This window comes from Ambystoma mexicanum, chromosome 6p, assembly GCF_040938575.1.
Source record: "Ambystoma mexicanum isolate Mex_15411 chromosome 6p, UKY_AmexF1_1, whole genome shotgun sequence".
NCBI lineage: Eukaryota > Metazoa > Chordata > Amphibia > Caudata > Ambystomatidae > Ambystoma > Ambystoma mexicanum.
This window is the reverse complement of record NC_090935.1, coordinates 903,193,502-903,337,680: the sequence shown is the minus strand read 5'-3', so window position 1 is coordinate 903,337,680 and position 144,179 is coordinate 903,193,502.

Genomic DNA, 144,179 nt, shown 5'->3' with positions numbered 1-144,179 from the left:
CATGGGGCTGGAGAACATGCCAATACTGCTACAACTACAGCAACAACACCAACTACAACAACAATTACAGCAACAGGCAGCACAGGGGAGACACAGGAGGAGAAGGAGGGTGAGACAGGGCCAGCAATTACCACAAGTGCAGCCAGTAGTACCTCATAGGCAGCCACCAATCCCTCGCATCAGACCCAGTCCATTCAATCTAACCCCTGAGCAGATCCACACCCTGTACCGGGTGGACCAGGACACCATCACCACCATTGTGGACATGATACATGACATTGTCAGCCTCTAGAAATACGGACTGCCATCCCCCCACTCTAAAGGTGGTGTCTTTGCTCCACTTCCTGGCCACAGGCACCTACCAGCATGCAGTGGGTCAGCTGCATGGCATTTCACAACCACTATTTTCACCATACTGACCCAAGTGCTGGATGCCCTCCTGAAGCACGCTAGCACCCACATATCCCTACCAGGACTGCCCAGGAGATAGCCGACACCAAAGTAGGCTTCCATGCACTGGCAGGCATGCCCAATTGCGCTGATGCCCTCGACTGCACCCATGTAGAATTGGTAGTCCCCGATGCCCTAGAGGTGGTGTACCGCAATTGCAAGCAATACCACTCCATCAATGTGCAGATGGTATGTGACTTCAGCAAGATCATCACATATTGTTGCACCCGATATCCCGGATCGACACATGATACCATGGTGCTGCGTAACTCCACACTACCCCGCTACATGGAGCGACATGCTGGACGATGCGCATGGCTGCCCGGTGAGTTGCCTGACTTGCCCATGGCAGTGCATCGGGGTTGTGAGGTGGGGGGATGCATACTCCAGCAGGGTGGGAATGGGCGGAGAGTGGAAAATGCATGCAGAGCTAAACACTCCTGACCTGAACCTCCCACCCGAACATGACACATCACTGCCACACATTGGACCAATGCGGTATATCAATGACAACATGTAAGATGCACAACCAGCCACCATGGGTATGTCAAGCAATGCATTACTAAACATGATTGCAACTGTGCCAATGTGGCTAGTGTGATCATGCACAGTGTAGTATACACAGCAATAATGGGAGGCAAAACATTGTCCTGCATCCACAGTACATCCGCATCAGCTTGCAAGAAATCACCCTGCATCATCTGTACAACACCATCCAGACTACTAGACCATATTGCAGTATACATCAAAATAATATTTGGACATAGGTACAGGGACATGTGCATGTCAACACCAAATTGCTGCGGCCATGGCTGTGAATCCTGATGGTGGCAGCTCAGAGTGACTCGCACAGACCTATTTGTATTCGCTTGCAGGTGATGGAGGATATCCCTTGAAGCTGTGGCTACTTACCCCTGTGCGGAACCCACGGAACAGCCTTGAAGAGGAGTATAATCAGGTTCATACCCATACCCGTGTTGTGATTGAGCAGACCTTTGGCCTGTTGAAGGCACGGTTCCGCTGCCTAAGCAGGTCTGGTGGAGCACTTCTTTATAGACCTGAGAAGGTGGCAAAGATCACCATGGCCTGTGTCATGCTGCACAACATGTGCGTCCGGAGAAATGTACCACTGCCACCTGACATTGACATGCATGCACTGGGTGAGGATGATGAGGATGAAGACGGAGGAGAATGAGCACCCCTGCCAGTACGTGAAGCACAAGATGGCCGTGTATTACGCCAATCACTGATTGACGAATACTTCTGACCCACAGGGACATTGATGGATATGTGTCAGTAACACATTGTACACTGGGTCCATGTGGACATGCACACAGGGAATGTGGGGAGTTGGGCACTGTGCACTGTCATGAATAAAATGTATACACACGAATGAACAATGTCCAGGCATTGAATAGTTTTCACACAATAGGTGTATAATATCAACTACAGAAATGTGCTACCCCTCACCACCCCACAACACCAAAACACCCCATACCCCACAATGAACTCCCCATATCCCCAATGAACTCCCCATACCCCCAATTAACTCCCCATACCACCCAATTAACTCCCCATACCCCCCAATCAACTCCCACTAATACACCTATACATCACCAACACCATCTGACCCACTCCCATTGTTCCCCCACACTATTTCCTTGCTTTCTTGTCCGGGGGCAGCATTTCTGACAGCCTCACACTCCGTCTTGTCGGACGCACAGGGCTGGAGGGTGCAGAGAAAGCGGGTGTGGAGGATGGGGGTGTGGTGGATGGGGTGGAAGCCGTATTAGGCACAGCTGGTGCGGGTTGTTGCTCCTGCATGCCCAGCAGGATTGAGGTGAGGACCTGCGTGACAGCCCCCAGACTGTCTCGCATAATCAACAAAGAGGCATTAATGGCGGTTGTGTTCGCTGGTATGCCCTGCGCAATCACACGCCTCGTGTCCTCTCCCTCCGCAACATATTGTCGGACATTGTCGGACAAGGTCCAGCATTGAGTCCTGTTTAGCCTCCACCCTTGCTAGACCTGCATCAAGGTTGGTGGGATCAGCAGTGGGTGAGGGTGGTGCGACCGGGCATGCATTGGCAGGGCTGTCCCTCGGGGGGAGTGCATGCCGTTGTATTGGGGTTTGTGTGCATTTCAGTGTGGCAGGGTTTGGGCCTCCATCTGGACAAGGATATGTTGATGTGTGTGTTGGGACATGCATTGCCTTGCTTAGACTCTATTCCAGATCACTTGTGCTACGTCATGGTTTCCCCTACTGGGATCTGCAGGGTCACTCACCTCCATCTCCAGATGTTGCGGCACCCGTCTCCATCTCCCCGAAGCCCTTGATGGACTCTGTCTGGATGAAGGCACTGCACGTCTCCTCCCAGCGCATTAGTTTTGTGGTTGAGTGGGGACCCCAGCCTGTGGCCATGGCCTCCCTCCTATTGCTGGCCGGGATGTTCCGTACCCTGAGGCAGAGGCCATCCCACCTTTTCTTACAGTCTTTGACTGTCTGTGGGGTGGTGCCGACTGCCGAGACCTTGCAGGCTACCTCCTCCCAAATCTCCTTTTTTCTCTGCTGCACCTCCCTTTTGAGGTTGCGCTGGTTAATCTCCTCAGCATGGGCAGCAAGGGTGTCCACCAACATGTTGAGTTCTTCGTCCGAAAACGCTTCTTGCGCAGGCGGGGGTTTGATTTCCTGGTAGCCTTAGACATGTTGAATAGATTGGCACTGGTCTCTCCTGTACACAACTTGTGGTTTGGGAGGATTGCAATGGATTGTGTTTTTAAAGATGGCCACTGGCGCATTTCCCATTCCGATGCGATGACGTTACTTCCGGGTCTGGTATTACGAGCCCGGTATTAGCATGATGTTATTACCGGGTCGGTATTAAGGGGTGCCTCCTAGGCGAAGGCGGTATCGGCGGGTCCGGTGGTGGTGCTATCGGGGGATTGGAGGTCTTTTAGAGCCATGGCGTTATGGCCATTACCGGCATGGGGGTTCACGCGTGCTTGCACACTCGTAATCAGCCGCTATTAGTGGCGTCAAATTAGCACAGACGCGCTAGTTCCTCCATGCCGGTAATGACCCTGTTTTACCGCACTTCTCGTAATGATGCCCTGTGTGTCTATACCACGTAGCCCAAAACTTCACATACAAAAATAATATTAAACCAGATAAAAGAAAGGTAGATACAGAGTGGCAAATTGTGAAGGCAGCTTAGTTAAATGAAGCTTAATTAATCATATCACATTGTCATTAAAAACTCCTCAATATAAAGAACTATATTACATGTCCCTGCTACAACTTTTTAAATCATGTAGAAAAGAAGATTTACTAGATACCTGTGACTCCTATGAAGACGCTTTCAAAGCAAATGAAAGCACTATAACAGACGTAAACTTTACACAGTACAAAACAATGTTGCACAATGAACATCAACAGGAAGAAGAACTCCAGGCGTAACTAGATGTGGACACTCCTGACAGTAGTCAACCTTCTGTAACAGGAAGCCAAGAACCACTTGGACAGCCACTAATAGCAAATGGGGCAGAATTAGCCATGACAGAAGTTGAAAACACCATGGGCCTCATTACGAGGTTGGAGGTAAGGGGTTAACGGCGCAATGGCTACCTCCAACCTCGTAATGAGGCCCCATGGTCCTCATTCCGAGGTTGGTGCTAGACATGACACTATTAGCGCCATGACTAGCACCAATACCGGTACTGCCACCGACTTAGTGGTAAGGGGATTTACCGGTCTATCCCGACCTTTGCAGGACCGGTAAGTCCCCATTTGAAAAGCCATTCCTCATTCCCATTTGAGCCCCCATAGGGCTCAATGGGAAGGGGGAAGGCATCAATAACGGTATGGCAAATTGCAGTACCGTTATTGACCCCGGTATCCCTTCGCAGGTCCTGTCCATAACGCCTGGTATCCTTTTGCGCCCAGGTCGTAATGACCTCCATGTGTCAGTATGAGCAATCTACATAAGACATTGCTCTACTAAAATCACAGCTAAACAATGAGCAACGTAGCATTTTCCAAGAAGTAACAAAACAAATTGAACATGGTGTGCAACATGAAAGTAAAAATTGTACCTGCCAAGACTACAAACCTATACTGCTATATGTGAGTGGTCAAGCTGGTTCAGGCAAAGCGTTCTTAATCAAAATCATCAGCAAGTTCCTCCAACAATTGACAAACAACAAACTGTCAGCTGTTGTAACTGCCTCCACAGGTTTAGCTACCTACAACATAGGTGGTGTCACTTTATACTGATTACTACTCCTTCCAGTAGAACACTTAAACAAATTAGACTATTACAAACTTTACCAGAAGCTGCAATGGAACTATGCAGAGTTTTCAAACAAATGAAAATGCTGCTAATAGATGAGGTAAGCATGGTTTCCAATCTAATGTTAGCCTTCATTCACTGCAGATTACAAGACGTACTGAAAACAGACTATGAAGAACTCTTTGGAGGAAAACACATTATAGTTTTCGGAGGTCTTCTTCAATTAACACCAGTTAAAGGTGAACCTATTTTTAAAACCTTAGGGCACAAACTATGCCGTAAAACTCTTGACAGCATAGGAAATGTCAACCTTTGACAACATTTCCAATACAGGGAATTAACTAAAAACATGTGTCAATCTGCAGACCTCACATGCGCCAACATTTTAAAAAGTATTAGAGTTGGTGTGCTAGCTCAAGAAGCACAATCTATATTAAAAACTAGGCACATCCATGCACTCTACGGCCATAATTCATGTGCTACAGATGACATGGAACAATTAGCACACAAAAATGTAAACTGTATGTCCTTGATGCCAACTCTTGCAAGCTGTTCAAAATGTAATGAAACAATGTTAAAAAAAGAAATGCAACCAATAGTTCAAATTTGATCCACAGACAAACTGGACGTACATGGTATGACACTACCCATGTGTCAACAAGCCACAACAAGGCTAAATACCGTAGAAAAGTCTATCTCTAACACAGCTGGTTTGGAGAAAATATAAAAATTATCTTTAAACTGTAGAGTAATGCTTAAACGTAACCTTGACCTGGACAAAGGGCTAGTTAATGGAGCACTTGGTACAGTTGTTGGCTTTCACACATATCCACGTGACAACATTCAGTTTGTCAATATTCTCTTTGACAAACTATCAGAAGTTAAAAGGATAGGACGTTCAACAGCCCGCTTCCTTCTTTTCAAAGACATTTATGTACGCAGAGAACAATTTTCTCTAACTCTAGCATACGCAGTCACCATCCACAAATCACAAGGTCTTACCATAGATAAAGCATTGATAGAGATTGGTAGCACAGTCTTTAACAAAGGCATTAGCTAGGTAGCACTATCACACTTACTTACATTTGATGGACTATTTCTAATCAACTTTGATGCAAGTAAAGTAAATGCTAATATTCCTTGCATTCTAGAATACAATAGACTGCGTTCACTCTACACCCCCATCTAAAAACCTATCCTGTTCCACAAAAAACAGAACTTTGTAAAAGAAAACTACTTCAGACTCAAACTATGCAGGATCTCACAGCAATTCCTCCAAAGAAAGTAAAAGAAGCTAATACTTCATCAAGGATCACAACCAAAGAAGAATCGGCTGCTCAAACTCAACTACCTCTTCAAAGAACCAACCCACACTCAGAACAAATGACTTCGACACAGAACTGTCAGGGCCATTCAAATTTTCAAATACAACTGGTGTAAATTGCTATGCAAATGTAACAATCAATATTCTATTCCAATTGCCACCAGTTATTGACAACATTTACTTACACGGGACAGACCAATTGTGTTTGCAAATGTTAGTCCTTCACAGAAATGCAACCAACAATCCTGACAACACTTACAGTCAGGAATTGGACTACTCTGCTGGAATGGTCAAATTCACTATAAAGCACAAGAAGATCTACAAGAATTTCTAATGTACTTACTACAAGTACTAGAAAACAAAAACATACCTATAAATGAAATCTTGCAGATTTCATACATGTTAATGTTAATGTTAAAGGACATTTGTACCACGCACTATCACCACCAAAGTGGTTCCCTGGCGCTCTGACGGCTCTGAAAAAGGGGAGGAGAGGGGGTGGGTTAGTGGGAATAAGCTGGAAAAGTGCAAGAGAACAGTGATGTGCTGTTGGCAGCCTCAGCCCGGTGGGTTCGTTGGCTGGGCTTGGGGTGTTTTGCGGTCGGTAATCGTCGTGTGCTGTTGTGTAAGTCTATGGGCCTCATTACGACCCAGGCGGTAAGTTACCGCCTGGGTCGTACCCTTACCACCATGGTGTAAACTATGTTTACACCATGGTGGATGGCGGATTTACCGCCCCATTCCAAGGTGAGTGGGGCGGTAAATCCCCATTTCCCATTTTACCCTTCCCCATTCCCATTTTTGCCCCATAGGGCATAATGGGAGTGGGGAAGGAGATAATTACGCCACCGTAAATTACGGTGGCGTAATTAGCACCATGGTCCCTTAGCGCCATGGATTTTAACGCCTGCAAAAAGCAGGCGTTAAACTCACCATGGTGCTAAGGGACCTTGTAATCAGGCGTTAAGGGTCGGCGCCGTTTACGGCGCCGTTAACCCCTTAACACCTGACTCGCAATGAGGCCCTATGTGTGGTTTGTTTTGTTGTTGCATCGTTGTGAAGTTTGTGCTGATTGCTGTGTTTTAGGCTTGTGGTTGTGTTTGGTTAGAGTTTGAGAGGTGTATGCAGAGGGATGAAATTGTTAGTTGGTTGGTTAGTTGGCATTGCTGTCCTTGCAATTATGGGAATACATCTAGGTGCAGTACATGCTGACCTTCACATTTCTATCTAGATGCGGCGCAAGCTAAAGTTCAGAATTCTAAGTTTGGTGTATGTTGACAGTCACATTTCTATCTAGATGTGGTGCAAGCTAAAGTTCAGAATTCTAAGTGTGGCACATGCTAACAATCGCACTTCTATCTAGATGGGGCGCAAGCTAAGGTTCAGAATTCTAAGTTTGGTGTATGTTGGCATTCACATTTCTATCTAGAAGCAGCATAAGCTAAAGTTCAGAATTCTAAGCGTGGCACATGCTAACAATCACATTTCTATCTAGATGTGGCGCAAGCTAAGGTTCAGAATTCTAGGTTTGGTGTATGTTGGCATTCACATTTCTATCTAGATGCGGCGTAAGCTAAGGTTAGGAATCCTGAGTGTGGCACATGCTAACAATCACATTTCTACCTAGATGTGGCGCAAGCTAAGGTTAAGAATCCTGAGTGTGGCACATGCTAACAATCACATTTCTATCTAGATGCGGCGCAATCTAAAGTTCAGTTCCCTACAGGTGTGGCCCTAGCTTAAAATTGGCAAGTAAATTAATATGCATCACAAGGCAACATTTACAATCCATTTACTGTGGTCACAAGTCTTCCTAAGTATGTATTGTCTAAGTCTATGGCAGTCTACGCTATGGAAGGTAAGGTAGAGTGAAAGGGGCTTTCTGGAGTAGAGTAATTGCTCTACACCCCGCCCATGCCACACTCACAGTTTTGTTGGTGTCTGTTGGCTTTCTTGGCTTTCCCTGCAGACACCTGCGGACACTTCCTGGAGCCATCTCTGTTGGAGCTGCCCTTGGACTTGGGGCCCTTAGCCGGGGGCTGCACGGGCAGAGGGCTGCCCTGGGAGGACCAGTGATGAAGGCTGAGAGGACCAATGAGAACGGGGCTGGGCGGGTCGGGAGGCGGGAGGGAAGGGAAAGCAGGAAGAGGGTGCGGGGTGGGAGCGGGCTGCTGGGGGATCAGAAAGGCCTTGGGGCCTGCAACATTTTTTAATGTTGCAGGCCGCTCACCGTGCTCCTCTGGAAATGGGGTCAGCCACAAAAGGCCGAGATGTTGCTCCCCAGGGCCCAGGAGGGTCCTGGGGGGGTGCACTCACCTGCTGCCTCTGGGTGTGAAGGAGGCAGGCAGGGGGCACTGCGGCCGCTAGACCCAACGAGGAGGCAGGCTCCACCAATCACGGGAGCGGGTGGGCCAGGAGGCAGGAGGAGGGAGAAGGGATGCGGGCAAAGGCAGAGGAAGCAGATTGGCGATGGGGGGAAGGGGGTCAGCCACAAAGGCTGAGATGTTGCTCCCCAGGGCCCAGGAGGGTCCTGGAGGGGTGCACTCACCTGCTGCCTCTGGGTGTGAAGGAGGCAGGCAGGGGGCACTGCGGCCGCTAGGCCCAATGAGGAGTCAGGCTCCACCAATCACGGGAGGAGGTGGGCCAGGAGGCGGGAGGAGGGAGAAGGGATGCGGGAAAAGGCAGAGGAAGCAGGATGGCGATCGGGGGCAGGGGGTCAGCCACATAGGCCAAGATGTTGCTCCCCAGGGCCCGGGAGGGTCCTGGCGGGGTGCACTCACCTGCTGCCTCTGGGTGTGGAGGAGGCAGGAAGGGGGCACTGTGGCGCTAGGCCCAACGAGGAGTCAGGCTCCACCAATCACGGGAGGGGGTGGGCCAGGAGGCGGGAGGAGGGAGAATGGACACGGGAAAAGGCTGAGGAAGCAGGATGCCGATCGGGGGCAGGGGGTCAGCCAAAAAGGCCAAGATGTTGCTCCCCAGGGCCCAGGAGGGCCCATGTCATGTGGAAACATATATGCACTTTTTGCAGCCATGTAGCACAAGAAGAAGTTCCTAATGAACGCTTCATATATGTATCCATACCTAACTGTGAATCCATTTCAGCAACTTGTACAAAATGCAAACCATAGCAGATTATGTACTACCTGCAATTCAGATAATTGCTGCACCTTACAAATACAGACACATAGTAAATACGTAATAGTAATGCTTTTACGTTACAATGCAGATGGTACCAAAAACAACTGCAAGCTGACTGGATTCACACGTGGTCAAGTATCACTTGGTAAGAAAACCTTCACAACAATAGTTATAATCTACCATACAGGAGCAACAACCAAAGCAGGTCACTACACCACATATATAAACAAGAATTGTGCATGATATGATATGATATGTTATTTATAAAGTGCTTAATACTCAGAGGGTTCTAAGCGCGGACCCGGGGATCGAACCTTTGGTGTTCTGTGTTGTCTTGCTTCCAAGGCGAGCATGTTGCCACTGAGCTATCGTCCCAAGATAGGAATGTAATGATACTACCATTGCTCTAAAACAGAGATTACCAGCAAATCTTGTAAACGCTTACTTAATATTCTTAAAACCAAAATTTAATAACTAATCTGTGTATGAACATAAACAAAACTTCAATTTAAAAACTATGAACAGTTAGAATATGCCAACAGGTATCTAACTGCCCCAAGATTATGCAACAAGCAAACAGATAAATGAATACCACTAAAATGAAACAAGAAATAAACAGTTAAAATACGCCAACAGGTATCTAACTGCCCCAGAAATCTGCAACAAGCCAACAGATAGATGATATGATATGATATGATATGATATGATATGATATGGCATTTATAACGCGCCTATACACAAGTGTTTCAAGATGAATACGACTAAGTGGAAAAAGAAATAAACAAATAGAATACACAAACTGCTATCTAATTGCAACAATACTACCATCACTTCAAAATCCAAAACCATACATCTATTCAATTCCTCGTACTTAAATCAAGGAAAGAAATATATTGTATCACAACGTTGAAAGTTTTTTTTTTTTTTAATCCAGCATGGATTTTTTCCCACAAACCCAATGATTTAATAAACACACACAGGAACTGAGCAAATTGCACAGTACACTGGTTTGAACTATAGTACTTCTAAAGTACTAACTATGAGGGTCGACAAAATACAGAAATGTCTACTATACAATGCAATACTCATTATAAGCTAGCTACACTAACGTGATTTTTTCTTTTATCACAGTGATTGAAAAAAATGTCTGCTCCAACTACCCATGTCATGAAAAAAGCATACAACCACAAAAGGTCAAACAGTAAGTATATAATGATTGGACTCACAAACACCACAGCATAACACACCCATTCAAGCAAATACCTGACCACAAACTACAATCCAAAATGTTTGCTTCCATGGGTATCTTATGCTGCAGTGTTTGTTGCCAAACACTACAATCTTGACTGCATAGCCTGGCCAAAATGCTACAAACAGCCTCAACAAAGGGACCAGTAAGTATATAATGATGGGACTCTCAAAGACTGCAACATAACACAACCATGCAAAGGAACACCTCACCAATAAATACAACCCAAAATACCTACAGTCTTTAATACCAACATTCTGAACATAATCCAACAAACTAACACACATCATCTCACTACCCTATAAACACTATTACACTACTGCCAATCAGTACTGACATGTTTGAAAACATATCCCCTAAGAAGCCCAGATACCACAGTCAAAATGTTTGGCAACATTGGTGTATTATGCTCCGGTGGTTGTGGCCAGGGGCTAGAGTCTTGGGTGCTTGGCCGAAGGCATAAGCCATGCACCCAAGACTCTAGGCCCTGGCCACAACCACTACAGCATAATACATCCATATAAACAAACACCTTCTGAATGACCACAACCCAAAAACATCACACATCCACCTCAAAACCTATCCACTTCAATTAACATTCTAAAATAATAATTACAACCAACGCACAAACTATTTAATACATACCCTCTTCACCCAATGCTCCACTAACGACCCAAAATGAACATCATAGTAAAGTAAAATAGCCAGTAGTGCGCCCAATGTTTAGTATGTCCGCGGACAACCACGGGGACCGAGGAAACCATGAGCACATCACGGCCTTCTCCCACCTAAACAAATACATCATTTGACCCATCTCTTACTCCCCCACCCACTCCAAGCACTCCTACACACCAACACACTCCCCACAATTGGTTTTATACGCACTTCCACGCCGCGCTGTCCGTGGATGACCACGGATCCAATATGGCGGGCCCAGCGAAACAATGTGAAGCACCTCACACTTCACCCCAACCAATCAGCGAACACGTTGTGTGTCCTCGGACATGACGCAAGCCGATTATCCATTCGGTGTACTGTCCGCGGAGCGAACAGGGAAGTGTGTCCACGGAGCGGACATAGATAGCACAATTTTTTGAGACCCACTTTTTGGTCATTTAAAAAAAAAATACTGGACGGATTTTCACCAAATTTACCAGCGGTTTGGGCTGTAGGCGTGAGCAACATTTTTTCTCCATTCAGTCTATAAGAAAAAAATAAATGTTGGCACCCCCCTATAACTTTGCCCCCCCAGACCAAACCTCACCAAACTTTGCAAATAAATTCAGAGTGGGTCATTTATGCAAAGTTTGGTAAGGATTCATCCAAGGGGAGCGAAGTTACAAGCCGCCCAAAAGTGCGCTTCCTATGGGTTTAGCAACTTAACCATAACTACATGGCCGCTACCGCAGGCCATGTAATATATATGCTTACTTGCAAGATGTATTTCCATTTTGGCACACATAAATGAGAATTATTATTATTGCTATTATTTATGTTATTTATTCAATGCAGACCTACCTTCGAGGAGCAATGGAGTGCTTTACAGAGGTATACACCAATGCAGATACATACCAGAGAGCTTTACAGAGCTATACAACAGTACCTATGTATAACTGAGCACTTTTCAGAGGTAACAAACAACAGAACAGATACACAGCAGAGGGTAGGATAGGGAGGGGAAGAGAGGAGGGGTACATTTGTACCGGGTGGCAGGGAGCATATCTATATGCTTGCTAACAATGGGGGAAAGCCATATTTATGCAAGTTTGCTCACACAGGCATATTTCCGCCCAGCGCTAGTTGACCTGGCTTCAAACAGATGTCTATTAAGGGCTTCAGGTTTAATTAGAATGAATGCATACAGCTGCACTGATATCACCTGGGAGGAGCAGATCATAACACAGGATCTAAAAATTGGTGACAAGGCAGGCGCTCTGTTGCCAGTCAAGTTTTCCTGCATTAGCTTCTACTCCAAACGCACGTTTTCATGACTCCATCAATATTCAGGGAGGTTGTGTTTCTTTGCTTTTTCAGGCGTGTCTTCATTTCCTTTTCAGGTGTGGCAAGTTAATTGACTCTAAGGATTCTGGTACTTGTATTTTTTGCACTTAATTTTTCTTGCAGGTGGCTGGAAACAACTCCCTCCATAGCACAAATCTTCCCCTTGATGGGGGGAGGGGGACAGCCATGGTTGTGGCTCTCCATTGTAAGGCATGATGGCCCTGCTGCTGCTGCTGCCTTTTGAGCCCGGGACTCCTGGAACAATGTTTAAAAATTGGTGACAAGGCAGGCGCTCTGTTGCCAGTCAAGTTTTCCTGCATTAGCTTCTCCTCCAAACGCACATTTTCATGACTCCATCAATCTTCAGGAAGGCTGTGTTTCTTTGCTTTTTCAGGCGTGTCTTCATTTCCTTTTCGGGTGTGGCAAGTTAATTGACTCTAAGGATTCTAGTACTTGTATTTTTTGCACTTAATTTTTCTTGCAGGTGGCTGGAAACAACTCCCTCCATAGCACAAATCTTCCCCTTGATAGGGGGAGGGGGAAAGCCATGGTTGTGGCTCTCCATTGTAAGGCATGATGGCCCTGCTGCTGCTGCCTTTTGAGGATCGACAGGGGTCCACTGCGGAAGAAACTAACAATATTAGGGATACCCACAAATCTGTTGAGACTCGTGCAACTATGCTATGACCAAACTATTTCAGTCAGACACGGGGGGGGTAGGGGACAAAACTGAATTTGTTGATCCAAGCAGGGTGTAAAACAAGGCTGTCCCCTGGCACCAATGATTTTGACCAGGTGACGGATAACAGCAGGGTGTGCCCACCTAGGCTGGGAGGCAAGGAATTCAGCATTCTACTTTATGCTGATGACAGTGTCATCCTGGCTCTTACCCCTGCCAGTCTGAATCATGGATTTAATTATGCTACGGAGTTCTTACAGGTTAACAAACTAAAACCAAACAAGGACAACACCAAGATTGTGACGCCTTGGGGGAATGGATAGGAATACGAAGTGGGAATTGAAAGAGGCCCCATTAGAGGTTATAGATTTGTACATGTGTATTTGGGCACGGCATTTTCAAGTGACTGCAAGTGGTCACCACATATTAAACAACAGGAAGAGAGGGCCAGAGTTGGCCTTCTGGACCTACAAAGTTTTAATTTTAAATATGGTTCCTGAAGATTGGATAAATGCATTGAGGTTTTTAAAAGTAAAGTTTTAACTCAAATGCTTTATGGTAGCAAGGTTCGGGGCTACTGTTCCTGTGAACCCCTTGAGGTTGTACAGTTGCAATTTTGATGTCAAACTCTGGGGCTTCCATCAGTATGTCCAAGCAGAGCACTGATAATTGAGCTGGAGATCCATAGTATCACTTCCCTGGCACAAGCCAAACAACTAGCCTATTTTGCAAAAATAAACAAAATGTAACCACAAATCCCAAACTCCGGGGCAGATATTCAGTCATGGAAAGTCACCCGCAAGTATACAAGCCGGTCTGGTAATCGACTGGAAGCAGGCTTTGGGAAAGTTTCCTGGCTGGAAGAGGAAGAGTCAATTACAACCAGTAAAAAAAGAAATCGAAATCTGATCCAGAGAAAATTTGCTGCGGGTGAATAGGATGAAAACCTGTGCCCTACCATCCCTCGAAGCCTATGTACAGTATAAGGGGACCCTCTGTGCCCCCGGCCGATATTAGATTTAGATTACCCGCAGGGGCAAAGGCTCCTGCTTGAAGCCAGTCTAAACCTGCTTCCAATGGTGTAAACAACAACCTGGTCAAAGGTTTCCATAAACTGCAACTGTCATACGTATGTGGATGAGAATTTGGTGCACTTAATATTCTTATACCTATTTTATTAAAGGGAGAAGATGAGATGGTTGAGATCTTTTTTTTTAGCATTAAATATTAGATCTTGCAAGAAGGCAATGTACATTTGTAACTGTACTAACTCACAATTTCTTTAGGATCTGATGAATTATCTAGACCAGTCTCTAAAGAAGAGGTTTTGCCTAATACATTTTAGTATGGGTGTATGAGGCAAGGTTGGATGGTGATCTTAAAAACTGTAAAGAATGTGGCTTTAGGCAGATGAAGTTATATTTTACTGATTTTTATATCCAATGTTGTTTTATTGTGTAATGTGCTGTGATCTAATGTATTTATTATGGTAATGGAGAAATCTGAATACAAATATTATGATGATGATGGTAAGCTTGAACAGTTGCATATAAGATTACCATTGATATAATGGGGAAGTGTGGAAAGCCTCCCTAATGAAATCATACATATATGTTCATCATACTCATACACCCAATGCATTTCAAAGACTATATAAAGGGATGTACGAGGCATGGGAGCATGCAGGATTGAGTGTGTCTTGTTGGTGTTAGTTCCTTTGTCGTTTCCTTCAGCTGCTGCTATTAAATCTTTATTAAACAAACCTCATCCAAGGAGTACGGTCTGAGTTTTTCTTGGTCAAATAATAGTGTTTTTAACATGGGGAAGGGAGTTTCAAAGAAGATAGGCATTAACAGAAAAGGATCAGAAGCAAAAGGGAGGATGGGGGATGAGATATAGGTGTGAGTTAGAGTGGAGGATGCATAGGCAGAGTAGTGAGAGATAGTGTTGGCTAGGTAGGAATGAGTCAGTCCATGCAGGTATTTGAAAACAAGCAGAAGACCTTTAAAGAGGGCCCAGCTTTTCACAAAGAGCCAAAATGTATGGTAATTCTGTTTTGAGGGGGGAGAGGAGTGGGGATGATTGTAGCTGGCGCTACTTGTAAAGCTCAGTACTTTGGTAAGTGTTGACTAGGTGTAGAGAGAGTGGCCAAGAAACAGATGGCACAGTAGCCAAGCCCACTGATTAAAAGATCAGTATGAGTACAGTTATAAGTAAGAATGTGTGGATTTCCCTAATGATAGGCAGGTTAATCCTGGCTGCAAATGAGATAGAAGTAATAAGCTGGAGAAACATAAGGTTGCTATCAAAGAGAACACAAGATTGCCTGCTTATTATTATTATTATCATTATTATTATTATTATTATTATTATTATTATTATTATTATTATTATTATTATTATTATTATTGACCCTGGACCGAGCTTTGAGAAGCAACAGAGGGCTTTGGAGAGGTATACAACAATACAGATTCACAATGGAATGCCTTACAGAGGTATACAACAGTAAGAGATGTAAAACGGAGCATTCTTCAGAGTTAACAAGAGAACAGATATACAGCGGGGGTAGTATACAGAGGGGTACAGCTGTACAAGGTGGTGGGGAGGAGAGGGCGAAACATCGTATAGGGAGACAGGTGGCACAGGGGAGACGTTATGCCATAGGTGTTGAGGAGGAGAGACTCCTAGAAGAGGTGGGTCTTGAGTTATATTCTGAATTGTAGGAGCATAGGGGCGAGTCTGATATTGACAGGGAGGAGGTTTTATAGTCTTGGGGCGTAGGTAGAGAAGACTTGCTTTCCGGTCCTTTCCTTTTTGCAGCAGCGTGTTTCAAGTCTGCAAGCGTGTGACGAATCAATTTCCAGGGCACCAGTGGTCCAGGGATGGATATCGGTTTCTAAACTATCAATAAACCCACACCTCTATTACACCAGAAGGGATCCGAACAGATTGGAATACAAGTGAATTATAAGACCTTGTTTTCCAATTTTTGGTAACGTGGATGGAACGGCAGGCTTATCTCTGCAAGGTCGTGGATCGTTGGCTGGTTACAACACAGCGAAAATATAATTATTACCCAATGATAAAAAGGGACTGTCCAGTCAAGGTTGTATACACATGTCTACTTTATTATTATTATCACAGACAGTTCTAGCACACTACAAAATACAACCCACACTGTAAAGGAATACAGAGGACAGACAGGTTCACAAAGGAAAGGGAAGCACTCTGGATATTGACAGGAGGGCGGTTGGTAATCAGCCAAAGGGGCAAAGGGTCGGAACTGTCTGTAGGGGCCTTCAGAGAAGTACCAGGGGGGCAGAACCACAATGTACCTGGTGCTGAAGAAGTTCTTGGTGCTCAACAGCGTCAAGGCAGCTCCATGGCGTTTCACAGCCCTTGAGACAGAGTTAGTAGTGGGAGACAGCTGCGGGTACCAGGAAGCAAGCAGCAGGAAGTTCAGCAAGCAAGGCCGGACGGATGTCTGCAGGCTGTCCGTGGCAGTGACTCGGGCCAAGAATCGATGTCTGTGTGCCAGTTGGTGGATCTGGAATGCTGGTCGAGGGGGCTCAGACGACTCTTGTGACTGTGGCGTGATAACAGTCAGCGTTGCAGCTGGATGCGTTTTAATAACTCGACTGTCTAGAAAATGTTCTTAAAAGATAGATTCTGGATGATGCTTGTGTGGCACTCCTCCTAGCTTCATCGCAGGACACGTGTCCTTTCAAGGCAGGCCACCCAAAGCTCAGGAGAGTCTCGCAGGCAAAGGCCTTGTCCTTTGTCCAGAGACTCTCTGGCACTTCCCACCTAGGAAGCTTGCTGGCAGAACCTACCAGGGCAGGTTGTGTGCTGGCTGGGTACCGGTTCTGGAGCTGCTGGAGGGGTCCTCTGAGTCTGGTATCTCCTTCAGTTCCCTGGGAGATGTTTAGGGAGGGATCTTGCGGCCCTATTGGAACACCTGGCCTTCCTTCACTGGCGGAAGATATAAGGTAGACTGTACCTTCAGCTAGGGTCCAAATGAGTTTTTCTTCTTACTCTTTTCAAAGTCTTCAGATGATCTGCTAAGTGAGGGATTTAGCCCTCTTTTAAAGCCAAATGGGCTCTAGTGATTGGTGCAGGCCAAGCCCACCTTAATGAACCAATCCCTGGTCCCCACCAACAATCATCTGTTAAGCATGAGGTCAGGAGCAGATTGCTCTGCAACAAGACAGACAAGGGGGTGACAACATATACCCAAGTCCCACCCATCACCCTGTCTGCTGTAGATCAAAGTGTCTCGCTAGTTAACTTAGCCCTCTGAGACTCTTGATTAAAGCCCAGGGTTCCATTGAGGTGTGTGCTGGGAGCAGATGTTCTGTTTCCCCAAACCACATATTTCTCCCCTTTGAAAGGGGTCTCCTCTGTACGGACACCTGCAGTAACTACTAGATCCAGACAGGCCATTTACTGCCTTTCATACAGAGTGGTGGGAACTAGCTTCAAGTTGACACATTGCATACCAAAGGGGTGTTAACCCCTCCTTCGGCAACCAAGCCCACCCAGCAGGCTTGCCTCAATTATCTTGTTAAAATGCATTGCCACCAGCAGGAACACAAAATGAATGCGGATCCATGGAGCCTTTGATATTTAAATTAGGGGCGTCATGACTAGAAGAACGTGTGCCTTCCCCCTTCTGGAGATGCTTTGATGTACCCAGGGCTGTCACATTCCAGCTGAATATCATAGGGGAAGACAGCACCTGTACGACAGCCCAGAGTACTTATGACTATACGTTTTGTTTGGGAAGCAGATGGACTGTGTGAGGAATGGCCTCACATAGTCCTTGGAGGTTGACCCCCCCCATCATTCATTTTCATTTATCAAAAAATCAAAAAAGCCCAGGCGAGCACACTCTCCCTGTGTGGATGGTCGAATTCCTCACATGCCCCCCAGTCTCAACATGTGAACCACTACCCTACTGAGGGTCTGGTTCATCATCAAGGTGAAAGTACCGGCTGAGGCCATCTGCATTTCTATGCTGGGAGCTTGGCTTGTGCTGGATGTCCTTATCTAATCCCTGTAGGGATATGGCCCACCACAGAAGCTTAGGGTTCTCCCCTTGCATGGCCCTTAATTATTGCAGAGGCCTGTGGCCCGTCTGGATCGTGAAGTGAGACCCGAAAGATGTAGGGTTTTAGCTTCTTTACAGCCCATACAACTGCATATGCCTCTTTTTCTACGACAGCCCAGTTCCTTTCCCTTTTTGTCAAACACCTGCTAATGTAGGCAAAAGGTTTATCTATCTCTTCATAGTTCAGCTGCGCTAACACTGCTCCAATCCCAAAATCACAAGCATCTGTCTGGATAATGAATTCCTGACCATAGTCTGGCACTTTCAGAACAGCAGCCGTTGCACAATCCATCCTTTAAATCCTGAAAGGAGGTTTGACAGGCAGAGGTTCAAGTTACCTTCTTTGTCATCTTTCTGGATGGTACTTCATTCAGGGGCATGTAATGGTCCCATACCCTCTGATGAATGACTAGTAGTACCCAGAGAGACCTAGAAAGGATCTCACCTGTGTCTGTGTGTTGGGGATGTCCAAATCCTTCACAGCCTGTACCTTTGCTTCGAGAGGTTGTTTGTTATCTCCACCGACCAAGTGGCCTGGGTAAGTCATGGCATGCTGCACTATCTAGCGCTTCATGGCCTTGATAGTCAGGCCTGCACCTGAAGCTCTTTTTTCAGGTGGGATACATGATCCTCCCAGGTGTGTGGCTGAACACAGCAATGTCAACTAAATAGGCAAAACTGATGTTTTCCAGTCCAGACAAAACCTGGTTAACCATTCTCTGAAAAGTGGCAGTGGCATTCTTCAATCCGAAGGGCATCATAGTGAACTGATAATGTCCTTCCGGGGTTAAGAATGCTGACATCTCTCTTGCTCCATCTGTCAAGCCGACCTGCCAATACCCAGCTGTGAGGTCAAAAGTACTCATGTACTTGGCAGCGCCAAGCTTGTCAATGAGTTTATCTGCTTGAGGAATGGGGTGAGCATCTTGGTCTTGATGACCAGAATTGAGACTCTGGAGACCCTGTAGTCCACAGAAAAGCGAACTTCATTTTTCCCATTACTCGTCTTTTTAGGGACCAGTAACACTGGGATAGCCCAGGAGCTGTGGGATGGCTCTATCACTCCTAGGGATAACATATTGGAAACGTCCTCCTTGATGGTTTCCCTGGTCTCATCAAACATCTCGTGAATCCTACTGTTCACCAGCTTACTGTCTCCAGTGTCCACATCATGGTTGCACCAATCTGCGCGACCAGGAGTCAGCGAAAACAGACCGGCAAACTGTCCCAGTAAACGGCGACAGTCTGTCAGTTGCTGTTCTGACAGGTCCATTGCAAGGTTGACACCGTCAACTGAACCATCAGTGGCTTCAGTGTGCAGGAGGTCTGGGAGGGGATTGGTCTCCTTCTCAATCACTGACGCCATGACCAAGTCATCCTGGCTATAATGGGGTTTTAGCCGGTTGACGTGAAAGACTATTCACATCTGTTTAGGTCCTTTCATGTCAATGAGATATTTCATCTCACTGACCTTTACCAGCACACAGTACGGGACAGTTTACTCGTCCTGAAGGGCACCGGGTTTGACAGGCTCCATAATCCACACCCACTGGCCTGGAGAATGGACTGTCACTGCAGCCTATTGGTCGTGGCAAGGCTTCATCAGCTCCTGACTGGCCTTTAGATTCTTTGTTGACTATTCCATGTACTTTGTCATTCTAGACCGAAGGCTGAGTACATAGTCCACCAAATCTCGTGACGGGATGAAGTTTTGCTTTCCCATCCCTCCTTCTCTAGACTGATGGGACCTCGTACAGGGTGTCCAAAATGAAGCTCAAAATGGCTAAACCCTATCCCGTTCTGCAGCACCTTCCTGTTGGTGAACAGAAAGCATGGCTGGAGAATATCCCATTTTCTCCTTAGGTGCTCTTCCAAGACACCTATCATGCCTTTCATGGACTTGTTTAACCGCTCAACAAGACCATTGGTTTCTGGATGGAAGGAGGTAGAAAACCGGTAGGCAATGCCACACTCTTCCCACATAGCCTTCATATATGCTGATATGAAGTTTGATCCCCTGTCAGAAATGACTTCCTTGGGGAATCCAACATGGGAGAATATCCCAATGAGAGCCTTCACAACCACAGGGACTTTGCAGCTCCTCAGAGGGACAGCCTCAGGATATCTTGTGGCGTGGTCCACTACCACCAAGATGTATCTGTTCCCTGAGCTGGTTTGATGGTCCATCGGACCCACAATATTCATGCTTATTCTCTCAAAAGGCTGCCCAACCATGGGTAGTGGAATTAAGGGGGCATTTGTGGCACCACCTGACTTGCCAGAAGCTTGACAAGTCAGACAGGATCAGACAAATTCCTTACGTTTTAAGCCGAACTTCAGCCAGTAAAAGTGTGCAGACAACCGGTCCAATGTCTTAGTCACTCCCAAGTGACCTGCTAAAGGAAATTGGTGAGCCATATCCAAGAGGAACTTTCTGTGGCATAGGGGAACCACCAACCTTCTGGTGTCCTCACCCTCAGAATCCTTTGGCTCACTGTACTGGAGTCCATCCTCCCAGTACACTTTGAACAGTCCAGGAGCCTCGCCCTTAGCCTGCTCCAACACCTGCTTCCATAGACCCGGCAGAGTGGAACACTCTTTCTTGGCTGTGTAGAAGTCAGTCTGATCTGGGCCCCCAGCTGATGCAAACTAATCCAGCTTGGGCAGACCCTTCAGATCAGCGGCCACTTGGTCCTCCACCACAGGTTCCTGCACTGTGTCAGGCAACTCTGAAGTCATAGAGTCCCTGCTACCAAAGTAGGGTCCTTCATGGCTACTAGCCCCTCTCCTGCAGGAGTAGGTGACTCAGTAGTCTGTGGAACTAGACTAGGGGCTAACAGCCACACTGGTCCTTCAAACAAGCCCTCTGGAAGCACTTCAGGCCCTAAGGCTTTCAGAGCATTCAATCTGGTGTTCTCTTTGCTTTGGCCCTCGATCATGTAGCCGTTGCGACTATTTTGGGATCAGGAAGATCATTACCCAACAAATATGGGACAGGGATGGAGTCTTTCACTGCTACACGGCGCTGGGTGATTACACCTCGCCAGCTGAACTCTACTATCGCTAAGGGGCACCTACTCTTACCATCAAATCTACTTATGCACAAATCAGGTCCATCAATATACTGGCCTGGCTGTACCCACTTCCGGGTGACAGAGGTGACGACAGCCGTGGTGTCTCAGACCACAGGAACTTTGTGTCCATTGATGTACATGTTCTCTAGATAGAGTTGAGAAATATTGGGAACTGGTGTCTCTTCTGGAGGTCTGGTACTGTTCCCACTCATTGTTACCAATCCACATTCGGCCACTTTCTGGCCTAGTGGGAAATCCTTCTATGAGAGTCCCACACTAATGATGGCCTCCTCCATGAGTCCAACTTCACTATGGTTTGCTTGGGTAAGCCCTTGCAAGCAGGATCCCCTTTCCTATGGCCCAGCTCCTTACACAGGAAACAACCTTTGGGTTGTGAGAACACAGGTGCCCCAGTGTTAGGGGTGCCTGCACTCTTCTTTTCAGTGTGCATGGCTGAACTAGAGTTTGGGGATTTCCCTTCGTTCTTTTGGGGACCTGACTTTGAAGAGGATTGGGTTGTATATTTGTCCTTCCCATCCTTGCTGACTTTTTAGTCCACCGATTTCTCTTCCGGCTTAGGTGTGCTCGCCTGAGCCTTTTTCTGGAATCCAGTACTCACAAAACTGTCGGCAGCCTTTGCTAGCTCCCTAGGGTCTGTGATAAACCTGTCCACAAGATGCTGGTATAGATCAACCTCACAATTTTTCACTAAATGCTTTCATGCAATCAAATTGTACATCCCTTTAAATGTGTCAACTTTGTTACCAGTCACCCACTCGCTCAGATATTTCAACGACAAGTGTGTGAATGCTTCAAATGTCTGCCCACTTTCTAAGCTCTCTGAAGTGCTTAAGATACTGTTCTGGGGTTTTACAGAACTTCCTGAGTAGGGCTGCCTTCATGCTCTCATAAACGGGCCTTTCCTCCAGAGTTAACTGAAGAATTGCATCAGTGCCTGGTGTCGGTAAGCGACTCATCAGGGCTGCACCCCACAGTACATCATCCTCCTCCTGCAGCTGGAATGCCAGCTCGAGCACTTCAAAACAGTCAAAAATATCCTTCCCCACTTCATAAACCAGTACTAAGTCTTTGGGATGTACCATGAGGGTTTATCCCAGGCACTCTGGTTTGAGCCACTACTGCTACTTTCACCAGAGGCGGATCTGTTGGCCTCCTTCTTCTCTTCAAGTGCCAGCTTGCATAGCTCTATGGTGATCTTGTCTTGCTGTTTCTGTTCTTCTAGCGCTAGTTTCCTGTCCTCGAGCAGGAGCTTTATAGCCGCGACGTCATTAACAGCCAGAACAATTACTGGGCCACTTAGAGACTGCGCTGAGGCCTGAGACCTGGAGGATGCTGCACTAGCCCCTGTCCTCACTGACACTCTTGAGTGTTGAGAAACAACACGTACCCCGCAGAGAGATGATTGGCGAGAAACACTGCTAACGTGGTCGCCCTCGTCATTTACCCCATCCGGAAGTTCTTGTCCGTTTGTGTACATAGGGACAAGCCCATCTCCTGGGGTCTTCTCCCCAACCACCCTCGCTTCTACCCAAGCTTGGTGGCAGGTCAGCAACTCGGGTTTATTAAACTTAGTGCTGTGGGGAATGTAAGTAACTCAAATCAAGCAATCCCACTAAGTCAGTGCCTTGTCTAGGATGCCCAAGGGAAGCCCTTATTTATATATTTTTATGGCAAGTTATAATCTGGATGATGAACCCTTGTATAACACCCCTCTCTTAGAATCCCCCTTGTCCCACTGAGCCAAGAAGTAGGCTCGTTTTGCAAATTTAAAAGGTTTATTTGAAAAATTAAACAATATATATATATATCACACTTCTATAAATAAATTGATAATGGATAGTACACTTGTGAATATGAGCAGTAATCAGCAAGAGGTAACTTATGAATAGGAAAAGAAGAATAAGGTGGGAAAGAATGCTTTATATGGTTCAAGGAAACGCAATGATGAATGAAATGCAGTACAGAAAATAACTTGATATGGCTTCAACAAAAGACAATGTAATCACTTTTCCTTGACAATTCACTCCCCCCCTATGCAATGTAAGAAATGGAAGGAGAGCACACCGTCTTCAAGAATCCCAACAAAATGCAATACGAAATGCAGTTCCCCCCCAGCAAGCTTAGAGAAAAACAGGTAGAGGTTTGAAACACAGGCCCAAAATGCTTTGAATGTGATGACAATGAAGTGAGAAATGTGCTAAAAATGCTTTTAATTCCCTCTAGAGGTTCAGGGTGGGTGATATCTAGTTTATATTAGTTCAGGCTCACTTTAGCAATGCTCTATGAGTAACCAGCAGGTTAAAACGAATTTTAGCAAAGGAAAGCAAGAAGCTGCTAATTTTTACACGTGGCTGAAATTGTGCAAAATGTCAAATCGCGGCAAATTTACTCATGCGCATCAAGCGTAATTACAGAGGCACTATAAGGAGTAGGAAGTCGGTTCGTTGGAAAGTCTAGAATCTTAGCTTTAAGATGAAAGTTAAATCTCGTTCCTAGCACAAACGGATCCGGAGATACGGACGATTTTGTGAAAGTAGTTTTTCGGATTTGAAATTTTAAAGCTCAGAATGACAGATGACAGTTTTCAGTTTTAAAGATGACAGAATGACACGATTCTAGGAGGCAGTTCTAATAGGCTAAAATAGTTTGGATTAGATTATTTTAAACTAAGAGATTGGTTTTGGCACAATGAGTACTCACACTATATTTTTGAAATAAGCCATCAAGGTCTGGTCAGGTTGGACGGGACTTCCGGCGGGTGGTTCTGAACAGTGGTCTGGTCTCTGGTTCTGCTCTCAGCACTGCACAGTTCTGGTCTCTCTGGATCTCTGGTCTCTCTGGATCTCTGGTCTCTCTGGATCTCTGGTCTCTGGAGGTTGATGGATTTGAAGTCTGGAGTCTCCCGGCCAAGCGTCCCGCAAGAAGTGGAAAGTGAATTCCCTACCTGGGTTTCAGTGGCCCTTTTTATGTGTTTTGAACATGGGTGTGTGCCTGGGCCTAGCTAAGCCTGCCCCTCTCACTTATCATTGGCCAAGCTTTCCTCTCTCCCTTGATTGGGGGGAAGAAATGGAGTGTCAGAGTGATGCTGTAGGTTTTATGGTCAGAGGAACCTCCCCTTGTCGAATTGCACACAAATCTATTTCTGATCCAAATACATATTTATCTATGTACCATTTTTCTCATATTATAGGTCCAGTTAACATATTTTCTGTAGCACCAAACCATCCGATCCCTGTCTTTGTACGATGTTGTGTCCACTGATGACAGAATTCTCCTCTTTTCATCCAGATAATGACCTCTAAACCTTTCCAGATTTTACACAAATGTGCACCAGGGATATGGGTTAAAGATGATAGAGCGTCAGCTTTTTAACATGCAGACATTTGGAGTAACAACCTTTTTTCTGCTACTATCCCCAGGAACATACCACAGGGTCCTAACACCTCTTAAAATGTGCACCAGAAAATCACAAGAATAATGGTATTATTTATATAATTTTGACCAGTCCGCACTATGAGTTATCTATCTTTTTAAAATTATGCCCTGGTCAAAAAGGGTGTGGCTTCCCACATCACATGGTGGAATAACTGGTTTATCCACTTCCCCCAAGCTCAGCTTGCTAGCAGAGGCACTGCCCCTCCCAGTTTCTCCCAAGAGGAAGCCACTTTACGGCCTCCCCACTATAACATTTGCCTGAGCCAAAGAAGGCCCATTGTTCAGTTCCCTGTAGTCCCCAGGGGCCACTCCCCTTTCAATCAACAGGGCCATGTGATCTCCTTTTGGTGGGGCCAGCAGAATGCAGCCAGGCCTGGGAAGAGTTGTTGAGCCAGTTCAACTCCTGTCGGGGGTAGTTGCCAAGCAGAATTCAGCAAATTGTCACTTTAGTTCCCAGTTTTCTACATTCAAATCCAACTTACATGCAGCTATTTTTTATATATACATTAAATAATTACTTCCTTCAAGTCATTTCAGAATATAGTTTTACATTGTATCCACCTCTTAGCAAGTCTTTCCTTGGCCTGGTTTCGGTTCATTTGTTCAGTTTTACACAAAAGTCTGGTGGTTTTAAAACGCCGGCTTTCTGATAGTGGTGAGCACCGGTACTGCATCCCATTTTGACATTAAGAAAATGAATTCCCCACAGTTCTGGGTTGCTTTTGGCAATTAGCATTGCCATTCCCAATGATTTCAGGCTACTGTGTGTGTAGCCCAATGGTGGTTTTAGGCGGTGCCCTCCTGTGCTCACAACATAGGCAAAAATGGGTGGCAGGCTATTCTTCATGTTTTCCCTGTGCACTCTCTGGGGAGTTCTGGCCATCATGATGTTTTCCATGCCAGTACTGCACAGTTTTATGGTAGGGCTTGGATGTATGGGTAAAAACATCCCACAAGCCCCCCCCTCTTGCGATGGCCATTCTGGACTTTCACTGATGGAACTCCCAAGATCTGGGATGTTCGCCTCATCTTCTTCCAATTCCGTAGATGGCACAGTTCAGCATCTTTTCCTCCCTCCAGTCGATCAATCAGTTCTCCTTGCTGGTCCTGATGGGAGGATTGGGCGGTACACCGGGCCCCTCGGATCTTCGCTCCCGGACCCCAGGTCGCCTTCCGTGGTCAGTCTCCATGGTTTCATCTCTCCTAGGATGATAAAGAAAAGCGGCAATACACATTCCTAGACATTTTTCCACCACTATTAATGGTGTGGCGAACATATACATTTTATAAATCAGAAGATATGAAGATAGAAAAATAAGAATTTTTTAAATTAGGAGACAAGAACATACATATATACAAGAATCACAGAATTTTATATGCTATATGTGGAATATTTTAGGGTTGGAACTGAATTACTCTCGAGTGGCCCCCTCTGGGATTCCAGTAGATTCCTCCAGTTGTTGCAGAGTGTGCCTGGGAAATATGGACCCACTTATCTCCCCCTTCCGCCAAATTACCTTTGGGGATGCGGATTTTGTAGGCAACAGGGGAGATCTTGTCTATAATTTCAAAGGGTCCCTTCCATGTAGGCAAAACTTTTCGCTGTTTGGCCTGGTTCCTTTGGAAATTGTATAGATAGACCCGGTCCCCCACAGTATATTCCTTCCTGGTGGTCTTCAGGTCGTAGTGGGTTTTCATGCTATCAGCTGATCTTTCTAGATTCCGCTGAGCATAGGCAAAAGCATGCTGAAGGTGTTTCCTTAAATTCTCCACATACTCATGAGTTGTGGAGGCATTTATCAGTGTCTGCTCTTGGGTCCTGTAGAGCAAGTGCTGAGGAAGCACCATCTTGCGTCCAGTCATCAACTCAAATGGTGACATTTTAGTTGAAGATGAAGGGGTAGATCTGATGGCCATTAGGACCAGAGGTAATCGGATATCCCAACTTGGCCCAGAATCTGCCACAAACTTTTTTAAGATGCTCACACTGGCTCGGTTGTGGCGTTCTACTGCCCCAGAGGAAGCTGGCCGGTAAGCAATATGTAACTTCCTTTTGACCCCCAGTATCTCCCACATCTTTGTCATTACTTCACTGGTGAAGTGGCTACCCCTGTCTGACTCAATCCTTTGAGGTAGACCAAAACAGGAAAAGATGTGGTTAATCATCAGGGCAGCTGCTGTTTCTGCCTTGCAGTTTGGGGCCAGGAGACATTCCACCCACTTGGTAAACAAGCATGTAACGGTCAACATGTACTTGTTTCCTCTAGACGAGCGAATTACAGGGCCTACAAAGTCGATTTGCAAATCTGACCATGGCAGTGTCATCCCCCTCTTTTGGAGAGGCGCATGGTGTGTGAGGGATGATGGCTGAAATTGTGCACACACAAGACAACCCTTCAAATATTGGTTGAGGTCCTAGCCCATGTGTGGCCAGTATGCAACCTCTCTTAAGATTTCAAGTGTTGTGTGAAACCCCCTATGACCGGCTGTGGCCGCATCATGGGCGTGACTTAACATCAGGCTTCGGAATGAGGTAGGAACCACCCACTGATCATGGCCAGCTTGGGATTTCCTTACCAACAACCCGTCTTGGATCTGGAACATCTTTGGACATTTCATCAACACTCTTAGGTCCTCTTTCCCAATGTAATCGGTATCCGTCAGGGGAAAGTTCTCAGGGTCCTCAATGTGTTGGTAAAACTTACCAATTATTGGATCCCCCTTTTGAGCCGTGATTAAATCAGCATCAGGGGTCTCCTTACTCCATTGTGCAGTTGAAAGATCATTGTGAGCATTTGTCTGGGACCTAGTGATAGCAGTGCCCTGGATTTCCCCCAACAGGGACTCAATCTCTATTAGATCCCCTTGGAGGGCCCCGGTTTTGGCCAGCTGATCAGCTAAGTCATTTCCAGTTTTGTCTGGTCCCTCTACTTTGGAATGACCCTTGATCTTTTTCCAGTAGATGGTCATCCCATTCGAGGTGACCAGATCATCAATGTGTTGGATTAACTTCCCATGCTTCAAGGGTTTGTTATTAGCACATAACATGCCTCTGGTTTTCCAATTAACCAGGTGCTCCATGAACCCGTTCCGTACATAATCCGAATCTGTGATTATGACCAGTTTGTGGAGTTGATGTTGGACAGCAGTGAGGATGGCCTGATGCACAGCTATCAACTCTGCCACCTGCCTACTTCGGGGAACAATTTTGTATCCAGCAGAGGGTTCTGGGGACTCATTCACCCATGCGTTCCCTACGCCGGCCACAAGTTCTTTTTCCTCGCTGTTGTCAACATGGTAAGAGCATCCATCCACATAGACAGTGGGCATTCCCCACACTTGTCTTCTTCAAAGACTTTGTGTGGGGAATTAAGGTATGCCTCCATGTTGTCCTTGATTTTTAGACTTTCATCCTCAAGACAGTTTTCTCTGGCATAATCATGCCAGTCAGCCAGGCCTTGCGCGAGGGGACTCTACTTGTTTTGGCCATATCTGACCTCCACAGGAAAACCTTGCATTGATAGAATCCAGGAAGTAATTCGGGAATTACTCACAGTTCCGGCCCGGATTCTGTCACTTTGGAGATATTGCAGAGGCTGGTGTGGAGTCTCCACTATGATGTGTTCCCCCTGGATAAACAGGTGGTAATTCTTCAATGCCCACACCGTTGCCAGGAGTGCCTTCTCACAATCGTTGAATTTTTCCTCCACAGAGGATAAAATTTTGCTCGCATAGGAGATTACTTTATTGACCTTGTCATGCTTTTGGTATAATACTGCCGTCAAGCACGTATTAGAGAACCCTGTCTCCAGGAATAACTCCTTGTTTCTGACAGGGTAAGCTAGGCAAGGCGCTTGTGAGAGGCTTCTCTTGAGTTGTCTTACTGCCTCGGATTGTTCTGGACCCCATTTCCACTTGACCCCCCTTCAAGAGATGAATCAGGAGTCTAGTGATCTCTGCGTAGCCTTCAATGAACTTTCTGCTGTAATTAGTCAGTCCAAGGAGGCTCCTTAATTCCCGCAGAGTTGTGGGGTCTTTCAGTTTCTGGAGGGCTTCCAATTTCTTTTCCTGGGGACAGAGACCCTGAGGAGTAATCTCATGCCCCAAGAAATTAACACAGGTTCTACACCACTGTGCTTTCTGAAAGGAAAGTTTTGCTCCGGCGGCCCTCAACTGTGTCAGAACATAACGGATCTCCGCTATGTGTTCCACCACAGATGAACTTTTGATGAGGACATCATCTACATAAGCCAGGTTAGCCCTCGCACCCAGATCGGGCATGGCCTTATGTAGGAAAATATTGAACTCATTGCCGGAGTTGAGGTATCCGAAGGGAGTCCAGCTCCATGTGTACTGCTGGCCCCCAAAGGTAAAAGCCAGTTTGTATTGGTCCTCCCTACTGACAGGCACGGTCCAGTATCCATTGGTCAGGTCTATTGCTGTGAATACCTTTGACCCCTGAATCTGGGCCAGCCCTTGGTCAATGTAGGGCAGAGGCCATCGGGAACTATGGACCCGTTTGTTGGGCTCCCTAAGGTCGGCGCAGAGTCTCCACAGGCCGTTTGGCTTCAATATTCCCAGCAACGGATTATTGAAGGTGCTGTGTACTGGACGGATTATTCCCCGGGACTCAAGGTTCTTAATTATTTGAGTAAGGGACTCCATGGATGCGAGAGGCACGCGATATTGCTTCACAAACACTGGAGTCATTCCAGGGTCCGTGGGAATTGTTGTTGTGTGGATGTCGGTGCGACCACAGTCATATGAGTCTACCGCAAAGAGATCTTGGAAATGCAAGAAAACCTGTTTCAACTTTTGCTTCTGTTCCAGAGTCACACAGGCATCAGCTAGGTTGACTCTTTCTTCCACCATCTGCCTGAAGCCTGGAAAGTCTTCTGGCTTGGCTATCTCTGCGGCCTCCTCCAGCTGGGTGGAGAAGTCCCTGGTCAGAGTGCTGATTTGGACTGGAGGCCTCAGGTGGGAAAGGCAGCCTTCATGGACCTGAAAAATCACCTCATCCCTCCTGAAGTCACAAGTCACATCTTCCTTACAAGAAGGGCAGGAAGTGTACACCAGGAAGTTCCCCCCATGCTGGGTGAAGATCCTGTCTGGTGTTGTATTGTCCTCACTGTCACTGTCAAAACAGTCCTTAGGGATTTGTCCTAACAGTTCATTTCCTAAATCAATGGAGAAATGTCGGTCATCAACCGCCATTCCAATGATGGTGCCTGCGGCTAGAGTAATACTCTGTAAGTCGCTGTTATCCACCTCTATTGGAATGGTGTCTTGTTCTATGTTGACTAATGGTGTTGGGTTTACCCCTAACCCTTGCTGTTGGAGAGAAGCATTTAGATGAATATAAGCATCAGGGTTTTTCAATTTTTGTCCTCTTTTAACTTTCACTTCCAGGGAGAATTGTCGGGTCCTTTCTGGGATGGTGACTTCCTCTTTAAGCTGAATTTCTACTGCATAAGGTAGCAATTGAGCTGACCTAAATGCTTTTTCTGGATCATCAAAGCCCATGGGATTATCCGCTAATCGGGACCAAGCTTTGAAGTTTATTAGGTCCAAACTAATGGCAAAGCAATTGAGAATGTCACTGCCTAAGTAAAAGGCGGCAGTGACGTCTCGCGCGACCCAACTATTATGAACTATTCTCTTGTTGCCAATGGAGATTTTGAGCATACACCTGCTTGGCAGGAGATGTTTGGAATTAGGTGCTTCCAGGTCCATTTCCCACTTGTCTATCAGTTTGAATGTGGGAATGGCTGGATCTTTTGGGAGTTGGCGGAACATGGCTTCGCTGATGAAGCTCTTACCGTTGTTCACACACACTCGAGCGAGAACAGAATCCTTCCCATCATTTAACTGAACAGGGATGAACAACTGCTCTCCAATTTTCTGAATATCAGCCAGGCTCTGAGCTGATTTCACATCTTTCTGGACTATAGGAGTGGGAGTGTCTGAATGTGGATTGGTAAAGAATTTCAGATTGTTTCCTTCTAGTGTGGAATAACACCTTAAACTGGAAGGAAGGTTGATTTTCAGAAATAGAGAGGACCCCCCATCCCCAGTCTGTTGTCTTACTGCTATTACTGTCACGTCTGGAATTTGGTTGTTCTGGAAGTGAAATTCTACTTGGTCAGATTTTTGTTCAACCATGTGGCAGGTGCCGTTTAAACTAACATGGTTGACACTCTGCTTTAATTTTATTGGTCGGCTAGTCTGGGTCCAGAGGACCTTGTTTACACAATCTATTAGGGGTGACAACCTTCTCAGGAGGTCATTCCCTAGTAAGCAAGGGGTGCCCTCTGGAGTCACTACTATGACCGGGTGTTTCACCTTGTGATGCCCAATTTTAATGTCCAAGTCTGCAGTGCCTTCAACGGGAATTTCCTTCCCGTCAAAGTTCTGCAGTTGCCCAGGAAGAGAGGTGAGAGGAATACGGTAATTCTCCCCCTTCCTGCATTTAGCTCATCAAAGGCCCTTCTGGACAGAAGGGTAGCTTGAGATCCAGTGTCCACCAGCGCCAAAATTGTCCCCTGCCCCTGTACTTGTACCGGGGCATAGTATCTTCCCTCCTTCTCCTCAAAGGGGCAAAGATAATGCACATTTCTGGACAACTGGTGGGCTAATTTTCTGGTTTTGGACATTGCAAGAGAAGAGATTTGGGCAGAATTCTGTGGAGAGTCATGGGAATCTGAAAGAAAAAGTCGGCAACTGGAGCTCGGGACCCATTTTTCCTTGGGAGGAGTTCCCCCATCTCTGAAGGAGAAGACCCTTTTCCCAGGATCCTCTTGGAATCCCTCTCCCTCACATTGGAAGACCTGTACCTCCTCCACAAAGTGGGTCTGTTTGGGTCCTTTGTTTCTCCTACCCCCCCTCTGCTCCTTGGGAGGCAGGCTTTCAGGGGCAGGAGATTTTGTTTCCGGTTCCTGGTTTTCCAGGGGCTGTTTACAAGTTGGGAAGGAAGCTTTCTCCAAGGCTTTACACCCCCCTTCCCCTTGAGCCTCCTCCCTGGGAACCGGTGGGTTATCGGGGTGCTGCCCCCGTCATTGTTCTGGAGCACCAGGTCCAGAGTTTGGGGCATTCTGCGGTGGCATGCTCATCTGAGGGTTCTGTTGAGCCCTCAGTATGTGACCCAGATCCCGTGCCATATTTTGGACCTGGCGCTCTAACTGGGAAACCCGCTCAGGCTGATACGGGGCTCTATTTTCTCCCCTGGGCTGATCCTGGGAAGGGTAGCTATCCCTTCTCTGGTAATTACCTGGGTTGGGAAGATTCGGGTACCCTTCCACCCTTGGCCTCCCCTCTCCTGGATTAGGTTGCCTGGGCTCAGGGAATTGGGGAAAGAAGGATGGATGATTTTGGGGCTGGAAATTGGGTGGATACCTGGGGAAAAAGTTCTGCCCAGGATTTGGTGAATTTCTGCCCTCCTGGGGGACGTTGGGAGGGAAGTTCCCTGGGTCAGGTGCTTGGATGGATCCCCCACTTGGGCTGGAGGAGTCCACACATAACCCAGGATGGGTCGGTTTCCCTTGTAGCGGGGACTTACATAATCAGGGGAGCGAGGGACCCCATTTGTGGGACTACCTCCTCGACTTTGTGACTTGCCCGAGGGCCTTCTGGGCTGTGAATTATTTGGTGCAGGCAGGTTTTTAGGCCCCCCATCTCCAAATCTAAAACGGGGGCAACCTTTACCTCTGTCACCTTAGCAGCAGCAGGGGTGCTGTTGGTTTTGGGGTTTTTCTGCGCATTACTTTTATTTTCTATGGGCTTCTGCACCTCATAGATCCGGGTAGGCTGTTCAATGACCCAGTCTAGTGACCTCTTTTCGTGAAAATCTCTCACTAGCAGGGTCATGATGTATTTGGGCAAGGCATGGAAAAATGTATTGACAAATTCTCTGCTGTCCGTGCTCACCCTTCTGGTGGTCTGCGCAAAGGCACGCTTCAATTCTTGCACAAATTCTTGTGGGGCCTGATCCTCCCCACATTGCAAATTGTGGGCTGCCTTGCGAGCCTCTTGAGGATTTCTGTGCGCAGAAAAATGTTTCAAGATGGCTGCCCTGTATGTGGACAACCTTGAATGGTTTTGATCCTCCAACCCTGCAAAGAAACTGGAGTATTCTGGTGAGAAGGTCCATTTGATGTACTGGATGCAGCTACTGCTGTCCTTCAAATCGAAAGTCTCCATCATTTGCTCATAAGTGTTCCCAGACCGAATACTTGGCATTCTTAAGATAAGGTGTGATGACACTCATTGCCTTTATTTATTTCAATGGGTCCTTAAGCAAGGCCCTTTTTGCCTTATTGGCCTTTTTGGTTCGGGTAACCCTGGTCCATTCATCCTCTGACTCAGAAGCACTGCTCCCAGAGGTGCCCGTCTGATCTTCCAGGTTTTCCCGGATTCTGCGAGCCTGGGAATGGCTGGCAGAATGTGGGGACCTGGTCTCCTGTGTCCTGTAATGCTCAGAGGAGCCTTGCTGCCAGGATTTAATGGGTACCCCCCCCCCCACTGACCTAAATGGGCAGAGGTTTTCAGGATGCCCTTAATGGGCCTACTCTCCTGGGGTTCCCCACTAAATTGCACTGTGCTTGGGTGCCCATACCCGGATGCCCGCCCATCCATTCCTGGGAGGTACTGGCCTATGAGCCCCATACTTCTAGCTGGATAGTAATCTGCCATCCCCGTGGCCCTGGGCTCATGTGCGCGAAGGGACATGGTGGTGGCAGAGTCCAGGGACTGGGAGAGATGAAGGCCTCTGGTACTAGGGCTCCTGAGGTTATGCTCAGGAGTTTCTCTTTCCCAGCGAACCTCATCTCTATCCGCCCCTGCTCCCTGTTGCAATGCAAGAGCCTGCGCTTTCAGTTCCTCAGTTAAGGCCTTACTAGACTCTATCAGTCTCTCCTGCATTGCTACCTGTTGCTGGAGCCTATCATTATGCTGGCAGAGAGCCTCATTCTCTCTCTGTGCCTCCTGATTGGTCCTGGAGTACTGGGCCAGTCTTTGCTGCAGGAGGGTTACCTCCTGAGCTGTGTCCCTATTGGCCTGCCCCTTTCGTGCCAGAGCATCCTCCACCCTCCTGGTGTGCTCTAACAAGTTCTGGTGTTCTTTTTGGAGGTCACCCAGTCCCTGGAGGGCCAGGTGATTTTCTTCCATTTTCCTTTTTAAGTGGCAGACTTCCTGGCCTGAGGTATCCCTTTCCTGACTAAGAGCCTGCATCTGTGCCGCCAGTTCGTCCCTTTGCCTTTGGAAGGCACCAGCTTTCTGGCGCTCCTGATCAAACTCTGCCTGGGTATCCAGGTCTTTCAAAATCATTTTATTGCTTTCCTCTTTCTCTCTGTCTAATCGAATCTGCAGGGTGGCTACCTGCTCTGTGCATGCACTGTTGAAGTCCAGTTATTGCTCCAGCTTTTTCTGGCTCTGCAGAAGGGAGTCCAAACCTTCTTGGTACTCCTTCTGCAAGGCCAGACATCTGGTATCCTGGTCAGCCTTTTCCTGTTGCAGCCTATCCATATCCTCCTTTATTTTAGTGATGTACTGTCTGCTGTCATTTTCTGACTCCTGGCTCCCATGCAGCCTCTGCTCAGAAGAGACCAGGTCAGATTGGGCCTTTTCTAACGCCATCTGTTGCCTATTTGCCAGATCTTGGCCTTCAGCACATTTGTCCTGCATGACTTCCATATATAGATACAAATATGCTGCTATCCTGGCAATCTTATTGTGTTCATCTTTTGCCTTAGTGGCCATATATAGTTCGCTCAGGGCCACATGTAGGGGACCCTGATCTCTCCATGTATCTGACCCTGTTTCAGTGACCTGTTGCGCGATTGCCTGCAACCAGACCGCCTGGTCCTGATGAGTCCATTCACCTCTCACAAATAGCTTATGTAAGAGGTGCTCCCTCGCTATTTTCATATCTACCATGGTCGTCATGCTGGAGATTGATCTCCCTCCTGATTTACAACAGTTAGTATTTCATTTTGCAAAACAGACTGTTTCCTAAGAGCGTTCCTTTGAGGGGTGCTTTCACAGTGTAAAACAGCATGGTGATCTAACCGGATATGTGTATCTGGTCAGTTGGCACACTGTATTAATCTGCACAAGTGGTAACTCTAACCCAGAATATCCCGGCTCCGAGCCCCCACTCTGTAAGTAACTCCAATCAAGCAATCCCACTAAGTCAGTGCCTTGTCTGGGATGCCCAAGGGAAGCCCTTATTTATATATTTTTATGGCAAGTTAGAATCTGGATGATGAACCCTTGTATAATACCCCTCTCTTAGAATCCCCTTTGACCCCACTGAGCCAAGAAGTAGGCTCGTTTTACAAATTTAAAAGGTTTATTTGAAAAATTAAACAATATATATATATATATCATACTTCTATAAATGAATTGATAATGGATAGTACACTTGTCAATATGAGCAGTAATCGGCAAGAGGTAACTTATGAATAGGAACAGAAGAATAAGGTGGGGAAGAATGCTTTATATGGTCCAAGGAAACGCAATGATGAATGAAATGCAGTAAAGAAAATAACTTGATATGGCTTCAACAAAAGACAATGTAATCACTTTTCCTTGACAATTCACTCCCCCCTATGCAATGTAAGAAATGGAAGGAGAGCACACCGTCTTCAAGAATCCTAACAAAATGCAATACGAAATGCAGTTCCCCCCCAGCAAGCTTAGAGGAAAACAGGTAGAGGTTTGAAACACAGGCGCAAAATGCTTTGAATGTGATGACAATGAAGTGAGAAATGTGCTAAAATGCTTTTAATTCCCTCTAGAGGTTCAGGGTGGGTGATATCTAGTTTATATTAGTTCAGGCTCACTTTAGAAATGCTCTATGAGTAACCAGCAGGTTAAAACGAATTTTAGCAAAGGAAAGCAAGAAGCTGCTGATTTTTACACGTGGCTGAAATTGTGCAAAATGTCAAACCGCGGCAAATTTACTTGCGCGCGTCGAGCGTAATTACAGAGGCACTATAAGGAGTAGGAAGTCGGATCTAGGTTCGTTCGTAGGCCTAGAACCTTAGCTTTAAGATGGAAGTTAAATCTCGTTCCTAGCACAAACGGTTCCGGAGATACGGACGATTTTGTGAAAGTAGTTTTTCGGATTTGAAATTTTAAAGCTCAGAATGACAGATGACAGTTTTCAGTTTTAAAGATGACAAAATGACACGATTCTAGGAGGCAGTTCTAATAGGCTAAAATAGTTTGGATTAGATTATTTTAAACTAAGAGATTGGTTTTGGCACAATGAGTACTCACACTATATTTTTGAAATAAGCCATCAAGGTCTGGTCCGGTTGGACGGGACTTCCGGCAGGTGGTTCTGAACAGCGGTCTGGTCTCTGGTTCTGCTCTCAGCACTGCACAGTTCTGGTCTCTCTGGATCTCTGGTCTCTCTGGATCTCTGGTCTCTCTGGATCTCTGGTCTCTGGAGGTTGATGGATTTGAAGTCTGGAGTCTCCCGGCCAAGCGTCCCGCAAGAAAGTGGAAAGTGAATTCCCTACCTGGGTTTCAGTGGCCCTTTTTATGTGTTTTGAACATGGGTGTGTGCCTGGGCCTAGCTAAGCCTGCCCCTCTCACTTATCATTGGCCAAGCTTTCCTCTCTCCCTTGATTGGGGGGAAGAAATGGAGTGTCAGAGTGATGCTGTAGGTTTTATGGTCAGAGGAACCTCCCCTTGTCGAATTGCACACAAATCTATTTCTGATCCAAATACATATTTATCTATGTACCATTTTTCTCATATTATAGGTCCAGTTAACATATTTTCTGTAGCACCAAACCATCCGATCCCTGTCTTTGTACGATGTCGTGTCCACTGATGACAGATTTCTCCCCTTTTCATCCAGATAACGACCTCTAAACCTTTCCAGATTTTACACAAATGTGCATCAGGGATATGGGTTACAGATGATAAAGCGTCAGATTTTTAACATGCAGACATTTGGAGTAACAACCTTTTTTCCACTACTATCCCTAGGAACATACCACAGGGTCCTAACACCTCTTAAAATGTGCACCAAAAAATCACAAGAATAATGGTATTATTTATATAATTTTGACCAGTCCGCACTATGAGTTATCTATCTTTTTAAAATGATGCCCTGGTCAAAAAGGGTGTGGCTTCCCACATCACATGGTGGAATAACTGGTTTATCCACTTCCCCCAAGCTCAGCTTGCTAGCAGAGGCACTGCCCCTCCCAGTTTCTCCCAAGAGGAAGCCACTTTATGGCCCCCCCAATATAACATTTGCCTGAGCCAAAGAAGGCCCATTGTTCAGTTCCCTGTAGTCCCCAGGGGCCACTCCCCTTTCAATCAACAGGGCCATGTGATCTCCTTTTGGTGGGGCCAGCAGGATGCAGCCAGGCCTGTGAAGAGATGTTGAGCCAGTTCAACTCCTGTTGGGGTAGTTGCCAGGCAGAATTCAGCTAAATGTCACTTTAGTTCCCAGTTTTCCACATTCAAATCCAACTTATATGCAGCTATTTTTTATATATACATTAAATAATTACTTCCTTCAAGTCATTTCACAATATAGTTTTACATTGTATCCACCTCTTAGCAAGTCTTTCCTTGGCCTGGTTTCGGTTCATTTGTTCAGTTTTACACAAAAGTCTGGTGGTTTTAAAACGCCGGCTTTCTGATAGTGGTGAGCCCCGGTACTGCATCCATTTTTGACATTAAGAAAATGAATTCCCCACAGTTCTGGGTTGCTTTTGGCAATCAGCATTGCCATTCCCAATGATTTCAGGCTACTGTGTGTGTAGCCCAATGGTGGTTTTAGGCGGTGCCCTCCTGTGCTCACAACATAGGCAAAAATGGGTGGCAGCCTATTCTTCGTATTTTCCCTGTGCACTCTCTGGGGAGTTCTGGCCATCATGATGTTTTCCATGCCAGTACTGCACAGTTTTATGGCAGGGCTTGGATGCATGGGTAAAAACATCCCACAGGAAGTCCCCTCTCTTGACATAAGAACGCACAGGGCATCCTTGCCCATGTCTTTTATAGTCTCCATGTCAAACTCCATGACTTTGACTATAACCTGGCAGTAACTAAACGTTGTCTGCAACAGTACTTTTATTGTTGGATGACTAAGCTGTGTGCAAGGCTCCAACTGATCCAACCACTTTCCACCAATGTGATGAATCAACTTCCGCGGCACCAGTGGTGCAGGGATGAATATCGGTTTCTAAACCATCAATCAACCCCACACCTCTAGTACACCAGAAGCGGTCCGAACACATTGGAATACAAGTGAATTATAACACCTCCTTGTCCAATTTTTGGTAACATGGACGGAACGGCAGGCTTATATAACCATAAGGTCATGGATCGTTGGTTAGTTGCAACACAGCGAAAATACTATTATAACCCAATGATTAAAAGGGACTGTCCAGTCAAGGTTGTATACAAATGTCTACTTTATTATTACTATAACAGACAGTTCTAGCACACTAAAACATACAACCGACACTGTAAAGGAACACAGAGGACAGACAGTTTCACAAAGGAAAGTGAAGCACTCTGGATACTGACATCAGGGTAGTTGGTAAAGAAATCAGTGTTACTGTTCAAGGTTATTCGGTTCCAGCAGCAAAGGGGTAAAGGGTCGTAACTGTCTCTAGGGGCCTTTGGAAAATGGACCTGGTACTGAAGAAGTTATTGGTGCTCAACAGTGTTGAGGCTGTTCCAGGCCACTTCAGGGCCCTTGACACAGAGTTAGTGGCCGGAGACAGCTGCGGGTACCAGGTGGCAGGCAGTTCGGCAACCGAGGCTGGGTGGATGTCTGCAGGCTGACCGGCGTGGCGGCTCAGAGCCAACAATCGCTGTGTCTGTGCTGGTTGGTGGATCTGGAATGCTGGTCGGGGTGGCTCAGATAGCTCTTCTGGCTGCAGCGTGACAACAGTCAGCAGTGCAGCCAGATGCAGTTCGAGGACTCACCTGTCTTGAAAAGACACTGAATGATGCTTCTTTGGCACTCCTCCTAGCTTCTTCACAAGGCTTGTGTCCTTTCAAGACGGATGGCCCAAAGCTCAGGAAAGTGATTGCAGGCAATGGCCTTGTTGTCACATCCCACATACGGTGCTGGTCTTTGTGGAGGAAATGGAGAGGGGTGTATTCAGCTTGCCATTCTTCCCCCGAGATGGAAGCGGAAGGGACAAACATCATTGCAGTTCTTTCTTGCACGCGCTCTCACTTCCTGTCTCCGCCCATGTTCATTTCAGGCAGTGGATATTATCCGTCACCTGCAGAGAAACAGCGCATTGCTACTCTCTTCAGCAGACACTCCTTATGTGCGCCAGTCCCTAGCTGCAAGTTCTGATTCTTTGTTGTGACTGTTTGATAACCCTTTCCTCTTAGGAATCTACATCCCTCACTCCTTCGTGCCATTCCCAGATCTTCGCCTCAGCCGCAGTTTCCCTTCTGATCCAATTGTTACATACTGCACATAGTCTCATATTACAGCATATAGAATCACCTCAGGAATCTTACTCACATCTCCCCTCCTTCCGGTAGTGCAGAGGTTTCCATCTACAAGCATTGGGACCTGTAAAACCACCTATTCCCACAAACACCTTTTCCAAAAGTAGGAGTGGCCAAAAGGCATTTTGGTGGCCTACGTTAGCTAATGATTTACATGACTACCTGCATGTAATTTGGGGGTCGCCAGAGGTCGCAACTGTGACCTCTGAGGTCTCCCTTGCGACCTCTGTGGTCTCCCTTGCGACCTCTAAAAAATGTTTGTAAAAAATAAAAAATAAATGTATTTTTGTAATGCAAGTTCCTGGGCTGTGGCTCTTTACCTCTGGTGTGGCTGGCTTTCTTGTTCAGGCCCCTTAAAAAAAGAAGAAAAATAGTCTAACACTTTCAGCACTGACCCTAAATAAGAATGAATACCAAATAATGTGTCTTTCTGGAATTCTATATATTAATTGCTAGGCTCATTAAATGTTTGTTTCAGGCACACTTCAGGGGGTGAGTCACTGATTTAGTCTGTTCTTAAACGCCTCACTCAGATTTTCATCCTTCTGAGGTTGATAAATGAGTACCAACACAGGTTGGGTGATATTGGGTGTATATTTGTTCTATATATAGCGCTTAAGCGTAAGTGCTATATAATAACACATCATTATCATTTGGTCATGGACGTCTGCTTGCATACACAGTAATTTGGTAATATGGGCCTATACACACTGATCTTAATGATACATATGGCGATCCATTCTTGTATGAAATGTACATCACATAGTGATATCGTAACTATATTTTCTGTAGTGTACAATGCTATGTGATGCCACTTCCTGTTTGTCAACGAGTGAAATGTCGTGTTCCATCGCTACCTGCGATATCACTTTGGGGCGGGGCCAAATGACATCACTTCCTGTGATGTCATCAGGGGGTCAAGGGTCGTGTGATGTCATGTCCGCTACGCCTGGCATTTTGGTGAAATGACTTCCCTGACTACGTATCTTCCTGTTCTGTCTGTCATCCAGACCAAGATACCCACATCTTTCCCTCTGGGTCACCTGGTTAGGATGCATTTGCCTGACAAACCCTTGTAGGTCATTTCTACAGACTTCATAGTCGATTTGCCCCCATTGCAGTGATGGTTACTATGACTACTTTTCCAAAGTTGCCTATTTTGTGCCCTTGCCGGGAGTTCCTACAGCTGCCTGAATGGCTAGGATTTTAATAGAGACTTTTTTTTGTCGGCACAGATTACCAGAAACTATCCTGTCGGATAGAGGTTCTCAGTATACCTTGCGCTACTGGCAACACATTTGTTCTTGCCTTAACATCAAACAGGCTTTAAGCTCAGCGTTTCACCACCAAACCTACAGGCAAAACGAGAGATTGAACCAAACTCTTGAGGGGTACTTATAGTGTTTCTTCTGTGCCGCACAGGACAATTGGGTGGAACTCCTTTCATTGCCCGAATTTGCGTACAACGGTGCCGCCCATTCAGCTTTGAAGACCAGCCCCTTTTTCTGTACGTACGGATTCCATCCAACCTGTTTCCCCACAGTAGTTCTAGCTTCCACCCGGTTCCCGGACAAAGATACTCTACTGGACAACATCCAACAGGGACATAAGACCGCTCGCACCTCACTTCAGGAGGCGCAAGATCATGTTAAGCGCTTTGCAGACCAATGTCGGTTTACCACTGCAGATCTATCGCCTGGGGCTTCGGTCTGGCTGGCATCTCATTTTCTCCCTTGCCATTTAGCGCCTTCTAAACTGTCTCCTTGATATTTTGGCCCGTTTGAGAAAACAGAGAGAATAGGGTCTGTTGCCTTTCGACTCCAGCGTCCCCCTACCTGGTCCAGGATTCATCCGGTGTTCCACATTTCGCAACTCAAACCAGATGTTCCGGAACGTTTCCATCAGTGTGCTGCTCTTCGTCCTCCTCCTGTGTCCACTATCACCAGACCAAAGTTCAAAGTCTCTGGAATTTGTGGTTCTCAATATTTTAGGGGCTGGCTTCAGTATCTGGTGGACTGGAAAGGCTACACTCCCGCGGAACAGACCTTGGAACCGGCTTCCGCAGTTCACACTCCTCATCTGGTGCGACAGTTTCATCATCGACACCCAGGAAAACTGGGGGGCTCTCCCATTGGGAGGTGGCATACTGTCACATTCCACATATGGCACTGGTCTTTGTGGATTAGATGGAGAGGGGTGTATTCAGTTTGCCATTCTTCCCCCAAGATGGCGGCAGAAGGGACAAGCATCATTGCAGTTCTTTCTTGCTCGCGATCTCAATGTCAACTGGCCTGGTAACATTGTTGTCTCTGTCTTCCCTCTGTTCCCCTCCCTTGCCTCGTCGTACCTTGAAACACTTGTGTATAGGCGCGTTATAAATGCCATATCATATCATATCACTTCCTGTCTCCGCCCATGTCAGTTTCAGGCAATGGATATTATCCGTCACTTGCAGAGAAACAGTGCGTCGCTACTTTCTTCAGCAGACGCTCCGTAATTGCACAAGTCCCTAGCTGGAAGTTCCGATTCTTTGTTGTAACTGTTTGCTAAGCCTGTCTCTGTCCTCTTAGGAGTCTACATCCCTCACTCCTTCTTGCCATTCCCTGATCTTCGCCTCAGCCGCAGTTTCCCTTCCAATCCAATTGGAACGTACTGCACATAGCCTCATATTGCAGCCCATAGAATCACCTCAGGAATCTTCCTCACATCTCCCTTCCTTCCGGTAGTGCCGAAGTTTCCATCCACAAGCATTGGGACCTGTAAAACCGCCTTGCCCCCATGAACACCTTTTCCAAAAGTACACATCAATCCAACCAAGTGTGCTAGCCCTCTCCTTCCCACTCATTCCCCCCTTTCAATGCATACTTCTACTCACTCTACCTCTTCCAATCCTCAGCACGGAGGCAGTTCTCTCCAGACTCCTTAACATGATCACCCGGAAGCCTGCAGAGAAACATAGCTGGTATTTGTTTACAAGTTCTACACTTGTTATCTTTAGGACTCTGTACATTCACTTACCACAACTCTTTCTTCCCCTGCAGAACAGTCATACTCCGGTCGACAGTATATTGAATGCAGTGATCAAGACTCCGATAATTCCTGTTAAGAAGAACATTTAGACCAGACAGAAGGTTCCCACCGTCATTGTTTTCTTGCCCAGAGGATTTCCCTGGGAATCCTGTCCTTCCGGCTCCTTCCTTCAGGACCGAGGGGCCGGGTTGTGTCAGAGGGATTTCTCCAACACTTCCCATTGATGCATCTGGAACAGGTCAGACCCTGCTAATCTTTTCCTATATAATACTCTCATATGCATGTCAATGATACTTGTCCTTTGTCCAGAGACTCTCTGGCATTTCCCACCTAGGAAGCTTGCTGGCAGAACCTACCAGGGCACGCTGTGTGCTGGCTGGGTACCGGTTCTGGAGTTGCTGGACGGGTCCTCTAAATCCGGTATCTCCCTCTGTTCTCTGGGAGATGTTTAGGTGAGGGATATTGCTTCCCTCTTGGAACTCCTAGCCTTGCTTCACTGGCGGAAGATGTAAGGTCCAAATTAGTCCTTCTTATTACTCCTTTCAAAGTCTTCAGATGATCTGCTAAGTGAGGGGTTTAGCCCTCTTTTAAAGCCATATGGGACCCAGTGATTGGTGCAGGCTAAGTCCACCTTAAGGAACAAATCCTGGGTCCCCACCAACAAACTTCTGTTATGCACGAGGTCAGGACCAGAGTGCTCTACAACAGGACGGACAAGGGGGTGACAACATATACCTAAGTCCCACCCATCTCTCTGTCTGTTCTAGATTAAAGTGTCTCTCTGGTTGACTGAGCCCTCTGTGATTCTTGATTAAAGCGCATGGTTCCCTTGAAGTTTGTGCTTGAGCAGACTTCCTGTCTCCCCCAAACAACATAGTCCTTCCCTCTGAAAAGGGGTCTGCTCTGCTGGGATATCTGTGGTAACTGCTGGACCTAGATAGGCCATTCACCGGCTTTCGTTCAGAGAGGTGAGAACTAGCTTCAGGTTGACACATTGCATACCAAAGGGGTGTTATCCCACCTTCCTGTTGTCTCTTCGGCAACCAAGCCCACTCAGCAGGCTTGCCTCAATTATCTCATTAGTATGTACTGCCACAAGCTGGCGTACAAAAAGAATGCAGTTCCCTGGAGCCTTTGATATTTAGATAAATCTGCTCCTGGCTGGAGGAAGGTTTGCCTTCCCCCTTCTGGAGATGCTTTGATGTACCCGGGGCTGTAACATTCCAGCTGAATATGACAGGGGATGACAGCGCCTGTAGGCTGTGTCTTCCCAGTGTACATGTGACTCTTTGTTTCGTGTGAGAAGCAGATGGACTGTGTGCGTAATGGCCTCACAAAGTCTGCGGAGGTTGACCTCCCATCATTCATTTTCATTTATCAAAAAATCAGAAAAGCCCAGGCGAGCGCACTGTTCCCTGTGTGGATGGTTGAATTCCTCACAATGCGTCCTGGCTTCTGGTGGTGCACTGTTCGACAAAGATGCTTAGTTTCTCTGCGAGTTAGCTGGGTGACTTGAGGGTAACTGCCTTATAGATGATGCAGCAATACTTGAAGGTGATACATGCATGCAGTGGTAGCCGGTGAAGGTCAATGAGGACTGGGGTGATGTGGTTGTATCGTCATAGACCCTTGATGAGGCATGCAGCTGCGTTTAGGACACTTCTTAGGGGCACAAAGGAGAACAACAGTAGGGGTGAGAGAGTAAATCAGTTGGAAAAAGATAGGTGAGATAAGGCATCCGAGTCAGGAGTATTGATTACTTTGGTCTTGGAGCAGTTCAGCATAAAACAGTAAAGTGCCATTCAGTGGCATATAGGAGCGAGACAATCACATATGCAGGCCAATCGGTCATGTGTAAACATAGGAAAGGAGAAGAAGATTTACATATAATCTAAAAAGGGCTGGCTGGAGAATCCAAAAGAAGAGATGAGTTGATGAAAGGAGGAGGTGGAAACATGGGTATGGACGGATACCAACAGGAGGCAAGTTACATCAGAGATGACCATGTTCCATTATATGGAGAAGGATCAATGTAAGAGGTAAGAGGTTAGAGGCGATGGTATGGGTCCCAAGAAGAGAGATGTGGTCCACTCGGTCAAAAGTGGTCAAAGATCAGATAGGATTAGAATGGAGGATAATTTTAAGTGATGAGAAGAGATTAGAAATGTAAGGACATAGTTGTGGGCTGATTCAATAGAATGACAGCTTCAAAAACCAAATTGGGTCTAGGTTTGGGAGCATCCCATAGTATGACGAGCCATTTAAGGATTTTAGAAGAGTGGGGGAAGAAAGACAAAGGCTGAATGTTGCCAGAATTATGAGAGTCAATGGTAAGAATCTTTAGGATAGGTAGGGCAGTTGCTACCATGAAGCAGGCTAGAAAAGTTTTTTTTACCAAGTTTTTCAACTTGTCAAACAGTCATAGTAAATGAGTGGAGTGGAGCTCACTTATTTCAACACACACTCCCATTAACCAATGGGAGAATAATCAATGTTGAGGGGCCATGGGTGTGTTATAGTCCAAAACATCTGGAGATCTAAAATGTGCATAGCCCTGCCATAGAGGAGCGGTGTGAAAATAGACATTTCGTCTCTGAGCAGTGTGCACTGAGCATGTTGAGACGAAACAGAGTGTGTCAGAAAGAATGGTTTCTTTCTGTTCAGGTTCTGCTATGTTTGCAAATCAGGAGGGGTGTATGGGTTTCGGTGGGGGGGCATGGGTTTTGGAGAGGTGGGCGGTGGGAGACGGGTTTCAGAGGGGGGTGCCCAAGGCTGTCTTTCCCCGGATCCCCACAAACTGTTTGTTCTAGTGATCTGATGTTCATGTATTTATTTATTACGTATTTTGTAAGGGGCCAGAAATATTCTGCTGCAGCGCTCCTGTAAGGGGCCATAAATATTCTGCTGCAGCGCTCCTAAACATAAGCAAAGCATACGCGAGTGCATTGATACAGAGAAGTAAAATAATGGGCAGAAGAATGAACCGGAGCCAGAGGCGTTTCTAAGAGGGGGCTAAAATGGCTATAGCCCTGGGTCTTTTGGTTGTAGCCCCGGATGGAAGCTCAGGTGCAACAACCAAAATGCTAGCTAGCCCGGAATCCCGCAAGTCGCAATATTAGCTTAGCCCTTGATCTCTTCCAGACTCTGCAACACCCCTGACCGGAGCTCCGTACCGCTGCATTATAATTGGCTGAGCACCACCTCAGTATAAATGTCTTCAGTTAAATAAATAACAACTAACGCACCAAAACTGTGCGGATATTCATCACTTCTCCAAATATATCCAATGCGAGGTATCCAGGAATTGTCTCTTTTAACCACACCAAGGAGGTGTGAGCACCACCTGTGACCTTGCAATATTACAATCACCAACCATATCATCTAAAATCAAAGCGTAGCGTGGGAGTGTTCGGATCCTAGAGCCCCCTCATCTTCCATCTGCTTCAGAATTGTCCTGCTTTGGCGCATCTTAAGTATAACAGATGAAAAATGTCACAATTGAAATAGCATTTCTCTGCTTACGGCTAAATGGCCTGCCTGCTGGTAAGTCAAACAGTGCTTGATCAAAGTAATAAACGTCTGCAATAGCCAGCCGACAAATTGCAAAACTAAAACGAGAAGGAAAACCACTCACCCTCCTGGGACAAAGGGAAGAAAAGAAAGGGCACTGCAGTGGAAGAGGTTGATGGGAAATCCTTTTTACTGTTTCAACTAATCCCACTGCCTCTGTTATGTAATCTGTGATTGCCTGCCAAGTGTTCTGGTAAGAAGCCATTTTAAAAAGCTAATGTAGTTAGGATAGTGAAAAAGCAGCTACACCATAAAGGGAAGGGAAAAAAAAAAAACCTTTACAAATACTGTATCAAAGAGCCTGCATTCAAAGTGTGTAGGATCTCTGAGAGCAGACGGAGAACTCAAACAGTGTTTTCAAAAATCGATAGAGAGGATTCTTAGCACTGTGGAGAGCTGTGAGAGTGCACGCGTGACTCACTGAAACACATACCTTTTATACTAGAATCGCTTTTGGTGGAGGTAGACATGAATTCTGTGCACTGGGTTCCGCCCTCTTTAAAGCGAATGCACCGAGGCCTGCACTGGATATTTGAGGTGCTCGATGGTCACTTCTAAGGTGTGCGCATGCGTCCAGTGAATGTGCATATGCTGAGTTGCAGATGCTGCTAATAGGAAAGGCAATTAGAAAGAATGATGATGATGGTTTCAGTGTTGTCACCCTGGACGCTAATGAAAAGACCAAGACTGCCACAAAATAATTCCATATCGATCTCCGACGGGAAAAAACAATAGATGCTAATGTCTTTTCTTTGTCTTCAAAATTGGATAGATGTTAACCCGTGATTTGGAGGTGAAAGCCTATGGAGGCACTTTAACAGTCGCTTACAGTTTCCTCTGAACTTATTTTCCTTGCCAACAACTTTCTTTGTTTAGAAAATTCATGCAGCCAGCTAGGGTGAGGCTTTCTTGGCCAATCCCGTTCTATATGCATGTGAGCCTCTGACTCAAGCAGAAACTATGAGCAGAGATCTGCAGGCCTTTGCAAATCTGTATGTGAGTGCTTACAACCCTTTTATACAGTCTGAATCTGGCCAGATCACCTTTTATGGCCAATCATATCAGGGGAAATGCTGGGACTTTAGCTAGATGTGGTTATAGGGGAAATGTTTGTATAAACACACTTTGAAACAGAGTTGGGAAGTTTGGCCCTTTTCAAAATCTCGTTCTACCCATGATGACCCGGGAGCCGGGATAAAAGATTGCTTCTTTCTCCTGAATGTGCCCAAGTGCCAGGATCTTTGTCAGGAGCGTGGGGGTAAAGTTAGCCACTGGTGGAGGAATAGAAGGCGCTGCTCTCTGTCATCCACAGCGACTTGGCGTCATGTGAGAGACTGTTAGGACCACAGGGATTGGATGCCATTAAAGTCAGGGTGAAAGACCCTATCCTTATTATGGGTGTCCTAGAAATGGTACAGCTGGCATTACCCCCAACCAGTTGATGATCTCAATTAAAATGTCGCCCCCTGACTGGTATCAATCACCCTCTGCTGGGAATCAGTATTGTCACTGGGGATGGGGAAGTTGACCTCAGGACAAACTAGGTTCTCACCCACAGCATACTGTGCTCCCTAGCTGGCGGGTTAGGCATGACAGGGTAGGGAGGGCACCTCAAGGAGCTTAATCCTAATAAGGCTGAGATTCTGCAAAGGCTGATTCAGCTCAGTGAGTACCAGGTGCTGGGTTATAGCACCTGAAGTTCAGGGTATCCTGGGCAGGGATGGAAGCTTATTCCATCTGCTCTCCCCCTCGATCGGGATAATAAGGGTCTGCAAGCAGCTTCAAACACCTGTTTGGCTGAATGTTCGGTTTTACCTTTGCCCGGGGTGCCGGTTATGTCTTGGAATATAGCGGAGGTTAACAAGTATCTGGATGACAAAAAATTGCTTGCCTTTGTCCGTGAGTCTGAGGTGATTTTCTTGCAGGAATCCTGGGCCCAAGAACCCCCTCATTTGCAGGGGTATGCTACCTTTTTTATCCGGGCGACCAATGGGGTGAAGGGAGAGCCTTCTGTGGGCCTCGTAACCTGGGTCAATACAGCCTTATTTACTTGCATTACTGTGCTAGACATGCATTCACCAGATGTTTTAGTATTACATATAAAACTACAGGACGGTACATCGTTGCTGCTTGTCAATTATTATAAGAGGGTTATAGGGGGAAAAGGGTGCAATATTCATTGAGGCTCATGTGTAAAATCCTTGCCTGTGGGTTGCCTCTCATTGGACTGCCGAAGGTCTTAGTCATGGGGGACCTTGGCCTACAGGTCGAACCCCTCTGTGGTCTATCTAATTTCATGGAAGAAAAAAGACAGCCACTGGGTATTGTGCCGCCAAATTGCTCTCCTTGTTCGAGAAAGCACAAGTCCGCGGAAGAAATAGCGATTGTGGTAGCATTGGCCAACCTAAGGGCATGCAATGGCCGATTTCCAGGGGAGTGCCCTGCAGCCCCAACTTTTGACAATAATCTGCTGTCAAGTAAAATTGATTATATCTTTGTTAACCTCGAGGCATGGGGAGCCATTAAGGCATTCTCAGTTTTAAAGAAGGTGGAGAGTGACTAACACCATTTGCTCCTTGCGGTGTCTGAGGATTTGCGGGGGTGCCAGGTGGGAGTCAGGTAGGCCATGGGAAAAGTGCAGTTTTCTGGAAACCGTAGGGCACGCTACAAAATATTTGAGGTGGGGCGGCATTGATTTGGATGGAGTTCTCCCCTTGGTGTATGACGATATCGGCCACCTATTAGAGGCGTATGCGAAGTCTGACCCTAGTCACCCTACAGCACTGATTTCCCTTCATGAGGACATAATGGTGCAGGTGGGTCATAAAAAGTTTACGGAGAAAGTCACTCCCTGGTACGACAAAGAATGCAGGGCGGCCAAGCAGCATCTTGCCGCAGTTACTAAGATCCAAGGGACCCAGAGGTCCGCTAAGGTGAGGCGGGCAAGAGGGGAATACCACAGGCTGCTGAAGGAGAAGAAAAGGGGATGGCATGATGACCTATGGAGGGCACTTTTGGGAGCAATAGGAAGAAATGATTCCAGGGGCCTCCAGACAAAGATGGGGGCAGTCTAGCGAGGGAATCATAACCAATTGCAGGCCTCAATTCCTGAACAAGTATGGGTAGAAAATGATGGCAACTTGTATCCGGAAGAAGCGGTAGTACCCATGACACCGAGCCCGGTCAGGTAATGCGTTGCCTCCTCTGGGGAGCCTCACCTAACCCCTTTGATACACACTACAAACAAAGTAGAATTGGCACTGGCATGTCAGAAAATAGGCAAGGCACCAGGACCAGACAGGGTTCTGATAGACTTGTATCGAAACAAGTTTACCATTTGGGTACCCTACCTGACCACATTACTTAATGCAGCGTTGTGTAGGAAGCAGGTCCTCGTGTCCTGGACTACTGCAAAATTCATTCCTATATATAGAAAGGGAGCCTGCGATGACCCTGCACATTTTAGGCTGATTTCTTTATTAGATTCCGGGGGGAAAACATTTGCCGAGGCATTATTGTTTCATCTGGATGAATGGACCCTGAGTAATGAGATAATAGATCACAACCAGGTGGGTTTCTGTGAGGGCTTGAGTACCATAGATCAAAGCCTCCACCTTCGGCTGGTGTGTGAGAAATACGCCGTGCTCAGAAAGACAAATGTGTATGCAGTACTAGTCGATTTACGAACTGCATTCAACACTGTACCAAGAACACGACTTTGGAAAACGCTAGCGGAGCTCGGCATCCCAGGTGCACTGCTTTCAGCTATTCAGAGCCTATATACAGAGAACACTGCTGTGGTCTGATTGGGGGGGTGACGGAAGCACAACCAGCAGTATTGACATCAGGAAGGTGGTCCGCCAGGGTTGTGGTTTGGGTACCAAATTGGTCTGCATCTTCATCAATGAAGTATTGAAGAAGCTCCTGGCAGTGTACACCGACACACCTTCCATGGCGGGTGATAAGTTCCCAGCTCTGCTGTTTGCAGACAACGCAGTGCTTCCGTCTTTAACCCCTGTGGGTGTCCGTGGGTGTTGTTGATTTCAGCAATAGGAATGGGCTGTCCTCGAACAATAGCAAAACTAAGGTCATGATCTTTAACGCTAATGTGAGGAAGAAACCCTGGAGGATGGATTAATGGAGCAGATTGCTTCATATGATTATCTGGGGGTGGGAGTCATGGCGTCCTGCTGATGGATATTGCAGATTGAGAAGGCTAAAATCACATTGGCCAGGTATTGTGGGGCCCTTGCTAGGTTTACAAATAGGCAGAGAAAAGGGATGGTGTGCGTCACATTAGAGGCGTACAAAGCCCAGGCGCGCCAGGCCACTTTGCTTTGGGCTGAACTCTAGGTGCACAAGGCTATTGAGCCCCTTGCAGTGGTGGAGAGTACATTTTTGAAAAATATCCTGGGGCTTCCCCTAAGTGCTCCAAATATTACAGTGCTGCTTGAGACTGGGCTGCAGGGGTTACACTCAATCTCTAAATCGCTTCCAGTGCTCTACTGGGTCCGCTTATGGACAAATGAACATCCTGGTAAATATACGGAAGCTGTCCAGGATGTCCTGTCCCAGCAAGGCAGTTCCTCTCTAAAGTGTCTCTCCCATGTAAAAAAAACACCTTCGGACAGGTGAGGTTAGGGGAGTACTGGTCCAACCCGGCTGCCTCTGCATCTGCCTTCAAGGAAGAAATAATGAGTGCTGCACCGTGTAGGTCAGAGAGAGAGATCCTGACAAAATCCAGGGCCTCTGAGTCACTGGCCTGGTATCTTGTGATCAAGAAATGGGTCGACTGTGAAGAGTACCTGAACTATGTTACCTCCAGGAGGGAAAAAGTTGTATATTTATAGTTTCGTCTTGGGATCTTGCCCACTGCTGCCCTACTCCATAAATGGAATAATGTCCATCCTCCTACATACATTCTATGTGAGGATGCTGTGGATGATCTCTGCCATTATTTATTGTTTTGTCCCGGACCAAGTCTCTGAGGGAACGATACCTGAAGCCGTTATTCTTAAATCGTGGCTGTAGAACCACAAGCAAAGCAAGGATAAAAGCCCGGACTCAACAGACATTTTGGCTGTTTTTGCCACTAGTAACGATCTGAGTTACTAGTGGCAAAAACATGGAGAGTCCACCTGAAGAAGCCCAAGGAGCCAGCCTAGCCACTCGTAACCATTTTATCACTTAATGTTATGATGCTGTCTGTCACCCCCCCTATTTTATCCATGTTTTATTGTTTTATTGATTTATAACGATGAATTCTTGTATGATTGTATTTTACTGGTGTGTTAAGTTCATATGATGTATTTATACTGTTACTTTTATGACTTTTACTGTCGAAATAACGCCTATGAACAGCCCTACAGATAAGGTGTGTATCGGCCACTTTTACTCACCAAAAATTGGCAAATACTCCCAAAAAATAAAATAGGGAGTAAAAATACTCCCAATAAAAAATAGGAAAAAGACATGTAGAATTGTGCGCTCCTGCTTTCACCCTTACAGCTCCATGGATATGTTTGCACCAGTAGTGCACATAGTACCACAGGAAGAAACTACTATTTTAACCGCCTAATTGGAAGAAGTAAACATGTATCTTTTAATGTGTATGAATAACAAAGGGCAATGAAATACATATTCCAAAAAATAGTTTTTCAGTTAAAGCACATTTGTACTCACTTATAAAATACTCTCATTGGGAATTGGACTTACATTTTTACTCGCTAAAAATCATTTTATTCCAAACTTTAAAAAATAGGGAGTAAAATACTCTCACTTTCAAATCTTATCTCTACCACTGCCTATGAATGAATGAAATCATGCAGGATGGGAGAGGTGTGGCAAGGGAAGCTAGGGGCGAGGTTGAGACTGGATATGGGTCAGTAATGTGAACTGGAGACTGTACACCTGTGGCTGGTATCCAGAAAAGAACTGTGCATCAAACAGCACAGCAAGTTACAGAGCAATGCTTCATATGCAAAGATGTCTGTGACCCGGAATGTCACAGGTTGCACTAGCGGAAGCGACAGCTGAGTCTTTCATCCTTCTGAGTAACGAGTGTCAGAACAGCATCTGTAATTACAGACTAGAGTCAATCACATGTCTGATTTCGTTTTTTATCGTGTGAAGGTTAAAAAAATGGATAGCATTGGGACGTGCCGAGTTCATGGGCAGCATGTGTGACTGGCGGGCCTTCAGGACTAGGACATGGTAAGCATGCATGCAGGCCTTTTATCCTTCAGAGGTTTTTTATACAACCATCATTTAATTGAAAACCATCTAGATGGGTAATACAAATGGGTTCATGGAAGCCCTGTACCTTTGAAATACTAGTACAAAATAGCTATCTTCAGTTAATTCATTTTTTTAATTTGTGCTTTTGGACATCAGAACAGACATAATTAATTATTCTTTCTAGCTGGGACAAACTTATACAATTGCTGCAGGCAATGAGCTCTGCAATGGAAGCTGCTAGCCTTTTGCACAAACCTTTCAACAGACACTTTCATTAGCTTACAGCTGTCATGAAATTGACCCACACCTAACATCTGCATTTCTACAAAGTAACAGAGGATCCTTGAAATCTGAAATATCCTGAATATCCTGATATTTCCGATTTTTCAGAATATGGACCAAGGGTCCAGATCTAGCCCAAAAGCCTTAACATGATTATTTGAGAACATATTTTCTTTGATAAAAAGTAACACATCTAACAAAGCTGAACTACTTATGTTTTTATGTAATCATCTTCTAGCAATGAGTCTAAACAAATATACGTGTAATTAATGTGTTGCTGCATTCAGACCTATTTGCCCAGACATGCCTTCATAGAAAAGCAAATTCCCTTCCCAAAACATACAACACTTTTTGCAATGTTCTTATCCTTTCCATTTCATGTCAACTTACTTGACCACTTGCTGCTAAAAACATTGTTTGCTCCTATCCTCCATTCCTATTTTTCTGATTACTCAGTAGTGTAATGCTTGCCTCCAATGTCGTTGGGCCAACCTGCACTCTGTAAGTTCAAATCCTGATGTGAGCCCACTCGTTCCTTCATCCTTCTGCAATCACTCATTTACACACGATAATAATTACACGTACTATTGTAACACTTAAAGGTAGTAGCAATCGAGCATGAAGGGCAATATAAAATGTACCATTATTATTATTTCTGATGGCTTTCTTCAAAAATCCTGACCTATCATTGCAATTGAGTTCATATATTGTATTTCCGGTTTTACAAAATCTTATGTAAACAAACATTCCACAATAGGTTCGCAACCATCATTATGGCCTTAAATGACAGAGTAACTGCTTAAAGTTGTATGTGAAAACTGTGCCAGCACCTGACCGATGCTAGCCTCAAGTAGCGATGAACATAGGTCTCCCTAACCTAACCTGGGTAGTCATTTTTCAAATATGCTTTGCATGGTCCACTTTGGAAGAAGTAGCAAAGATGTCATAAAGAACATGCACAAGTCAAGGCTGCTTTAGGGATAAATAATGTATTGTACAGTTGAAGGGAAGATCCCAAAATAGCAAGTAGTTTCTTTGTCTTGACAAGCTAAGGTGGAGGAGATTTTAGATCAAGCCCTTAACCAGTATCCTTCTATGCATTTTTCCAAAGCTTGCAGTATAGTCTCATCCAGATGTTAGCAGAATATTAACAGAGGCGAGCTAGACCCACACATGCTGCATCTGTAGAAAATTCATTTGAACCGAAAGACAGAGAAAATGTCCACAAGAATGAGAGATGAAAACCTCAATGTGCTTTCCTGTCAGTGACCAATTTTTAGCATATACCATGACCCATGGGGGGAATATCTCACCAACACTGACTTCAAGATACACCAAAACATGTATGGCATTAAGCTTTACCTAAAGACCAATACCATCAACAATATCAATCGACCTGAATACTGTCTGTTCCTCATCCAACCCTGGATGACAATCACCTACTTTTATCTCAACCTGACAAAGCCTGAATTATTTCTCCTAGGAAACGCCACTAAGCATGCCCAAGTTCATAACTGATTGAGTGACATGGATCTCAATGGATTAGCACATCAACTCACACCCAGTGCAAAATCTTTCGGCTTTAGCATTGACTATAAGCTCCCATTCAAACCCAACCAGCATAAGGTACCAGCTTATACAACTCCACAAATTAAGCCCTTCATCCTACCCCAAGTTCCAGAACAGTTGTCCAGCACTGGTCATCTTCCACCTGGATGATGACAACATCTTACTCACAGGAGTTCCAGATGCTGACTTGGACCTTCTGAAGCCATTCAGAATGCTGCAGCATGCCTCATAACAAGACTAAGAAAGGTCAAGCACATAAGCTCCATCCACAAGGAGCTGAACTGGCTACTACTCCAGGCCTGCATCAGGTTTAGGAAAGCCTAAAAGCAATCAAAACCAAAACACCACTTTACCTGGGAAACCCACAAACTCTGAAGGCCAACACACCAGCAGATGCCATGACATCCCCAAATTGGAAACAAACACAACAAGACAGAAAAACTAGGGAACAGGCCTTTTCTTCCTATGTGTTTCATTTTCCAACATAAGGGAACCCCTTAATGCGAGGTACTTGGGGTGAGAAATTACATATTTACACTGTTGTACCTCAACATTTCAATATCTTCTCCTTTCTTTTTTTTGTTACTATGGAATTCAATGCGTATGAGTATGTCAAGAGTCTCTTAACTCACTCATTTTTAGTAGTTGAACAAGTTCGATTTCTTCGTCATTTCTTTACCAATAGAATTTCTATTTTGCTTATTTAGTTCCAATGTACTGTTGCATATTACATATTCATATGGACATTTAAGTTCCAACATCAAAACCCCTCAAAATACCCCCCCCTCCGGTCTTGACCACTTTATATTATATTGACATTTGCAATTATTCTAACAATTCTAACATGAGCCCTAGGTACTGTTAGTGCTTTTTAAGCAGCCACTGTCACCTCGTGATCTAAAGCCCAGTAAAATCCCATTGAGAACATTCATTTCATTGCAATCACCTTTGGAAACAATTTTGCAATACATTCTGTTCCTTTATCAATTGATTGACGTTTCATTGGACATATAATGTTCCCACCTTCCTCAGGACCATCTGTGTATAATGATCCTGGAAAGCAACGACAATATTTGTGTAAGACTACTGTGTTAATAAAAACCTTTGTTAAAAACAACTCGAACAACTAAAAATGATCATAGAGTCAGAGCTTGACCTAATTACTTCAATACTGACCTTGCACTTTACGGTGAATAACCTCCTGTTCTTAATGAGTACTGGTGTGTGAATCCATGCTTCTTGTCCTGAACCTTTTTGGAAATGGTCATCATGAATACTAAACTAAGCTAGTGGCCATGTATACATTTTTTCAGTATGATATATGTAGTCATATTACAGAAAAACGCATTCTTACCCTCTAATTGGATTCCTCCCAGGATGTTGTTTTGGGTATTGCAAGGGCCTTGGGGCCGTGGAACAGCGTGATAGTCTGTCTCTTGTCAGGGTGCCAAATAACTAAGTCTTGGCTTAAGGCCTTCAATCTACGCAGTAAAATAGAAAGTGTATGTGTGCTTTATATTCATTCTATGTCTGTGATATAAAACGCATTTCCTAAAGGGATTGCATGTCTACATATACATGTTGTTCCCTTGAATATACACTGTAGGTGCATTTTTTGCTGACAGGCGAGATTATAACTATGTATTGGTTGTGATTGCCTTGAGCTTTATTGCTGTGGGCAGCCGTATGTCAATAATTTGACCTCTTATTCTGTGGCTGGTCTCCTTTCCACATGAAGTGCCCACATCATTGTGTTTGAGTCGCTGCAGTGGAGAAAGATAGGAGGATCCCATGAGGGGGAGATTAGATACAAGGACCTGCTAGCCGTCATGATCTCATTTAAACAGTTTGGATATGTTGGGGATGGCAAGGTGAAGGTTCGCGTATAAACTTACTTTTCTCCGTTCAGCATTCATATCATGCAAGTGCCTCCTCGCAAAGGCTTCGCTTGGGCCTACTGTACTGAGCGCACTCCCGCACGAGCGCCTTGTGGCACGTACGCATTTGTTTCAGGTACCCTTTGATTTTTGCCTTATGAAACCATTGTATTGCGCTTGTGCGGTGTGGAGATCGAGTCGTGTTGTGTTATATGTAAAATAATTAGTTTTTATATGAATTTGTGTAAGCTCTATGAATACATTAATATATTTGGAATAATAATCCGGTTTTCTCACTGGACAATCAAATTCTAAAAATTAACTATAGCATAAAAAAGTGTGTCCTTAGTCCTAAAGGCATTTTCCCCGCTAGCAACTGGTTCCTCATAAACAAAACACTGGGAAGCACCCATCATTAACACATTAATTCAAAAACAACCACAGAAAAGATCATTATGGAATCTAAGACAGATTGTGGGATACCACCCATGTGGAACTTGCAGATTCACATGTAAAATTAACAAATTCACAGTGGAATGCAGGCCATGGTCCTAAAGCAATTCACTAACTGCAAAACACCCAATGCAGTGTATTGCATATAGTGTGCTTGTGGAATGAAATTCATTGAACAAACATCAAGACCAGTGCACAAGAGAATAGGGGAGAATCACTCTTGCATTCGATGCAAAACGCAAGCAGTTCCCATTGTAGCACACTATATAAACCATCAGCACACACCTGATGATGTGACATGGTAGATCAAAGACACAGTGGCCCTCATTACAAGTCAGGCGGTGGACCATGGTGCTATTAGCACCATGGTCCATGCCGGATTCTGCCATGGTGGATGGCGGAATTACCGCCCATTCCAAGGTGAGTGGGGCGGTAATTCCCCATTCACCATTTGCCCTTCCCCATTCCCATTTTTGCCCCATAGGGCATAATGGGGACGGGGAAGGCGCTAATTACGGCACCGTAAATTACGGTGCCGTAATTAGCACCAAGGTCGCTTAGAGCCTTGGACTTTAACGCCTGCAAAAAGCAGGCGTTAAAGTGTGAATCAGGCGTTAAGGGTTAACGGCGCCGACGGCGCCGTTAAACCCTTAACGCCTGACTTGTAATGAGGGCCAGTAAGACGTTCTGCAGAAAGCATAAGTGTTCTCCTGCATAAGTAGTCTTGGTGGATCAATAAATTGGGCACCAATTTGACGGTCTGAATGAAGAACTAACCTTTATGGGCTAAGGAGAAAACTTAACCTCCAATGCAAACTTTGGTCTCAGCACTGTATAAAGCACATACCACAGGGGAAAAGGGCGACGGCCCAAATCCGGTACACCAGAAAAACAGGAAATATTTGAGCAGTACCCTAAGTGACTATGGCATGGAATGGGACTTCACAGAAAACCCTCCCAACTGCAGACCAACAGTCTACAATGAGGGGATATCCAATCAATAAACATGTTTTCTAAAATACAGTGAGCTGAAAATGCAGTTCAAGTAACGTAAGTGTCAGGACTCGGTGCCGGTTTCTGTGGCACCCTTCACTCGAGTGTGGCGTTTACCATGGAGATGGTGGCAGCGGAACAGGACCGCCTGTTTGTGCCATTCCTATTGGCTCTGGGCTCAATGCAGGAGGTCAGATGAGGCCGGGCGATTTCATCACATTCCTAGCAGGACATTGAGGCCCCAGACGGCCGCGCTTCCCATTAATCAAAACCCAGTGCTTCGGTAGGCTTGCTGCTTCTCAACGTTGTTAAGGAGGAGTGTGCTCATCTTGCAGTTGCTTCCTGGAATTACGACTATTGTCTGTTCTCTTGGATTCCGTACTGAATGCCCATGATCTGGTCTTTGTGATTGAACTGTTTCTTTTGTTTGGAACTGGTTTGGCCTATATGGACTGCATCTTGGATTATCCCTTGTATTGTCATTTTGGATTTGTGTGCTTTTATGTTGTTTTCGGGGATTTCAACCCCAGGACATTTGTGAACTTTCCCAGAGTCCCACTGATTTGTGGGCATACTAAAAAGAAAGAAGGAGGAAGGTGCCTCTCGTGCTGCCGGGTAGCCCCCTGTGTTCCATCTGTGTTGTCGTACATTATAACCCTTTAGATTGTGGACTATAAAGCAGAGGCGCTCTTGTGCCGGGGAAGTTAACTCCTTTTTCCGTCACCTTCCTACGGTCAGTTACCTGGTCTCTGGACTTCCTATATGTTAGGTGCACCTTAGGTTTTCTGCCTGCTGATCTGTAGTTCAAGGTAAGAATGGGACACAGTGAGGCTGGACAGTGTTAAGTGTTGCAGACCGAGCAGTCATTAACTGGTTGATGTTGCTTTCTGTTCCTGTTATAGCACTGCCACGTACTCCTGGTTCACCTACACTTTTCACTTAAACCCTGGAAAACCAGTTTCATATACATCTGGTTGTGGTTCTTTTTAAGGCGAAAGTTTCCTGCAGAAGAGTCTTCACTTATAATCTAGGTTGTTGGGTGAGACCCTGACAGTAAAACGTGCAGTCCCACAAAGCACTTATTAGATGAGAGCACTTGCTGCAGCATGCAGCATAAATGCTGATCACAATTAATAATTTGGCTAAGCAAAGCATGTCCCCCCAGCACACACAGGCACGAAATGTAATGTAACTATGCAATTAATTGACACCTTCCATGTATATGGTTCGGCGAAGCAGTGCCGACTCCATTGCTGAAATAAGAGTGCACCAAGGGGCTGGAGTTGCTAAGCAACAAAAAGCATTGCGTAGTTCACGCATGCGCATTACACTGGTCCAAATGGCTGAGCACACTGCATTTTGAAATAATATATGACAATAGATATGGAGTTAAAATAACAATTCAATCATGTAATAGCAACAGCGTACACCCATTACCTATTGCTGACTTTATTACAATTGAGGGTTTTCCCCCCTTTGTCTGCTGGTTTTATTATAATTGAGGGATTTTCCCTCAATTATAATAAAACCAGCAGACAAAGGTGGCGGGTTAGTTCTGTGGTCAAAAGAGTCACATACAACTGAAGCCCTAAAATATCTAGATAATTCATTGTTTTACAGGAAATTAGACAGGGATCCCACTCAACGTCTGAAGGAGGAAATCACTAGTCTGATGGGACATACTTTTCTACAGGGCTGGATTGATATGTATGAGGATACATTCCTTACCAAGTCTAATCCCACCATCCCAGCATTTTATCTACCTCCAAAGATTCATACAAATTCTATAAAACCACCTGGGAGACCCATTGTCTCTGGTATTGGGTCTACTTTAGAACCATTAACTATATACTCTGATTTCTTCCTCAGAACATTTGTGAGAGAATTGCGCTCATTTGTAAAGGACACCGCTGTGATGATTCTTTTTCTGTCAGAAGTAAAAATGGTCAAAAACGACTTCTTAGTCTCGATGGACGTTGAGTCTTCATACACAAGCATTCCACAAATTGAAATCTTAATGGTGTTGAAGGAATACCTACATAAGGGGGTTAAGATGCTGCCTTTTGTCCCCACAGATTTCCTTTTGAAATGTATTAGAAGTGCTCTCACAGAGAATTATTTTCTGTTTGACAGTCAATTCTACAACCAATGATACAGTACCAGCATGGGGGAAACTTTTGCCACCAATTTTGCAAATCTTAATATGGACTCCTTACAACAAAATTCTGTTTATAGCACACATAATCCATTTAGCTACATTATCAGTTATTGGTGGTGCTATTTCGATGATGTTTTCCTTATCTGGAGAGGCACTGTAATCCAACTAGAATGCTTCCTACTTTGGTTAAACAGACATGATCCTTAAATCAATTTCACTATGGCTTTTGACTTAAACGAGATGCCTTTTTTGGACTTGTTAATTGAAAGATCAGAACAAGGAACCTCGTCCACTACACTGTTTAGGAAGCCGAATGCCAAAATTACTCTTCTGCAATATGACAGTTTTCATCCCATGAGTCTCAAAAACAACTTACTGGGGGGACAATTCTTAAGAGTATGCAGGAACGGCACCCAGTCATTAGAATTTCAAAGACCTGGAAAAGACCTGTCAAAACGTTTAAAAGATCAGGGCTATTCAATTAGAATAGTGCGGACTGCACAAAAAAAAGCTTGGCATACATCATGTGAACAGTGTCTAACCCCACATGTAAGAACGAAATTAGATAAAATAACCTGCATCACTACTTTTAGCCCAATAAGTAATGACTTGAGAAGACTCATTTTAGAAAATTGCCAGTTTGTACAAACCCCTGATTTCCAACCAGCAAAACCAAGATTTGCTTTTAAAACACAACAAGGATTCATTGCTACATACATAAGTAGACAAAAAAGTATCAGCTAAAGAAAATACTCTAAGTGCGGCAGATGTTCGGTTTGTTCTTTAACAAAAGAAGAGAAAACCGTGGATCTATATGGCCTGGAATCGCATTTGAAATCTTTCACAAATTGCAAGACCCAATAGGCAATTAATGTTATAAAATGCCCTTGTAATTTAATTTGCATTGGGAAGACCAAGAGACAAATAAGACAATGCACCTGTGAACATCGGCTGTGTTTAAAAAACAAAGTGGAAGACAAACCTTTGGTGTCACATTTTGTGAGACTAAATCACAAACCATCTAATTTGCTCTGGTTCATTATCCTAACCATTGAAGCACCTGTAAGAGGGGGTTATGAAGACCTTATGCTGAGGAAAGCAGAACAAAAATGTATTTTTAAACTGCATACAGTAATAAATTCAGCCTAAACACCAATATTGAGTGGGGGCTGTTCATGCGCCAATGTTTCACACAAAGTAACAGCTGGGAATATACAAGAGGTGTACAAACGAGAGTTTTGAGTGCTCCTCTCCCACCACATTTGTTAGGTCCTTTTGTTTGATCGTGTCTCCTTTCTGCCCAATTTTGAGGCAGGAGACCCAGTTTCACTTCACCTGATAAAGTATATTTCATAAGCATAATTCAGAATTAGGCTGGTGATGGTCTTTCATATGAAGAAACAAATATATAATGTCCCTATCGTGCAAGCAACTAGAGGGTTATTTGATAAGATTGATTAATCCCTGGGATCCGGTCATCCCGGCTAGGGCTCTCACATTTAAAGGGACCCTCCTTTCTTAAGTTTAGCTTTCTCAAAAGCCATTTGCTAAATCTGGCCAACTCATCTAACTAATATCATACCTCCTCTCTGCATGGCTGCGGGACCTATGCGAAAACTATCCATACAGGAAATTCAAAAATCAATGTACCCCTTCGGGGATTACTAAATAGGCAGCAAGACACTTCAGTTTAAAAAAAATGGTAGTTCAAAATGAATGAGGGCAGATGTAGCCTGTTGAGCCCTTTAAAATGGCCCTGGAAAAAGACAGAAGAAACCGCACTGAACGTTCTAGTCGGCAGCAGGAAACCTAGAAATCACCCACCTGCGACTAACGTCACATTCTGACAGAGCAAGAAATGATGGCAGCATTTCGGAATGCCAAACAAGGTAAATAACACTATACTTGTGCTTGTGCCAAATGACAGTGGTGACACCCTGACATAAGGATCAAGAATTATACCGCTACGGAGCAAGGCATTTTGTTATACTACAAGTTAACTAATTTTGACAATACTCAAGTCATTTTAAGCCCGTAACCACCTTTGTGCAAAAACAGAGTTTGATTTACAATAATGGGCAATTACAGGACTGGTTTGCTTATAAGAAAAATTTAGAACAGGATTTTTCCGACAGAAAAACTAGTACTGCAGCAAACAAATGTTTTTATTATGCTCACGGTAGAAACACTATTGATATCCCCCAAAAAAATGTCTGGTTTTTCAGGCAAATTATAACAGTACCTTCGATACCATACTTGACAAGCAAGAATACCGGTAGTTAACATCGGATTCAGATGGCTGCTAGAAAGTCTGGGCTATTCGGAGATTAGTGTGATAATGTTATCCTCTATGCCTCACGTAGAATTAAAACATTTCTCGCAATAGAATCCCATCACCGGAATACTAAATTAAGGTCATCTGTGTGTTTTTTGGGTAGGCACAAGCTACCAAGCAACCTGCAGATTAAAAAAAAAACAACTTAAAGTGCTCATCCACACCCCTATCCAAATAATGTTAGTGTTTCACACTCTAGATAGAAACTCACATACATGTTTTGTTGTGATGCCCACCAGTGACATTGTCTTACAAAGTTTTTATTATTTTTTTCACATTGTAGCATGATTGTTTTAAAGAAAGGGGTTATATCGATTTTTTCACATACAGAAGAAGCACCGTACTGAAAAAGGCCCATCATTTACCTGTCAATAACATTTGGATCAACGTATTAAGATATAAGGGCCGAAACACGTGTAGACAATACGACGGCTTGAATGACAAGCTGTTAATCCTCTTTTACATCTAGGTGTCTTAGATGGTGGATACCTTTTGTTGTTCTGTACATGTTTTTTACTTGAATCAAATATGAAAAAACCAAAAGCAGAATTGTATTAAGAGTAGTGAATATGTTTAGAAGCAACTAAATCACACTGTTGTTAACCCCAAGACATGAACGGTTTATATGAAATGTGAATGTTTATCTGAATGAAATTTGGTATAAAAGTTGTGTTATATGTAAAATAATAAATGTTATATGATTTTTTTTGTAAGCTCTATGCATACATTTATATATTTGGAATAATAATCCTGTTTTTTGGCTAGACAATGAAATGCTAAAAATTACCTATAGCATACAAAGGTGTGTAGACAAGGGAGGGGTAATCAGTTGCCTATTTCGTTTACCATGAGATGTTCTTTAAGAATTTGTGATCATTTTAGTGACATTCTTGGACATGGTTCATATGGCATGACATGTTTCTCTAGTGGCCAACATTTTTTGATAACTGTTTTGATCTGAGGGGTGTTTTGGAAGTAGGTGGTCACACATGTCAATTTGTGGTCGTTTTTTTGTTCTGGTCTCTCCCTGAGTGTCAGAAGTTCTACCTATGGAGTATAGTTGGCTGTCTTTTTGGCCTGGCTCAATAGCTTTCTGTTGTCTCCTCTTGCTTGTAATCTATCTGTGAGATCTCCTACATGCATCTGGTAGTCATTTAAGGAAGTGCAGTTATGGCGCACTCTGAGAAACTGTCCATTGGGAGGTTGTGTTTAGGGTCAGAGGGTGATAGCCGCCGTACTGTAGCAGCGTATTTATGTCAGCATATTTTTTAAACAGTGCACATTTCAATTTTGTATTGTCGGTGCCAATATTGAGATCCAGAAAGTGGAGGTCCTGGTCACTCATATTCATTGTAAACTTAATGTGTGTATCTCGATCGTTCAGCCAGTCCAGAAATTGTAACAAGTTCTCCCTACTGACCCTCCATTTGGGGATGCTTTCTGCAAAGGGGTTAGTAAGTGAGAAAACATGTCTCTCCTCAAAGCAAGCCATAAAGGTTATTTACGGGCTTGCGGGAAAAAGTCATGCCCATTGCTGTTCCAGTCATCTGCTGATAGAATTTGATGTCCAACTTAAATAGTTTTTTGTCAATGCCGTGCGTAATTGATCTACTATATTTTCTTGCTAGGTGACCTGTCTCTGAAACAAGTTGCAAACACAGTTAAAAGACTGAATCCTCTATCCCTCACTTCAGACAGAACCTGAAGGTCTCCTCCTCTGGAGCCCAACCCTCCCTCCCTCCTCTCCCCCTACTGCCAGGAAGCTGAGTGTTTCCCACAAATGGGCACAACATAGGTACTGTTCATCAAGGCATATTCAAAAACTACAGGATTGGGATGAAACAGGAAAATACAAAGAAGAACATCTGAACTGGAATGTCTCTTGTATCTCCACCCTTAGACACTCTTTGTACCCTCTCCCCATCACCTAAGGTATTTGGGCAGTATGAGTCTTTTCAGAACTTGCTGTTTTCTTGACTGGTATCTGTAGATGGCTTGAGAATGTTGGGGAGACTTCCTCCTGGTTTCTCAGCACCTGAGTGGGTCTTCGTCACTGTGATGAGATGACTTCTGCTGTTCAGGAGTATAGGAATGAGTAGTGACTAAACTGCCTACTCATCCCCCAAACAGAAAGAGATCCCAATCATAAAGATAAGCCTGGCACACCTAAGAGATATACCTCCTTCGCCCTTTGGTCCGAGGGAAGGCTTTACTCTCGGAAGGGGTGTGAATGTGCTCCAGTAGCAACTCAAACAGCACAGTGCCAAATGTCGAATCAAGGTTCTATAAATAAATAATTGAATATATATATATATATATATATATATATATATATATATATATATATATATATATATATATATATTCACTGAAAAAACTTTGTCAAAGGGACGTTATGGTTAATTTGCACTAATAAAAACCTATGAAATTTAATTAAAAAACGTTGTTAAGGGGACGTCATGGTTAAGTTGCACTAACAAAAATCTATGAAATTCAATGAAAAACCTTTGTTAAAGGGATGTTATGGTTACAAGTAAAACTGAAAACCCCCTGAAATTCGCCAGTTATGGTGAGCTAAGCAACCATAACTCGCACCACCACCGTGCACTGCTAAGACTAACACCCAGGACATCAAAGATGACATCACAAATCACAAAGTTATATGCCATCCAAAAACTGCCCCCAAATATTTGAAGTGTCCCTGAACTTCTCAGGACTGTTCGCGAACATCCAAACTGTTTGTGGAATTTCGGGACAAAAAACACCTGTTTTTTTGCTTCTTGCAGCCATATCCCATCTCATCCTCATCATCCCTCACCTCCCCAGAGATTATTTGATATGTTTGACAAGTGCAATGTTGTGTTTTTTAATATGTTTTTACTGTGATGTCCGCAGACACTGGCTACTGTCTGTGAATCCAAGATGGCGGGCGTTTCCAAAAATCTGACGCACCACACGCTTCATCCCAGCCAATCAGCAAACACGTTGCGTGTCCGCGGACATGACACAAGCCGATTAACCAATCTGTGTCTTGTCCGTGGAGTGAACAGGGAAGTGTGTCCGCGGAGCGGACATAGATATCTCAAATTTTTTTGACTTACATTTTGGTCATTTTAAAAGAAACTACTGGATGGATTTACACCATATTTACACCAAATTAACAAAAGCATGCTTTCGGGAGCAAGCTGCCGCTCCTGCTACAAATTTGGTGAAAATCCGTCCAGCGGTTTGGGCTGTAGCCGTGAGCAAAGTTTTCCCCCATTATGTCTATGGAAAAAAAGAACATTTGGGACCCCCCTATAACTTTGCCCCCTCTAGATGAAATCTCACCAATCTTTGCAAAGAAATTTAGAGCAGGCCATATACTTTATTTGCAAAGTTTGGTGAGGATTCGTCCACAGGGAGCACAGTTATAAGCCGCCCAACAAGTGCTCTTCCTATGGGTTTAGCAACTTAACCATAACTACATAGCCGCTACCGCAGGCCATGCAATTACATGGCCTGCGGTAACGGCCATGTAGTTATGGTTAATCTTGTAATTTTGGATAGTACAATAATAGCAAACAGGGAAGTGTGTCCTGCGGTAGCGGCCATGTAGTTATGGTTAAGTTGCTGAACCCATAGGAAGAGCACTTTTTGGGCGGCTTATAACTTTTCTACCCCTGGACGGATCCTCACCAAACTTTGCAAAAGTTATAGGGGGGGTGCCAAAATGTATTTTTTCCCCATAGACATAATGGGAAAGAAACTTTGCTCACGCCTACAGCCCAAACCGCTGGATGGATTTTCACCAAATTTGCAGCAGGAGTGGCAGATTGGTCCTGAAAGCGTTCTTTTTTTAAATTGGTGTAAATCCGTCCAGTAGTTTTTTTTAAACGACCAAAACATAAGGCAAACAAATTAGTGATATATATGTCCGCTCCGCAGACACACTTCCCTGTTCCCTCCACGGACAGTACACCGATTGGCTAATAGACTTGCGTCATGTCCGCGGACACACAATGTGTTTGCTGATTGGTTGGCGTGAAGCGTGAGGTGCGTCACATTTTTGGAAATGTCTGCCATCTTGGATTTGCGGACATCGGCTGGTGTCCGCGGACATCGCAGTAAACACATATTCAAAAACACAACATTGCACTTGTCAAATTTATCAAATATTCTCTGGGGAGGTGAGGGGCGATGAGGATGGGATGAAATATGACTGCAGGAAGCAAAAAAACGGGTGATTTTTGCTGCAAAAGTCCACGAACAGTTCGGATGTTCGCGAACAGTCCTGAGAAGTTTGGGGACACTTCAGATGTTTGGGGGCAGCTCTTGGATGGCAGATAACTTTGGCACCACTCAATGAAACCGCATGAAACTGCAATTATATTCCTGTCCTGATTCCGAATGTGTTTGCAAAGTTTGGTGGGATTCTGTCAAGAGGGGACAAAATTAGAGGGGGGTCTCAAAATAATGTAAAAGCTTATAAATGAGGTGCCATTTGACAAATGCACACTTAATTTGGCAAACTGATAATAGAACTAGATATTCATGATTTTGCTAAATTTGGTGGGATTTTGTGAAGGGGGCAAAATTAGAGGGGGGGTTCCAATACAATGTAAAGGTTTATAAATGAGGTGCAATTTGACGAATCTACACTTATTTTGGCAAACTGATAATAGATCTAGATATAAATGTTTTTGCGAAGTCTGGTGGGATTTTGTCAAGAGGGGGCTAAATTAGAAGGGGGGTTCCCAAAATATTGTAAAGGCTTATACATGTGGTGCCATTTGACAAATCTACAGAAAAGTTTGCAAAAATGGATTTTGTTTTTGGACAAGTGTCATAATGTAGGTACAAAAAATTGTGATTTACCTTTGGTGACTGAGGTGTAGCCTGTGGCCAAATGGCAGTGGCCAGATTGTCTGGGTCATGGAATAAGGTCATGATCCTGACAATCAGGCTACTGGTCATGACCACGAGGGACAACACATGGTGTTGAGTTAAAGTGGCCATGTCCACCTGGGACTGGCTTTGTGGTGGAGTTATTCGAAATTGGGATAGGTTTGAAAGGGAAGAAAAATGTGCTTGTGGTAATATGGTCAGTGGGTTCTCTTTTCGCCTTCTGCAGGCTGCATGGAAAGCGAAGAGGGGCCCTGTACGGAACCCTTCCTTCCCTTTCCATGGTGGCCAACTTTGAAAAGGTTTTTCCTTCCTACACCGGGATGCCGCAGGTGTCCCAGTGTAGGAAGAAAAATCCTTTTTTTAGCACCCCGGGTTCCCACTTTGGGAACCTAGGGTGCTAATGACCTTCATCCCCCATTACAGGCGCTGGAATCGGGGGATAATGGTCCGGAGACCTCGTTATCCACCCTCGCTTTGCTTGGGCTGATAACTTGGGCTGCTAGGCCGGTAACCACCATTCCATCCCTGGAACGGTGGATAAACGCCACAATATCACCATTAGCATAACACAAATTGCAAATGAAAATGTTGGAAAATCATATTGAGTCTATGTACTTTAATGAGAAATATAAAGTAGATGGAGTCTATACGTCTTTTTTTTAGTTCTATTTTTTAACTGTGAAAGGTGGTTCCTAAAGGAACATTTCTTTTATTGTTTTTGGATGCATGTTTCCTTTTTGGCAGGAGTGCTTAGAACGAAAGGTGGGGAAGGAAATGAGGGAAGAGACACAAAGCACTAATATGGAGGGGCAGGTGGACAGGGGAAAATGTTGCATGTGTGTTATTTCGAAGGTAGGGGACATTGTTTCTCATGCTCCTTGATTACAGCAGTGGTGGTGTCTCTTTGGGAGGAGGGATAGCATTAGCTGATTACATTTTAAGATAAAAAGCAGTTTTTCTAAAAGTATGTACTGTGTACTAGATTGTCAATGGATGAGTAGGAATAGGTGTTGGAGGTGTGCAAGGGAGATTTTGAAGTTGAAAGTTCCTAGATCAGTAGAAAATGCAGTTCTGAACTGTCTGCAAAGGACGGATCTTATTGTGAAGTGCGGATGGGTTCTGGGACACGTCATCATGCCACAGCCCAGCGTATGGTCATGTGGCACTGTCCGGAAGGTCCGCAATGAATTCAGATGTTCGTAGACGTCTACGGATGCAAAACTAGTTGAAATAGTTGCAAAAAGTGTCTAGAAGTGTTAAAAATGATTCTAGAAGGTGGTAAATGCCAGAGTTGTAGGGTGACACTTTGTAAATTGGACACAAATATTGTTATATTTGGTAAGTATGATATTAGTAAATTGTAGGAAAATAGAAAGGCACGTTAAAATTAAGTTGGACTAATAAAAACCTTTGAAATTCAATGAAAAAACGTTGCTAAAGGGACGTTATGGTTAAGTTGCACTAATAAAAGCTATGAAATTCAATGAATAAACTTTGTTAAGGGGATGTTATGGTTACAAGTAAAATAAAAAAACCCTGAAGGTCACCAGTTATGGTAAGCTAAGCAACCATAACTCACGCCACCACCGTGAACTGCTAAAACTAACACCCAGGGCATCAAAGATGACATCACAAATATCATTGATGACATCACTGATGACATCATATGTCTAGCCCCTTCTTTTTTGTTCACTGTCATATCTAGGCCATGTGGTTTTATTAACTGAGAGTCAGAAACTTAACGGCTGTTCGCAGGCATAACAACAACTGACCGCACTACTGGGAATTTTATTATATTCTGATGTATTGGTTTTGGGTAGTTAGTTGAGTATTGAGTCAAGAGGTCATTGGCTGCAAGTACTGTCTTAGTATATCAAGTGAAGTGGATAGGGTTTGAGGTGGTTGTGTTATGTTTTTGGGCTGTGGTCCGTTGGCAGGTGTTTGCTTGCATGGGTGTGTTATGCTGCAGTGGTTGTGGCCAGGGCCTAGAGTCTTGGGTGCATGGCCAAAGAAATGTGGATGGTTTGAATATAATGATACTTCCATTACTCTAAAACAAAGATTGCCAGCAAATCTTGTAAATGCTTACTTAACATTCTTAAAACCAAAATATATTCACTAATCTGAGTATAAACATCTACAAAATGTCCTCAATAACCTTTAAATCTATAAACTAATAGAATAAGACAACAGCTATCTAACAGTAAACAACTATAAACAGAATATGCCAACTGGAATCTAACTACAACCATACAACTGCAATATACATTTTTCTAAGGAAACAATACAACACTTATTACGTATAAAAATACTCTCAACAACTTCAAAACTATCAACCTTCTTGTATAATTTGAGTCTGAACTAGTTTTCTTTTATACACTTTTGCTTTTTGAGGAACAGGATAGGATTTGATATGGTGTGCGTAGAGTGCACATAGTCTATTGTATTCTAGAATGCAAGGAATATCAGCCTTTACTTGCATAAATGTTGACTAGAACTAGTCCTTCAAGTGTACGTAGTGTCAAGGAGTTCCCCCCTTCTCACCTGAGTCCGTTCTTTACTGGTGTCCTTGGTCGATGCCTTCTTGCGGATGGACTGGGTCTTGAAGAAGGCTGCCCGATTCTCTTCCGAATCTAGAATGCGTTCAGTTTCCGGGACGCCGAATCCAGGAATCCAGGAGGCAGTGGAAGCACGCTAGCCACGAATCCAGGAGGTAAGTAGAAGGGGGAGGACAAGGAAGGGATAGCGGGATTGGAAAAAGGAGAAGAACCGCGAGCTACGGAGCACCCGTCTGGTCGCTACTTCGCAATAACATTGAGACGCGCAGAGCCACAGAAGGCGTGGTCTATTAGTAGAAAAGGCTACGTCCAGCGCATTGAGCGAGAAGGGATTACGCTGGACGGCCATGTTGGGAGTATTAATGAGTGCAAGGCCACTGTGACAGGGACCAAGAAGCCCAAAAGGGGCGCACTCTGTGATTCATGACAGCATGCCTCCTCCGAAGACCTTTCCCTCCAGGTTTGCCCGGGTGAATGAGATGAAATCTTCTGAGCAGTCGAGGGGCCTTGATGTTTGACATAGGCTCCCAGGTTCTTTCACTAGGGGGATATCCTTTCCATTCAACCAGATATTGAAGCTGGCCCCTTCTATACCTGGAATCCCAAATCCGGAACACCTTGTATTCTAATTGGTTGTTGACCAGTATAGGAGGAGATTTGCAGGGTTTCCGGGAGGATGGATAGTAGGGTTTCAGCAAAGATGTGTGAAAGACTGGGTGTATTTTATTCCAGGAGTCTGGCAATTTGATCCGATAAGAAACGGGATTTATAACTTCTTTGATGGGAAATGGTCCATAGTATCGAGGGCCAATTTACTCGGCCGTAGATGTCGGGGTAGTAATTTTGAGGACAACCAGACCTGGTCACCGATTGCATAAGAAGGGCCTGGTCTTCTTTTGGAATCTGCATATTTCTTGATCTGGTTTCTGGCCTTCTCCAAGAATTCCTTGGCCTCCTTATGAATATTGACAGGGGTTTCGATCCAGGAGTCAACTGTAGGTACTGGTGTAGGTTGAGGAAGAACAGAAGGCAGGACCGATGGATGGAAACCTTGACTGCAATAAAAGGGGCTGGTCTTAAGTGCCGAATGGTCGGAATTGTTGTAGGTAAATTCAGCCACGGGTATCAGGGGACCAGTCATCCTGAACCTTGGTGGCGAAGCATCGAAGATACTGTTCCAGGGTTTAATTGACGCGTTCTGTGGCTCTGTTGGTTTGAGGGTGATATCCTGAAGAAAGGGCGCGTTGGATTCCTAAGCATTGACAGAGACTTTTCCAGAATTGTGAGATTTATTGAGGTCCACGATCCGATATGATCTTGGAAGGGAGTCCATGCAAACGGAATATGTGTTCCAGGAAGATTCCTGCTAGTTCAGAGGAGGATGGCAGTTTATGAGGGGTGTAAAATGAGCCATATGAGTGAACAAGTCTATGGTAACCATAATGGTAGTGTATCCACGGGAAGGTGGTAGTTCCACAATGAAGCCTGTAGCGATAATCTCCCATGGTCTGGTTGGCAGTGTAGGTTGCAGTAGAAGGCCCGCCGGTCTCTTGTTATCATGTTTATTTTGACTGCAGACAATACAGGATTGAATGTACTGCTATATTTCGAATCTCATCCTAGGCCACCAGAATTGCCTTTGTATAAGACGGAGGGTATTGGCGATGCCATGATGTCTGGAGTGTAGGGTATCATGACAGAGATTTATTATTCTTTGTTGTAGCCTTTTTGTAGGGATGACCAATACATTGTCCTTGAACAGATACCCTTCCCGGACCCTTAGATTCCATTGATTTTTCTTGGATATATCCTTCCACAGATCAGAGGATTGGGTCTGAGCTTGGATTTCTTCAACAAGGTTGACTGCTTGGGCTACAAAGATCTTGGGGTAAACATCTGAGGATATGCCTTGTCTTCAATGGGCTCGTAGTCTGGTTGGCGAGATAAGGCGTCAGCAATTAGGTTTTGTGATCCTGGAACATGAGTGATGTGGAACTGGTACTGGGCAAAGAAGTAGGCCCATCGCACCTGATGACTATTCCTACACTCCAAACACTGTAGAATCTGGAGGTTCCGGTGGTCCGTACAGACCTGAACTGGATGTTTAGCTCCCAGAAGTAAATGTTGCCACTCAGTGAAGGATTGACGGATGGCTAACAATTCCTTTTCCAGGACTGAATAGTGTGTTTCACTAGGAGTCAGGGTTTGTGAAAGATAAGCAATTGGGTGTTCCAGTTTATCTCCTAATTCTTGCTTCAGGACCGCACCTATGGCGTAATTAGAGGCGTCCGTTTCTACTAGGAAGGGTCGACTAGTATCGGGTTGGGCTAAGATAGGAGCTTGTGTAAACTCTGTCTTCAGACGCTGGAACGCCGTTTCTTGTGGTGTAGACCAGAGGAAGGGAGTGTCTTTCTTCAGGAGAGCAACAATCGGTTGTACTATCTCGGAGAAGTTAGATATGAACTTGCGGTAGAAATTGGCAAGGCCCAGGAATGATTGAACTTGTTTCACGGAAGCAGGAGCAGGCCAGGTCAGTATGGCCTTTACCTTTGAAGGATCCATACCGATTCCTTCTGGGCTAAGGATAAATCCTAGGTAATGAACGGAGGTTACATGGAACAAACATTTTGGCTAGGAGTTTGTGTTCTCTAAGTCTCTGCAAGACTGCCTTCACGTGTTCTTGATGTTGTATAGGGTCCTTGGAGAAGATCAATATGTCATCCAGATATACAATGATGAAGAGAAACAACATGTCAGAAAACACCCTATCCATAAAGCGTTGGAAAATTGCCGGGGCATTAGCTAGTATAAAGGGCATGACTAGATATTCATAATGGCCAAAGGGTGGTCTGAAGGCGTTTTTCCATTCGTCTCCTTCCCGGACACGAATCAAATGATAGGCGCCCCTGAGATCAAACTTGGTGAATATTGCCGCGCCTCTCACGGCTTCCAGGATGTCCGAAATCAAGGGTAACGGGTACCGGTCCTTGAGGGTGCATTGATTTAGGCTGCGATAATCGAGGCAGGGTCTGAGTTCCTTGGTATCCTTCTTGGGAACAAAGAATAGGGAAGCACCAGCAGGAGATATTGAAGGTCTTATGGTGCCATTTTCAAGGTTGGTATCCACGTATTCTCTTAGGGCCTTTTTCTCGGGTTCGGAAAGGATGAACATCCTGCCGAAGGGAATCACTGCAGAGGGTTCTGTATCTATTGCGCAGTCTTCAGGTCTGTGTGGGGGTAAGGCCTGGACTATGGCAGTTGAAAACACATCAGCATATCCTTGATAGGCCTCAGGAACATGTATGACATTAGACACCATGAGTGATGTCTTTTGTTCCCTTGTTGGTTCCTTTGGGTGTGTTAACAGAGGTTCCATGGATAGGCAGTGAGACATGCAAAACTCTGAGCCTAGGAATAGAGAACCCGCTGTCCAGTTGATATATGGATTGTGTTTCTGTAGACAGGGCATACCCAAAGAAATGGGGTAATGAGCTGACTTAATGATGTCAAACGTAATCAGCTACTGATGGTGATTTATTGAAAGCTGGATATCTTTAGTCTGCAGGCTTATGGGCCCTGATGCGAGGGGTCTTCCGTCAATAGCTTCCACAGGTTGCATGGTGCTTCGTGTCTCATAGGGAATTCGATGTTTAGTAACCCATTCTTGATCGATGAATATCCCCATAGCTCCGCAGTCTGCCAGGGCCAAAATGGAATAGGTTTTATTCTTGGAGGGTGATAAGAAGGCCTGTAATATCACCAAATTGATTTGTCCAGGAGAGTTCAAGGATGGAATTGATGTGGAGCAAACATCTCTCTCCCGAAGCTCTGCTCCATGTAGGATCGGGAGCTAGCCTTTCCCGAACGACGAGGGGGTGCTAGAGGGCATTCCCTAACCAAATGCTTATCCGAGGCACAATACATGCACAAGCCCGTTTGAATTCTTCTCATTCTCTCTTGCGGGTATATGGGTCCACGAAAAGCCCCAATCTGCATGGGCTCTGGTTTTGTGACTGGGCTTGGGTTGGTGTCCGTTCTGACGGTACTCTCAAATGATACCTTGGGAGGAATTCCCCTGGTATTTTTCTTTTCTGTCTTCCTTTCCTGGATACGGAAGTCAATTTGCATGGCAAGATCCATTAGTGCCTGGAACGAGCTTGGTCGTGCCACTCTGGCCAGCTCATCCTTAATCTCTTTGTTCAATCCTCTCCTGAACAGGGTAAAGCTCGCCTGAGCGGACCAGTCAGCTTCCTTAGCCAACTGTGTAAATCCGGTCACATACGTGAGCACATCCTGGGAACCTTGCTGAAAGTCTAACAGGCATTCCTGGGCGCTGTAAACCTGCTCAGGGCGGTCAAACATGTTTTTAAGGGCCTGTATAAACCCATCATAGTCGTCCAAGAGGGCATCACTAGAGTTAATGAGGGGAGTAGCCCAAGTTAAGGCATTCCCGGAAAGGTGAGAGATTATAAAACACACCTTGGCCCTGGGGGTCGAAAAGTAATAGGGCTTGAAGATAAAGTGGAACAAGCACGAATCCAGGAATGCACGAAGGGTCTTTGCTGAGCCGTCGTATTTGTCCACGATGCCGCCCAGTAAGAAACTTTCTTTAGTAGCAGAATCCCGGGATAGGACCAACTGTTTGAGAGCGGCTTTCTCCGCCTTTAAATTCAGTACCTCGGTTGATAATTCCTGCATACTACGCATCAGGTCCTGCACGGCAGCCTCCATATCAATATCAAGTTCGGTCAGGTGGCGTCTCAAACTGTCAAGGAGTTCCCCCCTTCTCACCTGAGTCCGTTCTTTACTGGTGTCCTTGGTCAATGCCTTCTTGCGGATGGACAGGGTCTTGAAGAAGGCTGCCCGATTCTCTTCCGAATCCAGAATGCGTTCACAGTTTCTGGGACGCCGAATCCAGGAATTCAGGAGGCAGTGGAAGCACGCTAGCCACAAATCCAGGAGGTAAGTAGAAGGGAGAGGACAAGGAAGGGACAGCGGGATTGGTAAAAGGAGAAGAACCGCGAGCTACAGAGAACACGTCTGGTCGCTACTTCGCAATAGCATTGAGACGCACGGAGGCGCGGAAGGCGTGGTCTATTAGTAGAAAAGACTACGTCCAGCGCATGGAGCGAGAAGGGATTACGCTGGACGGCCATGTTGGGAGTATTAATGATTGCAAGCCCGCTGTGACAGTGACCAAGAAGCCCAAAAGGGACGCACTCTGTGATTCATGACACGTAGGTGTGATAGTGCTACATAGCTGATGCCTTCTGTTAGGAAAGATTTCATATTTTAATGTAATTTTCCCTCCATGTGTCAACCCCCAAACTTTTTGCTGCTGTTTTACACCCTGATCTAACCTTTGCCAGAGAAGCGCAGCCCTTTGCCGCACTCCTCTGGGCTTTCACTCACTTCTTATGGGGAAACTGGCAGGCCCTTAAAGGATAGTTCTCGGACTTTTTTTTATTGTTCCTACGGTTCGGCCATGTGTTTTTAAGCATAAATCGGTAGATCGTAGAAAACTTTCCTATGGACCTTACCCGACTTTTCGTCCATTAACGCACTCGAAATCAGCCGCCATTTTGTGATAATCCTATCATTTCCCCCCATCGACCTGGCTCACCTGGGTTGCGGCACTAAATCAAATCCCCCGCCCCTGAGCCTGACATCAGCAGACGCGTACCGCCCATTTCCCAACGCCAAAGCACGTTTCGTGTCAACAATCGCTGCGCCTCAGCTAATGAAGTGTCGCCATGGAAATGGCAGGACGCCTCTTTCCTCAATAAGTATAAACACACCGTTTCACAACACACAGCAGCAGATTTTCGATTCCATTACTCTCTCTGTGTTACTTTGAGTATTCTGTGACTCGTTTCTGTGCTCTGGTCAGCTACCGTCACCGCTTCTAGGCCTTGTGAACACCTGTACCATCTCTGTAAATTATTTTACTTTCTTTACCACACAATGGCTACAATAATGCCCTATATGTACGAGCCCGAGTACACCGAGGAGGAACTACTGGAAAGGCAAGCACGCGAAAACGATGGGGATTCGGACGGCAGTTGGGAGGACCAGTCAACGGATGAAGAGCCTGGACCATGTCGCATGGACGGCGTCTCCACCTGGTGCACGTGCAATCGGTGCGAGCTAATGCCAACTGAGGAGGAGAACTGCTGCTGCCGTGAAAATTCCGGGTGCTTGGCCTACATTTCGGAAGGCTAGCCAAGTCCGCAATGCATCACCGAGCTGCCAGAGTTCAGGGAAGCCTGCCTCTCACGGACCGTGTTGAGGATGATGATGGTGCTTATGCACGAACTTCGCGGCACTGTTCGTCCGCGTAATCCGAGTAACGAGTAAGTATACTCTGGTTGTGATGTCAGTGATGCCACTACTATTTCATGGTCGTCTCCCACATATAAAATTACATCTACATATCATTCGAACGCATGTAAATTGGTTCCATATTGTGCATTTTCTAGATAGAATTTTTTTCAAAGCAGAATGACATTTTTTACCTGAATCGACATTGATAAGAAAGTTTTGTCATTTTAATACAGTTTGCATCTTTCTTTTTCACAGGTGGCACAGGCTGGTGGCCTATCGTTGCTTCACTTGGTGGCTTCACGGGAGGCTCGGACACCGCGTTTGGAGAGTAATACCTGCCTGTGCGGTACTTGCCATTAGACAACATTTCCCCAGCGACAGTGGACAATACCGCGGATTTTCCCTGGATGTGCTGCAACCGGAACTTTACAATGTGTAATGTTTATTTTTTATGTTCAATTGAAATTAAGATCTAAAATAAAACCCAACATATATTTTAACAATGGTTGTTTTGATTTTTTAAATGAATCTAGTGTGTCTCCATTGAATAGTCTTCCTGTGCCTTGTCTTGTCACACCACATGTCTCCGGCCAGCATCCTCCCTCACGCTGGCCGCCCACCTTCAATCCACATAACCGTTGAACCCATATGCAGCAGACATACATATGTTATTTTGCGGGTTGGCATCAAGCCTCCCGGCCTTGCCTCCTCCCCCAAAAATACTTACCACACCACTTTGTTCAAGCGTTGGCAATAAAAGGCCGTTGGATTTTATTGATACAAAACATGGTTATAGGTAAATAATCAATATGGTTGATCATAATAAATCATCCTTTTGGACACCGGGTACAGAGATGACCCCCTCTGGCCCGTGCTGCCTTGCCACCACAGGCCAGCCTGCTGCTGACTAACTGCCTAGGCATCCAGGGTCTCCAGGGTGAACTGCACCCATATATTCTCCTGGGAGGGTGAGGTATTTATAAACTCACCCCCCTGCCTTCCATGTACTAGATCCTGCAGCCTGCCTCTTACATGCAGTTAGATGGCCTCTCCTTGGTGAGGCCCTGCGGCAAACGAGTCTTGTCTGCACGACCACCGCCCCAATCCACCCCCCGCCCTATCAAAGGCAGTTCGCACCGGGGTACTTGCGCTGGCAAGTGGAGCTGTCAGGGAGCGATAAAGGCCAAGAGGTGCCAAAGACCATGTACACTTCAAAGTGGTCTATAGAGCATGGGTTGTTGTTCCCATGTCTACCTCCAGACCCCGTGTCTCCTGCCAAGCATCCCCCCTCACGCTGGACACCCCCTTGCAATCCACATAAGTGTGTCTCCATTCACGAGTCTTCCTGTGTCTTGTCTGCACGACCCCCGCCCTATCAAAGGCAGTTCGCACCGGGGTACTTGCGCTGGCAAGTGGAGCTGTCAGGGAGCGATAAAGGCCAAGAGGTGCCAAAGACCATGTACACTTCAAAGTGGTCTATAGAGCATGGGTTGGTGTTCCCATGTCTACCTCCAGACCCTGTGTCTCCTGCCAAGCATCCCCCCTCACGCTGGACGCCCCCCTGCAAACCGCATAATGCCACGACATATTCACGTCATTCATTCACAAACGCACCCCTGTTTCGAATTCTTTATAACCCACTTCATATTTCTAATGAGAACTTCTTTGCGCTTTGCTAGTCAACCCGTGAAGGTGCTGGTTATCTGCTCTTCGTCCCTGTGAACTTCCGTGACCACTTCGAGCAACCTCGTCAGTTTGCAACCTGTGAACTGCTCCCTGTTCTACGACAAGAAACTACTCTGATCCCTGCATCTAACTGTTTGTTCGTCAAGGTAAGGCCATGTACCATAATCATTTTGCGTCCAATTTTTTAATTTATATCTATTTGCTAGTAGTCATCAAATTGCATCCATGTTTTCTTTTCGTTCAAGACAGTGGCCCTCATTACGACCCTGGCGGAAAGTGACTGACCGGACCGCCACAGCGTAAATAGCGTTTCCGCCATTGCAAGAAGGAGCAAAGTGCGGCCCATTCCGACCCATCGGGCACGAGCACCACGGCATGGCGGAAGTGCAAAGTCCGCGATGGCGGAAATGAACCCAAAACGGCCCACACCGCCGCCGTACGGCGCCCTAGGTGCAATACCGCCACCCATCACAGCGGACACCGCAGTGTGCGCCTACCGTAAAGTACGGTGACCGGAAATATACGGAAACGGAAGTTAAAACACGGGCCCGGAACGGGAAACAACCCGCCGTACACCTATAAAACCACTAAAACCACACAACCACTAAAATCACTACCCTGAGACACAACCCAACCCGTCATCCACCCTAGCGAAACCAAGAAAAATGGGAAAAGTAGCGAAGAAAGCGTGCGACCGCAAGCGGCAGGTCCACTTCTCCCGTGAGGAACTCACCGTGCTAACAGAGACCCTCCAGGAGAATGCTGCCGTCGTCTTCTCCACGCAAATGACCAGGACGGCACTCGCAAACAAGAAGGCCATATGGGCTCTGGTGGCACAGCGGGTAAGTGCGGTGGGGACCGCACCCCGCACCCCACAGCAATGCCGTAAGCGATGGGACGACCTGCGGATACGCATCCGCAGCATACTCTCTGCCAACCGCAACATTGCCACAGCCACCGGGGGAGGGTCGGAATCACCCATCAAGCTGACCCCCTGGGAAGAAATCTGTGCCTCCACCATCGGAATGGAGAGCATAGAGGGAGTCGGAGGGATGGAGAAAGGAGTGCAGACATCCGAAGAATCAGGTAGGTGGGCCTAATGAAACAATGCCAAAACCACAAAGTCCATCCATGTGAAGCACCATGTGTCCCCATAGTGCAACAGAAACACATGTCCAGGAGAACGTCCACACACATCGTCCTGATAGCGCACGTTAAAACCCACAATAAATACATAAATAATTAAAAACCCCTAAAACACGCACTACACGTGCAGCAGGCACACCCTAACTGCAGGCTGCCAAACAACTGCACCCTCACTCCACACACAAATGGAAGCACCTCCAAGGCCCCGACCCAAATCACCCTCAGGTACCACCCCAATGCATGTGATACAATGCCATTCCAATTCCCACAGACCCACCAATAACCCTCGCCCTCCTTTACTCCACCACAGGGTCCGATCCAAACGACGAGCTGCAGGACACCCCTACCAGCACACCTGCAAAGAGGGCCAAGACCAACGGCCAAAGACCCTCCACCTCAGCTGCACGCATCAAGACACGGCAGCAGCACAAATCAGGTGGCAGCACACAGGAGGGAACATCAACAGGCACCCCAGCAGCCAGCATGCCCACAACACCACCACCACAGGTCCCCCCAACGGATGCCACAGAAGGCACTGCCTCCGGTGGCAGCAGCACCATAGGTGACACCCCATTGATGGCAGCATGCTCCGACACAGAAGACGGGGATGTCGAAGTCAGATCCATCCATGACCTGTCCCAATCCCCCTGTCTGTCCCATCCCGTACTACATGAGGATACCACGCAGGGGCACCCACAAGACGACGACTGGCCATCCCCCACAAGCCCTGTGGCAGGGCAACATGAGGACAACAGCCCCTCTGTGACACCCCCGCAAATGGCCATGGCCCAGCAGAGGCAACAGTCCTTCGACCAGTTAATAGTGCAACAGCAGCAACTGGCCACGCTCCTCAAGGACCATGCCGATGAATGTGGGGGCACTAAGGCAGACATAGAAACATCAACTGAGACACTTAGGGCAGAAATGGAGAGAGGTACAGAGACACTAAGGGCACAAATGGAGAGTAGCACCGAGAGCCTGAGAGTCCAAATGGAGAGAAGCACCGAGAGCCTGAGGGGGGAACTGCATGCGACGTCCAAAGACGTATGTGCCGAACTTGCCGCAGTGCGCCGTGTGCTCACTGAGCTCTCGCAAACCCTTAGGGACATGCATGGACGTGAGCAGGCAGAGACATCATCCGTTGCAAGTTCCGTCCAGGGCAGCCCCCAACGTAGATCTGGGAGGAACCTGCGCTCCACAGGCAGGGGTGCCCCTGATACCCGCAGAGGGGGCTTGCAATAGCGACTGCCCACTGACGATGAGCATCTTTGGACACTGGTGTTCGGGGGGGAGGTGGGAGGGTGGAGGGGGTGTGTTGGGCTCACTTGGGTGGCGGGTCGATAGGGTGTACAACATGATATCACATATGCCATAAAAAGTGCACGATCAACCAATGAGATGTGTGGACATTGATCTTTGTGTACTAGGCCATCATAGGCGTACAGTCCATATTGTGCATGTCCCAGACACACACAGTGCCACGAGTCCCGTGTCCATGTATCAGCCACCAGGCGTGAGTGCTAGAAGCATACATCAATGAGATGCTGACGAATGTCACGGGCCTCCGGTGCCTCGCAGACTCCCTGAGGTGCTGCCACATCCCCACCCTCATCATGACCATCTTCAGGTGCTTGCAGTTCTGCGTCAGGGGGCATGGGCACATTTCTACGTACGCACATGTTGTGGAGCATGACACATGCCATGACCATCTTTGCAACCTTCTCATGGCGGTACAGGAGTGCCCCGCCAGACCTGCTGAGGCAGCGGAAACGAGTCTTCAGTAGGCCGAATGCCTGTTCTATGACTACACGGGTACGTGAGTGGGCATGGTTGTAGTCCTCCTCATGCTGGTTCTGTGGGTTCCGGACTGGTGTGAGGAGCCATCTCTTCAGTGGATATCCGGCATCACCTGTATGTGGACGATAAACGAATTATGTGGAATGCCATTGCTACGTACGCACACCCCCCCTCCCCCTTCCTGCCAGGTCATTGCCGAATCACATACCCCACATCATCATGCATGAAATGAGACTCACCGAGTAGCCAGGATCTGTTCCCTGCGTGTCGCTCCATGTAGCGTGGTATTGTAGAGTTCCTCAAGACCATAGAATCATGGGTTGATCCAGGGAATTGGGCACAACAATGTGTAATGATCCTGTTGGAGTCACACACCATTTGTACATTCAGAGAATGAAATTGTTTTCGGTTGCGGTACTGGGCCTCCATGGCATGTGGGACGACCAATTCCACATGGGTGCAGTCGATGGCACCAATGCAACCCGGTATGCCGGCAAGTGCATGGAATCCCACTTTTGTGTTCGTAATTTCCTGCTCCGAGCGTGGTAGAGAGATGTAGTCGTCTGCGTGCTTCAGGAGGGCATCGAGCACTTGCAATAGTGTCCGTGAGAACAGTGGCTGTGAAATGCCATGCAACTGTCCGACTGTGTGCTGGTAGGTGCCTGTGGCCAGGAAGTGGAGTACAGACACCACCTTCAGTAGGGGTGGGATGGCGGTTGGGCTATCTATCATGCTGACAAGGTCAGCCTGTGTCATGTCCACAATGGCGGTTATGGTGTCCCGGTCCAGACGGTAGAGGGTGTGGATCTGCTCATCAGTGAGGTTGAACGGATGTGCTCGGAGGCGTGGGATTGCGGGCTGCCTGCGTGGTGGTAGTGGCTGTGCTGGCGGCCCTTGCTGGCCCTGCCTTGGCCTCCTCCTCCTCCTGCGTCTCCTCCGTGCGGCCGGTTGTAGTTGGTGTTCGTCTTCTTCTTGGAGTTGGAGTACTTGCAGTGCTATCAGGTCCCCCAGGGCCAACATCGCGAGTCCTGCCGGTAGCATTTCGGAGTGGGTGTGGTTGTGGGAGGAGACTGGGTGTGCAATTTATGTGTTTTCAGGCTGAATGGCCTCCACCTGTGGTGATTCATTCCACCTGTGCAAACTGCTCTCCCCTTTGGCCGAGCACGTCCCGCGCACAACGCTGCAATTCGTGGAATGGCATCTTGCTATTGCAATCTTGTATTTGTACCCGATGGCCGTGTAACATTGGTTGATATGTTCATTCTGCTGTGGTCCCATTGTTTCACATACTATCTGTGCAGTCGCGAACAGAGTTGTGAAGGGTCAGTGGAACGTAGTACTCGAGTAACGGTGGGCCCTCATTCATCACTGTATCGAGTTGCAACGACGGGCGGGGCGTCCCATTCGTGGGTGAAGGCAGTTGCCATTTTCACACACAGCCGCACTCGATGGATTAATTAGTGTTTTCAAACGGCCACAGATGCCTCTTCGACGTGATGTTGCAAATGAGGAATTCGAAGGGCGGCGCTTTCGGTTTTCAGCTGCAGGCGAGGAGATGCCCACAGGTCTGACTGCAAATATAACGTTCTATTGTTCAATGTCCTTGGGACAGGGGCCATGGCGAGAATGCTATGATTGATATGAATAGTATGGGATGCGCAATTGCGTAGTGGACGATAAGGCAGGACGTTCCCAAATACATGTTACTTCACTAGACTGGAATTACGTGCTGGGGCACTGTGGATTTTGCAGGCTGCATAACGCACAGACTCAATGGATATTTCTAATGTTATGTGAGTAAATATTCAGGCGTTTTCATTACGGGATGAGGGAATGATGAATGGATGCATGGGCAGGTGATTTGATACAGAGTTTGCCATGTACAGGGCTTCTTGGGATCTGTCCGCCCCCCCTGCGCTATGTGATGCAGGGCTGCCATAGTGGGACCATCGTCTATCTGGCCTTGTTGAGCCCTCCCTGTCTCGACGCGCCTTCAGACACTTGTGTCCATGCACGTTACCAATCCCATCTGAAGGATTCTGTTTTCACAGACGCATGCACAGGTACACTCGTTTGTGATGGTGTTTTCACCTCGATATAGATAGTTATGATTCGCAAGTGGTTTTGGGGTGGTGATGATCCTTTGGAGTGGGCTTGCATGCATATGGCTGTGGATCTAGTGTGATCATTGAAGTGAGTTGTTCGAATGTAGTTCTGATGGCCATTCTATTCTGTTTCTTTTCTTTTGGTTGACAGGTATCTCCTCCCCTTTTGCCACTGCCATCTGTATGCCACTCCTGCAGATGGGTTTTACTCCCGACACCTGCTGCTTCGTGTTAATCAGTGGAGCAGCATTACGATCTTATGGGACGATCGCCAATGGGCCACATGCCCTTACGCAGTACTGGTGGCTCGGAGCAACATTTCGGCCTTTCAGCTGGACTAGTGCCTCCCCATTGGGACGGCCCTGCGGTTCTGTGCGCTTCCATGTTGCCTTTTCGTACGTGAATGTGGCTCTGTGTACCATGAGGGAACAGGGCGTCACACAAGTAGTGGCTGGTCATTTCTTGCGGATGCAGCCCACAATGGTGAAATGTGTTTTGGAGTTCATGGCCTGATGGCTGTATGGGCTTGGTGATATTGATGTGCATTAAAATTCTATTCTGATATGGGCCGTGTAGCGTTCTTCTTTGCAAGTGATGTGGCATATTCCTATTTGGGGAGCGATGTATTGTGAGGGGATCTGCATTGGGTTCCAGCTTCGGAGTTTTGTTGCGTGGTCCTGTACTGGGCGCGTTTGCCTACGAAGCCCGTGAGGTCAGGGATGGGGGCTGCCAATATGACAGTTTGAATGTTGTCATGCTCAGGGGCGGGGGATTGGGTTTTGTGTGACAGATGCCGGTCAGCCAGGTGGACTGGTGGAATGTTGTGATTTTCTGAATATTGCTGGTCACAGGTGCCTGTGTTTGCGTGCGTTTCTTGGTGGGGGACTGTGGTCATGTCCATTGGGATGGCTTCTGTATTCGTGCCATCTGTGCCCTGCAGCTCCCATTGGCCCCTCTTGAGGTTCATTTATTCGTTGGCATGCATGGGTGACTTGTGCATTTCACTGGTTGCATTGTGGCTTCGTTGCACCTACGGGGAGTTGTACTTTGTGGGCAGGGAGCGGTGTACGGGCAGTCAGTGGGGCCGTTTACGGTTGATTCGCGATGCCGTACTTCTCACCATGGCAGAATGGTGCATTCCGCCATGCTTGATGGCGTTAGGTACATGTCCGCTGGGGTCGGAATTGGCGTACCGTTGCGCCATGGTGGTGTTTACGGTTTGGCATGGCGCGCGCGCGCGTGCTTGGTGCAGTTAGCGTTGGCGTTCACTACGGTGTCGCTAATGGCATCGTACTTTGCGGTGACGGGTCATAGTCGCACCGAGCGCTATTCGATGGCGGTATTGCATTTCCGCCATCGTTTTCCGAATTCCGCCAGGGTCGTAATGAGGGCCAGTACATGCAAGGAACTAGTCACATGTTCTGAGTTTAGTCAAATTATTTTTCTATTTTTTTAAAGTTATTCAAATACTTATCCGCATGTGAATAACGTGTATAGTTCCAAGAACCAAAACGAACCTTGCATTGAACCTTTTATGTGTCATTTAATTTTTTAACACATTGGTATTCATAGAGAATTGTTGATCTTTACTTTTCAGAACTTTCCACAATGCCTGCCTGTTCCATTGGCGGTTGCCCTTCGAAGACCCATAAAAAATCTGAAGGTACTATAATGCATGTTTTCCCTAAGACAATAGATCAGATAAGAGAATGGGTCCGATATTGCGGATATCCACCGTCTGAGCTTGAAAGTAGAGTCCTAGAAGTCTTTGCGGACAAGAGGGGTGATCGATACCGCATCTGCAGCAGGCACTTTAGCTCAGACATGTACTCCACATCATTGCTAATAAAGAAGAACACACCGCGAGCGAAGCGAAAATTGCTCTCAACCGCTATTCCCACTCTATTCGTCCACATCCCTCCACTGGTGAGTCAAGTTTACGGATTTAGCTCTCGGCCTTGCGGTAGTGTGTAGCATTAGCTAACAATAATTTCCCCATTTATGTATCCACTCAATATGAAGGCGGAAGATTCTCCATCCGTGTCGTTATTGCAGTCATCAGCCACTTCAAGCGCCTATCGGGTAATCTTACTTAGCTATTCTGCCACTGACTTGTTTTAGGCATGTAAATCAATAGTTTTAATTTATCGTGTAATTATTTTACCTAATGGTACACCCTAGTACTCGTCCTCTAGTCTTTGTTTTCAGTTATAATTATTGTTATCCAAAATAATGCAAGTACTGTCTTTCAGGGAGATGCTGAGGAGTCCAACGCATTGACGACAACCGTTGATGTCACTCAGATGCTCGAGGTACGTTTCCGGACAGTTCCATCGATGGAGATCATCAGATCTTGCATTCTTGTAGCGTGATTGTTACACACAATGTTTCTTTCGTTTTTAGCCATTGATATGTCCTTCTGTCGTCGCCCTCCTATGTGTCTTCTTTTTTCAATATTGTGTTCATTACTAATGAAAGTCCTATGTTTCAGGGAGTCGATGGAGCATTAGTCCAAGAAGAAGGGGGAGCATGCAGTTACGGGTCGGCGCAATGTTCTACAAGAACATCACCCCTAGTAGTTGATGCAGATCTCTGGGTGGTGACACTTCCAACGATCGAGCAAATCGAATCATATTTAGATATCCATTACTTATTTTAGACAACTGATCATTTGTGCAGGTCTATTTAGATGAGCTGTTGACGCCTGCACAAAGTTTATGTTCTTTTTAACAAAATAGAAAACCATACTAATGCAATTACTGTGTTTCAGGGAGTTGCTGAAGCGTCATCTTCAATAATATCATCAATGGAAGTCTATGCGGAGCCCGAAGTATGGATCTTGACAGTTCCATCTAACTAGATCAACAATGCGTGAATAATTGTCGTTTGAATGTTCTACACAATGCGTTCATTCGTGTTTTGCTATTGAGATGTACGTGGGTATTGGTCCCCAAGTACATTTTGTGTTTTCAATATTATTATACATACTAATGAAAGTTCTATGTTTCAGGGAGTCGATGGAGCGTCAGTGCGTGATGGATGTGCTTATCATGAAAATATAGTCGTTGCAGCGCAAGAGGATGTGGAGACATGCACACACGAGTCGGAGCAACAGCGTCCTGATGTTGAAGTTCGAGGCAAGAAAGTTTCAAAGAAAAGAAAGCAAAAGAAGATTAGTGTCCTGCTCACTATATTATGTTGTTTTTCACTGTTAATAGTTCAATACTGTAAGTTGTGTTTAAACTGAACATCCCTTTTCCAATCTGTCCTCTAGTTGCGAGTGGGTGTACGAACTAGATCTACACAGACAGTGAAGCGAACGAGAGATGTTGCTTGTCAAACCTTTTGGCAGGGACTTGAGACTGGAGATGCATCGTGCCAATGGGAAGAATATGAAGTGATTGACAACGGAGCTATACCACCACCAGCCATTGATAGTGAATGTCCTCCTGGTAGTTCGGATGCAGTCGGAGATCAATTCACAGAATCCACACCCGCAAAAACTAAGACCGCGAGAAAGTTGAAGAAATTGTTTTATTCACCCATCGCCGGAGAAGGAACAGATGTTGCAATGGAAGAGAATTAAGTGGACGACAATGAAACACCATCAATATCACTGAACATAGCGGAAGACGATATCAGAGATTCTACCTTTCATGTGAGTGACATGTCCTCAACGTTACAGGCCGAACCAGCTGGGATGCAGAGTGACAGTATAAGGAAAGAGGCCAAATTCATTGTATTCGATAGTTGTTTGATTGATATTATTATTAGGATGAAATGTGGGCATTGGGTTGGTGGGGAAGTATGTGGGGAGCCATTGATTAATGTGACTTGTGCAATTCGAGGCACTAACCTTAAAATACATGCCACCTGTACAAAATATCATCCTTTCTCATGGTCTGCACAACCCATGCTGGGGCAACTGCCAGCAGGCAATCTACTTTGTGCAGCGGCCGCACTTTTTAGTGGTTCAAGTTTTAAAAAGTTAGAGTATTTCTTTCAGTTTGTGGGAATCCATTTCATTGCGAAAACTCAGTTCTACAAATACCAAATCGATTATCTATTTCCAGCCATTAGCGAAGTTTGGAGAATGGAAAAAATGTCTATTGATAGTACATTCGCGGGCAAACGGTTCAGGCTAGCCGGTGATGGACAGTGCGACAGCCCAGGATTTTCAGCCAAGTACTGCACCTACCACTTTCAGGACATGGAAAGTAAGAAAATTGTGAGTTTGGTGGTCGTGCAGGTGTCACAAAGTACATCCTCAGTGGCCATGGAGAAAGTTGGCTTTGTAGCATCATTGCAAGAACTACAATCGCGGGGAATGGTGATCGACCTGATAGCCACGGACAGACACGTTTCAATTGCCAAGACAATGAGAGAAGAGAACAAAAATATAAATCACCAATTTGACGTATGGCATCTTGCAAAAACAATCAATAAAAAAATGTCGGCTGCAGGTAAAAAAAAAGATATGCAAGGTATTTCACAGTGGTCCAAGTCAATCAGCAACCATCTTTGGTGGAGCTCAAAAACATGTGGAGGGTCGTTGGAAATTCTACTGGAAAAATGGCGGTCAGTAATGCTACACTGTAGCAACGTTCACCGCTGGACCACAAAACAACATTTCCACAATTGTGAACATGGCCATTTGTCCACAGAGGAGGCACGGAAGAAGAAGTGGTTGATTCCTTCATCACCCACTCACAAAGCCATTGAAAAGATTGTATTTGATAAAACTATAACAAGAGATTTGAGGGGACTCACGGAATTCTGCCACACAGGAGATTTGGAGGTGTTCCACAATATGTGCCTAAAGTACAGGCCAAAACGATTGCATTTTGGCATGGAGGGCATGATAAATCGGACTCTTCTAGCGGTCTTGGCACATAACCATAATGTTGGCCGTCAACAAAGTAGGACGACCGGAACTTTAGGGACGCTTCGCTACAATAAGGCCTTCACTAAAAGAAGTAAACAATGGGTGATCAAACCAGTGTTTCAGGATATGCAATATGAGTTTATTGAGAGACTTATTGTTGATGTCCTAGATAGGCACATACATGGAGTTGTGAACGAACCTGTGCAGGGGACAACTGCATTGCCACCCAACATTGCCTCTGTTCCATGTCCACCTAAAGCAGAGCTCATTGAGAAATACACATCACGGTTTAAATGATTGTAATTTGATTGTCTGTTCTCTCGAGTCTCCTCATGTTGCAGGCCCATTGAATATGTGTATCTATGTAATGTGTAAATAAAAGTGATTGCTCAGTGTACATGCAATGTGTCTCTCCACCGTTGCCCCTCCCTTCACCGTGCAGTTGTGCGAACCACCCGGGTGTCACCTGTGACTTTGCTCTGGAGTCTCCTCATGTCGCAGGCCCATTGAATATGTGTAGCTATGTATTGTGTAAATAAAAGTGATTGCTCAGTGTACATGCAATGTGTCTATCCAACCTTGTTCATTTGCGCATTAAATTAAACCAAACAGTAATATAAATCATTTTTCAAAAAATATAGAATGTCTCCGTATTTATGGTTCTCTGGGGCTGCAAATGCATGCAGACAAAATGCAAAGATGGAGTGTAAATTTCAAGTCCTGTGAGATGGCCTTACACTGAATGTAGCTAACTAGGAATGTGTGCTCGTTCAAAGTGAAGGTCAGCTGCTTTGATTTTTTGCTCGGGTGCCGGAATGGCCCACGACTCAGTATAAGGTTCTATTGTTATTTGACCTTGACAGGCCGGGACCATCCCGAAAGACTTCTTTTTGGGGGTGTGGTGCAATAACGTAAACGATAATGAATATAATTTCAGAAACGAAAGCCATTTAATGTTCGTTCATTAGAAGAAATAACGTTGGCATAGAAGGAGTGGTATTTCGGGGCTGCCCTACGCACAGACACAATGGAAAATGCAAATATAATGTAAGTAACTCTTTAGATGAGTTTATACCGCAATTTAATTACTATACAGTAGCTTTAAAGACGGGTTAAGTTGTACTTGTTCGTTCTATGTGGCATATTGTTTTGTACCGCGCACTATCTTGAGGAGAACCATCTCCTTTTACGGAAGCACCTCAAAACCTTCCTCTTTGCTTCTGCTTTCTCTCTCCCTCTCCCCTGCTACAACTGGTCCACTGTCTGCGACCTCGGTCCTGGGCCCTTCCACTCTCCACCTGCACTGCCTCCCTGTCAACCCCTGCACTGGGGGACTGTCTCAGTATCCTACAGCCCCCCCTTCCCAGCACTTGTTCTGCACTTACCTTGCACTCGCCACCAGCTGGCCCTATGTATTTATTATTTTATGCTACTTACCCCTTTACTCCACTTCCCCCCTCCCCTTCCCCTTGCACTTTTACCTTCCCCCTACCCCTGCACTTGCGCGATCTGAATGACACCTGGCCTAGTAGGATCGTTGTCTGTCTTCCCCTTGTTCCCCCCCCCCTCCCTGCCTCGCCACGCCTTGAAACACTTGTGTATAGGCGCGTTGCAAATGCCATATTATATCATATAAGTGACGAAGTGGTCCACTGGCGCTCAGGCGGCTCTGAAAAAGGCGGAGGAGAGGGGGTGGGTTACTGGAAATGACGTATAATACCCAGTTGCACTGTCCTAGCTATGAAATAATTTCCCGACCTAATATATAAAATGAATAATTTTAATAAAGATCTGATGGTGAGACTAATTTCATTTTTTATGTTTTTAAAACAGGTACATCCTTCATTATTGTATGTGTCACGAGTACCAGACACCGGCGGATGGCTTTTACAACCGCCAGTTGCTTCTCCGCGTGAACAACGTTACCACCCTGACCATTTTATGGGACGATCGCCAAGTACAAGTATGCCCTTACGCGGTACTAATGGCTAGATGCAACATACATACCGTTGTGGTGGCCTAGTGCCTCGTTGTTGGAACAGCCATGCGATTATCAGTGCGACCGAAGAGCTTATTTTATCGTAAACCAACACCCTGTGTACTGCACACAACCATCGCTTGCCTCAAGACGAACTATTTTGGATCGAGAGCAAAGAAAAATGCAAATCGCTGAATATTCTCTAAACATTTGATGTCAAATAAATATACTTTACCAAATTTACAATCTTGCGGTTTGATTTAAAAGTACAGTTTCATATTCCGAATTGTGGCGCGCTGTGTTGTGAGCTGATCTGTGTTGGTTTCCGGGCTCTGTGTGGAGTCGCGTAGAAGACGCCTGGGCGCGTTTGCCTACGCAGCACAGTCACGTCACGGATAGAGGCGGGGAATATGAATGTTTTGATAAAGTCTGTTTCAGGGGCGGGGGATTTGATTTAGTGCCGCAAACCCAGGTGAGCCAGGTCGATGGGGGGAAATGATAGGATTATCACAAAATGGCGGCTGATTTCGAGTGCGTTAATGGACGAAAAGTCGGGTAGGGTCCATAGGAAAGTTTTCTACGATCTACCGATTTATGCTTAAAAACACATGGCCGAACCGTAGGAACAATAAAAAAAAAGTCCCGGAACTATCCTTTAAGATAGTCAGTACTGGGAGACTCTGTTTCCCTTAGTCCTTTCCTCATGTTGCAGATTTTGTGCAACATGTAACAAGAGTGCAATGTAACTTACTTTACCGCACCCTTGGGTCTCTAGTCATTCCAAAGGCCCTAGAAACTCTAGCTGGACTTATTAAGAACTGTGCAGGTGTGTCATGGACAGGACTGGTGGCAGCTATCATTTATCTTATGTTTTGAACCCTTTTTTGCCATGTTATCCACACTTACCGCGTTTGGCACGAATAGGTGGCCTGGCTCCAAAATGGCCATGCCAAGCGGTTCTTTGTCCTGTCCTTTGGCCATCTTGCCCCTTCACCTTCCCCAGGTCGAGCCGTCCCGCGTCAGTCCTTATTTGGTCATGCACTTTCCCGCGAAACCCAAAGCTTTCGTGGGCTTCTGCATGCCTTGTGTGTGTGCCTCCAGGATGTGGGCTGGGATGTCTGTTCCCAATACACATCCTGGGTGCCAGAGAGTCTAGAGTGTCCTGAATGCCTGGGATCATGGTGGTCCGTGATTGGTCCACGTATGAAGTGAGTGTTTGTGAGCAGATCTCCCATTGGGTCCTCTCCGTTTTGGCGCGAAGGGAACTTTGGATAAGAGGAGGCCGAAAACACCACTACCATGTCGATCTCCTGAGTTCACACGAACAAAGGATAAGGAACCAAGTATCCTGCAACAAGAAGCTGAGTCGAGGAACCGCTGGTGGCCCGCTGGAAGGTTTGGCACCCTGAGCCCGCTGTCGTCCTGCAAGACCCCTTTGCATCTGATCATCCTAGAAGGTCTGCGAAGGCGCTTCGACCCATTGGAATAGTGGGACCAACTATTCTCGGCACCTTCATCAAACCCTGCAAGTAAGCCTCTTCGGAAGTGTCCCTGGGCCAACCAGTGGGCTGACCAGCTTACATGGGACATTTGCTCTGTCACCGCCGCCGTTTCGAGGAAGCCCTCGAAACTTGGTATCCTTCTTGCTCTGTGTCCCCGGCACCCTGACACCGAATTTCGTACACTTGGCATTCCCAGGTCTGAAGTGAGATGAGTGCGCCCGGACCAGAGTAAAGGCGGTTACCATGTTGCCCTGCTGCGGCAACGACCTGTGCAAGTTTGCTGCGCTTGTGACCCCCTTGACCCTGAAACCTTCTACTGTGGAAACTGCACAGTGTCGGGACGTCCTGCTTGTCGCATCCGAACTTGCCAGCAAAGTGAACTGAACTGGCGAAGTCTGGGTCTGCCTGTATCGGGGACCGGTGAGTAGTCCATACCCCAACCGGTGGCCCCTAGTGCAGGAACCCATTTCTTTTCTACCGCTGTTGCAAAACAGCGGCTCCATCCCGCACTCTCACCCTGCCTATGCCCGCAAGTGGAGGTCTTGCTTGAATAGTGGGGACTTGTTCTTCATCGCTCATCCACCTTCCTGAACTGTCAGAGACCCTTGAAGAGACCCTATTTTGTCCATTGGCACAAGCCCGTGAATGTACTATTGAGCACAAGGCTCCTCTCTTCGTAGGGCTTGGACTGCCTCTCAGTTAGGTGTATTTCTGATGTCGAACTGGGTCTAATGATTACTTGCGCTGCCTGTTTTCCTCCCCATCTATGTGGTCCACATATTTCATGCTTATAACTCCTTAGACCCCTCGGTCTTGTATATATATTGTATTGATTGTGATGTGTTGGTTTACTTCAGTATTATTGTGATTCTTTGCTATGGTCGATGTTACAAAGACCTTGTAATAAATATGTCTATATGTTTAATATAACACCTGTCTGGAGTAATTTGTAAGTGTCCTTGCTCCGTGTGCTCATTGAGGTCGTTCAGTCACCCTCACCCCTCTTGAGACTTAGTCTTGACCGCCGCCATCGCTACCCTGATTGGTCTGGCTTGTCCAGAGGTTACCCTGTTCCAAGAAACTAGGCTGGCCTTCTGAACCTCTGCCCCTCCAGGTCAGAGTTCAGAAATCCATCTTAACACCTTCTTTAAACAATGTGCTGCCAATATCTAACAATGCTTGATCTAGGGTAAGACCTTGTGATTTATGAATGGTGACTGCGTATGCTAGAGATAGAGAAAATTGTTCTCTGCGTACATACATGTCTTTGAAAAGAAGGAATCAGGCTGTTGAGCATCCTATCCTTCTAACCTCTGACAGTTTGTCAAAGTGAATATTGACAAACTGAATGTTGTTGTCACGTGGGTATGTTTTAAAGCCAACAACTGTACCAAATGCTCCATTAACTAGTCCTTGCTCCACGTCAGGGTTTCATTTGAGCATTACTCTACAGTTCAAAGATAATTTTAATATTTTCGCTAAACCAGCTGTGTTATAGATAGAGTTCTCTCAGGCATTTAGTCGTGCTGTGGCTTGTTTACACATGGGTAGTGTCATACCGTGCATGTCCAGTTTGTCTGTGGAGCAAATTTGAACTATTGGTTGCATTTCTTTTTTCAACATTGTTTCATTGAATTGTGCACAGCTTGCAAGAGTAATATCAAGGACATACAGTTTATATTTTTGTGTGCTAATTGTTCCATGTTATCAGTAGCACATGAGTTATGGACGTATAGGTTATGGATGCATCTTGTATTCAAGATACTCTGTGCTTCCTTCGATTGTACACCAATTAGAATACTTTTCAAAGCTTTGGCGTAGCTGAGGTCTGCAGACTGACGCATGTTTTCAGTTAATTCTTTGTATTGGAAATGTTGCCATAGATTGACATTTTCTATGCTGCCAAGAGTTTTGCGACATAGTTTGTGCCCTAAGGTTTTAAAAATAGGTTCACCTTTAACTGGTGTTAATTGAAGAAGATCTCTGAAAACAATAATGTGTTTTCCTCCAAAGAGCTCTTCGTAGTCTGTTTTGAGGACCTCTTGTAATCTGAGGTGAATCAAAGCCAACATTAGTCTGGAGACCATGCTCACCTCATCTATAAGCAGCATTTTCATTTGTTTCAAAACTCTGCATGGTTCCATTGCAGCTTCTGGAGAAAGTGTGTGGTAGTGTAATTTGTTTTGGTGTTCTACTGGAAGGAGTGGTAATCAGTGTAAAGTGACACTGCCTATGTTGTAGGCAGCTAAACCTTTGGGGACAGTTACAACAGCTGACAGTTTGTTGTTTGTCAATTATTGGTGGAACTTGCTGATGATTTTTATAAGCCAGCTTGACCTCTAACATATAGCAGTATAGGTTTTGTAGTCTTGACATGTACAAGTTTTAGTTTCATGCTGCATACCATGTTCAATTTGTTTTGTTATTTCTAGGAAAATTCTACGCTGTTCATTGTTTAATTGTGATTTGAATATAGCAAAGTCTACTGTAGACCCTTCATACTGGTACATGGTGTTTTTTACTTCAGCCATGGCTAATTCAGCTTCATTTGCTATAAGTGGCTGTCCAAGTGGTTCTTGGATTCCTGTTAGAGAAGGTTAACTGCTGTCACGATTGTCTATATTTAGTTGTTCCTGGAGTTCCTCTTCTTGTTGCTGTTCATTGTCTAACATTGTTTTGTACTGCGTAAAGTTTATGTCTGTTGTAGTGCTTTCATTTGCTTTGAAAGCATCTTCATAGGAGATAGGAGACATGGGTATCTAATAAACCTTCTTCTTTTCTCCATAGGTAAAGAAGTTGTAGTAGGGACATGTAATACAGTTCTTTATGTTGAGGAGTTTTTAATGACAATTTAATATGATTAATTAAGCTTTGTTTGGTAAGTTTCACTAGGCTGCCTTCACAATTTTCCACTATGTATCTACGCTTCTTCATCAGCAATAGGTGGTGTATGTGAAGTTTTGGGCTACGTGGTATAGACACATGGTTTCCAAAGTGATACTCCTGTTTGGGTAGTATGTGTCTCGTAAGTTATTTTTCAAAATGTCTTGGATGTTGGGATTTTTTGGCTATTGTTTCTATGTCTTCATATGATTTGAGAACTCTTTTTCTGGATTTAGGAGGACCAAGGCTTAGCCATACTATGTTTTCAGATTTTCCATTCAAGGCAGTACCGGATAAACAGTCTGTTGCTTTGTAGCAGCCACATTCTCTATGGGGGAGCATTTTTTTTGCCTAAACTGTACAATTTCTGTGACAGTGTTTTGTCAGATGATATGTTGTCCCAGAGGTCTTTGATCTCTATTGTTTCTGCTTTGGTTAAGTAGGCTGTGAGATATAGTGCAACTGCACTGGAATTGTCTGCAATGTATTGCACATCTATATTTGCATTTCATAGGAGGGCAATGATTGCATTGTAATCATTGATATACTTTGATCCTTCTGTTCTTTGTAGGCAGTATGTGTTCTTAGGTGATTTACCTTTGACACTATGGGCCTCATTTTGAGATTGGAGGTAGTCATGGCACTATTTGCACCATGACTGCCTCCAATAACGGTACCGGCACCGGTCTCGTTCAATGGGGACTTACCAGTGTAGTCCGACCTTTGCAGGACCGGTAAATCCCCATTGAAATAAACCATTCCCCATTCCCATTTGCGCCCCGTAGGGCTCAATGGGAATGGGGAAGTAGCTAATAACGGTACCGCAATTTGCGGTACCATTATTAGCTCTGAAGTCCCTTAACGGGTCCCGTCTTTAACACCTGGTCAGAGCAGGTGTTAAGGAAGGGACCCGCTAAGGGACCTCGTAGTAGGGCACTAAGGGATTCCCAGCACCGGTCTCCTTACCGGTGCCCGGTATCCCTTACCACCCTCCTCGGAATGAGGCCTTATGTCTAACTGAAGGAATGAAGTTGTTCACTTGACCTGTTGTTGAAACTGATCTACGAAACCAAAGCAGCATTTGGTATAGTATATCCCTTTGTTTTTATATTTGTGCAGACAATACTTGCCACACTTGTGTCTTTGAAATTGTAAAATGTGTGCATGTAGCATTCTATGTGTAGTTTGTGAAGGGATTTCACAAGTAACATATTTGTCAATGAACTACAAAACAGTGGCATCACTGTCCTGACCAAAGTTAGGAGCATCTTTAATTCACAAAAGCATGTGGATGTGTGGTGCTCCTCTGACTTGGTATTCTTTTCGCCAAAATTAGTGTTGCACGTCTCCGAGGGGAGGAACTGTTTTATTACAAATGAAGTGCAGCATGTCAATAAAGCGATGATGGAAGTACCTTGATGCATTTACAGGATCAAGAGAGCACAGTTCTCCTGGTGTTTTTATATCTATATTTGTTTTGTTTTTGTTTGCTATGCGTAGGAAATCATGCAAGACTTCCTATGCATACTCTGCAGAACTTAACGTCACAAACCATGTGCGTGGCCCAAAGTTGCGTATCATGCAGCGTACTGCTGCATGTCGTCAGAACCAGTATTCTTTCGTACCTCGCATGTTTGCTAAAAGATTTATAATACTTGACTCTAAAACTTCATCTTTTTCTTCCACCTTTTGAAATAATTGCGTAGCAGACATATTTTGAAAATTGGTACCTGTTTTCAATGTGTGTGCCACTCCGTAACATAGAGTTGCTAGTTCACTTTCAAAGAGAAGGTGGGCTATGTATTCAATGTTTTGTTTGAATCTGGGGTCTTCAGAATACATTTGTAAAGAGCGGTATTCTGATGCTGTTATTTGTGTGGGTCTTTCAGCGTACCTTCCCCCTTTTCTAGTAGGAGACAGTAGAGGAAAGGCTCTGACTCTTTTTTCCCATATACTGAACTATCGTCCCACAATGCACCTGAACTCCAAAAGTGATTTCCCATCATTGATCAAAGTGTCTCTCTCGCTCTGTCTGTGGGACTGCCCTATGCACACTGTAGATTTACCATCAAACTGTCCCACCTATTGCTGATGAAGGTACTTGCAATGGTGAAATGAGATAAAGAAAATCAGGGTCTCTAATGTGTCCTAATGCAATGCTTCAGAGCAAGGCATGAACAGTGTCTGGCACAGTCCCAAATACCGAACAGCAAATCTAATGTGGGATGTAAAGACCAAGAAGCAACCTGTGTGATTGAATGAGTTGTCTGGTGGGGCCAATCTAATTTGTGTGTTTGTGCAAAAGGGAATGAACCCTAGTTTGAGGAAATGTGCTAACAATGTCATAAATATGTACATACAATTTAAACACATATAAACATATCCAATTGTAAACCAATCACCAAAACAGAAGAGGTCTGTACACCATACAATCTTAAACACAATTTCATTATTCTTAAAGACGCCCTAATGACACCACCTTACACACTGCGTGACAGCATCAACTAATATACTCTCTTTTCCTTGTGCTTCCTTGATTGGAAAGCACTCAATCATTTACTGATGTTGTCAAGCCAACCGTCCCCAAATGTGACTTCCACTATCAAGAACAACATTCATATATTTCTTAAAACCTTTAATAAGGATAGTCAGTATTTAGATACTGTTGGGGCTGGGCCCCGGCCCACTTAAAGCCCTACATTAATAACACATTTTCCAAAACATATAATTACAACCATAATAATACTCTCTCCATTCTCAATCCCAGTCCAGAACCACTTTGCTTACCATATGCAATATTTTGCCTTAACCCGAATATATTGATAAGAATTGCAAATCCTAAAAACCTGTCTTATTCAACAATCTGCACTAGTCATATACATACACACATATATATGATCTCTAGCCTTAACATTTTCCTAAATATTCTAGTCTAAATCTCATGCGTCCCCAATCTATTTTTCACGTGCGCTCACGTTATGCACCTCAGATCACATCTCTCAGGAGGGATTCATGCACTTTAATGATCCTACTTCATAGCCTTCTTCTCTTCTGCTCCCAAAAATCACATCTTATAAGCATGCTACTCTTTATGCCAGCATTTCCAATCTTGTCAAGGGTCTAAAAATACCACCTTTTCGAAGGCCGACCTTCTCTGTGTCACTGCCATTTATATTTGCCTTTATTCCCCAAGGCACCTTTCAAACTTGCCATCTTACCTTTACATGTGAGTTACCAACCAAGGATAGCCAGCCGAAAATAAAATGCAAATTCTTTACATTGCATTGCATTCCAACATTAGTCAACACAGTGTTTTAATCCCATACTTGTTCCCTAATGCATGGATGATTGCATTACTGGCATTGTTATGTGATCAAAATTGACATTCGCAAGGATAAAACCCTTCTCTTCCTATATCCAAATGTCTGTGTGTATTGCTTCTCTACTGTCTTTGCTACTCCATAACGTGGCTCCTCAGGAAATTGGCCCCATATATCATACTTCAATTATCCACCAAAATGCTCAATAACTTGTCTGTCCTTTGCTACTTTATTTTATCTTAGGTTGCGTTAAAACACATGTTGCTCTAGCAGATATAGAAACTGAGCTACATGCACAGTTACCTACCGGGCTGCCTGCCTGCTCCACCACCTCTCTGCCTTTCCCCTGTCATTTCTGTGAGCACGGCCTGTTTTCTTCATAAATGTGGCTTCCTGCCACTCATTTACAAAGGCTCGCTTCTCCCACACTGGGGCCAGGGGGTTCTCGACAGCAGCCAAACATTTTGCGCTCAGGCACAAATAATGCAACAGAATACTCACATAGATTAGATGAATTGTAGAGCTGAAGCACAAATGGTACATCAAAAAAGCACACACATAACCTAAACAAAATTAGCCATGCATCACATCAAACAATACACCTCCTTACTCGAAAACAAGCTCCATAATCTATCCAAACTACACAATCAATTAATATGCTCTCTGCATGCCTAATTACACACTCTGCATGCCTGGGTGCACCACTAACACAACAGAAACAAACTGAAAAAATAAGACATTGCTATACCACAAGCCACACCCACTCTAACCTCTGCCCATAAAGGCCAATCCAAACCTCCAAGTGCTCCCAGAGCCCTAACCAATGTTACTACAATCTCTTTGTTTTCAAAACCCTCAAACTGTCGAGCAAGCTGGCCCTTCACTCCTCAATCAACACCTTACACTGCTACAAACAAAATCATTTCCCCTTTTCTTCACCAACATCTCAGTGCCCCCACTGTGGGCCGACAATCTGCTGCCAATGTGCTATGCCCTATTCACAACCTCCTTCTGACGTCATCTGCCACTGTGCATGCAAAACATATGAGTGCACTCTTAAACCAACACAATAATCAAAAATACCCAAACACAAATACCCCACGGTCATCTGCCTGCTTCTATTTACAGGAGATCATCTCTTAAAGTGCCTACTCATGGGTGTGGCCCTTCTTCTACACCATAACACAAGGTAACATTTTCTTCTTTGTTTTTTTATTCTTAACATTTTTTCAGTAGTATTCAACAGGGTGCCATCCTAAGCTAACGCCTGGAAACAGGGATCATCTCTTCATCGGTTAACTAAGCTAATGCCTAGAAACAGGGATAATCTCTTCATTTGTAAACTAAGCTAACGCCTAGAAACAGTGATAATCTCTTCATCTGTAAACTAAGCTAATGCCTAGAAACATGGATCATCTCTTTATCTGTAAACTAAGCTAACACCTAGAAACAGGGATTATCTCTTCATCTGTAACATGAGCTAACGCTTAGAAACAGAGATCACCTCATCATCCGTAAACGCCAGATTGGTGTCTCGGGTCAGGTACTGGCTTGGTTTGTCTTCTTCTTGGCTAAGAGGTCTCAAACTCTTTCTCTCCCTCCTTTCACGTCTAAATCTTGTCACCTCAGCTGTGGTGTTCCTCAGGTGTCTGCTCTGTTCCCCATTCTTTTAAACAGCTAATTCTTCCTGTTGGTGCGCCTTATCTGCTCCTTCGCATCAGGTGCTACTCGAACGCCGATGATACACAGCTTCTGATCCGTCTCGATTTTGATCAGGCTGAGGTGTCAGCATGCTTGCACAAGTGCCTGACGGCCGCTTGGGGAGTGGATGGGCCACAACTAGCTGAAATAGAATGGGGATAAAACAGAGGTGTTGGTTATGGGCTCCCCTCCTGACCCTTCACTTTGCATATCCTCTTTCTGGCCCCTTTCTCTGGGCCCACTTCCTGTGCCCTCAACTAAAGTAAAAAATCTTGGGGTCATCTTGCCTGACAACCTTTTTGTGGCTGCTCAGGTATCAGCAGTTTACCAGACTGGGCATTTTCAGTTAAAAGTTTTGAGAAGGATACTCCATTTGATTCCTATTACACTACGTCCCCCAGTCATAGCCGCCATGATTTTGAGTAAATTAGACTATTGTAACTCTGTTTACCTTGCCCAGCCAAAGGGGCTGGTAGGCCGTTTACAACGTCTTTAAAATATGGCGGCCCGGGTGGCAACAGGGACCCCATACGGGGCTCATATAACCCCCATACTGCGCTCCCTGCATTGGCTCCCAGTGGCCCAGCACATTCAATTCAAAACACTTTGTATTGTTCACTGTGCTCTTCATGATCAAGGAGCTGAGTACTTGTGTACTAAGTTTGTATGCTATGTTCCAAACTGCTCCCTGCGGTCCGTGACCTCTGGCTTGCTCTGTGTGCCTTCTTTTCGGCTTTCCCGGGTGTGGGGTTGGGCGTTCTCAATTGCAGCAGTGCAGCTGTGGAATGCCCTTGCACTAGCAGTGAAACTACTGTCTAATCATCTGTTCTTCCCGAAAGCCCTAAAGACTCATTTGTTTTGATTCAGCATTTCTTTTTCTCTGGCCCTTTCGTGCCTTGTTTCTTTGGCTCCTTCCTCTCTAGCGCCATGATGCTGCGGGCGACCGCGCACTCTACAAAATTCCATAACATGCTGTAACCTAAACTAACACTTGGGAACAGGGATCTTTTAACACTGTGAGGGCCCGGTTGTGGGACACACTGAGGGGTACATTTCCAGACACTCCTGACTTGCAGTCAGTAATGCAGTGCACTATGGGGGACGACGAAGATGCTTCAGCTTACATTGTTCGGGTGCAGGATATGTGGAGAGCAGAGACAGGCACTGCTTGGGATCAATCCACCTCCCTTTTTTACTTCATTATCAAGAGGGGCCTCCCAAAAGAAGTACACAAGGCACTCAATAGAATTGCTGGGATAGATGCCAAAGGCTGCCCAGAAATACAGAGCATCATATTACACCACTTTTGGAGGAGTAGCTGCCGCCCTCCCCGCAGAGCAGCTGGTAGAAGTGGGGGAGGTACCCATAGCAATACAGGCAAGGATGGCAGCAAATGGACAGGAACAATGGGCAGGCAAAGAGCAGTATGGAGGGCCACAATAGCAAGGAAGGGCCAGAGGATGAGGAAGAGGTGGGTACAGAGGGTCAAGGGGGGGTATGGAGGTCAGGGGCCTAGAGGAGGAGGGCAAGGAGTGTGTTGGAACTGTGGTAGATGGGGCCATTTTTCTAGGGAGTGTTGCAGCCGCCCCATGGCGCCGTATCAACATGAGCAACAGTATGGCCCATATGTTTTGCCTATGGGAGGATGTAGACGTGAAGAACAAGCAGACCCTCGGTATGCATATGAGCACAGAGCACCCCTGCAAGGCACACAGCAACACCCACCACCACAAAGTCATATGACACACAGCAACCCATTCGCCACAACAGCAAATGAGGGCCATGTTACGCGGGATACCTATTGACCCAGACATGTGTGGGAAGGGGGATTAATATTTACTGGCGTCTGACTTCCCGGAATGCCAGGGTCATAATCCCCTGGTGATTCCGGCAAGCCAAGCGTCAGTAAATATTGCAAGCCCAGAGGCAACCCGCCAGCAGCACCAGCAGGGTTACCGCCGGTCTTGAAGGGAGGCCCCATGGATAGAGATGTGTGGTTTAATGTTCTTATTGTGGCTATAAAATGTTGGGATAGCAAGGGGTGTGTCAAAACTGGCTTGTTTTATGCCTCTTCCCTGCCTCAGTGTTTTTTTCTGTATGTGGTACATTCCTTCTTGAATTTTTGTGGATTGCTTTTTTCCTTGTTTTTCTGGACCTGAGTTGGGGGTGCCTAGCTCTACACTTCCTCTGCACACCATTTCACCTGGATGAGTGGGTTAGCTGTGCTATCCATCATGGCAGTCTGTTTATGAGTTTTTGTCTCCTTTCCCTGCTGCACAAGCATTTCTTTCAGAGGCTTCACAGTACACATAACTTGACAAAGACTCACGGCTAAACACGTTGTCTGGCAGCATTTACAGCCCTCCGTTTGTATGCTGAATAAAGGAGTATGAATCACTGTATATGGCTCTGTGGTGATGGACTACAGGGAAGAGTGTGTCTGCGGAACTTAATTGTTTGTAGTGCATACACTTTCCTTTGTGTATAAATATAAGCAAATATGTGTATGTGTATACACATATGTATCTATAAATAGATGTGTGTGTGTGCGTACGTGCGTGTGTGCGTGCGTGTGTGTACACGTATAGGAATGCTCACCTTGTCCCTCCTTTTAATGCCACATTGCACAACAAAAGTGGATGGTCCAGCCACTCTTTCCAAATCTTTTAATTGGTTGCAGGTTGCCAACAGATAGAGGACACGTTTCGACCTACTCGATCTTTCTTAAACTAAAAACCATCACCTCCATCCTGTCATCTTTTGTACACGCACAATATACTGCCTCTAGTATAGCCCTTTCACGGTGTTGCTGCCTTTGGTCTGCCAACGTTGAGTGACTTCTTTTTTATTGTTTTCAGTCTATTATTTCTTACATGACGGTAGAAAGAGTTTTAGCCCTATGTTCACATATCTTATCAGCTTTGATTTTTTTTCTTAAGCACATGCATTGTTTGATGTTACTTAAACATCTATAATGATTTGCACAAAATATCTTATTAATTCATGTGTCATATGTTAATCACCATATCAACATTGATTGTGGTACAATAAAAGAGACCTTATTAGGATAAATGCCTATTGACTCAGCAATGTAAATCCACACAGAATAGCGTATTAGTTCATGCATAGAATATTATTTAATGTATGGAAGTAAATTACAATCCCTCGCAAATATCCTGAGAAAATATTAGTGCCACAAATGCTCATTCAATTTAAAATATATGCATATGCAATCTATTCAATATATATCATATATTATTATTAAAACCTCATATTATATGGCTTCAATGTTCCAATAGTATATGTAACTCTAAATATGTAACATTATACTCTTTTTACACACCAAACCAAGTGTCCTTTTCGTTCAGCTATCTTTTAAATACATCGCTACAACTGTGAACTCTGAACTTTCATGTCACAACATATACATTTAGACCTTGTGATGATAATTTTTCTCGAGGTAACTAATATAGTTAAAAACTAAATGTTTGATGAAACACAATATGGTGAGTTGCATAAGAAAATATGTAACTCCTCAACCATAGTATATTCATTATATAATATTATTATAAATATGGCCTCATGTTGTATCAATATCTTAATTCTACCTGCTCCCCATGGATGCATTTGAACATGGTATATTCCAAAAAATCTGCAAAATGCTTGGCCAAGGATAACATTTCTTTATTCTTTATCGCTCTCAAGTGTTGCAAAATTCTTGTTTTTAACTCACAAACCATATACCCCATATATGATTTGTCACACTTACATGTCAAAATATATACTATGAATTGGCTTTCACAAGTAATTCCAGTTCTTCGATTCCTATGTCCATTCATATTACTGTCAAATCTTCATGCCTTGCATTTATGGTATTTAAGAAAATCAAGTTTCCTGGTTAATGAAGTCCGGGTAATCAAGTTCCTGTCATGTTATTACTAAGTTGAAAAACACGAGGTAATAACGCAGTCCTGAGAGTGGGTGATGCGTATGCTCAACCCAACCACATCCCGTAAATCGATCATCAATACACATCATCTTCAGATGTTCATTCAGACTTTTCTGTGTCTGTTTAGACTTACAGGCTCATTCTGGGCTGGGCGGTCCAGTATTAAAGTGCCAGTAATTACGTTTACTGGCACTTTACTGGACCGGCCACTGCACAAGTCTGCCGGTAGGGGCTCCGATCTACCGGCAAGCCTGACCTGCCATTACATCAGGCCTCTACCGGAACATAAAAACCCGAATCATTGTTACTGTTACTTATGGTGCCGGTGATCCATGGAATGCAGAGTTAGCGTCATCTTCCCCGCACATAATATGTGACTAATACCAGGGTATCAGGTGGTGGAGATGGTACAATAGTTCCCCGGTATCCCACTGGCATTACTGGCGGGTTGGCGGGGAACTCATAATGAGCCCCTCATTTTGTCACAAATCTGATCTATTCATCATCGCTTTATGTATTATAAGTGTGTCTTACATTTTGCTTTGAGATAAGTAGACTTTCTCACTTTAATGTTGTGACTCTTTTTCATGCTTAGGTGATCACATATTTCAGATATTGAACCTCATTACGGGTGCAGCAGTAAATGTGCCGGTGCTACCGGCAGGTTGACGCCGGACCGTAATGATTTACCGGTGCCTGACTTCCCGGTAACCCCGGAGGATTAAAACACCAGCGGTCCGGGAAGACAGGTGCTGGCAAATTGTAAGCTACCATTCCCATAGAGCCCTCTGCCACTATGAGAATAGGGACCACAGAAGCACGGGCACTGTTAATAACAGTGCCGGTGCTTCCGTGAGAACTTTGTGGGTGGGTGCCACCCACAGAGTTGTAATATGCCGGGCTGGAAACAACGGTGCTGGTAAGCTTACCAACACCGTAGTTTCCGGGCCGGCATAGTTGTAATGAGGCCCATTGTCTTCAAACCAACCGCATTGCCATTTCTCTCAAATGTTTCAATTGATTTTCTGCATTTATTCAATTTCTCTTGCCCTGCAATAGCGCACCAAAGGGTATTCCCCACTTCAAAGATGGAGGATGTAGACTCTTTGCATGCAAATTTGAATTTGTACATGTTTCTTTACAATGCTTTGTTGTTATTATTCATATTGTTCCACCAATGATTTAATTCATAGTGGCCCCTAACCACCTACTTTGGTCTGCAGGCTACTCTAACAGGGAACGTTTTTAAATGGCTTTTAAAACCTTTCTTTCTTTATTTATAAGTTTCTTCACATTATGAAATCTAAGTAAGGCACTTTCATGTGCACAAACAATGACTACAAGCACAAAAACACAATTCACATCTCTTTTGGGGTATTATGTATGGAACAAAAATTGTTCAATAATACTGTCATTTTAGCTTCACAAAACATTATGGGAAATTAAGTAACCCATTTATAGTGTTTTCTTTTTTTAAAAACGTTTATTTATAATTTCCAGAATATAACATACAACAGAATAAGCCCCCCCGCCACTCTGTCTCCCCGCCAGAGAGTGTCCTCGGAGTCCTCTGTGTGCCGCTCAAGCCCTTAACAAGTCTAGTATTCTTATTTTATGAGGGAATCACTGTTCCATGTAATCCGATTGTAGATATTCCAGCACCTTCCTCCAATCATTTACGAAGGAGTCCTTAGCGTCTTTCAGGGCGTGGAATAATTTTTCCGTTGTGATTAATGTCCACACCTTTTGCAACCAGCTGAAAATCAACGGGGCATCTGGATGTTTCCAATTCTGGGCTATTGCTGCCCAGGCCGCTATTAGCATGCCCATAAAACTCCTCCATTGCGACTCAGACATCTCTTTGGCCGCTGTGTCTTTAAGGCCACACATCCACACCCGCTCATCCATTCGTGCCACCATCGGGAAAACCCCCTGCATTTGTGTCTTTATTTCGTCCCAGAAACCCTGTATCTTGTTGCATTCCCACCAAATGTGCCTCCATGTCCCCTCACCCCCACACTCTCTCCAGCACCGATTGGGCACCTGTGGAAACATCCCTTTTAGCCTCTCTGGCATTAGGTGCCACTGTGTCGTCAACTTCACCCACATCTCCCTCATCTGAACTGAACGGGTCAGTCTTGGAATATCGCCCCAAAGTTCTTCCCACTGCTGTCTACTGATGGTCTCCCCCAATGTGCGCTCCCATTTCACCATATAGGACCAGCTGACCCTTTCCCCCTTCCCATTGATGAACTTATAGAGATTTGATACCAGCTTCCGGGTTCCCGAATTGGTTATTGCGAACTTCTCAAACTGAGAGAGGTCCCGCATTGCCGCCTGTTTGATCGTAGGGGTGTTCAACCAGTGCCTGAGTTGTTCATACTTAAACCTATCTGGCTCCCTGAGTTTCAGGTTCTCTATACATGATTCAAACAAAAGCACCTCTTGGTCCCCCATCACTTTGCCAATTTGTGTACACCCCGCTAGCTCCCAGCTTCTATACCGCAACTTTTTCCATCCCCGGTGGAAACTCTGGATTCCCAAACATGGGGGTAAAGGAGCCCGTCACTGAAGAAATAACCACACTCACTCACAGGTTTGTGTGTATATGCTGTTTACCCTTCCACAACAATTCCCTCAGAAGTGTTCTGGCTACTGCTCTGTCCTGTTCGGCCCAAACCTTCTGGTGCTCCTCCCCCATCAACTCCTTCAGTACTCACAGCTGGGCCGCCTGGTAATACCTATAAAAGTGTGCAAGAGACAGCCCACCATCCTGTATTGGGGCCGTTAGCACCGCTCTTGATATCATTGGTGTCTTTTTTCTCCATATAAATGAGGTAACTGCCTTATTTAGTGCTTTAAAGAAGGACCTGGGGATCTTTATCGGTAAGGCTTGGAAGTAATATAGCAGTTGCGGAAGTATGGTAATTTTTATCGAGGTTACCCGCCCCACCATGATATCGCCAGAGGATCCCAACTCTCTAGGTCCTGCTTAATTGCCCACAGCAGGTCGGGGAAGTTCCCCCGTACAGTTGGTCCGCCTGCTCGTGAGAGTAATTCCTAAGTATTTAATCCCCTTATTAGCGTACCTAAGACCCAATGATGCTGCCACCCCCCTCAGCTTCCCTGAGTCCTCAGCCAGTGGAAGAATTTCTGATTTGTTTCTATTTATCTTTAGCCCCGCAATCACACCAAAGGATTCCAACTACCTTATCACTCCTGGGAGAGTGCAGGGCGGATCCGCTACGATCAGCAACAGATCTTACATGTATGCGACCACCTTATGTTGCCTGCCTGCCATTTCCATCCCCTCTATCTCCCTTGATTCCCTGAGCCGGCATAACGGTGGCTCCAAAATGATAGCATATAATAGGGACGAAAGGGGGCACCCCTGCTTAGTTCCGCTAGATAGTTCCACTCTTCCCGTGATCTCACCATTTATGCCTATCCCGATCGAAGGGGAGTTGTAGTTCGCCCTAATCATCTTCTGAAAGTTATCCTCGAACCCCATCTGTTCCAATGTTCTGAAGAGGATTGACCATTCCACCTGGTCAAATGCCTTTTCAGCATCGACCACCAGAAGAGCTGCGGGGGTGTTCATGAATCCCACCTTCTCCACCAGATGCGCTATGCGCCTTAGGTTGTCGTGCGTCTGCCTGCCCGGTATACAACCTGACTGGTCTGCATTTATCAGGTTGGGTAGTAGCGGGGATAATCTAGAGGCGAGAATTTTAGTGATTATTTGTGCATCCTGATTCATCTGGGCAATTGTTCGGTAAGACCCTGGATGCGTCAGGTCTTTCCCCACCTTGTAGAAGACCAAGGCCTTCACCAAATTCATAGTTGGAGTCACATTTCCCTCCTCTCTAAAGGAGTTATACAGTTTTTTTTAGAAATGGGATCAGCACTTCTGCATATTTTTTATAAAATACTGCTTTGAAACTGTCCGGCCCCGTCACTTTGTGCAATTGTAGCCCCTTAATTGCTACCCTTACTTCTTCCGCCCTAATGTCTCTGTTGAATTCTTCCCTGTCCTTCTCAGTTATATGCGGCAATGTGAGGGAATTTATATGGCTTTCTTGATCATCCCCATTTGGCATCCCTGTGGCATACAAGTCCCGGTAGAAGGCTCCAAACTCCTCTCCCATCTCAGTGGTGCTGGTAAGCTTTTCCCCTTGTTTGTTACGTATTTCTTGAATCGCTACCTTAAGTTGCTCTGCACGCTATTGTCTCGCTAGTCGCTTGTCAGCCTTGTTGGCTTTAGTGTAGTACCAGTGTCTGAGACGAAGAAGGCTCGCCTCAGCCTTTTTTGTGTGTGGCATGTCTAGCTGGCCCTGCGTGTGCCTCAGAGCCCTCTTTAACGATAGCGTTGGCTTCTTTATGCATTCCCCTTGAATGTCTGCCAGCTTTTTTTCCAGTTCTCTTTCCCATGCATACCTCTGCTTGTCTTTGGCCGCCTTCATTGCTATGAACTGTCCCCTTACGACCGCCTCTAGGGCCTCCCACACTGTTCCCAGCTTTACCTCTCCTGTATCATTAATGGCTAAAAACTCTTGAATCTTTCCCCTAATGTCTTCCCCCATAACAGGATCTTGGAGAACCTCATGTGGGAGCTTCCAACCCCAGAGACCCTTGTTCCCGCTCGAAGTTTTAGCGTCTAGCCACAGAGGGACATGGTCTGATATCAAGATCATCCCTATTTCCATGTTCTGAGCTTTCCCCATTAGACCTGCCGTAACCCAAAAATAATCAATTTGTGACATTGAATTGTATACATCTGAGTAGTGGGTGTATCCTCTCAGACGACCATTTTGTGCTCGGCATACATCTCCCAGTGTCAAGTGATTCATCAAATGGCATAGGCGTTTTGAGGGCACTCCCTGCTCCTGACCACCTCCCGAACTCCTATCTATTCCCGGTTGCCATGCCATATTCAGGTTCCCCCACCCAGGATTATTTCCCCTCCCACGAATCCCTCCAGTTTCCCCAATGTCTCCCTCAGACAGCCATTTTGCCCTGTATTCGGTGCGTATATAGCTGCTAGTGTGAGGCAGAGCCCCTCTATCGTGACATTTGTGAATACATACCTGCCCATCTTGTCCGTTAAAGACCCATGTAGGTGGACGTTTCTACTTTCGTGGGCCGCTATCAAGACTCCTGTGCTTTTGTCCTGGGCATTGGATTGCCCTATCAGCCTATATCCCTTTATGCGCAGCTTGTCCTTATCGCGCTGCCTTACGTGGGTCTCTTGCAGCATTATAACGTCTCCTCCCTCCCTTCTCAGCAATTCCTCCACCTTCTTCCTTTTTATGGAGGAATTCAGCCCCCTAACATTAAAAGTTAGTAGTCGTAGCTTACCCATGAGCCCCTACTACCAGTGGCAAGTTGTCTCCCACTGTCAGGCATCTCCGGCCAGCTCTCCGACCCCCCTCCCCTTCATCCCATCCCAATCCCCCCTCCCGTAAACCCCCCCAACATTTTATAACATCCCAACCTCCCGTTCCCCCCCCCCCAACTTCCCAACATAACCAACAACTGAACTGAGGAGGGCCCAGGGGACTATAGCTGCTAGGGCGTGCCGCCCTTCGCTCCTGACCCTCTGCATACTCGGGTGTAACTGTGCAGGAAATCCTAAACCCCGCATTTACCTCAGACATCCTTGGATTCCAGTTCAGTGGCCCTCCTCCGGGCCACTACCATATTCAGCGAGCTGTCCTTGTCCTCTCCTTGACCGATTTTGGCTACTTCTCCTCCGTTCATGGCTTCCCCGTTTTCTTTCAAGGCCTCGCAGCAGGCGTCTACCACCTTTTTGTAGGGATTTCTTAGACTGCACCAACTTCCATCCAGACAGATACCTCCAGCGTTCTTCCCTGAACCGTTGGGGATTCTCCACGCATCCCTCCTCTTGGAGACCCATAACCAACAGTCCTTCCTCATACGTTTGGACCCTTCTCTGTTTCCCATCCCAAGTAAAGAGGAGGCCAAATGGGAATGTCCACTTATATCTTATGCCCCTGGCGTTCAGCTCCTTGATCACTGGTGCCATTCTTCTTCTCTTCTGCAGCGTTACCAGGGCAAGATCCTGAAACAATTGGATTTTCACACAATTCATCCATATGTGGTTCATGCCCCGCACCATCCTCAGGATCCTTTCTTTTTAGGTGTACGAGGAGAGAGCCACCAGCACATCTCTGGGGCGCTCCTCCAGCTCCCCCGACCTCCTCGGTCCAACCATGTGGACCCTGTCGATTCCCACTTCTTCCTCCCCTTCATCGGCCAGGATATCTCTGAAGACCTCTAGGACAGCTGTTTTGAGATCTTTATCCTGCACCGACTCAACCATGTTCTTAATCCGGATGTTTGACCTACGTGAGTGATTCTCCAAGTCCTCACACTGCAATTCCAGGTTGTGGGTTAGGTTCACTATTTGCTCTTGCAGTTCCCCCCATTGTGCTTCCTCTTCTACATTTTGAACTATCCGCTCCAGCGCGTCCGTCTGTTCTTCCAAGTTTGACACATCCACCCTGAGTTCCTGTAGCGCTTGCTTCATGTCCTGCCTCAGCGTACCTAATTGATCCTGCACCGTGGTCATGAACTTCTGGATTCCCTGAACCAGATATGGAGATCCTCTTTCAACGCCTGTGCATGAGGTGGGGGAGGCTGCTCTGCCTGTATGTCCTCCTGCCCCTTCCCTTTTGGATTTGTCATGGATTCTGAGGCCCACATTATACTAGGTTTGAGTCCTGCCTGGTGGAGGTGGATTGCACCTGGGGGCCCCTCCTTTTCCCCGGGACTTAGACATGCTGCGCAATCGGGGGCTGGCCCAGACTCGCTACCTGTACCCACTTCTGCTCGCTGCAGTCTCCTGCCCTGAATTCCCATCTCCAGATCCTCCTGCTATGTCCTTGGGTTTCTTTTGTGTCTGATGTGTTCACTTCTCCTCTGCAGGGAGCTTGTGTTTTCTCTCCAGCTCGGAATTTGGTACCTGTCTGGCCCTGTTGGCCCTTCACCAGGGCTCCACTCCCCTGCGCTCCCTTACCCTCACATTGGGGGCTGCTTCACCAGGCAGTGTGGGGGGTGGCACCTGCACCGATCCCCTATCCTTTGGGGGTGCACCGTGGTATGTTCCTCTTGGGGTGGTCCCACCGGCCATCCCTGCCCACCGGCCGTCCCTGCCCCAGAGTCTGTGGCTCTGCCCCTGCCATTTTGGGCAGCCAGGGTCCCCCCCTTGCCCCTGCTTTGGGTAGCCACTTATTCCTGGGCTCCCCCAGCCACTCCTCACCTTCCTTTATTCCCTAAGCGGGACCACCGGAGGGGACCTCCCCACACTCCTGCCTGCTTCTTGCCTCCTACTGTGAGCTCAACGCCGACTGCCTGGAGGCTAATCTTCCAATCCGCTGAATCTGCTGAGCGTCCCCCGCGGGGTATGTCCTCAGTCCTCCCGGGCTCCAGCACCTGCTCTCGCTGCGGGCAGCATCCTCACTCCCGTTACTGCTGTACTCTGGTTGGCTCCTCCGCTCTGCTTCTCCCGCTGCTGCTGCCTCTCCAGCCCCACCGTTCCCCCCCCCACAGCTCGAACCTCTCCGTGGGGGCTTGGGTGCCGCAAATGGGAGGGCCGCCCCCCTCTCCAGCAGCCAAGGCTTCCTGCTCCCCCAGAGGTGCAGACCTCTGTTCCATCTCCCGCCGCAGCGCGTCTGTGGGGGAAGTGCACCCTTTCCAAACCGTGTCTCCACCGAGGCGCGCAGCTCGCCTTCAGCCTCCTTGCCGCCATTCCTGTTCGCCATTATTCAGGGAGTCGGTATGGGTATCGCTTGCTATAGCCCACTGCCTTTTTTGTGCACCTTATTTGTCATGGCCCGGCGGGAGAGACACTCGGACACGTCTCTACGCTGCGGCCGCCATCTTGGAATCCTCATTTATAGTGTTTTCTGAGATCCACTCCAAAGGTCAAGAACATGACTTGTCAAATCTATTTTATAATATTTATATGAAGTACAAATGTGTTCTGGAAGGTGTAATGCCCTTGTACCTCCCACACTACCCCTCTTTGCAATATTCCAAAACCACATACTGAATCACAAACTAACAGCAAATTATTTTTGAAGTGCTCATTTTAGTTCACTAATGCTTCACGTTACATGCTACATGTTATTTCATATAAAACCCTTGCTTTTTTCGATCAGTTTCATTTTTATCACATCACACAATAATTAGCATGCCCGAGCAGACCATGATGTCTACAAGCCGGTGCACTTATGACAAATTTTAGTTTGTTGTTTTCCTTGAACGCTTAGTAGGTAGCTACTGTGACACCTTGGGTTTTGGAACAATGCAAAATCATAAAATGCATGATAAAAGCTAAATTTTCTGCCTGGAGTTTTGCCAGACTTATTTTGTCATTTATGTTGACTTGCATACCTGAAGTAGCCCCCATATCATGAGGTGTGACTTTGCCAGAATGTGCACTCACACTTATTTTGTCATTTCTTATGTTATGTTATGGTATGTTATGTTATGTGCATTTGTAAAGTGCACGGCCACCCGAAGGTATCAAGGCATTATGAAGAGATGGAGACTTATTTAACCATCAAGCAGAACATCTAGAACAGGTGGGTTTTCAAGGCCTTTCTAACAGCCAGGTGAATAGTCAGATTTTTCAATGAGCATGGAAGTAAGTTCCATATCTGAGCTGCAGCCACCAATAAGGCACGGCCTCTAACACGGGCCCGACGATAAGGAGGAACACATGAGAGTCCCACTGATGCTGATCGTAGAGGCTGGGAAGGGGCATAGTGAGTAAATTTGGCACCAAGATATTCAGCCCCAATATTGTGCAGGGCCCGGTGAACCAGGCACAGGTCTTTAAACCTAATATGTTGACAGACCAGCAGCCAATGCAATGAGCGCAATACTGGTGTGATATGAGGCCCATAAGGGGAGCCGGTGGCCCTGTGTGCAGCTATATTGTGCGAATACTGAAGCAGTTGGACTAGGCCTTTGGTTGAGCCAAGTATAGTGAATTGCAGTAGTCTAAGTGACTTAGAACTAAGGCTACCACCACAAGCGGTCGCAACTTCAAGGGTATCAGGGGCAGCACCTGTCTTAGAACTTTAAGCTGGAAATGGCCTAATGGCATGCTTGGCATACTGCTGACACCTGAGTCTCCATCGAAAGGGAGGCAGAGAAAACTACGCCCAAGTTCTTGACCCAGTCCAGAGGAACTGGAAGAGGACTGACAGAGGAGGGCCAAAAAGAAGAGACCCAAAGACGAGGGTCAGGAGGTGGGCACCCACCACCAGAACCTCCGTCTTGTCTCCATTAAGTTTCAGCCAATTGTGGCCAATCCAACTTCCAATGGCAAACAGGCACTGATACAAGAATGATGGCAACTCAGCCTGGTCCTGATCTAAACGAATGAGGATCTGAGTGTCGTCAGCATATGATAGCACCTGATGCTGAAGGAGCGGATGAGACACGCAAGAGGACAAATGTAGATGTTGAAAAGAATAGGAGACAAGGCAGAGCCCTGTGAGACCCCACAACCCAAGACCAAAGAGCCCGAAAAGAGAGGTGTGACGAGTAGTGAAGGAATTTGATAAGGATGAGGGTTGTGAGGGCAATGAGGGACTGTGACAATAGAAATAAGGGGTAATGAGAGACTGTGAAGAGCATGAGAGCTTTGGTCTATTTTTGATATATCTTTGAGCCTATCTATCTTTGACCCTATCTATCTATGGGTCTGTAAACGTATTGATTTATCTGCCTGTTTGTGCTTGCAGATGTCCATCTATCTTTGACCCCTATGACTCAGGGTCTATCTAACTGTGGATACTATCTATCTATCTATCTATCTATCTATCTATCTATCTATCTATCTATCTATCTATCTATCTATCTATATATGTATGTTTGTCCTATCAATTTGTTTTATTCATTTGCATCTGCTTGTTCATAATATTCAAAATTAGGAATGTTTGTTTATTCTTATGATTCTGCATGAGCATATTATTAGAAGTTAGCAATACGTTCCTTCTTTATATGCATGTACTTCTTTGTAACATTACAAATAACTGCAATGTTCCTTCTTCATATGCTTCTGCTTCTTCTCACTATTACGACATATTAGTATTCTGATATTTTATATTTTTCTGCTTTTTTTAAATATCCCAAAATACAAGTGTTTTTATTATTCGTATGTTTCTGATTATGTATCTATGTAGGACACTTGACAAATAATATCTATTTATCTATCTATCAATATTATTTTGGGAATATCTACATACATTAGCTCTATCTATCTATCTATCTATCTATCTATCTATCTATCTATCTATCTATCTACGATTGGGCCAGTCTATCTGGCTATCTGTTATACTCATATGCTTCTGCTTGCTTGTTATTTTCAAAATGACAAATGTTTGCTTCTTCTTATTCTTTTGCTTGTTGGTAATATTAGAAATGACTAGTTTCTTGCTTGCTTCTGATTGTTTGTAATATCACACTTTCCACATGATTTGTTTTTTATACATGCTTCTGCGTGTCTGTCTATCTATCTATCTACAGATCTGTCTACCTAAGCACGTTTGGGCCTATCTATCTGTTTGAGTTTGTCTATCTGTCAAAATGTCTTATTTGGTATGCTTTTGGCTTGTATGTTATATTGCAAATTATGAGTATTTTGAATCTTCATATATTCCTGCCTGTTGGCAATATATGTGAAACCGTTCAGGTCCAAATGACACCTTTATGAATGTTACATATTGAAATGAATACACCATGTATTGAAATTAGTAAGGTATGCATGTAAAGAAATTAGTATGACATACATTGGAATTCAATGAATAAGACATGCATTGAAATGAATAGGACACCCATTGAAATGAATCTGACACACATTGAAGTAAGTACGACATGCAATGCAAGGCATATGACACACATTGAAATGAATATGACACCCTTTGAAATGAATATGACGCACATTGAAGTGAGTACAACATGTAATGGAATGCATATGACACCCATTGAAATTAATATGACACACATTGAAGTAGTTATAACATGCATTGGAATGAATAAGACATGAATTTAATTAATACGACACCCATTGAAATGAATATGACACATATGAAAGTAATCATAACATGCATTGGAATGAGTAAAACATGCATTGAAATGAATAGAACATGAATGTTAATTAATATGACACCAATTGAAATCAATATGACATGCAATGTAAGGAATACGACATGCAATGGGATGAATATGACACCCATTGAAATGAATATGACACGCATTGAAGTGAATATAACATGCATTGGAATGAATAAGACATGCATTGAAATGAATAGGACATGCATTGAAATGAATATGACACGCATTGAAATTAATATGACCCACGTTGAAGTGACTACGACATGGATTGGGATGAATATGACACAAATGCAAGTGCATTTAACATGCATTGAAATGAATATTACATGCATTGGAATGAACATGACACCAATTAAAATGAATATGACACACATTGAAGTGAATGTGACATGCATTGCAATGAATAGAACATGCATTAGAATTAATATGACACACATTGAAGTGAATGAAACAGGCATTGGAATGAATATGACACCCATTGAAATGAATATGACAAACATTGAACTCAATGAAACATGCATTGAAATGCATATAACATGAATTGGAATGAATATGGCATGCATTGAAATGAATAGGACATGCATATGAATTAATATACCACCCATTGATATCAATATGGCACCCATTGATATCAATATGGCACCCATTGAAATCAAAATGACACACGTTGAAGTGAATATGACACACATTGAAGTGAATGTAGCATACATTGGAATGAATATAAAATGCATTGGAATGAATGAAACATGCATTGAAATGAATATGGCACTCATTGAAATGAATATGGCACAAGTTGAAGTGAATTCGACATGCAATGAAGTGAATATGACACCCATTGAAATGAATATGACACACATTGAAGTAAATACGACAGGCAATTGAATGAATATGACACCCATTGAAATGAATATGACACATATGAAAGTAATTATAACATGTATTGGAATGAATACGACATGCATTGAAATGAATAGAACATGAATTTTAATTAATATGACACCAATTGAAATCAATATGTGTGACGCTCACCTGACTCCCACGGAGGCGCTGGCCTGGTTCGCGCTGCTGTGACCTCTTCTAAGGTGATGCGCACGGTTCGGAAGACGGACTGGACCGGGCCCCCAAATCTGGCTTGTCTGGCTCGCAGAAGTATCCTTCTGTAGGCGAAAATAGGGGATTAACTGTCTGCGGGGTAATGCAATCAGCCTCCCACTTTTCCCTCTCACCCTCCTCGAAACCCTTCTGTGATTCCTCGTAGCGTCTCACCTTAGGGTCTGGAAGGATGAGCTCTCCATCCTGCTTCTGATGAAGGGGCGCGTTGGTATCCAGTTACTTCACTGGATTTTCGGATTGGTGAGAACCAAACTTGCTTGGCTTCCAGGTAAGTTTTTTGATAAGTGGTTCCCCTTGTGTCCATGCATTAATGTACTAATGCTAGTGTCTTTTTCCCCATAGGGGCCGGGGTACGGAATGCCGGGGAACAGGCACCGACCCGAGATGAGAGGTGAAATCCTTGTAGAAATCAGGTAAGTCTTTAATGAGCGTTTTTTGGTAATGTCTTTTCATTCGCTCATTAACGCTGATGTCTCTTTTTCCCCTTAGGGGCCGGGGTCCGGAAATGCCAGGATGCGGCGCGGACCCGAAATGAAGAGGGAATGAATCAACAGGTAAGTCTTAACATGGAGATTTAGCTTTCCTTATTCCTTTCTCTCTCTCACCTTTTGTTCTGGTCTTTTTCTCCCTAGGCGCTGGGGCGTGACTGCGAATCCGGATGATCGCTGCTGAACATGGAGGCGCCCTGTAAAGGTGAGTGGAATGCGGTGCTGCAGCGATCGACGCGATGAGCTTTTAAATAAAAGTCTTCCTTTTCAGGATTGTCGGGAGATGTCTCCGGGATGCAGATTTAGCAGGTAAGGACTTTTCCTTCTTCTGTTCTATTCTTCTCTTCCTTTGCAGGTGATCCAGGATGCTGGCAGGCGGGGCAGAAGTCAGGATGCAGGAGCAGACACCGTGAGCGTCCAGCTGCTAGATGCAGAAAAACGCGAAGCACGTGTGGCTGTTCGGGTGGGGTTTAAATAGCCTTGGAAGAAGTTCCAGGTATGTATCCTTCCTCCAATCAGGTATGTATCCTTCCCTGACCACGCCCGGATGGTAAATTAGTCCCACAGGTAAAGTAGTTCCTTTCAGGCCTCAAGGAGGCCGGAATCCTGCAGCATGGTCTGCATCAGGTAAGTGCACCCAAGCACTTCCATAATGAGCCTGGCGCCTATGGCGCTAGGACTGATGTCTTTTATGAGCCTGGCGCCATAGGCGCCAGGACACTGTCCAAAGGGCTCCTATTTGGGGTTGCTGGGTCCTTCCTTGGGGACTAGATGTCCGCTTTCGGGGACGCAGGGCTTGAGCCGGCTCCCCGGGAGCGGGCATCATGACAATATGACATACAATGGAATCAATACGACATGCAATGGAATGAATATGACACCCATTGAAATGAATGTGACACCCATTGAAGTGAATATAACATGCATTGGAATGAATAAGACATGCATTGAAATGAATAGGACATGCATTGAAATGAACATGACACACATTGAAATTAATATGACCCACGTTGAAGTGACTACGACATGGATTGGGATGAATATGACACAAATGCAAGTGCATTTAACATGCATTGAAATGAATATTACATGCATTGGAATGAACATGACACCAATTAAAATGAATATGACACACATTGAAGTGAATGTGACATGCATTGTAATGAATAGAACATGCATTAGAATTAATATGACACACATTGAAGTGAATGAAACAGGCATTGGAATGAATATGACACCCATTGAAATGAATATGACAAACATTGAACTCAATGAAACATGCATTGAAATGCATATAACATGCATTGGAATGAATATGGCATGCATTGAAATGAATAGGACATGCATATGAATTAATATACCACCCATTGATATCAATATGGCACCCATTGATATCAATATGGCACCCATTGAAATCAAAATGACACACGTTGAAGTGAATATGACACACATTGAAGTGAATGTAGCATGCATTGGAATGAATATAAAATGCATTGGAATGAATGAAACATGCATTGAAATGAATATGGCACCCATTGAAATGAATATGGCACAAGGTGAAGTGAATTTGACATGCAATGGAGTGAATATGACACCCATTGAAATGAATATGACACACATTGAAGTAAATACGACAGGCAATTGAATGAATATGACACCCATTGAAATGAATATGACACATATGAAAGTAATTATAACATGTATTGGAATGAATACGACATGCATTGAAATGAATAGAACATGAATTTTTATTAATATGACACCAATTGAAATCAATATGTGTGACGCTCACCTGACTCCCACGGAGGCGCTGGCCTGGTTCACGCTGCTGTGACCTCTTCTAAGGTGATGCGCAGGGTTCGGAAGACGGACTGGACCGGGCCCCCAAATCTGGCTTGTCTGGCTCGCAGAAGTATCCTTCTGTAGGCGAAAATAGGGGATTAACTGTCTGCGGGGTAATGCAATCAGCCTCCCACTTTCCCCTCTCACCCTCCTCGAAACCCTTCTGTGATTCCTCGTAGCGTCTCACCTTAGGGTCTGGAAGGACGAGCTCTCCATCCTGCTTCTGATGCAGGGGCGCGTTGGTATCCAGTTACTTCACTGGATTTTCGGATTGGTGAGAACCAAACTTGCTTGGCTTCCAGGTACGTTTTTTGATAAGAGGTTCCCCTTGTGTCCATGCATTAATGTACTAATGCTAGTGTCTTTTTCCCGATAGGGGCCGGGGTACGGAATGCCGGGGAACAGGCACCGACCCGAGATGAGAGGTGAAATCCTTGTAGAAATCAGGTAAGTCTTTAATGAGCGTTTTTTGGTAATGTCTTTTCATTCGCTCATTAACGCTGATGTCTCTTTTTCCCCTTAGGGGCCGGGGTCCGGAAATGCCAGGATGAGGCGCGGACCCGAAATGAAGAGGGAATGAATCAACAGGTAAGTCTTAACATGGAGATTTAGCTTTCATTATTCCCTTCTCTCTCTCACCTTTTGTTCTGGTCTTTTTCTCCCTAGGCGCTGGGGCGTGACTGTGAATCCGGATGATCGCTGCTGAACATGGAGGCGCCCTTTAAAGGTGAGTGGAATGCGGCGCTGCAGCGATCGACGCGATGAGCTTTTAAATAAAAGTCTTCCTTTTCAGGATTGTCGGCGAGATGTCTCCGGGATGCAGATTTAGCAGGTAAGGACTTTTTCTTCTTCTGTTCTCTTCTTCTCTTCCATTGCAGGTGATCCAGGATGCTGGCAGGCGTGGCAGAAGTCAGGATGCAGGAGCAAACACGGTGAGCGTTCAGCTGCTAGATGCAGAACAACGCAAAGCACGTGTGGCTGTTCGGGTGGGGTTTAAATAGCCTTGGAAGAAGTTCCAGGTATGTGTCCTTCCTCCAATCAGGTATGTATCCTTCCCCGACCACGCCCGGATGGTAAATTAGTCCCACAGGTAAAGTAGTTCCTTTCAGGCCACAAGGAGGCCGGGATCCTGCAGCATGGTCTGCATCAGGTATGTGCACCAAGCACTTCCATAATGAGCCTGGCGCCTATGGCGCCAGGACTGATGTCTTTTATGAGCCTGGTGCCATAGGTGCCAGGACACTGTCCAAAGGGCCCCTATATGGGGTTGCTGGGTCCTTCCTTGGCGACTAGATGTCCGCTTTCGGGGACGCAGGGCTTGAACCGGCTCCCGGGGAGCAGGCATCATGACAGCACTCCCCCCCAAGGCCCCTCCCAAGGTTGTTCCCTCTGGGGGTTTTGGTTTGTCTGGGAAGAGTCGGTGGAATTTCCTGACTAATCGAGGTGCATGCACATGGTCGCTGGGTTCCCACAACCTCTCCTGAGGTCCGTACCCCTTCCAATCAATTAGGTAGAACAGTTTTGACCTAAACATTTTTGAGTCTAAAATGTTCTTCACTTCGAATTCGGGCTCCCCATCTATGGAGGTTTGAGTAGTCGGGTTCCGGGTACCACTGGTTTCAGAAGTGACACATGAAAAACAGGGTGAATTCGCCTACTAGCTGGTAAATCAAGTTTAACAGCCACTGGGTTAATTATTGGCGTAATAGAATAAGGTCCCAGATATTTTGGGTTAAAAGTTTGAGGCCCTTTGAGTGGTAAATGTCTGGTAGCTAACCACACTTGATCCCCAATCTGATATGGAGGTGCTTCACTCCGATGTAGATCAGCATTCTCCTTGTATTTTCTCTTGGCTTGTTGTAAATGCGTAGTTGCCTCTTTGAAGGCTTGGGTAATTGTAGAATGCAGATGTTCTACTGCAGGCATTCCGAGGTACTGAGGTGAGTCAAGGTTTGAGGTTCGAGGGTGATGCCCAAACAAAGTATAAAAAGGACTGTGGCCAGTTCCAGAGTGTACCGAATTATTATATGCGTATTTGGCTATCCAAAGAATGTCTTTCCAGTTGCTTTCAGATTACTGTAACATGCACCGTAAGTATTGCTCAAGGGTCTGATTTGTCCTCTCGGTCTGACCATCGGTCTGAGGGTGGTGACTGGTCGATAATCTTACGTCGATCTGCGCCATTTGACATTTGCGCCAGAAGTGGGAAATTAATTGGCTTCCCCGGTCAGAGATTAGTATAGATGGGAATCCACGTAGCCGAACAATATTTTCGAGGAATTCTTTGGCTAGAACAGAAGCTGAAGGTAAACCTTTCAAAGGAATAAAGTGGGCCATTTTGGAAAACAAATCCACAATTACCAGAATAGTATTGTACCCCGAACAAGGAGGCAGGTCCGTAATAAAATCCATTGATAGGGTGTGCCAGGGTGCTGGCGGTATGTTTAGAGGTTGAAGGAGACCGGCTGGTCTTTTCTTTTTACTTTTATTTTGGGCGCAAACACCACAGGACATCACAAAAGATTTAACATCTTTTCGCCAAGAGGGCCGCCAAAATTGTCGTTTCACCTTTTCCTCTGTCTTGGCAATACCGGGGTGTCCCTCTATTAATGCATCATGATAACCGGAAATAACTAGTTCGTGTAATTCCTTATGTGGCAGGAATAAGCGTCCCTGGAAATAAGGTAAACCATTATCTATGGTAAAGTCTGATCCCTTTTGTATCCAATCCTGTAAGGTTGTAGGGTCCAGGAGTTGTTTCACTCTGGCTTGAATGTCTTCAAGCGTCTGTAACAAAGTCATGCCTAGAATCCTCTGTTCGGGAATTATTGGTACTGGTTCGGAGTGTGTATCGGATTCTCCCATTCCAATTCGGGATAAGGCGTCTGCTTTGCCATTCTTGCAGCCAGGTCGATAGGTAATCACAAAATCAAATTCAGCGAAAAACAAAGCCCATCGGAGCTGCCGTGATGACTGAGCCTTGGCGGTTTTCAAATACTGTAAATTCCGGTGATCAGTGATCACTGTGATGGTATGTCGAGTGCCAAGCAGATAATGCCGCCAGGCTTTAAAAGCAGAATTAATGGCTAACAGTTCTTTGTCCGTGATTGCATAATTAACCTCGGGTGCCGAGAATTTTCTGGACCAAAAGGCTACGGGATGCAGTTGGTTGGTTTCGGGATCTCTTTGGGACAGGACAGCTCCCATGGCTAGGCTGGATGCGTCAGTCTCGACGACATAAGGGAGATCTGGACGCGGGTGTTTCAATATAGGTGCGGAGGTAAACTTAGCTTTTAAATCCTGAAAGGCCTGCTCGGCTTCTTCAGACCATTCAAAACGTTTATTTTTCCTCAAGAGTGCAGTAATGGGTTGTACCACGCGTGAGAATTCCGGGATAAACCTGCGATAGAAATTGGCAAAGCCGAGCATGCTTTGAACCCCTTTTACAGAGCTAGGTGATGGCCATTTGAGGATGGCATCCACTTTTCTTGAGTCCATTCGGACTCCTTTGGGTGTCAGGATGAAACCTAGAAACTCGACTTCTGTGGTATGGAAAACACATTTCTCCAATTTAGCAAATAGTTTGTGTTGGCGCAGTTTTTCAAGTACTGCCCTGACGTGTTTTCTGTGATCAGATTCCGAAGAGGAGTACACCAGAATGTCATTGATATATACGACAACACAAACATCGATGAGTTCCCGAAGGACATCATTCATGAAGTATTGGAAGGCAGCCGGCGCGTTACACAATCCGAAAGGCATCACCTGGTACTCGAATAATCCGTATTTAGTACGGAAGGCAGTTTTCCATTCGTCGCCTTCTTTAACTCGTACCAGATGATAAGCCACCCGGAGATCTAACTTGGTGATTATGCAAGCGTCCTTCACCTGGTCAAGGAGTTCAGGGATCAGAGGCAGAGGATAACGGTTTTTAACCGTTATCTGGTTCAATGCGCGGTAATCGATAAAAGTTCCAAGGTCGCCTTCTTTTTTGGGCACGAAGAACAAAGCCGAGGATGCCGGGGACTTTGACGGGCGAATAAAACCATTAGCTAGGTATTGATCCAAATATTGTCTCAAATGCAGATTCTCAGGTTTCGTAAGGGCATAAATCCTGCTACAAGGGGGTTGTGCACCGGGCACCAGATCGATTTGGCAATCGTACGATCTGTGAGGAGGTAACGTGTTGGCCTGTTTCTTTTGGAAGACGTCCTGAAAGTCTTGGTATTCCGGAGGTAGTTGCATGGAGGCAGAGGTTACAGATGCTAGATTAATCTTCAGGTTTTCTGGGTAGCAGGTTTGTGTACAATCCGGGAAGGTTATTCTCTTAGCTCGCCAATCAATTCGAGGATTATGTGTCTCTAACCAAGGGATTCCAAGAATAACCTGAAACTGTGGATCCTTGATTACATCAAACACAACACCCTCTCGATGGCCGTCGGGACCAATAAGAGTCACCTCAGTAGTGGAATGTGTTACCGGTCCAGAGGCAATTTCAGTTCCATCGACTGTGGTGATGACATCTTTGCTGGTTTTAGGACGGAGAGGGAGGTTAATCCTAGAGACCAATTCACGATCCACATAGTTTCCAATAGCCCCACTATCGATGTATGCCTTTATTGCATGCAACCGCTTAGGCTGTTCTAGATCTACGAGAACCATTGGCACAATGAAATGCGAGGTCTGAGAGTTGGTTTTCAAGCTCGGCAAGCGGACCCCTACACTTGTCGGGCGGAGTCGTTTCCCGAAACAGAGTCTTCATGGTTTTTATCAGCGGCTCCTACCGCCTTTCGGGGCGGTTTTGCCGGGCAATCTCGTAGAAAGTGTCCAGAATTCCCACAATAAAGACATAATTTTAACTGCCGCCTCCTTTCACGTTCCTTTTGAGTTAAGGGTCCTTTAACCCCTCCAATTTGCATAGGCTCAGAGACATCAACTCCCTTGGGATTAGCATGGGTCTTGACCAACACCCGGGTCTCAAACCTGGACCAATCTGCTTTTCTGTTTTGAAGTCTGTGATCCAATTGGACCACTAAGTCTATATACTCTGTGCATTCTTGGGGCGGATTTACAACTTGGGCCAAGACATCTTTAAGTTCCCCACGTAGGCCTCGATAAAACAACGTGACTCTTTTATCCTTTGGCCATCCCGTTTCCACAATTAGTCTATTAAAGGTTGCAATATAGGATAGGAGGACCTGATTGCCCTGTCGCAGGGATAGAAGTTCGTCATCCAGAGCCTGCCCCTGAGAGTGTCGAGCAAATAACCTTTCCATGCTTGCTTGAAACCTGTGAAAATCACAGAGAATCGGGTCATCTTGAGTAACCAGTGGAACTGACCAATCGGCAGCGCAGCCGCTGAGATATGACAATACAAAGGCTACCTTGGTCTGATCATTAGGGAAGGCCCCAGATCTGCATAGGAAGTGCAAACGACACTGATTCATGAATACGGCGAATCGTTTGGGGTCCCCAGCAAAGCGTTCGGGTGGGGCCAGCGGCATGTTTCCAGGTATATTAATCTGCACATGGTTACTGAAAACCACAGGAGCGGGGTTCCCTCCGGAACCGGGTAGAGGAGTTTGCCCAGCTTGACCTTGCAAAAGCTGTCTGGCCAGGTCATCAGTTCTTTCCTTTGATATTATTAATTCCCTCCTGAGGGCATTAGTCTCTTGACGAGCGGCATGTACTTCGGCCCGTAATTCCCCCAGTAATTGGGCCAAGTGATCACTCTCAGAACTTTCCATAGCGCCTGGGTGGGAATTTGTAGGAAGGCTTTGCGTTCTGTAACGCTCACCTGACTCCCACGGAGGCGCTGGCCTGGTTCGTGCTGCTCTGACCTCTTCTAAGGTGATGTGCAGGGTTTGGAAGATGGACTGGACCGGGCCCCCAAATCTGGCTTGTCTGGCTCGCAGAAGTATCCTTCTGTAGGCAAAAATAGGGGATTAACTGTCTGCGGGGTAATGCAATCAGCCTCCCACTTTCCCCTCTCACCCTCCTCGAAACCCTTCTGTGATTCCTCGTAGCGTCTCACCTTAGGGTCTGGAAGGACGAGCTCTCCATCCTGCTTCTGATGCAGGGGCGCGTTGGTATCCAGTTACTTCACTGGATTTTCGGATTGGTGAGAACCAAACTTGCTTGGCTTCCAGGTAAGTTTTTTGATAAGAGGTTCCCCTTGTGTCCATGCATTAATGTACTAATGCTAGTGTCTTTTTCCCCATAGGGGCTGGGGTACGGAATGCCGGGGAACAGGCACCGACCCGAGATGAGAGGTGAAATCCTTGTAGAAATCAGGTAAGTCTTTAATGAGCGTTTTTTGGTAATGTCTTTTCATTCGCTCATTAACGCTGATGTCTCTTTTTCCCCTTAGGGGCCGGGGTCCGGAAATGCCAGGATGCGGCGCGGACCCGAAATGAAGAGGGAATGAATCAACAGGTAAGTCTTAACCTGGAGATTTAGCTTTCCTTATTCCTTTCTCTCTCTCACCTTTTGTTCTGGTCTTTTTCTCCCTAGGCGCTGGGGCGTGACTGCGAATCCGGATGATCGCTGCTGAACATGGAGGCGCCCTGTAAAGGTGAGTGGAATGCGGTGCTGCAGCGATCGACGCGATGAGCTTTTAAATAAAAGTCTTCCTTTTCAGGATTGTCGGCGAGATGTCTCCGGGATGCGGTTTTTAGCAGGTAAGGACTTTTCCTTCTTCTGTTCTCTTATTCTCTTCCTTTGCAGGTGATCCAGGATGCTGGCAGGCGGGGCAGAAGTCAGGATGCAGGAGCAGACACCGTGAGCGTCCAGCTGCTAGATGCAGAAAAACGCGAAGCACGTGTGGCTGTTCGGGTGGGGTTTAAATAGCCTTGGAAGAAGTTCCAGGTATGTATCCTTCCTCCAATCAGGTATGTATCCTTCCCCGACCACGCCCGGATGGTAAATTAGTCCCACAGGTAAAGTAGTTCCTTTCAGGCCTCAAGCAGGCTGGGATCCTGCAGCATGGTCTGCATCAGGTAAGTGCACCCAAGCACTTCCATAATGAGCCTGGCGCCTATGGCGCCAGGACTGATGTCTTTTATGAGCCTGGCGCCATAGGTGCCAGGACACTGTCCAAAGGGCCCCTATATGGGGTTGCTGGGTCCTTCCTTGGGGACTAGATGTCCGCTTTCGGGGACGCAGGGCTTGAACCGGCTCCCCGGGAGCGGGCATCATGACAATATGACACCCATTGGAATGAATATGACACACATTAAAGTGAATATAACATGCATTGAAATGAATAAGACATGCATTGAAATTAATAGGGCATGCATTGAAATGAACATGACACACATTGAAATGAATATGACCCACATTGAAGTGAATACGACATGGATTGGGATGAATATGACACCCATTGAAATGAATATGACACAAATTGAAGAGCATTTAACATGCATTGAAATGAATATAACATGCATTGGAATGCATATGACACCCTTTAAAAGGAATATGACACACATTGAAGTGACTTTAACATGCACTGAAATGGAAATAACATGCATTGGATTGAATATGACACCCATTAAAATTAATATGACACACATTGAAGCAAATGAAACAGGCATTGGAATGAATATGACACCCATTGAAATGAATATGACACACTAATTGAACTGAATTAAACATGCATTGAAATGCATATAACATGCATTGGAATGAATATGGCATGCATTGAAATGAAGAGGACATGCATATGAATTAATATTACACCCATTGAAATCAAAATGACACACGTTGAAGTGAATATGACACCCATTGGAATGAATATGAAACACATTGAAGTGAATGTAGCATGCATTGGAATTAATATAACATGTATTAGAATGAATGAGACATGCAATGGAATAAATATGACACCCATTGAAATGAATATGACACACACTGAAGTGAATATAATATGCATTGGAATGAATAAGACATGCATTGAAATGAATAGGACATGCATTGAAATGAATATGACACACGTTGAAATGAATATGACCCACGTTGAAGTGAATGTAACATGCATTGAAATGAATAGAACATGCATTGGAATGAATATAACATCCATTGAAATTAATATGACTCACATTGAAGCGAATAAAACAGGCATTGGAATGGATATGACACCCATTGAAATGAATATGACAAACATTGAACTGAATGAAAGATGCATTGAAATGTATATAGCATGCATTGTAATTAATATGCATGCATTGAAATGAATAGCGCATGCATATGAATCAATATACAACCCATTGATATCAATATGGCACCCATTGAAATCAAAATGAAACACGTTGAAGTGAATATGACAGCCATTGGAATGAATATGACACACATTGAAGTGAATGTAGCATGCATTGGAATGAATATAACATGCATTGGAATGAATAGGACATGCATTGAAATGAATTTGACACCTATTGAAATTAATATTGAACGAGTTGAAGTGAATACGACATGCAATGGAGTGAATATGACACCCATTGAAATGAATATGACAGACATTGAAGTGAATGTAACATGTATTGAAATAAATATAACCTGCATTGGAATGAATAAGACATGCATTGAAATAAATAGGACATACATTGGAATAAATATGACATCCATTGAAATGAATATGACACATGTTGAAGTGAATACGACATGTAATGGAATGATTATAAAGCCCATTGAAATTAATATTACACACATTGAGGTGAATGTAACATGCATTGAAAAGAATAGGACATGCATTGAAGTAAATATGACACTTTGAAGTGAATTTGACATTTGGCGGCCATTCTAAGGGCTTTGGTGGTCTTCAGGTCTTAGATCCAGGGGAAGGATGTTCTAGATCAGACAGTCAACACCTCAGCTCTGGCTTACATCAACCATCAGGGGGTACAGGGTCCCACTCTCTGGAGGGAGGCACACCTGCTCTCCTTCAGAGCGGTCCATATCCGGATGGTGGACAATGTGACTCCGGATTGGCTCAGCAGGGTGCTTACAGTCTCAGGGGAGATGTCTCTTTGTCCCAAGGTTTTTCAGGATGTGTGTTGGCAGTTCAGGCATCCCTGGATGGACCTCTTGGCCTCCCAGTGCAAATCTCAACTTTCCCAGTTTTGCTTGAGGGCTCATTCTCCTGGGGCCTGGGGGGTGGGCGCTCTTTCCTTGACTTGGCTCAGAGTTTCTTTGTGCATTTTCTCCAATTCCCCTGATTCCGAAAGTCATCAGCAGAATCAGATCATTTCCGTGGATGTTTATCCTGGTGGTCCCTTACTGGCCTCCGAGGGGATGGTTTCCGGGCCTTCTGGAGATGCAATTAGCTCCTCCTTTGGTGTTTCCTAAATGCCGTCTCCGTCACAGGTGGTCAATGCCCCTTTCTCCTCTCTCATCCATTGAGGGGTATGAAAACTGAGAGCAGGACTCTCCAGGCATTAAGGCTTTCTGCTGTGGTGGCTGGGTCAGTCCTGAGGGCGCGTTGGTCCTCTACACTTAAGTCCTATGACCATCATTGGGCTAATTTTCTCGCTTGGTGTTCCCCAGAGGCTGTCCTGGGACAGAAGTGTGGCTTCCTAATTGGCAATTTCTTCATAAAGGGGTGCAGAAGGGGCTGGCGGTCTCTACTCTCTCTTCTCACTTGGTGGCCATTCAGGCTTTCTGGGTTTCCTGGTACCCTCCGACGGGGAGGCAGGTCTCTGGTCTTGAGGCTCTTGAAAGGGGTAGCATATTCTCGTTCTGTGGGCCTGGTTCCCCCATGGGACTTTCCTTTAGTCCTGTCCATGCTGCAGAAGCCTCCATTTGAGCCCCTGGAGGAGGTGGAACTGAAGTGGTTGAGGCTAAAGACTACATTCCTGATTGCCATTACTTCAGCTCAGTGTTTGGGGGAAATTGGGGCTTCCTTGCATAGGCCTCCATTTAAGGTGGTCCAGAAGGAAGCACTGGTGCAGTGCTGTGACCCCTCATTTGTGCCAAATATCACCTCCTGGTTCTATTGGTCTCAGGAAGTGGTTCTTCCGGCTTTCTTTCCTGCTTTGTCCTCTCCTGATGAGGAGGCTTGACATTGTCTGTAGTCAATTGGGTGGTCTTACATAATTTGTCCTGGACTGAGTAATTTCGTCTCACTGTTCATCTCCTTTCGGGAGGGAGGTCTGTGGTTGCAGGCTTCCACTCCAACGATTAGTCTATCGATTAAATCTTTGATTCTGCAGGCCTATGAGTCTGCAGACCGCTGTCCTGCAGGGCGGATCCAGGGTCGGTCCGGGAGAGGGCTGGCTGCCTCCTGAGCATGCCTGCAGGGGGTAGCTTTGTAGGACAGATGCTATGATGCCACATGGGCTACACCCAACACATTCATTCGGCAATACCAACTCAATGTGGAGGGGTCGCAGTCTACTTCCTTTGGTGTGGGTTTTCTAGAGGCTGTGTCTGGATAAGGTAGTAGCAGGAGTCGTGGTCGGCCTGGCTTTTTGCTGTTCCTTGAATAAATTGGTGTTGGGTGGGTTTCACATTACCCTTGGTGTATGTATGTTTTGTGATGGGCATGGGCATCCTTCCTGTTTCTGCTTTGGTACAACTCAAAGGTAAATACTTGGACAAGGAAGAGGGACGTGTAGGTAATGCTGAGATTACTTACCAGAAATCTTCATTACTCCTAGTTCTACTCTTCCTGACTCCAGTACGGACTTCCCTTCCCTCCCGTCCACTGGATCAAGGTTCCCATGCCTGGTCTTTGGATTACTACCTTGGGCTGGTTGGTTGGGAGCTTATACCTCCTTGGAGGGGAGAGGAGGGGCAGCCACTGGATGCCAGCTTGAAAATAAAAGAGTTCCAGTGAGCACAGAACTTACTCAAAGGTAAGTACTGGGACATGGAAGAGTAGGACTAGGAGTAATGAAGATTACCAGTATGTAATCCGAGCATGCTTTGAAATTAATAGGACATGCATTGAAATAAATTTGACACCCACTGCAATGAATGCACCATCGATATGAATATAACACTGATTGAAATTAACGTAACATGCATTTAAATGGATATGACATACATTGAAATGAATATGAGAATCATTGAAATGAATTTAACCTGGGTTGAAATTATGAGACAGATTGAAATGAATGTAGCATGCATTGGAATGGATAAGGTACTCTGAATTGTGAGTATAACATATGATGAAAAGCACATGACATAGTCAACCAATCATATTGCAGTGTAATAAAAGCTGCAAAGCCTTCCGGTGAATGCTGCTCACTCTTCTTTCTTCAGGCCTAGAGATAAAAACTTAGATTTCTCTGTACTTAGGGCCTCTGCACACTACATATCTGTGTTTAGTACTGCTATTTGCACAACTTTCCTTGGCTCAGCTTCCTCTGCCTGACAGGGCTGGCAGCATGTGCAGTTGGAGGGTTTATCTTTTGTTGTGATCATGATGTTTTTGTTTACTGTTGTCTTTGGGCCTAGGCCTGGGCCGCTCGTTTGTTTGCTTTTAACAGAGAGCTTTCTCTTTCTCCTGACTCCTGAACCAAATATAGAATCAGCTCAGGCCAGACATTCAAGCACTGCCATTATCCCAAGTCACAACTAGGCAAAGACACACACAACGTCCATGGCTCTGCAGGTTGTTAAAGTGCTCAGGTTGCAAACATATTTCGTTTGTCAGTGACAGAACCTTTCCTATGCATGATGGAACATTTCCAACTGAAAGTGCTCGCAAAGCACCAGTTACCTTGCAAATCTATGATAGTTAAAGTGAGCAACACAAAGCACCGATTTAAAGATTTGTTTATGTCCATCATCACAGGCAAAAACCAAAAATAAAAGTTGCTTTATGTCAATAATAAAATGTTTTCAACATCATGACTAACAACAAGCTGGGGGTTTGTGACAAAGAATCTCCATATCTATCTGAGTTTATTACACAACTTATTTTATTGCATGTTTAAATCACTGAACGTGCAGTGGGATTCAATAGATTTTTAAGATTGACGTTATCTTGCATTCTGGGACTTATAGTTTACCATTTGGGATGTGAAAATTAAACTCACAATGATATTCTTTTTGCTTAACATGTTGCTATAAGGATTTACATGTTATGTCACTTTATTATGCAATTTGTGTTTTTTGTAAGTAACCTCACTAAAACAGCCTTACTGTAGGCCTTGAAATCTCAACTACTTGTACAGAGTAAAGCTTGGAGGGTATGTGGTCAAATTTGAAGAGTGGAACTTTGTGATTCAGCCAAAGTGTGTGATCCTGGTCCCCACGACCACCCCCTCTGCCAGCTTTCCGGTCATCCCACTCCCTTCTTTTGGATGCTGCCAGAGTGCCATTAGTTCATTTTTCCACTTCCACCACTGCACACATCACAGTCCCCAGAAATGTAAAGCACATGCATTAACCCACTCCTCCTTTGCATGCATAGTCTGTTCTTGCGGGGGTGAGTTGTCAGATAACCTTGGGGTACCCGGTGGCACTAATGAAGAGGGGTGGATTCTGGGAGCGTGGGCCAGGTACTCACATCGAGGACATGGAGTGCAACTGAGATTCTTCTGGCGAGGCGGGTGATGCCTGTGCGACACACAGCCTAATTTGTCATTTCTGCAGCAGGTGTGTTCACCCACTAGATTATCTTACTGGTGCATGCCATGAAGCATAAACTGTTCATGCAGGAGATATGTCCTGCAAGTTCAGAGAGTTGTGGGATCACCAGCTGTACCATGTGGCGCCAACAAAGTGGGGTAGATGTAGGCAGAGTGTACCAGGAACTGTTGTACGAGTACCTCGAGGTAACCAGTGGCTCCAGTGTGGCGAGGGGTAGATAGAGGGAGCATGTGCCAGGTGCTCACACCCAGGATGTGAGATGCGTCTGTGGGCAGGTGATAACTGTCTGGCACAAAGCATGGTTTTTCGCATGTTTACAGTAGGTGTATGCAGTGTATCACAGCGCGCACAGCCTCAACCTTCTCCTGGTCCCTGTGATCGCCATACCCCGGAATCTCCTTCTACTGCCACAGTTCATGTTGCCTCACTCACTGGGCTGAGGGGAGGGCTCCCTACTAGTCCCTACTGTGACAGTGAGGAACTATTCTGGTTTTCTCAAGCATTTACACAAAACATTACATGCAACAAACAACATAAACCCTCCATAAGTAGCATTTTCTGTAAAGTTGTGAATTGACGCGATTCACGGATGAGGGTTTAAGGGCCACTTTCGTTGAGGTAAGGGGCGGGCCACTTGTTTTAGGTTCCTGGGCCTATTTCTTTTCCCAGTCCAACCCTACAAGAATATATGGGAAATATCAGCAATATCAATTGTCGGTCGCAGAATCCTAGGCATTCCCTGGAGACCATCTTGAGGAGCTAACTGCATCTCCAGAATGCCCGGGAACCATCCTATCCGAGGCCAGTAAGGGACCACCAGGAAAAACACCCCTGGAAATGATCTGATTCTGCTGATGACCTTCAACATCAGGGGAATTGGAGAAAAGGCATAAGGAAACTCTGGGGGCCAAGTCAAGGAAAGAGTGCCCACCCCCATGCCATGGGGGACGGAGTCCTCAAGCAAAACCAGGGTAGTTGAGAGTTGCAAGGGGGGGACAAGAGGCCCATCCAGGGATGCCTGAACCACCAACACACCTCCTGAAAAACCTTGGGATGAAGAGACATCTCCCCTGAGACCGGAAGCATCCTGTTGAGCCAGTCCGTAGTCACATTGTCCACCCCCCGGATATGGACCGCTCTGAAGGAGAGCAGATGTGCTTGATCCTTCATGGAGTGGACCATGTACCCCCTGATGGTTGAAGTGAGCCAGAGCTGAGGTGTTGTCTTTCCGATCGAGAACATCCTCCCCCTGGATCGAAGACCTGAAGACAACCAAAGCCCTTAGGATGACTGCCAACTCCTTCCAATTGGAGGACCTCTCTGGTCCTGAAGAGACCACCTTACCTGATGAGAGAAGTCCAGGAGAGTCATCCCCCATCCCAGGCTGCTGGCATTGGCAGTAAGAATGATCAGCAAGCCCGGGGATAAGGGCACACCCTTCCAGAGATGGGACCGGACCGGACCAACCACTACCAGAGGGACTTCTAGAGGGGAGATGCCACTAGGATCAGACAGTTGAACTGAAGAGATGCCGGTTGCCAATGGAACAGAAGATGACACACCAACCTTCTCAAATACATCCATGCCCAGCGGACCACAAAAATACAGGAAGCTCTGTGCCCCAGGAGACACAACAACATTCCCTGGCCAAAGCCCAATCCCCTTCAAAAACAGCCTGCAGCAGACACTGGAACCCAGGATGACCTCTCGAGTGGGAGCTAAATCAGTCCCTCCCTGGTGCAGAACTGTGCACTAAAGGACTTTAGAGTCTGAGAAGGGGACAAGAGAGATTTCAGAAAATTGAGCAAGAAAACCCACCTGCACAGGGCCCAACAGACAAGTCGAAGATGGGCCAACCTGCGGCCAAGATCCGGTTTTGATCAACCAATCATCCAAGTAAGAGAACACCTGAACTCCGGACAGGTGTAAGGACGCTTGGTGGCCACTGGGGCAGACCCGCAGGCTCTGCCACCAGCTCACACAAAATTACTGATGCTCAGAGCAGGGCACGGAATCCCCCGGCCCTAAGCCAGCAGAATGGTCAACTTCCAGAGGCCGACGGGGACACCCTGCTTGCACTTGGCTACCAGACTCCATCTGGCAGAACCCACAGAACTGCAGGGGGCCTGGCAGGCATCCTGACACCCTGCAACCTCCAAGCCCCGCAAAGAAGTCGCCAAGCGAGGGCCGCCAGCCACTGTCTTTCCTGCCCAGCATAGAGAGGATTCACCAGTTCCAGCAGGAACGAAAGAACTGTTGTGGGCTGGTTGGTTGGGAGGTATACCTCCTGGGAGGGGCCCGAGGAGTCTAGCTTGAAAAGAAAAAAGTTCCAGTGAGCACGGAAAGTACTGGGACGAGGAAGAGGGATGTGGAGGTAATGTCATATTAATTCTAATGCATGTTATATTACTTTCAATGCATGTTACATTCACTTCAATGTGTGTCATATTCATTTCAATGGGGTTCATAATCATTACATTGCATGTCCTATTCACTTCAACGTGTGTCATATTCACTTCAACATGTGTCATATTTATTTCAAGGGATGTCCTATTCTTTTCAATGCATGTTACATTCACTTCAATGTGTGTCATATTAATTTCAATGGGTTTCATAATCATTCCATTGCATGTCACATTCACTTCAACATGTGTCATATTCATTTCAATGGGTGTTATATTTATTCCAATGCATGCCCTATTAATTTCAATACATGTTTTATTTATTCCAATGTATGTTACATTCACTTCAATGTGTGTCATATTCATTTCAGTGGCTGTCATATTCACTCCATTGCATGTCATGTTCACTTCAACATGTGCCATATTCATTTCAATGGGTGTCATAATGATTTCAATGCATTGGTTGATTGATTGATTGTTTATTTGTATAGCACCTATACACAAAGTGTTTCAAAGCGCTTCAAGGTGGGAGGGAACATGGGAGAATACAATTACATTCTTACAAGTACTTGAAACAGTAAAGAATGAGAAAAAAATAACTATCAAATCATAAACAGATAGTAAAGTGAATGGAACAAAAACAAGGGAGAGGATAGGGAGGAAAGAAGGAGAACAAAACTAGCAGTAACATTACTATGTCTGACGGCAATTGTTGCAGTGCAAGAGTGACAAGAGGAAGGGGAAGGAGGGGAGGTAGGGGAGAGGAGAGAAAAAAAGGAGGTGAGGAACAAAACAAGAGACTATCCAAAGAGTCACTGGGCCTCATTACGAGGATGGAGGTAAGGGAAAAACGATGCCGGTAAAGGATTACCTGCATCGTTTACCGCTCCGGCCCATTACGACCCACCAACCCGCTATTAGCGGTACCGTAAATAACGGTGCCTCTAATAGTGCCATGGGTGCTGGCACGTGACCTCACATGCCGGCAATAGCGGCATGGCGTAAACAGGAGCTGAACACAAGTAATGCGGACATGCTAATAACGGCCTACAGAAGACAGAAAAGTACCTTACCGGCATGGAGCAAATACTGGCATCGCAGACCGCCCGTAAACGGCCTTGTGCAGTGTTCACAACTGCCACAGGTGCACACAATCATCACAGGTGGAGGCAATATAGACTGGGCCAGCACAAAAGGAGCACACCCCACCCCTTCCCAGTCACACACAAAAATGATTCCAATACTAGTATCAATGCTGGGGCTGGAGGACATGATTGCAGTGGAACTCCAGCAACAACAACAACAACAACAGGCAGCACAGAGGAGACGCAGGAGGAGAAGGAGGGTGAGGCAGGCGCAGCATTCCCCACCAGTGCAGCCAGTGGTACCACGCAGGCACCCCCCAATCCCTCGCATCGGAGCCAGTCCATTCAACCTAACCCCCGAGCAGATCCACACCATGTACCGTCTGGACCAGGACACCATCAACACCATTCTGGACATGATACACAACGACATTGTCAGCCTCATTGAAATACGCACAGCCATCCCCCCTCTACTGAAGGCAGTGTCGGTACTCCACTTCCTTGCCACCATCACACAGTGGGGCACATGCATGGCATATCACAACCATTATTCTCACGTACGCTGAACCAAGTGCTCGAAGCCCTCCTGAAGCACACAGGTGACCACATTTTCCTATCACGGACAGCCCAGGAGATCTCCAACACCAAAGTTGGTTTCCATTCCCTGGCCGGCATCCCTGGTTGCATTGGCGCCATCGACTGCACCCATGTTGAATTGGTGGTCCCACGTGCCGTGGAGGCAGCGTACCGCAACCGTAAATTATACCACTCCATCAACGTGCAAATGGTATGTGACTCAAACAAGATCATCACACATTATTTTGCCCGATTTCCCGGATCAACCCATGATTCAATGGTCATGTGGAACTCCACGATACCACGCTAGATGGAGCGAACCGCAGGGCACAGATCCTGGCTACTCGGTGAGTTGCATGTCAGGCTCATGGCATCGCGATGTGGGTAGGTGATTGGGGGGTGAGATGCATACTTCACCTGGCTGAGATGGGGGAGAGATACATACTTCACCTGGCTGAGAGTACCTGAGAGCACTGGTGTAACAGGCGCCCCCGCAGCCCCTGTGGTGCGGGGGGGCACTGCCAGCATATGTCCTGGGAGGGGGCCCCACTTAAAAAGAAAAATGGAAATATTTTTTTTTTTTAACAAAATTTCTTTTGAAATTCACTCTACATTCATAAAGAACATTTCTGTTACAGAAATCCTTTCTTTATGAAGGCAGAGTGACTACAAAAAGAAACCTTATTTTTGAAGTCTGAGGGCCCCCCTACCCCATGACATGGAAGACCCTAGGCTGGAGGCAACAATGTCATCGAGTGGGGGGGAGCCCTATGACTTCAAAAAGAAATAATTTGTTTTTGAAGTCACTCAGCCTTCATAAAGAAATTATTTTGGTTATGGTGCGGTCCTTAACTGAAATAACTTCTTAATGAAGTTATAGTGACTTAAAAAAGAAACATTCTGACCATGCCGGTCGGAAACAACGGTGATGTTAAGCTTACAGGCACTGTTGTTTCCAGACTGGCATATTACAGGTCTGCCTGCTGGGGCTGCCATGCTCGACAGATCTGCCCTGCCAGGCACAGCAGCCACAGTAGTCAGACCGGTCATGCAAGCACCGGCACCTTTAACAACGGTGCAGGTGGTTTCGTGTCCCCATTCCGATGGAGTCTGGGGATTAACGAAATTACCGGCACTTGATTTCCCGGCCGCCGGACTTGAAATAGCATGGTGGTACCGGGAAGTCAGGTGCTAGTAATTTTTTACGGGTCCGGCGGCAACCTGCCAATAGCACCGGCACGGTTACCGATGGACCCGTAATGTGCCCCAATTTCTTTTTGAAGTAATGGGGCTCCCCTCAACTCCATGACGTGTGTGTGTGTGGGTCTGAGTCTATGGTGAAAGGGTGCACACTCAAATGTATAGGTGGCTGCATGTTTGTGTATGGTGAAAGGGTGCACATTTAAATGTATGGGTGGCTGTCTGGGTGTGCCTGCATGGTAAAAGGGTACACCCTTAAATGTATGGATGGCTGGGTGTGTATATGGTGAATGGTGTGTGTGTTTGTGTGCAGGGGCACAAAAAACATTCATTTTGGGGGGGCAATGGCGGGGGGCAGGGGGAACACAGAGACACTGACGGGGGCAGGGGGGACAAAGAGACACTGGCAGGGGGCAGGGGGGCACAGAGACACTGGCAGGGGGGCTAGTGGCGTACCATGGTGGACAGGGGTAGACAGGGCCTTAGAAGTGGGCCTTCGAATGGTGTGGCCGGCTCCCGCCTCCCGGTTGCAGCCATTGGCTATTAGGGGCCAAGGCAGCCGATGGGAGGGGAGGCAGGGGCTGGCCCACACCAGAACAGTGTGGCAACAAAAAAGAGGACACATCCATCTTGGAGTGGCCTAAACAGGCATGCAGGCACGGCAAAAAGGCAAACAAAAGTCATTTTAGTCCCAATGCAGGTCATGAAAACATACCATGCTGGTCACACCAGCCAAAGCAAACGCTCCACAAGTTGTTGTGCAAATTTCACAAAGAAACAGGGTCGCTGGAAATAACGCGATTTTGTCCTCAAATTGAAGTGTTCCTTACCCCCAGCAAATGCGCATCATGATGTTGGTCCGGCCGTGATGGAGGGCCGGAGGCCAGAGGGAAGAAGGCTCCATCAGGGTGAAGAGGCAGTGAGAGAAGAGTTTGATGGAGGCTGGGCCCAGAAGTGGGCCTTCGAATGGTGTGGCTGGCTCCCGCCTCCCAGTTGCAGCCATTGGCTATTAGGGGCCAAGACAGCCAATGGGAGGGGAGGCTGGGGCTGGCCCACACCAGGACAGTGTGGCAACAACAAAGAGGACACGTCCATCTTGGAATGGCCTAAACAAGCAGGTAGGCACAGCAAAAATGTGAACAAAAGTCATTTTAGTCCCAATGCAGGTCATGAAAACATACCATGCTGGTCACCCCAGCCAAAGCAAACGCTGCACAATTTGTAGTGCAAATTCCACAAAGAAACAGGGTCGCTCGAAATAGCGTGATTTTGTCCTCAAATTGAAGCGTTCCTTACCCCCAGCAAATGCGCATCATGATGTTGGTCCGGGCGCGATGGAGGGCCGGAGGCCAGAGGGAAGAAGGCTTCATCAGGGTGAAGAGGCAGTGACATTGTCTCATTCATTCCAATGCATGGCATTTTTTTTACAGTGCATGCTACATTCACTTCAATGTGTGTCATATTAATTCCAATGGGTGTCGTATTCACTTCAACATGTGTCATATTGATTTAAATTTGTGTCATATTGATTTCAATGGGTGTCATATTAATTCAAATACATGTCCTATTCACTTCAATGCATGTCGTATTCATTCCAACGCATGTCTTATTAATTCCAACGCATGTTATATGCATTTCAATGCATGTTTCATTCACTTCAATGTGTGTCATATTCATTTCAATAGGTGTCATATTCATTCCAATGCATGTTTCATTCATTTCAATGCATGTTTTATTCATTTCAATGCATGTTATATTCACTTCAATGTGTGTCATATTACCTTCAATGGATGTCATATTCATTCCAATGCATGTCTTATTCATTCCATTGCATGTCATATTGATTTCAATGGATGTCTTACTCATTCCAATGGGTGTCATATTAATTTCAAAGCATGTTTTATAAGTTGAATTTCAATGTATGTCATATCTGTTTCAATACATATCATATTAGTTTCAATACATGTTATAGTCATCTCAATACATGTTATAGTCATCTCAATGCATGCCTTACTCATTTCAATGCATTTTGTTTTCATTTTAATATGTCACATTCATAAAGGTGTAATATTGACCTAAACAGCCAGGTTTCCCATACTAATATTACAAATTCAGAGTGTTTTGCTTCTTCATATGTGTCTGTGTGTTTGTAATATTACACATTTGGATTGATTTGCTCCTTTATCTGCTCTGCTTGTTCGCAATACTTAACAATGTTTTGCTCATTCATACAATTCTCAATTTTTGACTGTTATATTTTTCAATTGTATGGCTTACTCAAATGTTTCTGGTTGTTGGTAACCTTACACTTTACAAACCCTTCTGTGCATGTCAAAAATATTGATACATTCCTGTTATTTACAACGCAATATGTCAAGTTTGGCTCATGCAATTTTTGCACTTTTTCAAAGGATAAATGACTTTATAGTAAAGGACGTATGTGTGGCAAAAATCTCCAAAATCATGGCAGCCTATTTTGAGAGACAGAGTTCTAAATCTTTACATTTCCTTTCAGAGATCTCCGTTGTAATAACATGTAGGAACCAAATCATAGAATCGAGTGGAGTGCAGAAGTAGCACAAGTGCCTTGCGCCGAGAAGGAGCTTGCGCCATGCGTGCATCGGCCGTGGGGCCAAACAGCAATTGCGCGGCAAGCGCATTCAAGGATTTTCCGAGGAATCAGTAGCCATGGCGCAATGCACATAAAGCAACGACAGGAACGCCCCCAACACGCCCCTGTGCGCAGGAAAAAGCCATTGAAATGGCTACCACGGCACAAGGCCGTGCGCCATCTGTGGGACAGCACACAGCCCCCCATTCGTATCTGCGTGAAAAATCATTGCATACCCCACTCTCACCAGCCAAATGACATGAAAAGGCCCGCGCATACCCTGTCCACACCCCAGCGTAATCGCGTACCCCACTCGCAACAGCCAAATCCCGTGGAAAAGCCTACGCGTTCCCTTCTTCACCCCAGCAAAATCGCATACCCCGCTCGCAACAGCCAAATCCCCTGGAAAGGCCAACGTGTACCCCATCCGCACCCCAGCGAAATCGCATACTGTGTCCGCAACAGCCAAATCACGTGGAAAGGCCTGTGCGTACCCCACGATACACGCACAACTCCCCAGCAAGCAGACGCCTCCTCACGGGACAGCCAGACCACAGCAGTGGATCATACACTGCAGGCAGCCCACACCACATGGGACCCCCCACCACCTGTGTCCATACCCCGCAGGCAGCCCACACCACATGGAACACCCCCATCACCCGTGACCATACCCCGCAAGCAGCTCACACCACATGGGACCCCCCATCACCCGTGACCATACCCCACAGGCAGCACACACCAAACTGGACCCCCATCACCCTTGACCATACCCCAGAGGCAGACCACACCACATTGGACCCTCCCATCACCCATGACCATACCTCGCAGGCAGCCCACACCACATGGCACCCCCCATCACCCGTGACCATACTTTGCAGGCAGCCCACACCACATGGGACCCACCATCACCTGGGACCATACCCCGCAGGCAGCCTACACCACACGGGACCCCCATCTCCTGTGACCATACCCCACAGGCAGCCCACACCACATGGGACTCCCCATCACTGTGACCATACCCTGCAGGCATCCCACACTACACAGGACCCGCCATCACCTGGGACCATACCCCGCAGGCAGCCCACAACACATGGGACCCCCCATCACCCGTGACCATACCCCACAGGCAGTCCACACCACATGGGACCCCCCATCACCCGTGACCATACCCGCAGGCAGGCCACACTAAATGGGAACCCCCCCATCACCCATGACCATACCCTGCAGGCAGCCCACACCACATGGGATCCCTCCATCACCCGTGACCATACCCCGCAGGCAGCCCACACCACACGAGACCCCCATCACCCGTGACGATACCCCGCAGGCAGTCCAAACCGCATGGGACCCCCCCATCACCTGTGACCATACCCCGCCGGCAGCCCACACCACACGGGACCCCCCATCACCCATGACCATACCCTGCAGGCAGCCCACACCACATGGAACCCCCATCACCCGTGACCATACCCCACAGGCAGCCCACACCACACGGGACTCCCCATCACCCCTGACCATACCCCGCAGGCAGCTCACACCACATGGGACCCCCATCACCCGTGACCATACCCTGCAGGCAGCCCACACCACATGGGAGCCCCATCACCTGTGACCATACCCCGCAGGCAGTCTGCACCACATAGGACCCCATCACCTGTGACCATACCCCACAGGCAGCCCACACCACATGGGACCCCCCATCACCGTGACCATACCCTGCAGGCAGCCCACACCACACGGGACCCCCCATCACCCGTGACCATACCCGCAGGCAGCCCACACCAAATAGGACCCCCCATCACCCGTGACCATACCCGCAGGCATCCCAAACCACATGGGATCCCTCCATCACCCTGACCATACCCCACAGGCAGCCCACACCACACGGGACCCCCATCACCCGTGACCATACCCTGAAGGCGGTCCACAGCACACGGTACCCCCCATCACCTGTGACCATACCCCGCAGGCAGCCCACACCACATAGGACCCTCCCATAACCCATGACCATACCCCGCAGGCAGCCCACACCACATGGGACCCCCCATCACCCCTGACCATACCCCGCAGGCAGACCACACCACACGGGACCCCCATTATCCATGACCATACCCTGCAGGCAGTCTACACCATATAGGACCCCCCATCACCCATGACCATACCCCGCAGGCATGCCCCGCCTCTTGTCCCCCACCACCACCAGTGGCGGCAACCTGCATGCAGGCCCCGCGTCATGTCCCCCACCACCACCAGTGACGGCAACCTGCATGCAGGCCCCGCCTCATGTCCCCCACCACCACCAGTGTTGACAGCCTGCATGCAGGCCCCGCCTTAAGTTCCGCCATGACCTGCATGCATGCCCCGCCTCATGTTCCCCACCACCAGCAGTGATTGCAGCCTGCATGCAGGCCCCGCGTCATGTCCCCCACCACCACCACTGATGGCGACCTGCATGCAGGCCCTGCCTCATGTCCCCACTACCACGAGTGACGGCAACCTGCAGGCAGGCGCCGCCTCATGGGACACCCCAACCCCCAACACACTTTGGACTGATAGACATCAATTCTGCAGATGTGAAATGAAATGCCACCACATGCTGCACACTGCAAGTACATCTTAAACACCCATCCATTGTTCATGCACAGCACAACATGCCACATGCCATTGGAAGTGAAACATGACACATGCATGCATGTGTGCACACACATGAACAACATTGGCCAGCATCATGGACATAGAACAGAGTAAGCATGAGTGAAACTTGCCCTAAACCATCGAGACCAGACACCACTTTGATTTTGAATTAAAAAAAATATATTAAAAACAGTATTCAAGTCATACTGAAACAAAATAAGAAAATCATCATCCAAATGAGCAAATAAATAAAAGATAGTCAAAAAGAAAATATAATTCCAAGGCAAACAAATTAAGATGAAAGCAAAGATGTGGTCCATGTCCATAAAGTAACTCAAAATGAAATCACAAATAAAAATTAAACCATTGCTCCATGGTGAAATGAAAAATATACGTCAAAAAGGGAACTATTTACAACAATCCTGGGTTCATTGTCCAAAACCATGTCCAAATATGGAGAAGAAGAAAAACAATGAAGAACTATATACAAAACGTGGAGGAAAGTCCAAAAACTCCAAAGAAAAAAATAAGAAAAGGAAACTTAAACCTAAAGAACTATGTACAGTAGCAGCGGGCTACTCCTGTGACTCACCATTTCCCCCCTTTTCTCTCAGCCTGGGCATCATCGAACTCTGTGTCAATTTCCCCTAGGCGGGCTTGTGCTCTCCCCTCGAGGGCTTGCAGGGACTCCAACGTGCTCCTCTCAAACTCCCTGCAAGTCTCCTTGAGGAACATCTGCCCACCTCTCTGCCCGACGCAGGGTATTCTCCGCCCTCGCGATGGTGAGTCATGCCCCCTGTGCCTGCTGCCCCTCTGCTCTGATCTGCTGGCCAAGTCGCCCCAACATGGAAGAGATCCTTGTGGAAATATCCACGTGTGCCTCCTGACCGATGGCCAATACCTGCCTCACCTCCATTGGAAGCCCCGAGTCCTGTCGCCTCCTACGCCGAGCGTGCCACCGCCAAAAAGCCTGGTGCCTGGGTCTCCGAGACAGCCACCGGGATGATGACAACCCCCGGGGCTGTCGTGCATGTAACCTGCTGCTTGTTGACTGCCCATCCACCATGGCCACATGCCCTGTCGCCGAATGGATCTCTGTGGTGACCACCTCTGCAGATCCTCCGTCGACTCCCGATCCTGGCAGGGATGTGGTCTCCACCAGACTGGCCACCACCTGTGGACGGGTCTGGCCTGGGGCATGAACGCAGGTGCACTACTAATGCAGTCACAGTACTAGGGACAGGATTAGGCAAAGGCCCTTCTACGGCGACCTGCAATGCCTCTGGGCCATGACAATGGACTGCAGCAGTCACACCTACGTCATCAATCCCACCGGGCCCCATGGGCTGGGCTGATGTGGCCTCATCCTCCTCTCCCTCCCCCATCAACCTGGATGCCTCTCCACTTTCTTCAGCACACAGAGGGCAGTCCCCCAGATGAACCATTTTGGAACAAATTTAATGACCTAGCTCCAATTTACACTAGGTCACATTCCGTGAGTTGTATGCATCACCTCACAAAATGAAAATTACACAGTCTACCAAATTTTTCTATTAATAAAAAAATTTTCATAGTTTTATTACGTAGGCCATAGGTCCTACGTGCACCAATCATAAAAAACACCACAAAAAGACATGTATCAATGTAGAAAGTGTATAAAATGCATCTATTAGCAATTTCATGATATAGTCATAAAAACACAGATGACACCGCCAGGGTTGTGTATCCCAGAGCTAAGCGGGCACATATTCTAACTTCCTGGCCCTATCTGGCTAACAAGTCACAGATATGCTCTGTATGGCAGTGTCACCCAATAACGATGCTAAAACTAATTAGACATCTGACCAAAAACACACACATCCCAGGTCTACGTCCGTTGTGGCGTTGATGAGCCATATCACAAAGCTCGATTGCACGGAGCGGTGTACCGGACGTTTCGGCAGGGCATCAATTCTGCTGCCTTCGTCAGGACCCCAAGGGGAATGGAGTTCTGTGGATGTGATAGATAATGATGTTACTGGCCTGTACAACCAAATAGAAACACCACCAGCAGCCCAAGGGAAACAGCTCACAGCTGCTGGTAAAGTTGACTAATAACAACATATTTGAGGAGAAGAGATTCTCCACCTATAAGGACACCGAACTACTGTGTATAGGAGGAAATCCACCCTACATCAGAGTGGTAACATCAGCGTAGAGACAACCTCCACCAAACCAAATCATTCACTGTGTCATTCCCTGTCGACAGGCAAGGAGAGGGCAGAGAAGAGAAGAACGCTCACCAAGGAACGTGAAAAGGAGGGAGAAAAAATACAACCCAATAGTATAGACCCCCTCAGAAGCGAAATAAGGTGCTGCTGTTTCCAGACGTGTGCGTGCCGAGAGTGCCCAAACCACCTGACCCAGAACTAAGGGGTATGCCATGCCCTCAGCCTGGTACAAACAGGGCTAGCAATGGCCATACACTTACTAAGAATGATAGTGTGGTGCCCCCTTGGGGTATTTCAGTAACCCCAAAATGGCACAAAGGCGCGGGAAAGTACCTCCCAGTCGGCTCATCTGAAACCACAAACACAAATTTCAGCACAGATAAATAAACGTGCCGAAACCCTACTGCCCAAAAGCAAGAGAGAGGCTCAGGAGTCGGAAACTCACCTGCAGCTAAAGGCTGGAGCAGGTGATAGAAGATGGACCCTCTCACGGCAAACACAGGGTTTCGGGGGCCGGTTGAGCCGCTCTGAGGGGGGTCAATGCCGCGTCCCCACTACACCAACTATGAACTGGAGAAGGGAGAAGGGACAAAGCAATACCGTTCATAAATGCAGAGAGGAAAAAAAGAAATATAGATATGCCGTTTCAGACGGAATAGATTCAGAATGTATTAGAGTGTCCCGCTCTCCTAAAGACGTAAAAGCCGCAGACTTGCGTAGGTATCTGTGCCCTTATATGCACGGTGCAAAAGCATCCCCGCGGCCTTAACCACAAATCCCATTTCCTGCACTCATTTCCAATAACAGATATGCCGAGAGGGCGCCTACCTTAGGAGGGCCCCCAGTGCGGCCGGAACCAAACAGTTGGGGTTGCCAGGCTGAGCCGATAGCAGACCGCGCCGTGGTCATACGGACTCAGGCTCGGTGCGGACTCGGAAGTGTCCTCCGCACTTCCCGTGTCTGGAAATCGGCACAAAGGAAAGGACCGAATGTTGCCAAGGCAACACGTCTAAAATAGACGTGGGTCGCAGAAAAACAAGGAAACCGAAATAGGAGTAGGGCTTGCTATGGACCTGACTGAGCCAGAGTGTCAAAACCTCCCCCATGTAGCCACGTTCCATCAAGTTGACGGATCCATACGTTTGGGGCGCCCCCGTCCGAGTCACCCACAGACTCGGGCAGGGCCACGAAAAATCACAGCGGAAAATATCCCAGCCAACACGGACCAAAGGCCACGAAGACAAGCGAGGCTATATCTCCACACAGACAGAGGAGCATCAAACGGGGGTGGAGGGAAGAGTTTTCACCACCGAAGGGGGTTATTTTCATTTAAACCCCGTTCTATGGTGTCCAATCTGTGTATCTGTATATCTGTATATCTCCACACAGACAGAGGAACATCAAACGGGGTTGGAGGGAAGAGTTTTCACCACCGAAGGGGGTTATTTTCATTTAAACCCCGTTCTATGGTGTCCAATCTGTGTATCCACCTGGCTTCGGCTTGATTGAGGCTACATACTGGGGTATTGTGTCTCGGTAGAGCCTCCAAAATCCACCAAAAGAGATCCTCAGGGGAATGGCCAAGTTGCATATAGTGAGAGACTAAGGGGGCATTAATGTTCTTACATCTGATACGGGACCTATGTTCCACGATCCGTGTGTGGGCAGGTCTCATAGTCTGGCCCACATACTTAAGGCCACAAGGGCACTGGATGCAATAAATTGCATTAGATGTTTTGCAGTTTGTCATGGCTCGAATGTCCCATTTCCTATCTC